We start from the raw sequence: 142,481 nt of genomic DNA on the forward strand, positions 1-142,481 counted from the left end.
CAGAGCACTTAAATACTGCAGAGAAGAGACAGTTTAGAAGGTTTCTAGAGTGTGCGGAGGACAGCTTCTTATCCCAGCTGTTACCTGGGCCTACCAGGGGGCAGCCCTGCTTGACCTGCTGCTCACAAACAGAGAGGGGCTGGTGGGGGATGTGGTGGTCGGAGGCTGCCTGGGGTCCAGCGACCACAAAATTACAGAGTTTTCAATACATGGAGAAACCAGGAGGGGCATCAACAGAACCTCCTTTGGCACTGGACTGCCAAAGGGCAGACTGCAGCCTATTTAAGGAACTAACTCAGAAAGTACCCTGGGGAACATCCCTTAAAAACAAAGGGGTCCAGGAAGGTTGGACCTGCTTCAAGAGAGAACTCCTGAAGGCACAGGAGCAGCTGTGCCATTGTGTTGGCAGATGAGCTGAGGAGGGAGGCAGCCAGGCTGGATGGGCAGGGAGCTGCTGAAGGGATTAAAGATAAAAAAGAGTGTATCACCTTTGGAAAAGAGGGGAGGTGTCCCAGGAAGAGTTCAAGGATCTTGCTGGGTCTTGTAGGAAAAAAATGAGAGAGGCAAAAGCCCATTTAGAGCTTAGGGTGGCCACGGCTGTTAAGGAGAATAAAACATGTTTCTATAAATATCTGAATGGCAGAGAAGGGGCAAGGACAAGCTCCAGTCCTTGTTAGATGGAGAGGGGAATATAGTGACAAAGGATGAGGAAAAGGCAGAGGTGCTTAACACCTTCTTTGCCTCAATCTTCAGTAGTGGGACAGGTTGTTTCCAGGACAGCAGACTCCTGAAGTGGTGGATGGAGTCAGGATCCAGTATAGTCCCCCTGTAATCCATGAGGAAGCAGTAAGGGACCTGCTGAGCCACTTGGATCCTCACAAGTCCATGGGACCGGATGGGATCCACCCTAGGGTGCTGAGAGAGCTGGCAGCTGAGCTGGCCAAGCCACTCTCCATCATTTATCAGCAGTCCTGGCTCACTGCAGAGGTCCCCGAAGACTGGAAGCTGCCAATGGGATCCCATCCACAAGAAGGGTCGAAAGGAGGAGCCAGAAAACTACAGAGCTGTCAGCCTGACCCCAGTGCCAGGCAAGGTGATGGAACAGGTCATCTTGAGTGCCATCACACAGCACCTACAGGATGGCCAAGGGATCCGGCCCAGCCAGCATGGGTTTAGGAAGGGCAAGTCCTGTCTCACCAACCTGATCTCCTTTTATGACCAGGTTCCTGCCTGGGGAGTGTGGGGCAGGCTGTGGATGTAGTCTACCTGGACTGCAGCAAAGCCTTTGACATTGTCTGCCACAATAAGCCAAGCTGGCAGCTCATGGCCTTGACAGATTCACTCTGTGCTGGATCAAGAACTGGCTGGATGTCAGAGCCCAGAGAGTAGTGGTGAATGGTGTCACATCCAGTTGGCAGCTGTCACTGGTGGTGTGCCCCAGGGATCAGTGCTGGGCCCAGTCCTGTTCAATATCCTTATTGATGATCTGGACGAGGGGATTGAGCCCAGCATCAGTAAGTTTGCAGATGACACCAACCTAGGAGCAGCTGTGGATCTGCTGGAGGGTAGGAGAGCCCTGCAGAGGGACCTGGCCAGGCTGGATGGCAGGGCAGAGGCCAATGGGATGAGATATAACAAGGCCAAGTGCAGGGTTCTGCACTTTGGCCACAACAACCCCAAGCAGCACTGCAGCCTGGGGACAGAGTGGCTGAGAGCAGCCAGGAAGAAAGGGACCTGGGGGTGCTGGTAGAGAGTAGCTGAAGATGAGCCAGCAGTGTGCCCAGGTGGCCAAGAGAGCCAATGGCATCCTGGGCTGGCTCAGGAGCAGTGTGGCCAGTAGGACAAGGGAGGTTATTCTTCCCCTGTACTCAACACTGGTCAGGCCACACCTTGAGTGCGGTGTCCAGTTCTGGGCTCCTCAATTCAAGAGGGATGTTGAGGCTCTGGAATGTGTCCAGAGAAGGGTGACAAAGCTGGTGAGGGGCCTGGAACACAAACCCTATGAGGAGAGGCAGAGGGAGCTGGGGTTGTTTAGCCTGGAGAAGAGGAGGCTCAGGGGTGACCTCGTTGCTGTCTACAAGTACCTGAAGGGAGGTTGTAGCCAGGTGGGGTTGGTCTTTTCTCCCAGGCACCCAGCAACAGAACATGGGGACACAGTCTCAAGTTGTGCCAGGGCAGGTCTAGGCTGGATGTTAGGAGGAAGTTGTTGGTAGAGAGAGTGACTGGCATTGGAATGGGCTGCCCAGGGAGGTGGTGGAGTCACTGTGCCTGAAGGTGTTGAAGCAAAGCCTGGATGAGGCACTTAGTGCCATGGTCTGGTTGACTGGCTAGGGCTGGGTGCTAGGTTGGACTGGATGATCTTGGAGCTCTCTTCCAACCTGGTTGATTCTATGATTCTATGATGCTTGAGTTGCCTTCCCTTCTCTCTCTGAATTCAGTAAATATCCTTTTTTTCTTGGCCCCTGCCAGAGCCATCTGTTCAGCCGGGCCCGTTGTCATCACCATCAGGCCTAGAGACTCTGTTTCTGTTTCTCCTTTTTTTCGTTATAGAAGGGTTGGCAATGAAATAAGATGACAATCGGATTGTACCGGCTGGTATCAAGTACTGCCGGCGGTTCTCCTGGCTATCAGGCGTCCAAGGTGGAGGGGAGAGCAGCGGCGGGCACGGCTGCCGCCAGGGTCTTTCGTCCCCGCAAGTCAGACGCGGGCGATGGAGGGGGAGGGTGTCGGGCAGCGCGAGTGCAGTGAGAGCGTTGCTGGGAGACGTGCGTCTGTGGCGCCCTCCCGCCGCCGCGGGTCACGGCAGCGCCCGGCGGGTCACGGCAGCGCCCGGCGGGTCACGGCAGCGCCCGGCGGGTCACGGCAGCGCCCGGCGGTAACGGCAGCGCCCGGCGGGTCACGGCAGCGCCCGGCGGGTCACGGCAGCGCCCGGCGGGAACGGCAGCGCCCGGCGGGAACGGCAGCGCCCGGCGGGTCACGGCAGCGCCCGGCGGTAACGGCAGCGCCCGGCGGGTCACGGCAGCGCCCGGCGGGTCACGGCAGCGCCCGGCGGTAACGGCAGCGCCCGGCGGGTCACGGCAGCGCCCGGCGGGAACGGCAGCGCCCGGCGGGTCACGGCAGCGCCCGGCGGTAACGGCAGCGCCCGGCGGGTCACGGCAGCGCCCGGCGGGTCACGGCAGCGCCCGGCGGTAACGGCAGCGCCCGGCGGGTCACGGCAGCGCCCGGCGGGTCACGGCAGCGCCCGGCGGGAACGGCAGCGCCCGGCGGGTCACGGCAGCGCCCGGCGGTAACGGCAGCGCCCGGCGGGTCACGGCAGCGCCCGGCGGGTCACGGCAGCGCCCGGCGGGAACGGCAGCCTGGGCCGCCGGACACGGAGAACAGCGGTGGGAGAGCGGGGCGGGGGAACTGCTTTGTGGCCGCTCCGTCTGCGCGTCTCCGGGCGGACGACTCGGCAGCTCGTTGTCTCTCGGTTGTTAGGGAAGCCCTCGGAAGGTCTCAGCGGACAACAGCTCGATTCGCAGAGCTGCCCCGCCGCTGTCGGGGTGAGGCCCCGTCCACAGCCGAGTGGCATGGACCTGGCCGTCAGGGAACGGCTTTTGGCGGCAGAGAGCCGCCGAGGTAAGGTGGGGGTGGAGGGAGAGGGTGGAGGAGGGGTGGAGGGGACCAACTTGATCTCTTTATGGCCAGGTGACCTGCCTGGTGGACGTGGGGAAGGCTGCGGATGTAGTCTACGCAGACTTCAGCAAGGCCTTTGGCACTGTCTGCCGTCGCAAACTCCTGGCCAAGCTGGCAGCCCTTGGTTTGGACAGGGGCACTGTGCTGGGTTAAGAACTGGCTGGAGGGCCGGGCCCAGAGCGTGGTGGTGAACGGTGCCACATCCAGCTGGCAGCCATCACTAGTAGTGTGCCCCAAGGATCAGTGCTGGGACCTGGATGGGCTGGATGGGCTGGTGGGCACAGTTCAGTCCCATGAGTTGTTACAAGTCCAGATGCCAGATTGTGCACTTTGGCTACAACAACCCTACGCAAGGCTACAGACTGGGGACGGAGTGGCTGAGAGGGACCTGAGGGTACTGGTAGATAGTAGCTGAAGATGAGGCAGCAGTATGCCCAGGTGGGCAGGAGAGCCAATGGCATCCTGGCCTGCGTCAGGAATAGTGTAGCCAGCAGGACTAGGGAAGTCATTCTGCCCCTGTACCCAGCGCTTGTTGGACCACGCCTTGAGTACTGTGTCCAGTTCTGGGCCCCTCAATTTAAGAAGGATGTTGAGGTGCTGGAACGTGTCCAGAGAAGGGCAGAGTACTGCTGAGATCAGGGAGCTGTGAACCAGGCCTTCAAAGCAGTTCACTTGTGTGCTAACAGTAATCATTTTTAAATTGCAGGAGATTTGTTAATGTTTTGCTTTACAACTGGCTTTCAGTAGCATTTGACTTTTTTTTTACTTAAATATTCATAATCTGTTTCTGTGAAGGAGAAACAACGCCATACAGTTCATTTGAAGTGCTGCAGTCATGCCTGCGAGTCCACCTTGAAGCATACATCATCTGATACTGTCTTTATTCCTTTTTTATTTCAGATGCAGAGGCTTTAGAGAATGCGTATGAGTTGATCAAATCAGCCAGCCAAGGAAAATCCGTGCTCGACTCATCAGATAACTTCAGCACTGACTTATATGTTTTATGTGCTGAACAAGCAATTCAGGTTTGTAGTTTAGGCACAAAACCATCCATACGACATTGTGCTTACAGTTGTTAAAGTTACTATTAAACATTTTCCCAGAAGTACCAGTGAAAAATACAGTCCTCTGTTTTTGGAGGACTTGTTTTTGTTTAAAACATGCATTTTCAGTTAAAACCCATTCTTGAAATTGTCACTTCTTTACAGTCATTCAGCAAACGGTGGTTTGTGAGGTTTGTAGTTAAACCAAGATACAGAAGGTAATATAAATGCACAGTCCAAAATATGTACAGAGCAGAAACTGCAGCTACCACTGCAGCCTTCATCAAACAATGTATGCAAGATTCCTGCTGGATGCATTATGAACATTTTCAACAGCAAGGAGTTCTAGCCCAGTCCCAGCCACGGATTTGAAGTAATGTATGAGCTCAGCAATGTGCACCATTCTAGGAGTCTGCCATGCCTGTTCTCTTTTGTTACAGACAGGTATAACAGCTTTGTTGTAACTGAAGAAAATGTGTTTGTGAACAGTCCATACTGGGCAAAAGAAGGAGAGATGACATTCTAATTATGAGAGATTGTTGATGTGACTTCTATAAAATGTGGTAGAGGTTATCAGTTCTGCAATAATTTAAAATGTTCATGGGTACAAATGATGGAATTTCAGGCAGACAGTTTTTTTTGATACATCTATTTTTTTTCAAGCTGCAAGCCACTCGTTCTATCTGTTGCCTGAAAACTGAGATGCAGCACTGACATCTGTGTAAAATCCTGCAGACTAGTATCATGTAAAAAAAAAAGCTTTAAAAGTGCTCAGGTAATGATTTGCCTTTAAGTTAATCATTCTGTTAATGACAAAATAGATACTTGTGCACTGTAAAAGGTTCTGTGAGTGACTCAGAAGCTTTGCTATGTAAAGAAGCGGTTTTTCTGTACATTTAGATTGACAAAAGTCTAGCTTTAGAGTTTAATAAATCTTAATGGGCCTGTACCAGTTCTCATGTGCAGCTCTATGGAATCTAATTTGCATACTGGTAATGCAGTTAGATGTTACTCTTTGAGTGGACATGCATTTTAAAAACTAACAATTCTTAATTATTTGTTGCATTTTTAATTTTTTTTTGGTCATAGCTGGGATATTTGGAAATGAGCAGTGACTGCCTGCAGATGTATTTTAAAGGAAAATTTACCATGAACCAGTTCCTTGGCAGAGCTTATTTGTGCCAAGGCCAGTTGCACACTCCACTCTCTACAGATAATTTGGTGAGAAATTATGAAGGTTACATTATGTTAAGCCTGTTTTTTTAAGAGTATTTCTTCATTCAAATTGCTTTAACAAGTGTTACTCTGTTCTAGGAAGAGTTTGAGAAGTTTGTGATGTTTTTTATGAAGGCAATAGATTTTGCCATTTCTGATCAAAGGTAGGTCCTACTGATAGGGTTAACTCTTTACATCTCAGCAAATGGTACTGAATTAGATTCTCACAGTTGTCTCAGATTTCACTAGATAGTCTGGAGTTGTGTTGTTTGGCTTTCTTTTTATGCTGTTGTGCATTTTTCTTCCATTTTGTTACTGCCTTTCTGTAACTGCTGTGCCTGTTGCAGCAAGATGGAAATACCAGTCTGCAATAGATGGAATGAGTCAACCGTTTTAAGACTGGTACATAATCTTTGACTGTTTCTTCCCCGTTTATATTTATGCTCTGTAGAAAGAGAGCACTATGTTAGCTTGTTTTAAGGGGTTAGTTAACTGGGCAGAGTGGAGCAGCAAGAGTTCTCTTTTGCTCTAACTTCTTAGAAGTCAGGGTGGTTCTTACCTAAATGCAAAGGAAGCGTTCATGTTTTTGCTCTGTAGAAGTGTCCTAAAGTGGTCTTAATTTTAAGTTTACGTAAGTCTATGAAATATTACATTCTTGATTCTTGTTTTTCAGATACTATTTTTTGATATATAATGCCTCAGTTCTTTACTGGCAGCTTGTGAGGCCATATCTTAAGCCTGGGTTCCGCTATTGTCTTATTCCCAGTCTTTCTCAGATTGTTAAGGCATTAAACCAAACTGAAGAACAAGACAGTGAATGGAGAGCAGAACTCATGATGTAAGTTCAGTTGTATTTTTTCATATGGGTACTCTGCAGTCTTCTGGTACACTTGCTTCCACCTGAGGTAGTGGTCAGTAACGTGGATTTCACTAGTAACATTATAGATGCATTTGTAGTGGAAAGCTTAATTTGTAACTTTTAAAGGATTTTTAAGATGATTCATTTTAATACTTTAAGGTTAAAATTTTAGTGGCAGAAGCAACTAGGCCCTCAGTCTGAACTGAAGTATCGCAGCCGTGTTGGATGCAGTGTTTGAATCACTGCATATGCACAGCCCCTTACAGTGAGGAGAAAGACAAACTCCTGTTTTCTTTTAGAACTGTTTTCTTCAGGTAAAGAAACATAACCTTTAAAGAGATAAACAAAGATCCTTCTGTCCTCTGATGCTTGAACAAAAAGCCTGGTTAGGTTACACAAGTGTAGTCAGGATACCTTCTAATTTCTTCCTTCACTATGGAAGAAAGGAATTATTATTACACCTTGAGTACTGTGTCCAGTTCTGGGCTCCTCAATTCAAGAGAGATGTTGAGATACTGGAATGTGTCCAGGGAAGGGCAATGAAGCTGATGAGAGGTCTAGAACACAGCCCTGTGAGGAGAGGCTGAGGGAGCTGGGGGTGTGCAGCCTAGAGAAGAGGAGGCTCAGGGGGGACCTCATTGCTGTCTACAACTACCTGAAGGGAGGCTGTAGCCAGGTGGGGGTTGGGTTCTGCTGCCAGGCACCCAGCAACAGAACAAGGGGACACAGTCTCAAGTTGTGCCAGGGCAGGTCTAGGCTGGATGCTAGGAGGAAGTTGTTGGCAGAGAGAGTGATTGGCACTGGAATGGGCTGCCCAGGGAGGTGGTGCAGTTGCCGTCCCTGGAGGAGTTCAAGAGAAGACTGGATGAGGCACTTGGTGCCATGGTCTGGTTGATTGGACAGGGCTGGGTGACAGCTTGGACTGGATGGGCTTGGAGGTCTCTTCCAACGTGGCTGATTCAACAAAGACTTTATATATATTGACCTACATTATCTTTCTTGTTAACCTGTAACTGTATGTTGAAATAAAACTGTATGAAAAATCAATGAGCAAAATAAGTATTTGTGTTGCAAATACTGGAATGAGAATAGAGAGATAAGTTGTCCTCAGTAGTGATGTAATTTTTATGTGTCGGGCATTAATGTACAATTTGGTACTACATGGTCATCAATACAATTTGTTTAGATCAGGCTTTTTCCTTTAGCATTATATCCAGTTTCCTTCAATACGAAATTGAAGGCTGTCCCTGCTAATCTGGATATACTGCTTGGCCTAATGTTTTACATTAAATGAAATAGGCCTTCTTTTAACCCCTCATGCAAAACATGAGCTCCAAAGTTATGAAAAGGAAAAAAATACAAAGTCAACCCAGTGCACTGCCATTACTGTTATGCACTTATGTGTTCTTGTATTGTTTTATACATTCTTATGTTATTTTATAATACTTCTATAATAATGGCTAATAAATGGGGCATCACTCTCAATACCTTTTAAGCTGTCTCCACTGAGAGAAACCATTTTACGTTGTCTTGGTTTTAAGTCAGCTGGCAGTTGAGTTCTGGCAGTCCAGTTAGAGAAGAGTTTTCTCCTTTCCCCTGCATCCCCTGGGTGGGCAAGGAGGAAAAAGAGCTGGGAAAAGCCAAAATGTCAGCTGAGATAAGAACAATTTACTGCTTTGTTGCAGGAATATCAGGTTACACAAAGGGAAAAAAAAACCAAACAACAGAAAAACCAACCTGGAGAAAAGGTACCAGTGTGCACAACACTGCGAGAAACCTCTGCCACCACGTGCAGACTGAAACCAGGACAGAAAGGAATGAACCTCAGCCCAGAAACACAAAAATCCCAGGACAGAAATGTGACCCCGGGCGATCCCTTTCCTGTCATACACTGAGCAGAATCTGAGCATGGTGTACAATATATGATGCAGCCTGCTCTGTTGCCCAGTGCCACTCTGCGGGAATGGCAGCCCCATTGCAGCATCCCCTGTCCCTTGTCCCTCCTAGTGGGGCCAGTCAGCTTAAACCAACACACACGTGAAAAGTAAAGAGCATCCATGTAATTTTTCAGGGTCAGAAAACCTTTTCCCAGAGGTGTTTTGAGCTATTTCTTCGGTGGGTGACTGATGGTTTTATTGCTATGCAGAGTTTTCTTTAGGAGCTGAAACTGGAGGAAAATTAAAAGTAATGGACTATTCCATACGGCATGCTAAAGGTTATCCATGATATGCTGCACAGGTTTTTTGTACCAAGCATACTTCTGAGCTATTGATGAGAACAAGCAAGCACACACCGTGCGTTTCTGTTACAAAAGTAATTGCAGCATGTTTTTGCTTGCATAGAATCCTAGAATGGTTTAGGTTGGAAGGGACCTCCAAGGGCCATCTGTATTTAAGTAATAGTAATAAATAATAATGTCAACAATAATAACAACAGCAGTAACAGTACTAATAGTTACTACTAGTGTTTTGTAGCACTAATGGCTTGTACTGCATTTATGAGTGGTACTTTGAATATAAAGAGTCTCTTGAAAAAATATAGATAACATTTATTTCAGAAAGCATTAACTAATATTTCTTTGATCTGTAGAAATTTACTGGAATGTTTCCTTGATGCTTCAAAACTGAAAGATGCAGAAGAGTTTTTGCTTACTGCAGCAACCTTTATTAAAGAAAATGTTCCAGATAAATATTCTCGATTATTTTCTCTAATGGTAAGCCATTTTAAACTCCCTGTAAGACAGAAGCCTTCTGTGTGCTTCATTAGATCACAGTTACAACTGTTAGGTGTTGTTTCCTTCATTTAAGTGCTGTGGGCTGTGAAACAATGCAGTAGATAGGCAGAGATTTGTCCAGTTTCTTTATGTTTTTACAGTTTCTATATCTAACATGTTGTTAAAATGCATTCATTAGAATTGCAACCCAGATGTTAGTTCCATGCTTAGATTTCTGCTAATATTTCTGGTCCTCGCTAGGTGAAGATTAATAATATCTCTACTAGGTGATCTTTATGGTATCTATGCTGACCAACACAGATTGTTGTAGTAGCCTCAGTGTCCTCAAAGCCCATGAAAAAGCCTACAGTCAACTTACCTGCTTTATTGTAGCCCTGTATATTGTTTGTCCTTTGTTTTCTTATTTCATCAATTAATATTTTTTTTATTTTGTAGGTGTATCACAAACTAATAGACATTTCCCAGGTAGAGAAAGAGATAGAGCATTCCATCCATTTTTCAGTTATTTATAAGATGCAGACGTTAAAATCGTAAGTATTAAAACATCCCTTTGAGCCTCTACTTTGTTACTTGATATTACAGAGGCAGGGTCAGGCTCTGGTATCCTCTATACCAGCAGGAGAATCTCCTGCAAAGACTGGTTTCTCAAAAAGAAAACTGTAGTGGCAGTTTAGGTAATAACTGCCAGACCTGCCTAGAGACCAGGCTCAGCCACAAAGTGAGACAGTTCTCAGGGAGCATTGTACAGATATTACTGGTGGGAAGAAGTGAAGAGATTGAAGGTCGTTTTCGTGTCCAGCGGGTTGCAGTTTGGTACACAAGCCATGTATGAGAGAGTCAAGATAAAGTGGAGAAATCACAAGGATAGAAAGCATATTACTTTCTAAAAAAATTGAAGCCATAGAATAATTTTGAAAATCAGACTTTATTAAAAAAATATTTTTTGAATGTCTCAACACTTCCCCATTTTAGAAGTGTAAATTATTATCTTAGTAATAGTGAGTTAGTTTATGCTGACATAGGAAAGGAGTTCTACACACCATTTTTCATAGAATCAGTCAGGGTTGAAAGGAACCACAAGGAGCAGCAGTTCCAACCCCCCTGCCATGCCCAGGGACACCCTACCCTAGAGCAGGCTGCCCACAGCCTCAGCCAGCCTGGCCTGAAACACCTCCAGGGATGGGGCCTCAACCACCTCCCTGGGCAACCCATTCCAGCCTCTCACCACTCTCATGCTGAACAACTTCCTCCTCAATTCCAGGCTGAACCTACCCACCTCCAGCTTTGTTATTTCAGCATTTTTCTATGCTTCTGGAATAAAATTCACTATCTGAAATACTAATTTTTTATGTGGAGTGTTCTTTTCTTAATATCTGTCTGTCTCTGAGTAACTTGGCATACTGAAGTAGGTCTTATTGCCTTGATTTGGAATTTATTTGTCGTCTTTGCCATTTCCAAATCCAGGTGTCCTGCTGATACATTTGACTTAGAGACACACATTCTAAAGTTAGGAGAGTTGTTTCACTTTTTCAGTATTTATTGTGACAAATTCTGATCAATTTCTGATCTGTTGCAGGCAGTGGGACACAAATGAGTTTCCAAGTGATGCCGCTGAAAATCTGAATTCTTTGTATGTACTTTTGAAACAATATGAGGTACCTCCAGCATCTGTTCTCACTTTGAAGTGAGTTTTACTTGTCAGAGGCCTATGAAAGGTGCTGCTGAAACTGATGCTGCTTCCACTGATATCTGTGAAAATTCCCGTTGACCTTGAAGAAAGTGAACTTGTATTTATTTGTGATAGTTTGGTTGAGGTAGTGCTTAAGTCACATTATTAAAAAAAAAACAGAAAGGTCTTATTGAAGAAGCTTTCATAAAGAAACCAAGGTTAAATGTCTTCTTCTATCTAGCTGTTTATATAGCATGGCTAGCTCTTTCTACAACCCTTTCTTGGTGATGTGATTTTTTAAAAGGTACTAGAATTGACAAGTACTTTTCAGACTTTAGCCACTTTTTACTTTTTCTTGCAGCTCTCCTCAGTTCTTCAGCATAATTTTGAGTTCTAGTCCAGTGGCTATGTCACAGCTGTTACACATAGAAGTAGAATTGCATTTTCCCTTGTTAACATCAATCTTCTGGTTTTCATGATATTGAAGTGTCTCAGACTTCTGTTCCAGGCAGTACCTTAGGCTCATTCTCTCAGTGGCATAGTTCTAAACATTTACAACAGTCTTCAACTGTGTGTGTTCTGATCTTTGTTCCTAAGTAACTCATCAATAGATTTGCTCGTTTTGTGTGCCAGCTGACTGCATGGTGTTTACACGATTACCCACAATCTTTCTTTGTTATTTCACCCTCTTTGTGATGCCTGTCCTTCATTCTATGCTCTTAAGTTCTTCAGGAGAGGTTGGTGCATGACTGCAGTAGAACTAGAGCAGTTATTCCCCATAAACAGAGGAACTCCTGTATTTTTTCATGTAGCCAAGTGTTTCTGTAAGCATTACCAGCATAATTTATTTTAACATTCAAAAAAAAGTTAATTTTTTGGATACATTGCATAAAATTACTTATATGGTATTTTCCTAATTTCAAGAAAGACCAATATCATATTCTCTGAAGTGATGTTTTTACATTTTTAAAGGATTCCTTTGATTCTGGAGTTAGCTCGATTTTGTATGAAAGTAAATTACAAGAAGCTTGCCTATGATTGTATTCTTGATTTGAAGAGAGCTGAGATTACTGTAAGTATTCATATTCATTATGATTGATCTCCTTTTTCAATATATCCCCTTCCCCATTGTGATTATACTTCCAAAATAGTACTGATGGTTCTGGGATCTTCATTCCATGTCTGTAATGTTTATATAATCATTGATAGAAACAACCACTTGAATAAGTGATCTATACCTGAACTAGAAAGAAGGTGCAAGGTTAGCAGGTAGGCTATGGCTGGAACAGGGTAATTAGCAATGCAGTTAGTTTTGACAGTAAATTTGTGCTGGTGTTTTTTCTCGTGTTATCTGTGGAGTAATTTGATTGGAAGTAAATGCTTGCAAGTTTGTATTTGGTTTGTAATTTACTAGCATTTAATAGTTTTTACTCCTCTGTAGTATTTTACTTACAGTGTTACTGTAGGGATAGTCATAGATAAAAAACAAATTGTGTGGTCTCCCTAATAACTGGGCCTTTCAGTCATTTAATTTTGTTTTAAATTGAAATTTTGTGTATCCCCACTGAAGTGTCTTTATTCCTGGTGCCTGCTTCAGGGCCATATTTTTCTGAGAACTTCCTGCAAGTCTAAAATTAATTCCATAGCGTTGTGCTGGAAGGTGTGTTTAAATCCCTTAGGTCAAAGACTTACAAGGATTTAATTTGAGATTGGTACAGACATGAATGGCAAGTGCCCCTTCTGTGGCAGCAGTAGAGAAGCCTTGCTGTCTCAGCTTTCTCTTCTCCCTTGGAGTCAGTGACCACCTTCAGATTGCTTAGCATGGTTTTGGTGTTGACCTCTTCCTGGCAGAGTGAGAGACATCTCTATCAAGTTGCATTTCCTTGGCTTTTGCCAAATACTGACAGATATCTCAGCCACAGCATGAGTTCTATATCTCTGCGCATTTCTCCTTCCATGCCAGTGGCAGTTCTGCATTCATCTGAGTTTTTCGTGATCTCACCTCTTTTTCCAGTCTTGGGGATCTGCTAATAGTGCACAGTGTATGAGGAATGGAGGTGCTGGACAGCTTTCCCTACTGCAGCACACGAAACCAAATACAAAGTATTTTAGATCATCTCTACATTTAATTTCTGTGCTTTAACAGCCAAATCTTTCCTGAGGTAATCTAACATCTCCCTTCACTTAAAACTTGCACTACTCATCAAGATGAATCCTTTAATAAAAACATTGTACAAAAATCCACCAGAATTGAAATTAAATTACAGCATGGGGAAAACCAAATGCACTCTGGTTTCATTACTGCAAAGTCTGGCAGTGAACAACTTTAAAAATCCAAGTAGTTTTGCGGCTTCAGTTTAGTACAAAGTGACTGGTGTTCCAATGACAAATTTTACCCCCTTTCTATTGCTTCCTTAAATTAACTAGCACAGTGGGGCTCTCAGGGAGAAGGTACAGTGCTGCACTGCTGAAATTGCATGGGTTTAATTTTAATATTGTTTTAATTATTTACATTGGAATGTTGTATATTAATATGTCACAGGAGAAAGGGAAACTTATTGAAATACAATGCCTGGAAAGTGAATATGAAATACAAAAAATGGACACCACAATTAGGACTTACACCAGAGGAGTTGTTGAGGTAAGTTCTTTAACTTTGAGAGAACAAGTTTCAATTTGTTAAACATGGAAAATTGCATTGGACTTCTGTTTTTTCACTGCAGTACACTGATCAGGAACTCTTTCAAACTTCTATATTCTTTCTACTTTGGCTGCCAAGAAGAAAATGGAGAAAAGTAAGGAGGACTTGGCATGTTCCTCTCTTAGATCTCCTGTTTGACTACAAAGGTTCATTATGTGCTACTCCCCAAGAGTAAAGATGGTATCACTGAGGCACACAAAGGTGGTGTGTTCTTGTTTTCCTCTTTTCATAGAATAGAATCAGCCAGGTTGGAACAGATCTCCAAGATCATCCAGTCCAACCTAGCACCCAGCCCTAGCCAGTCAACCAGACCATGACACTAAGTGCCTCATCCAGGCTTTTCTTGAACACCTTCAGGGTTGGTGACTCCACCACCTCCCTGGGCAGCCCATTCCAATGCCAGTCACTCTCTCTGCCAACAACTTCCTCCTGACATCCAGCCTAGACCTGCCCTGGCACAACTTGAGACTGTGTCCCCATGTTCTGTTGCTGGTTGCCTGGGAGAAAAGACCAACCCCACCTGGCTACAACCTCCCTTCAGGTACTTGTAGACAGCAACGAGGTCACCCCTGAGCCTCCTCTTCTCCAGGCTAAACAACCCCAGCTCCCTCAGCCTCTCCTCACAGGGTTTGTGTTCCAGGCCTCTCACCAGCTGGACACCTTCTCTGGACACTTTCCAGCACCTCAACATCTCTCCTGAATTGAGGAGCCCAGAACTGGACACAGCACTCAAGGGGTGGCCTGACCAGTGTTGAGTACAGGAGAAGAATAACCTCCTTTGTCCTACTAGCCACAGTATTCCTGAGCCAGCCCAGGATGCCATTGGCTGTCTTGGCCACCTGGGCACACTGCTGGCTCAAGTTCAGCCTACTGTCTACCAGCACCCCCAGGGCCCTTTCTTCCTGGCTGCTCTCAGCCACTCTGTCCCCAGGCTGCAGTGCTGCTTGGGGTTGTTGTGGCCAAAGTGCAGAACCCTGCACTTGGCCTTGTTAAATCTCATCCCATTGGCTTCTGCCCACCTATCCAGCCTGTCTAGGTCCCTCTGCAGGGCTCTCCTACCCTCCAGCAGATCCACAGCTGCTCCTAGGTTGGTGTCATCTGCAAACTTACTGCTGCTGGACTCAATCCCCTCGTCCAGATCATTAATGAAAATAATGAACGGAACAGGGCCCAGCACTGATCCCTGGGGAATCAGGGCTGCCAAGTCACTAGTTTTACCTTGATGGAAAGTGGTTTCATAGAGTATCTCAAACTGAAAGGGACCCCTAAGGTCACTGTGTCCAACTCAAGTGTTACTGCATGGGTGAATTGATACAAGTCCAGGGAAGTGCATACTATTCCTGTTAAATTGTCACTCGGGGCAGGATTTTCGGATCTTTGTAGTCAGTTGAGGCAGTTATAATTCAGACCATCTGTCGCAGTTTGAGGCCACAGGCTACTCATCACTGGAGGACAGAAATGACTATTGCCCCTCTGCAAGCAGAAGCCTAGGTCAATATTATCAGTAGGATTAGGTAGATGCTTACAGTGAGCAACTCAGCATAGCTAGTAGAGGCACCTAAAATTGCTACACTTGTGTGAATGTGATTCATGGAAATGGATAGTACTAGTGCATGGACTTACTCCCATCTCTGACTGTTCTCATTCTGGAGTTCAGAAATTCCAGTCACCTTCAGAAAAAAAAATCATAAATGACTCATCATATGAAATTACTAATAGAAAATAATGAAAGAACAGGATATTTAGATATTTAGGTATTTATCAATATTCCAACCACGGTGCATGCAGTTGGGAAAGTTTTTTGTTTGATTTTTTCTTTTATTTGTTTTATTGCATAACTTAATCATTAGTGTGTGGCTGTTACTGCAGGGAAATATTTTCTTTTAGATTAAATAGGAACCAAATTCAATTGACAGTATGGCATATCCCAAAATCTCATTCATAATACTGTTTTTTTTTCTTCTGTACTTGATTTGCAGCTTAGTGTACAAAACAGACGAACAAAAAAACCCCTTTCTCACTTGCCTGAAATACATAGTAGCAGTTTGGAGTGGCTAAAATAAATATTCCCTAGCTATCAATGCCTATTTAAAAAAAAAACAAACAGCATTTTTTATTAAGAAATACTTTTTAAAAATAAATAAATTTGCTGAGTCTGCTGGCTGAGGGACTGCATCCTGTTGGAAACAGGCTTAAGATTAAAAACCGGAGGAACACGTAAGAATTTTTAACTCTGTGTGCTGATTAATCTTTCATTTGTGTAGGCTCAGCTGGAAGTGATAAAAAATCTTGAGTTGACCTTAAAACGTGCAGTTCAGTTGGGAGATCCTGGTGTGATTCAGGTGGTTTGTACAACCCAGTGGAATCTGTGCTTACCATTGCTGCAGCATAATTTGCGTCAGCATGTGCGGACACCATTGATTGCGGTTGCTGATGTGCTTGAAGGGATTGACAGGTAATTTTTCCCTTGTTCCTTGGAGAGGTCTGATGGCTGAGCATCAAGCTCATTTAAAAGCTCAAGCTTTATGATGGTGTGCCTTGGAAAATTTGCCACTAGCTTTTAATGAATTGATGTCTGCATATTGCATACGTTTATAGACCAGTTAGCCTCACCTCCATCCCCGGAAAGGTAACGGAGCAGCTTATCCTCAGCACTGGTTTGGACAAGAGGGTCATTAGAGGTAGTCAACATGTTTTTATTACCAAGGGCAAGTCATGTTTGACCAACTGACAGCCTTTTATGAGGATGTAACCAGGTGCTAGATGATGGTATAGCAGTGAATGCGGTTTATCTTGATTTCAGTGAGGCATCTGACACTCTCCCACAGCATCCTCATAGCCACTGAGGCAATGTGGGCTGGGTGATCTGTTAGTGAGGTGAACGTGAACTGGTTGACAGAAATAAGACAGAGAGCTGTGGTCAATGGGACAGAATCTAGTTGGAGGCCTGTAACCAGTGGAGTTTCTCAGGGGTCAGTACTGGGACCAGTTCTATTCAATATATTCATGAGTAACCTGAATGAGGGCACAGAGTGCGCTGTCAGCAAGTTTGCTGATGACACAAAACTGGTCATAGTGGCTGACACACTGGAGGGTTATGCTGCCATTCAACCAGATTTGGACAGGCTGGAAAGTTGGGCAGGGAGAAGTGGAATAAAGTTCATAGAATCATAGAATCAGTCAGGATTGGAAGGGACCACAAGGATCATCTAGTTCCAACCCCCCTGCCGTGAGTAGGGACACCCTACTCTAGATCAAGCTGGCCAGAGCCCCATCCAGCCTGGCCTTAAACACCTCCAGCCATGGGGCCTCAACCACCTCCCTGGGCAACCCATTCCAGAGTCTCACCACTCCCATGCTCAACAACTTCTTCCTCACATCCAGACTGAACGTAGCCATCTCCAGCTTTGCTTCATTCCCCTTAGTCCTGTCACTCCTGATATCCCGAAAAGTTCCTCCCCAGCATTTTTAGAATCATAGAATCATGGAATCAACCTGGTTGGAAGAGACCTCCAAGATCATCCAGTCCAACCTAGCACCCAGCCCCATCCAATCATCTAGACCATGGCACTAGGTGCCTCATCCAGTCTTTTCTTGAACACCTTCAGGGTTGGTGACTCCACCACCTCCCTGGGCAGCCCATTCCAATGCCAATCACTCTCTCTACCAACAACTTCCTCCTAACATCCAGCCTATACTTCCCCAGGCACAGCTTGAGACTGTGTCCCCTTGTTCTGTTGCTGGTTGCTTGGGAGAAGAGGCCACCCTCCACCTGGCTACAACCTCCCTTCAGGTACTTGTAGACAGCAATGAGGTCCCCCCTGAGCCTCCTTTTCTCCAGGCTAAACAACCCCAGCTCCCTCAGCCTCTCCTCATCAGCTTTGTTGCCCTTCTCTGGACACTTTCCAGCACCTCAACATCTCTCCTGAATTGAGGAGCCCAGAACTGGACAGAGTACTCAAGGTGTGGCCTGGCCAGTGTTCAGTACAGGGGAAGAATAACCTCCCTTGTCCTGCTGGCACACAGAGTAAGACACTGTTACTGTCTCTTCGGTGATGCTTTTAAACTGAAAAGTTAATGTGTTCAGAAATTGTGTAGGTTTTTTAGATGTGCTCTTCTGTTTGCTCTTAGGCTGCATGTAAGCACCTAAGTAGCTTTGCATTTTTTGTTAGAATGGAACAAGTAAACCTAACTATATGCTACTTAGTTAAATTTGGACCATCAGGTAGGCTGACTGCTAAGCACGGAGATGGTAACTGTGGTAGCAAAGCTGGCTGTAATGGACATGGTCTGTGGTTTGAGCACAACAGTGACTGGTTTCTGCTGAAGGTGTTACAGAGGCAGGTGAGGAATATATTTTCTGCATTTTGTAAAGTGCCCTTTTTCTATCTGCACAAAGAGGAAAGAGAAGCCTGGAGAAGGAGGCATGCACATGTACAGAAACTGCTGCATTGCTGTACTGTTATTAAAGCAGTTCTTACACTCTCCCTGCAGAGTGTGTGCTATCAGCATGTGTGGCTGTGATGTTTAAGCCAAAGGTCAGTCATGGCACTTTTTCTCTGAGTTAGTCTGCAAGGTGTGCTGCTTCCTCATGGCTGTGTCTTCTCCTGCAGGGTCAATGAAATTAAGTCAAGTTAAACTTTTGAAGCCATTTAATTCAAAAGGCATGGTAGTGAAAATGAGAGACAAGTAAGTTAAAAAGGGAATGTCGCTTTTCATACTGGAATCACTTCTGATTGCTGAGTTTCAGCTTTGGATAGTTTTTAGGTCTAAGAATTGTAGTTTGCTTAATTCGAACATTTTACATCTAAGTTCATATTCCTTAGCATGATGATTTTGTTCCGATGCCAAGTTCATATGGAAATAGCTCGTATTGAAGAAGATGGAGACAGAATGGAGGCTGCTATGGAACATGTGCAAAAGGCTATGCATTTAGACAAAAAGGGGCAGCACCAGGAGTATCTGAGACTGACTTTTAACCGCCTTCGTCTGTGCACTGCGCTGCGTAATACACCTGAGCGTCCAGAGGATCAGGCAGCAGTGATGATTGAGCAGGTAATCCCCGAGAATAAGGTCAGTAGCTGAAACAGATTTGCTTACCAAACTCTGGCAGGGGAAAGCAAGTGGTTGCATAGAACTGTGTATTAGCAAAACCATCATAAGCTTGTGTGATGGTTTGGGGGTTACCCCGCCCCTCCCACACTTTGTATTTGCCCCAGCTAACTCAGACGGACCCTGGGAATATAGATGAAGCAATTTATTTACAGCTAGCAGAATTTACAAGCAGCTATTTACAATATATACAGTTATATACAGTTATATACAGAAATATACAAAGGATAAACAATATAAAAGCACAACTCCCCTCCCAGAAACCTGAGTCCCCAGGAGGGGCTTTCAAACCACCCCAACACCTCCCCCTGGCCCTCTCAACCTTACCCCAGTTCTCAGGAAGAAAAGAGGTGCAGCCAAGAGGTTAGGGAGCAAGGTTAGTAGGAGCAGGGTTAATGAGATGTGACCAGGTCTAAGGCAAAAGCAAGAGTGAGAAACAAAAATGGAGAAAAAGTCTTTCTTCTTCCCAGAGTTCTCAGCGAGACTGTGAGAGAAGTTGACATCAATTGTTTTCATTTCACTGCCCATTATCTAGTTCTTTTACCAAAACATTCCAGCTTGCTTCAAACTAGCACAGCTTGCTTGCAACAAACTGGCATTGTTTGGTTGCCTTGAAAAATTCTGTGATTTGTTTCTGTGGTGACTGTGCTCTGAAGATGGTGATAGAGGATGTTTTTCTATCCTGTTCGAAGCTTATTTCCTGGGGGGGAGAGGAAGTGATTCAGTAGCAGAAACATCAACAAAAAGAAACTTTAATTATCAACAGTTAAGATTTCATTGCATGGAACAGTGTTTTAACTGATAGGGGAGCAGTGGCCAAATAGCTAGAGAAACAGGCCAGTGTGAGGTTAAAGAAGGGTACTGCATGTGGGTCAGGTCAAGCCCTGGTATCAGAACAGCCTGGAAGATGAAGAGATTTAGAGCAGCACTGTGGAGAAGGACCTGGAGGCGCTGGTGGATGCAAAGCACATGAGCCAGCACCATGCACTCCCAGCCCAGAACCAGCTGTGACCACGGCTAATCCCCATCAGTGTGGGCAGCAGATGGAGGGAGAGAATCCTGCCTCTCTGCTCCAGTCTGAGACCTCACCTGCAGTGCTGGGTCTGATCTGCATTCTGTTATGTTTAGGAAATAAGATGTATACATGGGAATACTTACAAAATGAACCCTAGACCAATTAGTTCTTTGTTTAAGTAGGCTAAAAAGGGAGAGCAGAAGGGTAACATGCGAAAATGGAGGTCCCTTCTGGTGAATGCTGGTCGTGCATTAGCTCCTGATTCGTTTCATATAGTCCTGGACAGTGAGAATGAAGCTAAAGGTAGGGTATGTGTGTGTAAGTAAAAGTTATTACACTCGACTTTAACTGCTTTGCAGTCTTATGGGTTGGAGAAAGTGTCTTATGGCATCATGTAAAGAGTGTTGCAATACAGGTGCTGAATTCCATGACAAAGCTCCTGTTGACTTCATTAGGCATCTATGATTTATGCTGTGGCACCGGAAGAGGAAATGCTAGTGTTTTTCCCTCTGAATTTGTATGAATCTTAATTGTTGTGTTGTAGTGTGCTATATGCTGGTGTGGTGGGGGGTTATCATGATGGGTTTAGTTTTGCAAAGCTTGAAATACTGACAAAAGCTGGATTTCAAGTGTCTTAGGAAGTAGTTATGAGTTTCATTGCTCAACTTTTCATGTGAATTTTTACATCTCTAATGCTTTTCTTTGCTAAGTTTCCTCAGATAAAAGTATGAGTCAGATAAGCTACCTCTGTGCAAAAGCACAACATCATGTTAAAAGTATGGAGAAAGCTGATGAGCATTTGAAACATTTTGGAGGTGAAAATTACAGAGAGAGGTAATTACTGCAGACGAGAAGCTTCTCTTTCCTCTTGTGTGTAAGTCTCTAATGGGAAAGTTTCAAATTGCAGCTGTGAAGTTAGTTGATGACACCCTGTAAGAAGCTGAACACTTCAGTTAGATGTGGCACAGCAGTTCAGCACGATTGTAGCTTTGAAAAGTTCCACTGGTTCACATGCTGTGCTTAATGAACGGTATCTTCTGTTTCTAATCCTCTCTCTCACACACACGTCCTTACCAGTTCTGTTGGTAAGAGCTGAACACACACAAGAACTAGCATGTAAAGATTAGAAGAGTAACTCAGTGTGCAGCTGAGACTTTGCCAAGGCATCATTTTAGGTTCTTGTATTGCATCACATCCTACAAATGTTTTTGATAAAGAATGAAAGTCACAGCTCTGGTTTTGACTGTTTGTGTATCATTTTACTGTTCTTTATTTAAAAGGAGATGTTTCTCTTTTTTTGCTGCACTAAAAATTCCTGTACTGAAACGTAAACTGTTTTCTAAAAGATTCTACATCCAAACTTGTTTTCAAGCCTTACTTTGAAACTCCCCACATCAATTTGGAAATGCTTATTTAGTTTATTTTGTAAGAAGGATTGGCTCACACATTCTGAAATGTCAATATACTTACTGTCCAAAACAAGACTTTGGTCCCACTGCTGCCATGCTGAATGGATTTCTTTCTTTATTTGTAAAGAATGAAGTACTAGTGTCACCTCTGCTCCTGATTAAGAAGTCTCGCATTTTCTGTGTGCTTTCTCTTTGGCAGAGTTAAACTTTGGGCAGATCTGGCAAAAGCTGCACGTAAAGGAGAAGTGTGGGATGTCTGCCGTGCAGCGTGCAGATTTTGTCTCTTGTATGAGGAGTCTTTGTTTAGGAAGGTATCAAAACCCCCAGAAAGTAAGAGAAATAATTGTTTTGGATGTTGTAAAAGGAACTTTTATTATATTTTATTATAGTTACTCAAAGGAGCTTCCTGCTTTCTTCCCTCCTGTTCCCAAGTTCTCTGAGACTCTGATTTGTCACTGCACAACATCTAGGAATCAGTCAGAAAGGTTTTGTCTTGAAGCCATGTTCTACCTTCAGGATGTGCTAAACAAAAGTGCTTGTGTGAAATGTATCTATTTTTTTTTGTGTAAAATTTCCTAACACCTTTTATACATGAAATTCTAGTATGCACCTCTTTTTCTCTAGGTAGTGTTAATTAAATCCAGGTATTGGAATAGGTAAGTATGGTTTAAAACATTAGACCAAGATTAATAAAGTTAGATCAAAGAGTAGTGAATCTGATAGGTTGAACATAACTTCTGGTTCAGGTGTCTGCTTGGGTGAAGATTCTGAAAGCTGTGAAGATAGACCAGGATAAAATGTAGGTTTATGCCACCTACTTTTTGTGCCTTTCCTCAAGTACTCACTATTGGCCAGCAATGTAGAGGTAACCCATTGGGACAGGTTTCATGATCTTGCTTTTGTGTTGATAGTAGAATAATCTTGGTCCTGTCTCTTTGTTATTAAACCAGAGACAAGTAATGCTATTTTTCTCTTTACAGGTGTGTGTGTGTGGCTAGAAAGTCAACCCCATCCATGATTTAAACATACTGAGAATCTAGCCACTACATAGTGTTCAGCACTCCACTTTCATTGACGCAGCAGGCAGCAGCAGGCATGATTACAGTGGCAGAGCACAGCAGCGCACACTCTGTTTAGCTGCCTATCTCTTTTATCAATGTGGGCCAAGATTAATTGCCCTTTGGACACAGAACAGCCAATCAGAATGGCACTTAGCCAAACCTTACCACATTACACAAAGCCACAGGCTTGCTTTACCGAAATTTGGGAGTAGCAGAGGCCTCGCACAAGGCAGGCACAAGCTAAGTGTGTGTACCTTGTTTACCACAGGACTCTGGGCAGGCCAGAGTCCTTAGAACTAGTGGCTCCAGGTTCTTTTGTCTTCTTTCCCATGGTTGCTTCTCCTGTGGAGCAGAAAAACATGCCTGGGCAAGCCAGGATACATATAAGCCTATTTGGGCCCATCAGGCCTACCACGACAGCTTGAGCAGAGGTTTTTGACTGCAATAAATTGCACTGATGACCAAAAACAATGGGTCAAAATAATTTCAAAAGGGAAGTGATTTTTTTTGCCTTCTGATTTGCATGGTAATAATAATGGATTTATTTGTTTCTTTATTTTTAGCACAGAACAAGAAACCTATTACAGCTATGATGGATGATGATCAAGGTGACAGCTTACCAGGAGAATCAGTACTGTCTGCTAAATCCTTCTCTTTTGAAAGCAGTTTACTCAGAATATTAGCAGAAATAAGGTTCCTTAATGCAGAGGTAAATTACACAGCTGTCATTCATATCTTTTTCATTTAGCTTTGTTTTATGGATAGTGCTATATATAAGCCATAAAGCACTGGAAATTTTAGTTTAGTTATCATCTATCTCCACGGGAACTAAGGGAAGAAGGAGTTTCATCAGGCATCATTATCAAATTCCTACTTGATAGTAACTGTGTCAACAGTAATTATAGTGATGTTGTCACTGCACGCTTTTACAAGGGTTTATTGTATTTGACATGTGCCATTTTATTTCAGGATCCTTCAAGTTCCAACATAATTGAAGAATAATAAATACATGCATTTTAAAAATACCTTTTTCTTTTCTCAATTAGCTGTTGACAGTTGGAAGAATATGAAGTATTTGACATTGTCTTTCGTGGAGTTTTATGTGCCTATAAACCACCTGAAAAAGCATTTTGTGTTCTTTACTTTCTAAAGAGGCATTGCTGATACTATGTCACAGTCTACTTTCAGTGACAACCTGGTTAGGAAATGTATTTCTCTGTGTCTTTCCAGGCAACTGTTCATTTATTAAGATTGCAGGGAGTTGAACTAAATGATTATGCTGTACCTCCACAAGGTGCAAGTTCGTATCTTCCTGAAAATGATCCAGAATGGAAAACATACAGGTGCAAAAGTTACTTCTTCTTAGCAAAATTTATTGTCACCAGATGCTTCATGTTTGTAGGTAGTCATGGTAATGGGAAAAGGAAAAGAATCTAATCAACAGCTTGGAATAATTTCCCTTTAGTTGGCTTTAATTCTGGAGTGTGCACTTTAGTTTTCATTAACATTTATTTCTCTTAAATTAGAAGCTACTATCTCAACCTTACAAACTGTTAAATCTGTGTTACATTGACATTTAGACCATGAAATTCTGGTAAAAAATCTTTCCCCAAATCGAAAGCTCTTTGTCTTGCTTTATTGCTCCTATAACTGTAATGATGTCTGAGTACCTGAATGCATACAAGGAATCACTTCAGTCTGCAGAACTTGTCTGCTCCATCTAGTCAGCTGAAATGAATAATGGGGAGTAGAGCATAGCAAGTAGCAGTCTTTCTTCTGCTCCTACACAATTATATCATATGAAAGAGTGGTTGAGAATTCTGAAACTGAAGACTCAATAAATGTTGTTGTTACTGACAGAGATGTATGACTGCTTATTTAGCCTTGTGATGTAATTCCCTTCAGCGCTGAAGTTTTGGACTAAGAGCTTCTTTATGCTCATTTTACAGTTCATGGATAGACTGCTTATCTCAGTATGCCATGGAAAACTTTCAACGTGCAGCTGAAATTGGAGAAGAGCTGAACGAAGCCTGGATTGTCCACAGTGCTGTGGTATATGTCTTAAACTACAATAGACATCTTATCTCTTCAGGAAGGCAGAGGCAAATAATTGAGTACCTGCAGACCCTTCTTGGAGCCGTCCGGACTGTTGGGCATGATGGGTAGGCTTAGATGTCAGGTTATAAATGTGCTCTGTTATCCTAAGAAAGAGAAAATATTCTTACTGACATTATACATCACTCTGTGCTGTGAAAGAGATTGCTGCTTTCCATGACTAGTAGGAAGAGAGTACTTCAGAAAGGAAATTTAATTATCTGGTGTAAATATGACTTTTTAGTCCTTTCTATTTGTTCTTGGTTACTAATCACTACGAGACATACTAAATTTAGACTTAACAAATATTCATTCTGGAATAGCAGGGTATGTAGGTAGCCAGAAAGAATCAGGAACATTTTCTTAACCTGAATTTGCAGGACAGTTCTACATGTGTTTCCTTGCTGTCAGTTGCTCTGAAGTTGAATTCTGAGGTAAATATATGTCATTGTAAATATTTGTAATCAAAGTAAGGTGGTTCTGAAATGTAATGGAAAAAAAAACAAACAAAAAAAAGGATTGTGCACATTAACAGACCATGAAAAGAGGAATGTAGATCCCAAAGTGATTTAGGGAAATCCTGTTATGTAGTAATTGCAATGGAAGAAATACTGTGACAGAGGCAATACCGAAGGCAAAGTCTGACTGTAGGACAGAACCCTAGAAATTGCAGCACATTATTGGCAGTGGCCTCTAGGACAGCTGTAACTGGGTGACGAAGCCCAGAGTGTAGTTTGTGCATGGAAGAAAACTGGTAATACCTACCTGATTCTGATACTTTGATTAGCTTGTATCAACAATAACCTCTTTTCCAGAATTCAGTTTGTGGTCTCTCTCAAAAAACACAAAATTGGTTGTGGTTTTCCGTATGTTTAACTGCTCTAACAATGATTTTCTTTTTTTACATTTGGAGATTTGCTTTCTATGAAAAATCTGCATTTTCAACTGATGTTTGTTACTTGAAAGCAATAAAATTTATTACTTCCTCTTAATTTGATGTGATGTCAGCATGCACTCCTGACTTCTGTTTTCTTTCACAGAAGTGCTACGATTCTGTTGATGTTATGTGATGCTTTAGCTCGGGGTTTAATGCTTCGTTGGATTCCAAAGCCAACATTTTCTGACAAGGAAAATAAAGATGCAGCAACAGGCAGAAGCGAAAAAGCTGCAGCAAAGAAACATGACAAAGCCAATGTCAGCCTGTCTTTTTCAGTAGATCCCAGTGGGGTTCCTGATACCAAGACTGCCTTAGAGGTAGAAAGCCCTCATTTTTGTAGTCTGTTTTGATGTGCTACCCTATATTATAATGCATATAAAATCAGTTGCAGATATTTTTGCAAAAAAAAAATAAATCACCTACCACCTTTTACAGTTGTTGAAGCCACAGGTCCTCCTGAAGTTCCTTACCATCCGGGGCATGGGGCTGTGACTCCCGTGTGCTGTACGGGTCTAAGCACTGGGCTTAGAGAACCACATGCAACAGCTTTCAAATAACTAATGGCATGATTCATTCCAAGAGCTTTGCAAATTTATCTTGTGTTACAGTGTCTCTTTTTTTAATTCTTCTTGGTGTTTAGATTTGTGAATTTGCCCTAAGTGTGGCAGCTGGAGCCATGCCCAGTGAAGCAATACCTGTAGCCACACAGCAACAGATCATCGCTACATGGGTAAAAGCCAAGCAGTTAAATCAGCAGCAGATCAGACACAAGCTTTGGACAGAGGAGGAGGTATTTCTGAGATCCTGGATAATGTTGAAACATTTATTTGGAAAAAAAAAGTTTACTTGAATGTGAATTTTCAATTTTTGCTTAGAGTAACGAAGAAGCACAAAACCTTACGGAAAGAATTCTTGTGGGACTAGAAATGCATTCGTGTAATGGGCTGGGCTTCATGGATTTTGCTGTTCCTAGCTTATCTCAGGTATTCTGTCTTGTTTAGTTTTGTTTTATTAGCTGTCAGACCTTAAGAAATTACATGGCATAGATGTCATGTCACTTTTGGATGGAGGCAAAACTAATTCTGACTTTCCAAGAGAGTAAATAGTTACGACACGTAGAAAATCTTGTTTGACTCTTTTCATTTTTAAAAAGCAGATGGCATTAGAATACCAATACTAGAATTGTCCCATGTTGCTCTAACAGATCTGCTTCTGTAACCATCAGATGAACATAATGGGTTCATGTGAATTTGGTACAGAGCAATACTTCTGACCTTTCATTTTGTGTGAAGAAAACTTTATAGAATCATAGAATCATTTTGACTGGAAAAGACTTAAGATTATCAAGCTTAGCTTTTAACCTAGCACTGCTAGGTCACCACTAAGCCATGTCCCTCACCACCACACCTGCATGGTTTGAAACTGCTGGTCAGAAGGCATGTGCACTTACAGCTGGATGTACACACACTGTTAGAATATTGCAGGGTGAACGTTGCTTCTCTGTTGTGCATTTTGATTGTTCTTTTAATTCTTTGTTTTTCTAGATTATTTTGTTGGATACTTGTTCCACGTCCAGGTGTCTTGTATGAAGGGTACAGCTGTGAGCATGTAAATGCTGTAGAAAAGAGCTTGAGTAAGACTTGAGATTTAAACCCTCTTTGTTTTTGGTTTTTGTTTTTTTTTTGTTTCCCAGTTAGTGAAACTGGCTTTGGAATGCAGTTGGTCAGATTCCTTAGTGGAATTGCAGGTACTGACACGACTGATGTATTTTGCGTACGAATCCCATGACTACGAGATAGTGATGGCTTGTTCCAAAAGGATCTTGCAAATAGATGAGAACTTTTTACACAGTAGAGATGCTGAGAAACATGAAATGTAAGTACATGGAATTTTGCATGATACTGTGGTCTATTTCAGCTAGCGTTTGAAGAGAGAGTATATAGGGTGAATGCATCTGATCATATAATCAAAAGTGAAGGAATCTATTTTTACAAAAAACCTGTACAGTTAGAGATGAAAGTGAAGTTTTCCTACTTGTGCTAACTCTGTTATTACCAGTTACTTAAGTGCTGCAGGTGATGGTATAACTCTGCCACATAGCCTGAGAAAAAGGCAGTGTCAGATCCAGATTGTGATTCTGGACTCCATCCAGGAAGATATTTGAGTTCTGTTACCCAAGTGAGGCAATAGGTTGCATGTGCACTTGATTGGAGTGTTTTCTGGGGGGCACTGCTTCTTTCAAGTGGTCTGGGGCACTTGTGGTCCTTTTGCAGGTTTATCATTTCCAAGCAGAAGATATCTTATTCCAGCTCTTCTGCTGATGCAAATTGCTTCCAGTGCTGACCTGGCTCTAAAGCATGAAGAGTCTACACAGCTCACAGAGTGAGATGGAGCTATGAGTGATAGGTGAAACCTGCTGTAGCGAACGATAAAATCTCTGATTCTCTGGCACAGAAATGGAGCCCTGTATCATCAGTGCTGTTTCCAGAGAAATGGAATATAAATTTAGCTCCACATGGCGAAGCACAGCTCGGGAATCAGAAAGGGCTCAACAGTTCTTTCTAACTCTTGGCGCTTGTTACTTGTGCTGCAGAGCACTGCTGTCCTCCGGTGGACACAAATCGTAACTGCAGCAGAGTGCTCCCGAAGTAGGAACTAGGCCAGCTAGAACGTCTGCGGTGCTGTTTGTAGCTGCAAGGTGTAACTAAGATATTAAACGAAGACCTTGCAAATTGTATTGCTTCTTTTCTTAAAATAATCGCTGTTAATAAAAGGTATAAAATTAATTTACTTACTTATTTTTAACTGACTAACTGCTGGGACTGAAATATACAATCTTTTCTGTTAAAGATAATAGAATATGAACCAAATTAATTTCTCCACAGCCCCATGCATACTTTACCAGTCATGAACAAGACCAACTCCAAAAGAAAGTATCAAAAAACTACAAATGTGTTTTCTCTGCTTGCTAAATGTAGATACATCTTTTTAAAATCTGATTCATTGTTATTTTCGTTAGAGCTGTGAAGAAGGTACTGATTTCTAATATCTTTTCCAGATATTTTATGATTTAAAAAGTCAGGAAAACCATTTTTACCTTCTGAAGTTATTAACAACATAAAAGTATTACTGGAAACTGGCATGATATTAGACTGTGAGACTAGCATTTCTTGTGTTACTTGCCTTTGCTCAGGCTTCAAAGCACAGAGAGACAAGAGCTGTTAAGCATTGCTGCCTGTATACAAGGAAAGAGCATAATGGAAAATTCCTCTGGGAGAAAACATGTGCGTGTGGCAGCATCAGAAGCCTTCGTCCAGAGTGCCAGGTATGTTTTATTTTGGGAGAAGACTAATGCAAAACAGACTCAAAATTTGCTTTACAGATTGGGAGGATCAATGTATTTTCTCCCAGGACTGATATTAACTAAGGATTTGACAGATTTTTACACCTGAGTAAATTTATCAAATATTTTCCACATAGCTGATCTTGTAATGTTGTAGGATCATAGGAAAATCTGGTTGGAAGGGACCTCAAAAGGACTCTAGTCCAAACTCCTTCTCAGTCTAGGGCCAGGGTTTATCCAGTCTGGTCTTGAAAAGCTCCGGGAATGGAGACTGCAGAACTCTGTGAGTACCTGCTCCACTGCTTGACTGTACTCATGGGGAAATGTTTCTACTTACACCCACTCTGAACCTTTCTTATTTCAACATACACCTGTTCTTACATGTCCTCCTGTTCAGTGTGAAAACCCTGGCTGCTGCTTCTGCATAACTTTGTTAGATTATTAAGAAACTTCTCTTAAGGTCTCCCAAGGCCGACTCTTCTCCACACTGAACTCCGTTCTCCTAGCCTGACTTCTCAAGGCAAGCACTCCAGTCACTGGATCATCCTGGTGACCCTCTGCTCTGACCCTCCACTGAGCTCACTGCAGTTTGTCCATGTCCAGCATGCGTTGGGTGGCCTGAAACTTGATACTGTAGTCTCAGCATGGTCTGGAGTGCTGACTAGAGGGTGATCAAGTCCCTCAATCTGTTTATACAGCTCAGGATGTGTTTGGCCATTATTGCCAGACCATGCTGCTTGCTTGCTATCCGCCAAGATCTCCAGGTCCTTTTCTTCAGACCTGCTTATCAGCCACTCTGTCCTCAGTCTCTGCTGTTGTAGAGCATTGTATTATTATTGTGAACTATGTGTCAGGAACCCAAAATGGAAAGATAGCTTTAAAAAGTAAATAGGCAGGAGAAGGTGATGGATGCATGAATTCAGTAGGAACACTTTGCTGCTTGGAAGGGATAAATTAATGAGCAGAAGCAGGCAATTAGAGCTCTTGGCAGGTGGCTCATATGAGGCTGTTAACATTGTAATACTTCCTTCCTTCCTTGATCATTCAAGGATAGTGGTGAAAGGGGTTGGGCTAGCTGTGTGGCAGAACTCTAAGGAGATGTCATGTTGGGGATGAAGCCATATGTGTTTTATGACAAGCACTTTTTCAGGGAGGGCTGAGCATGTGTTAAGATATTCCAAAAAGGAGAAAGTGGTGAGCAAAAAGCTAGGCCGTACGAAGTCCAGTTAAGGCATAAGGTATCTGAGCATATAGACTCTAAAAATCATGGAAGTGGGAGAAAATGACAAAGATCACCACTCAAAGCCTGCTTTTTTGAAAATAGTGAAACTGTTCATTGGGTGATTGTTTAATGCCAGTCCAGAATTCTGAGCTGAATTCTAAAGCTTCTGCGCACTTATACGAAGGCTGAGTTGTATCATGAGCCAGAGCATTATCAGATGTTACTGATTTGAAGTAGTATTTGCATGGAACATGCTTAAACCAATCTGAGTGCAGTCAGAGGCATGCAGGGTACATTCCTGTGTTAAAGCAGTACTGTGCTGTGCAAAATCCATAGCATTTCAGTCATTGTGTTCTCTTCGTGGTTTTAGAATGAGATACTAGCACAACAGGAAGCCAAAATGTTGATTATTCCAGTGAGTACATCTCAGGTAGATTTGTACTGGTTTTTTTCATGAAGGCTCTTGAGCCAAATCTCCACAGCAATAGTGTAAAAGTGCCAATGTTTCTTGTTGCTGCTTCTGCTGAATGTGTGAAGGTGTTTTGCACATGAAGATGTACAGTAACTTTTGTGTGATGCTGATTGCATGAGATTGTGTATGGAGGTGCCTAGATCAGGTGAATGTCTGTAGAAGTAAAATCCCTGATTTTGGCTAAAATGTGATAGTTTTCCTTCATTAAGCTGTATTTCACTCTCTTCAGGTTCGCAGGGAAAGCTGGAAGTTATCCCCTTGTAATGTTTGCAGCCAAACACTTCTGGAATACATGTTTGCCCTTGTTAGTTTCTCCTCAAGACAGACAGCAGTTTAAAAAACCTGCTGAAATAATTCTTAAGAACATAATCAAAGTAGAATCTGAAAATAAACAGGTAAGAATATCTAGTAGGTGTTGTTAATTGTGCTTGGTTGAGTGATTTGTACTCTTGATAAATTAAAAAGTTTGTTCTGAAGCTCTGGGTGCCAGCTTCAAGGTGTCTTTCTTAAGAGGGGAAGGTGATTTCTCTGTCACAAGCACATACAGAGTTTCTTGCCTGCTTTCTCCTGTGGTGGTTCTTCTAGTCTGAGACAATTGCCCAAGTTGCAGCAGTTCTCTTCAAAATACCTTGCTGTCTGCAAGGCTGTAATGTTTCACTCTGGGAAGCTTACAAAAGGGACTGTGTAGAAAATACTCAGCAGAAAAAAAGTCTGTCACTTAGGAAAGCATGATAGTAGATCTTAAAACATAACCTCAGAAAGGAAAAGATGTTAAGATTCCCCACATCTGCAGATTCAAAGATTAATGGCTTTTAAAAGGTTTTCTTTGTTCATTTGTCTTTAGGACAGGAAAGAGTTGTTGCCTTTGCATCAGTGGATTACAAAGGATTTTCAAAGTATTGGACTGTCAGCTGGATGTTTTCTCCCAGGTATGTTCCTTATTCTTTTGATCTGACAAGTCTCATAATTAACACTCGTCTCCCCTCCCCCCATTATTTTGTAATACCATGGCTCTAAATTTGTAGTATACTAATAAATCGTTTGGATATTCTTCAAAGGCGCTGAAGAAGATCTGACATTAAGAACCTCTTTGTATGGGTTACTATTCCACATACATGCTGATGAAGCTGAGTGGGAGACAGCACTGAAAGTTCTGGATGAAGCTGTTTGGATTTTGCCTCAGACAAGACACAGGCTGTAGGTTGCTTGGCTTACTGTTGTTACAAATATCATTCTGATTCTTGACCAGTACAGAACTCTTGAGTTCTTGACGTCAGCCTGTCAGTTCTTACAGCAGCAATCACGATGGTCTTTTTGATGAGAAGGATAAAAGTTGGCAGTGCTTCTTACCATCAGTCTGTTCAGTTCTAGAAAATCTTGTGTGTAAATGGGATCTTACTTTCCCAAGGAAATAGGTGCATGAAGTATGGTTGTATAGTAGAAGCTTTAACTTTCTGTACTTTTTTCTTGTAACTTTATTATACTGATACAAACTTGTTTATCTATTCTACTCAAAAAGTTATTTTTACGGGTACAGTTACATGTACTTTGCAATTTGTATGGTCTTTTCTAGATTGATTTTTAAACACAGAGCTACAGCAAAGGCAAGATTGGGATGCAATTTTATGGTGGACATGGAGAAACTGAGAGAGGAAAGTGAAGATCGTTTGTCACAAATGTGGCGTCACCTGGTAACAGTCTCCAGCAGTACTGTGGGACAGTTAAACTGTTTCCAGAACGCCATCACTACTTTACAGGTTTGTCAGTTTTCACCACACCGATGGAACTGAAACTTCTCTGGTGACTCACAGAGTTACAAACTCTGCAGAGTTCAGAGCTGATCTGGCAGGAAGGCACTGTACACTGGACCTTATTTTTTCAGAACTTCAGAATTGCTCTTCAGATGGAAAACTGGGTGTGGTTGAATTCAGTATCCAATAGAAGTTCAGCTGAGTCCTGCCAAAGAAAAGTGTTTAAGAGTAGCCAGTTGCAGGAAGTTTTGATAAAGCAAAGAATTAACTGGTAGAGTCTTCTCTTCAGTGTAACCAACTGTGTGATGCCTGTAAAACTGCTTACTGTCAAATTATTGTTTATTTCTGTGAAGACTATATTGGACCTTTGAAAATCGTTTTGATGGTTTACCCCACAAAATATAAATTCACTCTTCCTTTACTATGTTTATAGAAACAAGAAAATGACTGGCAGAAAGTTGACTACCTGCTGGAATTCGCTCAGTGGTTATACTACAGTCAGTTTCCCCTCAGTGATGTCATTAAACCTCTGGACTGGGTGGTAGATCTCTTGCTACATGTGAAACTTCCTACACTGTTCTCACAAGAAGGTATGTAAAAGGTGTATACCCCTCAGAGGAATTTCTCAGCAGCAGCTGCCAGGGACATTCTTAATTTACAGCTTAGTTAGCACAAGGAATGGCTCCAGCTTGGTTGTGTTATCTCCAGTGGTCGCTGTCATTTGCTCTATGTGAGGTTGAGTACATCTATGAATGCTCTGTTCTGCTGTGAGGACCAGCCCTGAGTCTTTTGTTACAGTAAGGTACAGCTCCTGTCCTCCGTAGGGATTCCTGAGTTGTGAGAGGCTGACAAGAGGCAATGCTAGACAGTTTGATTCATAGAATCATGGAATCAGTCAGGGCTGGAAGGGACCACAAGGAGCAGCCAGTACCAAACCTCCTGCCATGGGCAGGGACACCCTACCCTAGATCAGGCTGCCCACAGCCTCAGCCAGCCTGGCCTTAAACACCTCCAGGGATGGGGCCTCAACCACCTCCCTGGGCATCCCAGTCCAGAATCTCTCCACCTCCAGCTTTGCTCCATTCTCCCTCATCCTGGCACTCCCTGATATCCTAAAAAGTCTCTCCCCAGCTGTTTTATAGGCCCTCTTCAGATACTGGAAGGCCACAAGAAGGTCACCTGGGAGCCTCCTCTGCTCCAGCCTGCACAGCCCCAACTCTTTCAGTCTGTGCTCACAGCAGAGCTGCTCCAGCCCTCTAGTCATCTCAGTGGCCCTTCTCTGGACATGCTGCAGCATATCCACATCCCTCTTGTAATAGGGACTCCAGAATTGGATGCAGAACAGGATGCAGAACTGAATTCAGATGTTTCTTCATGGAGAGCCATGTAAATGTAGGAAATAATTTCTGTGCCAAGCTTAGGGTATCCATGTCCATCACTTTTTCCTGGCTTTATCTAGTATTTCAGGGCTGACTTCAAAAAGTGCTTCCAAAATGATGTACACTTTTAAATACGTAATGTAAGTGTGTAGAAATTCCTTGGTCATTTTACTTTGTGTCCACTTGCAGTGCTATGAGGAGAGGCTGAGGGAGCTGGGGTTGTTTAGCCTGGAGAAGAAGAGGCTCAGGGGTGACCTCATTGCTGTCTACAACTACCTGAAGGGAGGCTGTAGCCAGGTGGGGGGTGGCCTCTTCTGCCAGGCAACCAGCAATAGAACAAAGGGACACAGCCTCCAGTTGTGCTGGGGTAGGTATAGGTTGGATGTTAGGAGGAAGTTGTTGGCAGAGAGAGTGATTGGCATTGGAATGGGCTGCCCAGGGAGGTGGTGGAGGCACTGTCCCTGGAGGTGTTCAAGAAAAGACTGGATGAGGCACTCGGTGCCATGGTCTGGTTGACTGGATAGGGCTGGGTGCTAGGTTGGACTGGATGCTCTCGGAGGTCTCTTCCAACCTGGTTGACTCTATGATTCTATGGACTCGATGAACTATTTGGCTAGGATACCCCATTATTTAACTGAGAAACCCCCCAAATTTGGAAACAGTACTGTATCACACTAACTGGCTCCTGCTCTGCTCTTAATTCTCCGTGGACCAGACAATTACTTTGGGTGTTGACACTGAAAAGGATACATGTTTGTTGTCTCTAGAAGCACATGCTTGATACAGTAGCAATATTCTTTTTGTACTTCTTCATTAGTGGTTTTGTTGTTGTTTTACAGCCCTAGGGCAATTTCAAGTTTCTACTTGTTCTTTAATGATCTTCCTGCAGTTCCCCAGTTTCCCACAGCTCCTTATGGTTACCTGACTTGCTACCCTGCCTATGTTTCAGGAAAGTTTTTGCAGAACTTCCAATGGAAACTGAAATAATACAGAAAGGAAAATTAGATTCAATTATAAACCATCCAAGGTTGGAAGGGATCTCAAGAGATCATCTAGCTCCAGCATTTTGTCGAAAAGAGAGCCTAGATGATGTTACCTGGCATCCTGTCCAGTTGTGTCTTGAAAACCTCCAGTCGTGGACACTCACATCCCTGGGGAGGTTGTTCCACTGATACATTGTTTTCACTATGAACTCTCTTATATCAAGATGAAATCTCTCTCAGTGCAACTTGTACCCATTGCCCCTTGTCCCATCTGTGTGGCTTCTTGTGAGGAGAGAGCCTCTGTCCTCTTTGTAGATGGCTTTTAAGCACTGGAAAACTGTGATGAGATTTGCTCTGAGCCTTCTCCATGATGAAAAGACCTTAACTCCTTAAGACTATTCATAGGGCAGGTTCTCCAGCTCTTTGTTCATCTTTATGGCCCTCCTTTGAACTCGCTGGTCTGTCTGTGTCTTTTTTGAAAGGTGAGGCCAGAAGTGGTCACAGTACTCAAGTTATGGCCTTGCAAGCAGCAAATGGTCATCTCACTATCTCTGCTAGTGATGCCCTGCTAGTGCAATGAGGACGTGTCTTCATTGCTGCAGCAGCACAATTCATGTTGAGCTTATGTCCACTAGGGCCCAGGTCCTTTTCAGCAAGGCTGCCCACCAGCAACACAGCTCCTATCCTAGGAGAGGAGCCCAGTAACTCTTTGGCTATGTTGTTCCAAGTGCGGAAGCTTGCACTTGTCTTTGTGGAATTTTGTACAGTTCTTTCTAGTCCCCTTTTCCAGCCTGGCTTGGTCTTTCTGTAGGAGGAGTCTCCCATCTGGCATGTCTGCCTCACTACCCAGTTTGGTATCAGCAGATGTGATGAGAATGCTCTCTGTTCCACAGGCCATTTATGAAGATGGTGAACAGCATGGGTTCCAATCCCTGGGGGACTCCACCTGTGATAAGCTGGCAGCCTGAGCAAAAGCCATTGACCACCAGCCTCTCAGTGCAGCCTGTTAGACAGTTTCCCACCCATCTTGCAGACCAGCTCTCCTGCCTGCATCTTGCTGTCTCTCTTTTATTATGAAAAAATAAAATGCATCTGCTAAACTGTCCCATTCCCTAACTTTGATGTTGGAAGAGAAAAATGTCTTTATAGTACTTCACTTTAAGGTGAAAATCTGCTGAAGTGGTTTTGAGCTGACTTTCAAGCAGAGTTAGAATTTCTATAACACATAAATATATACAGCATAAAAGAGGATTGAGTAGCCAGAGTTTCTTCTGCAGTTGCCATCAAGAGCTGTTAACATATCTCAGTACAGACACAGGGATGAGCTTGATCAGTGTGCTCAACTTTGCTGCCATCAACCCACCTGTAATTGGATTATTTACAGAATCCCAGTGTAGTGTGGATTGAATAGGACATCTCGAGATCATTTAGTCCAGCTCTCCTGCTACAGCAGTGTCACCCACAGCAGTTTGCCTGGGATCCCAAAGTCCTGGTGGGTTTGCAGAGGAGACTCCACAACCTCTCTGGGCAGTCTGCTTCAGGGCTGCAGCACCCTCACACCAAAGACGTTTCTCCTCCTGTTCAGATGGAACCTCCTGGGTTCCAGTTTGTGCCTGTTGCCCCTTGTCATGAGTAGCACTGAAAAGAGTCTGGCTCTATTGTCATGATCCTCACCCTTCAGACACTGGTAAGCACTGCTAAGATCCCATTTACCACACTGGTAAGTGCCCGTTCCCAAAGTGAGTGCTGACTGAATGCATCTCTCGCTGGCTGGGTGACAGTTTTCAGTCTCTGTAGAAACCACTGCATTAGGATCAAGAGGATTTTTTGCAACACCACTTAAGGGACTGAGGTTAGACTCTCTTTCCCACAGATTTATTTCTGTAGGATATAGTTCAAGTGTGCATAAATGTTTTCCTTTTCACATAATAGAGTTAAAATTTTGAATGTTCTCACTGCAAGCACCTTACTGTGATTTTGTTTTAACAGAAAGGCGTACTGTACCACAATTTTTGCCTACAGAACACTTGAAGGTAGACACTGGATCAGATGATGCCATGGCCCAAATGACTTTGGAAGATCTGAGCAATATTAAACAACTGGAAGCTTTGTTTAGGGTACAGACATTGGTGGCTTTCATTTCTGGCCATAGTTCTCCTCATCAGCAGCACTGCATGATGGCCTATGCTTGCATCCTCCGGATCTGGCAGGTGAGCTGGCGTGAGACAGGTGATGTTGTGTTGTTGGATTACCTTGTGATACATTAGGGCAGTGCATTTCTCAGTGTCTTGAAGTTAGGGTTATCAGGTTTCTAGTGTAGCTGATGTATAAGGATTAAAGAAGATAACTTTCTCTCAAGAAAAGCGTGAAGAGATGTTATGGGTAGAAGCAGTGGCACCTTGTTTCTCTGGAGCACATTCATACACAAAAGGTTCTAAAGTGTTTGTGTTTTTAACTTGTTAAAGAATATTAGAAGTAGAAGAATTCGTACTGAAAACTTTGCTGCCAGTTCTGAGGATGGATCTGCACTTAGTTTCAGTTAGAGGGGCAGTTGTTAGCCTGAAAGGACTTGTGTGACAGTCAGTTTGTGAATCATAGAATCATAGAATCAACCAGGTTGGAAGAGACCTCCAAGCTCATCCAGTCCAACCTAGCACCCAGCCCCATCCAGTCAACTAGACCATGGCACTAAGTGATGGCACTAAGTTGATTAACAGGATAGACAGTCAGTGCTCACTGATTATTATTCCCCAACCTTTTTTTTGTTGTTGTTATTACAGCATTCTGAATCAAACAAATCTTTGATTTCTGGACAGTAATGCCTAACCTCAAGTAAGAGTTATGCAGCTGTCAGTGCCAGCTGAAGGACAATGATGGACATTCTAAGAACTCATATTTACAGCTGAACAAGAATATCCATGTGGCATTAAAGGAGTGAAAATACTACAGGGCAGCTTAACCTTTTTCTAGAGTACAAAGTAAAGCAGACCTAAGTGCAGATGTCAGTTCTTAGATACCAAAATATCCTCTGAACACCTGAATAATCCAAGCCAAAACAGATGCCTCTGACTTTTTAATTTGAAGTTCTCATGAGTTGTGCAGCATCCAGGATTATATTTATTCATGTTTTTTATTCTACTCTTGATTCCCCTGAGAAAATTAATCTTGTTTCTTTTATATAACATTCACGTTAGAAGCATTATAGAAGGCTAATCCAGAAGGAGAACAATGGCTCTTGCAGTCTTGTAGATCACTCTGCTATAATAACCATCCCTTATAGAAGACTGAGTGCTCTAGAGTAGTGATTGCAAAAAGTAATTGAACTTGCAACCATACAGGTTAAAAAAGTAGCAGCAGTGTTTACCAGAGGGATGATGTCACCATTTGACAGTTCAGGTGATTAATTGCAGTGTCATGAGCATCCTAATGCTTGCACAGATGACATGAGCAGTGCTGGTGTTCCGAAGGCTCTCGCCAGCACGCTGACTTGTTACGTAACACTTGTTAATGGCTGCGGCTGGTGACTTGCTATCATTAACCTTACTACTGAGCACTGGCAGTAATTGATTAATTATTTGATTGTCTAGGTGTCACTGTCAGCAGCAGGATCTGTTGCGAAGGTGCTATCTCAGTCTTCACAAGTTACAGCTCCTCAGAAGGCTCAGTCCATAAATGCTCCCAAGAAAGAGGACAAAAGGAAAGAGCAGCAAGTAAGAGCTCTTTCCTGTGGTGCTCAGTGTCCTCTTTGTCGGAGGTGGTTCCTTGGGATCCTTCGTGGAATAGTTCAGAGGCTTTCCTGTAAAGATGGCCTGTGTCAGTTTGAGGCTAAGTGCTTTAAGAAAACCATAAAGTTACAGACCCCCCAGGAGCTAGAGAGGGTCAGGGGTGTGCTGGGAAGCATAGTCTTTGTTTTTATTCCCATAATCCTGCCTCCCTATAAATTTGGCTCAGAAGTCACATTCTCCCCTGTTCCCTTGTCTCTTCCTGGGATGGGTGCCCAGGATCTTATCTCCTGCAGCAATGCTGCTGGTTAGGCCTGGACAGCCTTGTTGGTCCTGGAGCTGCCAAGCTGGATTTTGTGCTGCATCACAAAGGGTTTTCAGTATGGAAGTAGAGAGGCAGAGTAGGGAGGGGACATTTGGGCCTGGGATTTTGGGTTTTGTGAGACGCTTTGGCTTAGTGGGATTGATGTAAGCCCAGCTTGCAGGACTGGGCCAAGGCTGAATATGCATTTGTGTATTTCACATGTTTTGCTATGCTCATCACTGTGTAGAACTGTAACACTGTAGCTTGTGAATTGCTTCTCCGTTTACACTTTCCAATTCTCCAATCCACTGTGTGTGAGTGTTACTCTTTTGCCCCTTTTGGAGCAATAGAGCAACCTGTCCTATCATTAGACCATGACACTGCCATGACTTGGGAAGAGTTTCTCTGAGTCTGTCATTCTTGATGGCATAGGCCTGACAGGTCATCAATTTACAGATACTTTTTCTGTGTCAAAATGTTGCTGTTTTGTGAAATACACAGCCTGCAGCTCAGCAAAACAAACGACCCCACAGACACGCAGCCTGCAGCTCAGGAAAGCAAACGACCCCACAGACACAGCCTGCAGCTCAACAAAGCAGCCCCACACAACCTCAGAGGGTGCTAAGTAGGTGCTTGTAACAAAAAGTGCTCTCTGAAAAATAGCTGTTCTCCTAGGCTGAAGAGTCAGTTGTGACAGAGAAGCCGAAAGGCACAGGATCAGCTGATACCTTGCCAGCAAGCGTGGAAGAATGGGCTCATTATGACTGTCCCAGAGAAATCAGAGATGCTTTCAGACGGGAAACAAACAGCTATGGAATTAACCGGGATAATTTCCCCAACCCTGTAAGTACAACCACCAGCATTCTGGAGCATTTATTATTTAGGAGAATAATCAGTAGCAGAGAACTCTGATGCATTTTTGGCTTTCTGACTGTGCAATACAAGGCATGTTCACACAGCTGTCAGAAGTGGTTCCTTGTCATAGTCTTCATGAATGCCTCAGGAAGTGTTGGTTTGTCCTCTGCACTCTGAAGTGAGCTCACTTTACAGAATTGATTTACTGGCTTTCTCTGTAGCTAGCTGCTTTCTCACTGTGAATGTTTGTCTGGTTGGTTGGTTGTGTTGTAAACAAACTTGTAAAAAGTAAAGTTTGCTCTGCACAAAATGACCTTTGTGCTGATTGAACAGCGGCAAAAAATGTCTTTTCAGATTCGCACTTTGTATTTTATGGACCTTTTCTCTAAAGAGCTACAGAAGATTTTTTGCCCCCACTTGATTCTTCCCGTCTTTCAGCTAGCTGAAGTGATTGCTAATGAAGTTGTGGGAAGTAGAAGTTTGTCTGACCTCTATCACCTTCGGTTTGTATCCTTTATTTTAAATAAAAGAGAAGCTGGAGTTGATTATCTCTTAATAGTTCAACAAAAAGTAACAAGACTTTCTGTGTCTTGCTGATTTATATTAGCAGTGATTGTTTTTTTCTTTCCTATTTTATGCATTTTAATAGAATTCTCATTAGTTGGTTTGCTGTGAAATTAAAGCCAACAAGTTTATCTGTTACTAAACATGATCCCACAAGGCAAGGTGTACAAGACTATGAACTCAAGCCTTGTTCATGTGACTAATTTTTGGAATGCCTTTTGTCACTTAACTGAAAAAGAAAAGTAAAAAAGGTGTTACATCTCTTAAGTGTTCAAAGGCAGACTCCTGTCTTTCTTCAGAAAGAGATTGTCTTTAGCTTAGGAACCCAGTTAGGTATCCCAAAGAAGCACATTCTGTTCTGTAGAGCTGTGACAGTCTGCCATGCGTTTTGGAATGTATTGCACAATGCTCTCATAATAATGAGCAGTTATGAATAATAATTGTTTGCTGAATTTGCAGTGGTTCACGAAATGCCACACCATGTATCTTTGTAATATCTGAAGCTGTTCCCATGCTACAGAACAGAAAAATACTGATGTATGCTCATCTGGATTGGCACTTGATAACTGTGTTGTGTATTGCAAGATAGATTTTGTTGTTGTTGACTCTGCAAGATTTGGGTTTATTTCATGGTGTTTTACTTGTATCTGTGACCTGATTTTTCTGTGTGATCAGTGTTTGTGAATATGTTACCCTTTATTCAGTACCAAAGAGTAACTTAGCACATACACAATGGGTGGTACTTTTTGCACACCTCGGTGAGACCACATCCTAAGTAATTTGGTACATTCACCACATCATTTTTGCCACTAAATTGGAGAGATACTGCTTTGATGGAGGGACTTCAAGGTTGGTTGGATAGGGCTTCAAGCAACCTGCTTTAGTGAAAGATGCCTGTGCCTATGGCACGTGGGTTGGACTAAATGATCTTCAAAACAAACCATCCAACTCAAATCATGTTGCTACCTCATGACCTTTATCAATAGGTAATTTCAACTGTCACATTTTCCCTATTTCATTTGAAATTTTCCTTGTTGAGAGTGTTAATCATGATGCAGGAAGGGAGGATTGACCAATGTGGAATGCAGGCTCTTCGTGTGTGATGTGTTTATTGGAAGCAGCATATGAATGATTCTGATTGTTTTAAAACATTGCTTCTTTTTATTCTTAGAATTGCCCTGATATGTGCAGACCTAAATCTGAGTCAGGCATCTTTGTATCATGAGAAAGCTGCTGGAGAAGCACACATTAGTGAATTGGAACAAGCAATGTAGGTATTTTCACTGCAGAGGCTGTATTTAGTTGAGAGTTATTCCCTACAGTTGACAAGTGCTTTGGGGCAATCCCCCCATGAGCCCACCCCGCAAAACAACAACAGAAAAGCAACCAGCCAACAAAAAAACACAGGCAAAAAAATCCCCAGAGACACAAAACCCATGATCTCTTAACACAGATTTGGTGTATCAGTTGTTACATAAAATTCTGTACATGATTGTTTTATAGATCCTTCCACAGAGGGAGAAAGTGCGTTACACACTACTACCCTTCATGATGAAAGACTTACCAACGTCCTTTCTTTCTTGTGGTTTAGGTGTAGGCATGAGATTGCACTGACAAAAGAGAAGGTGGCACATACTGAAAAAGAAGATGGAAAAACAGTTTCTGACAATGCTCAGGTGAATGGGAGTAAGGACGAGAATATCCTTACTTCAAGTGAAAAGATTTTTCACTTGAAACTGCTACAGTTTCTTTAGTAACTTACTCAATGTCCTTATTTCAAGTGAAAAGATTTTTGTTTCTGCTACAGTTTCATAAATAACTTAGTCATCACTTTTTATATACTTGTTTGGATTAAAATATTTTTATACTAAAAAAATGCACGGACACAAAAGTCACTACAAATGCATCCTACTTAAATTCTGCTGACAGGCATCAGCTGACTGTGAGCTGAGTTTGCCTAGCATATAATTTTTATTGTGGGACAGTGCTAGTTTGAAGCTACCTAGAGTGTTTTGGTGAGAAGGATTACAGGCTGTGAAAGGGAAACAGTGGTGATGTCTACTTCACTCATAGGCTTGCTGAGAGGTATAAGAACAAGAGTATAAACATAGATAGGGCAGTTGCTCTCTGTCCGGGCTCTGGGCTGCATCTCTCTAGCCTCACCTTCCGTCTCTCTGATTAATCCACCTGCTTCCTAAGCCCCCTGGCCGACCCTCCGATATTCCTTGGGCACAGGGCAATGTCTGGGGTAAGGTAGAGAGGGGTGGGAGAAGGTGGAAGGGTGGTTTGGATCCCCTCCTGGGGACTCAGGTTTCTGGGAGGGGAGTTGTGTTTCTGCATTACCTCTTATCTTGTCTATCTCTGTCTGTAACTGTATCTACTGTAAATGTCTGCTTGTGCATTGTGCTAAGCTGTAAATACAAAGCTTCATTCACTTTCCAGAGCCAGCTGAGTCTAGTCTGGGTGAGTTCTAAAGTTGGGGCGGAGGGTAGCACCCAAATGATTACAGACAGCAAGAATAGAATCTGCATTCATGCACAATAAAACTACTTTTCTGCAAGTGGAATTTGTGTCTATTGCAAAACAACAGAAAAGCCTGAGAAGCAGGAAAAAAATGGCCACTGTGTTTGTTCTCGCCCTTGGTTTTCTCTTCTCTCTCCATTACGTTACTGCATGCTGTTTTGCTCCCTCTTATACAGTATTTTAAAGACATGCACATACTCATGTGCTTGTTCTATCTCTTCTTTAGGATGGTAATTGCTTGACTGATATTCTTGAAGCTTACCTCCACTTTCCTCTTATTGTGGCAGTTGTGTTTACATTTCTGTCATATCATTCTGCTCTCTTTGTGTATTTTTCCATTCTTGTGCACATGAAAGATCTGTTTTCCTAATTACTAACCGCTGTGAGTCACTTCTTCTAGCTTTTGTGAGTAGTTTCTTTACTTGAATTTTTAAATTTATTACCAAGAATCAACTTCTTGTCAACAGTAGCAGATCTTAGAGTATATGCTTAGTAATTTAATGCATTTTAAAGATTATGAGATCCAGATCTCACAGTACATGTGTATTTCCTGTGATATAATGCTGAATTTCAAAGTTAAGAAAATAATGCTCCTCTGTGAAATATATCAGGAATAGAGTGCTATAGTTCATATACTTTTATATTCCTCTAGTTGTTAAATCAATGAAGGTGTAATATTTTGTTGTTTTCTAGGTGTTTGATTTCAATACAGTAGCAGGAAAAGGACCAAGTGCACTTTCTTTCCTTTACTTGTGGATAGAAAAGGCTGAAGTACTAATTCAGCTAGGCTTGTATCAACAAGCAAGACATCTTCTTTCAGAGGCCCACAGTGCAGCTCAGGTACGGTACATCAGAAACTAAATAGCGAAAGAAACATTAATGAAGCCTGTCACAACATGTTCATTTTGATGCAGCCATTCATAATCATCATCATCATCATCAAATTGCAAAACCAAGCTTCCCACCCAGGTTTTCCACCCCAAACCTGTGTCGTTTTGAGTTTCAACACATGTAAGGCATATGTTTAAATGGGCCACTTAAGTCCAACTATGGGAATTGTCTAAAGGTTATTTCACCTGTGAAGTAGTTTCAGGATCTCTGTCTGCTTTGCAGTGACCTTGGAAGATGTGTGAATGTAAATTTTATTACAGTTCTACTGTTGTGTTTTGATAAACAGCCTTTGACACTGGGATTATGATTAGCAGATCTGAAATGTGTCTGTGTGTTCCACCAAACAAATCCACATCACCTCATCATTACAAAGAGTTTACTTTGTTCTTCCTGTGTCTGCTGTTCTTCATTATAGCTCTTACCGTGGTTGTATGGACTACTGAAGCAGAACTATGGCCATAAATCCTTTTAAACAGTGTAATTATGCTGTTCTTCGACATCATTTTTTTAATATAGTAAAAACTACCTATGTGTGTTTATCATCAGTGATGAATAGCTTGAATAATAGGACATGAATCATGTTCATTAATAAATATCTTTAAAGACAGTAGTCTATGTCATGTGTAGTACTGTATGTTGAAAAATGTTCAAAGGACATTGGGGAGGACAATGATTTTAATTGCTTACTAATAGCCTGTGTGTATGCCAGCACACTGCACATGTGTCTCTTGTATGCTTCCAAGGTGTGGTTTTTAATTAGCATCAAGTAGCACCTGTAGATTTGCTGGAATTTCAGTGTGTCTAGGTTTGAGATCACAAAAAAATGTTATCACCAGATTTCTTAATCAGACACAAATGACAGCAGATACTGACTGAATAAATAATGTCAGAAATTTACTTATTTGACAAGGTGTGGGAGCATTGGAGATTTCAATTTTCTTGATGGGAAGTAGTCTGGAAGAAACCACAGTAGTGAAAGGAGTAATTAAGAAATTGTACAGATAATTGGGGAAATATCATTCCCTTATTTCTGTGCCCGTTCAGAAGTTCAATCTGAAACATGAGTAAAATTAAATAGAAGTAGCAGTAGTAAATCTTCTGTATGTAGGTCACCTCTTTCTTCCTAGGAACTGGGAGCCCTGCGTGATGTGTCGAGGTGCTTGTACTTACTTGCTGTACTGGCCAGCCTGGAAAGAAACCACAAGCAAGCTAAAGCACTCCTTGAGAAAGCACAGCTTCTAGGAGGGAACGAAGAGTTTTGGTACAACAGTACTCTCGGCCTAATAGAAGCAGTTCTAGAGGGAGAGGGGGAAGGAAGACAGAGCATGGTAAGGAAGTTTGTTGGGTTTGGTGCCTCTTTTTTTGCAGCAGTGGTACTTCTCTCTGTTCATGTTAATGTGTTCATTTTCCACATTTAATAAAGCTTAGAACTGCCAGTATGATTTCCTCCTATACATTTCTCTTATAAGTATTTTACAGAGACTGTTTCTAGGTACTGAAAGATAGTAGATTAAGTATATATTTGTTAAAACCCTCTTCTGCTGTCACCTGCAGGCTTGTGAGATACTCGAGCACACTGTAGATGTGCTCAGATCTGCTTTAGTGAAGAGACCCAACAGGCAGTCAGAGTTGGGTTTTATAATTGCATCCCTTGAAGCCAGGTAAGTGCCCAGCAGCTGCAATGCAAATGTGTGGTGGTTTTTACCATCCATCTTCATTTTGGTAGGCTGCATTCTGTGGATTCTTAAATGTTTTTCTTCTCAGTAGTTTATGGTTTCCTGGTTGTTGTTTTTGGGTTGTTTTGGTTTGTTTTAAATCTAAGATTTCCTTTCCATTTCTTCTCATGTGCAGCCCTACTAAACATTTGCTTAGTAAGCCAGTTCAGATACCACTCTTGTGCATAGCTTGCGGTGCAGTTTGCCCCAGAGAGCAAGATACCTTCACCTACACAGGGGTGCCTGTCTGAATAGGCACTCCCACAACATCATTGTAGTCTGCAGCACCATAACCAGAGAAGTCTTTTAATGGCAAAACTAAACAACACAATCCAAGCACAAAGAGTTTAAAATGCGTTGGTAAAAGGACAAAAGCATGTAACGCCTAACTTCCTTCGCAAAGACATGTGAACTTTGGGGCGAGAAAGAAGGGGGGCTCATAGTCTTTTCAGTTCAGCTGTATTCAGAAGAGTTATTAGGTCTAGGCAGTTTGAATAATTAGATGGATGGAACAAGTGACACCTCTATTCTAATTTGAAAATATACTGTTTTGATGTTTTTTCAGAACCTACTATAAGTTTAGACCACAGATTCAAAGAGACTTTTCCTAGATTTGTTAACCATTTCAAGGACAGAGAGAAATATATCTGTTCTCCAACACAGCTTGTGCTTTCTGACTGCTGTCTTGTACTTAATTTTTATTCCCAGGAAAACAATTATTCAGATACATTCTATGATAGTTAATGCTGAGCCCTGTCAGTTGCCACATATGTTACAGGAGTCTTGCAATAAATTAGTTCAGAGTCAGAAGGACTTCTTTCATCATGGGCATAAAAACTGCAGTGCTGAGATCCTGCTTGAATGTGCAAATGTCCACAGGTAAGATTATACCTCCTATGGCTGAGGTTTAACAGTGCTGGTTACATTTTTACAGTCTGGTTAAAGACGGAGAAGAGCAGGTAACATTGCCAGGTTTCAGATCTCGATGTTACGTGTCTGTTTGCATTTTTGATGTGTTCTCTGTTCAGAGAAGTAGTCTAGCATCAAAAAGTCTTTTCACTGAAAGAAAAGTGAATTTCACGTGGTCCTAGTGATATGTCTGGCACAATAAAATAGCAAGGCCTCTACGTCAGTTTTCTGTCTTCCCATTTGTAAAGGCCTTTTGGCAGCCACACTGATCATTCTCACGTATTTACAGCTTCTTACTGTTAAAGGGTTGCTGAGAAATTGCTACAAGAGCAGAAGGTCAAACCATGATATGCCTTGTGTGATGGTTTGGGTGCTACCCACCCCCCACCCCCCTAGCTTTTGAAATCACTCAGACTAGACTCAGCTGGCTCTGGAAATTGAATGAAGCTTTGTATTTACAGCTTAGCACAATGCACAAGCAGACATTTACAGTAGATACAGTTACAAACAGAGACAGACAAGGTAAGAGTTAATACAGAAACACAACTCCCCTCCCAGAAACCTGAGTCCCCAGGAGGGGCTCCCAACCACCCTTCCACCTTCTCCCACCCCTCTCGACCTTACCCCAGACGTTGCCCTGTGCCCAAGGAATATCGGAGGGTCAGCCAGGGGGCTTAGGAAGCAGGTGGATTAATCAGAGAGACGGAAGGTGAGGCTAGAGAGATGCAGCCCAGAGCCCGGACAGAGAGCAACTGCCCTATCTATGTTTATACTCTTGTTCTTATACCTCTCAGCAAGCCTATGAGTGAAGTAGACATCACCATTGTTTCCCTCTCACGGCCTGTAATCTAGTTCTTCTCACCAAAACACTCTAGGTAGCTTCAAACTAGCACACTTTGAGCTGTTTCCAAGGTGTGCCCCTGAGACAGCAGAGAGAAGCTTTGTACCTGGCTGCTCTGCCAGTTTGTTCCTGGTGAATACATACTCCAGAATGAGCTGACTCTCCTCTCTGTGTCTTGGCATCTGCTTGCTTTGCAGCATCAGTACAGTTCCAGAGAATGGGACCTTGAAAAAAGAATGATGTCTGCAGGTTCACTTTTCCTACTTGAACATTTACAAAATCAATCTGGTTTGTCTATTAATTAGCCAGTAATCTATTACTCTAATAATTTGATTACATATGCGTAATAGAATTGAGACCACAAACCTTCCCCTGCTGCATACATACTTTCTTACTCTAATTTCTTTGCTATTATGATTATTTTCTTCAGGATGATTGCCAAGCAGGAAAGAAATAAAGAGGAAAAACGTAATCACTATCTGGACGCTTTTAACTTGGCTCAGAGGGCAGTATCTGAAACAGAGGAAGTGTTTCATGATGTTTGGAGTTTGTTTGCAGTACAGGTACAGGTATTTTATATTCCTGAAGGCTCCACATGATACTATCTGCCTGTAAATACAAACATTGCCTGAATATAGAAGGAAAGATTGCATGCCAAAACACTTTACAGTGTTAAACAGGATGGGGAGAAGCAGAAATGAGAGGATTTGTTTAGAATCATAGAATCAACCAGGTTGGAAGAGACCTCAAGATCTTTGTCAGTTTTATTTAATTCTAAATTTTATCTAATAGCTGCAAAAGAAGTCTGAAAGTGGAAATGTTTTTGATTCTCTAAACACCTCACAGTTTAAAAATTCTCCACCATAAAGTGCTTATTTCTCAAGAGAAAGAAAAGATAACAATATGCAAATAATGAAAGCTTGTCTTCCAATTAGTGCATTTTGGACCATGGAGGCCTGCAGTCTGCTTTGCTAGTGTACACCACTGTTACAGGCTAGCTTCCAGAGTTATTTCTGCTTTGCCTTTTTTCAAAAGCAAGCATTTTGGTGCAGATACCAAACTATTATGTGCACATTTGTAACTCCTTTGGAATCAGGTATTTGTACCAGGTACATAACATGCGGAAAGCAAAAACCTGCCTGCTCCTTTTCTGTACAGCTGCTTTGATTGCTTTGCCATTCATTTGACATTGCCGTTTAAGTCATTCAAACACCTCCATCACAACATCTCTGATCTGTTGAGGTGATATGTTGTTAAAGGATTTGCTTCTTCAGTTGAAAGAAATACGACTTTCTAACTTCTTATGAAAGTATCTGAAAGGAGAATTTGACTTTCTTTTGAATTTCAGACTGCAAATGTTAGTACCCCATTAATGAGGCAACTAGCTAACAGGAAAATAAATCTTGTAGAAATTGCTTTGGATATTTTTCATCTTGTTATTACTGAGAAAAAGCTTAAGCAAAAGGGAAAGGCATCATCTCATGAACTCATGGAGGCATTCATCAGGGGAACTGCTGAGGATGATGCAACAGAACAGGTAATGCAAAATATTTAGTCCTGTAATTTGCCTGTAAAAGGTGTAACAAAGCTTCCCTTAATGTTTTCCATAGCAGAGCTTCCACTGCTGAAGAAACTGGTCCCTAGTCACTCATGTGCTTTGCAGCAAAGACAGTTGAAGTGTGTAGGTTTTGTCTTGCAGATGGTTTATTGGGGTTTTTTTTGCCTTCTTCTCCGAAAGGTTGTTTCTCAGATGCAGAGAAACCCAGTTAAGAGTAGGAAAGGGTTTTGGGTTGTTGACTTGTTCTTGGAGCAGTTTAAGTAGAAGTGCCTAACTGAACTGATCATGGAATCATAGAATCAGGGTTGGAAGGGACCACAAGGATCATCTAGTTCCAACCCCCCTGCCATGGGCAGGCACACCCTACCCTAGATCAGGCTGTCCACAGCCTCATCCAGCCTGGCCTTAAACACCTCCAGCCATGGGGCCTCAAATGATGAATAAGAACAGAAGATTTGCCTCACTGCAGCAAGGCAATGATTCCTGCCCATTGTTCTGTCTCGGACAATGACAACGGGAAATGCAGTTGCAGGAAAGCAAAGCATCCCAGCTGCTCTCAGACATACCCTCCTGTTTTCCCTTGTTTTCCTCCATACTGTCTGTTGGTTGCCTATGGGTGTTCCAGTGTACTTCCGTCATAGTCACTTGTTAATGAATTTCTGTATCTATTAATGACACCTCAGTTGTAGTCAAAAGCATAATCACATCTAACAGACATATCTGTGTGTAAATACATACATTACTTTTTAAAAGTATCTTGCTCTACATGAGCAAATGAGCTTAGTTCTGCATTTTTCCTAGGACTGGGAACGTATGGAATATACTGTGGGTCATACTGCACTGGCTCAGTTAGCAAACCTACAGCATCTTTGTAGAGGCTGCCCTCACATCAAATCCAAATGCCTGTACCTCACTGGAAAAACTCTCCGTTTGCTTGCCATTAACGTGGATCCTGTACATTCAGAGCTCTACTGGGAGCCAGATGTCATGGTTTGTACTGTTTTCTGCATTTAAGCTAATTCTTCTGTGTAAAGCTGATGCACCAGGATTGTTTCTTCTGTAGGCAGCTGTGTAACACTAATCTTTATTTAGCGGATTTTACATACCATGTGCAATGGGAAATAAAATGTACTGAGCTAAGCCACTTCAGACCAACACTTCCACCTCCAGGCCACCCTCAGGCAGATAATTTTTGTATTCATTCCTAAGATATGTGAGTTACAATATTTTCAAAAGGGAAAGAGAATAGGTTAGATCCTTGAATCTCTTAAGAAGTAGATTGGTCCTTGAATCCATAAAAGCAAGCAGTAATGATCTGTAGCTTAAAAGCCCTGATCCCTAAGTTACTTTTGTCTTGTAGGAAGAACTCCATGTAAGAAAAGGAGAGCTGATAGACACAAATTCAGTGATGAATTAAATATCATTAAAAATTAACTGCAACAAATACCAGGAAAAAAATCTTAGGGTCGTGTTGTCTCCATACCACATTAAGAAATGTCAGTGTGATAATACTGTCAAATCTCTCACCATCCATACATGGAGATGATTTCTTTTAAGATGAGTTCCATGGTCACCTAGGCTTTCACGAAGGAAATTAAGCCAGCCATACTTAATGGAATGATTAATTATTCTCTTCTCATACTCTGGTGACTAGGAAGAAGCTAATTCAAACACTTCCAAATCTTCCCTGGCTCCAGCAGAATGCAGTGAACAGGAAGTGACAGACAGCAACTTGCCAACTGACAAGAACCAGTATGATAAGTGTATGAGGAAAGTCCTGGAGTTAAAGGTATACTGGCATGTGTGCTTGCATTAGAATGCAAATGCATCCTTTTTAGGGAGTAACCTTTGCCTTACCTCATGAGCTCTGTTTGAACTGACACCAGAAATGTTGCTGACATAGATTTGGTCTTACAAAAGAAAATTTCCAAAACACCCACAATCCCCAGCTGTCCATCACCATGCTGTGTGTCTCCATCCTGCCCCAGGACATGCTGTGGGAGCTCCTGAGTGAGCTTTCCCACTTGCTTTCTCCTTTAGTGGCTTCCCACTAATCCAGCATGTAGCAGCCAGGAGGAGATGAACAGGCAGCTTTCTCTCTGGTTCACAGGTGCACCTTTGTGAAGGAGCACAGCATTTTGCAGATTGGGAACAAAGAGATAACTTCTATCAGATTTGTACAATGCTTACTGAATTTAAGTTGTATTGTATGGTGAGCTGACACTTTGTTAACTACGGCAGTTAAAAGCACACTAGGAACAGAGTATAACCAGTCAAAGCTTGAGATAAGAGATCTCTGGGTTAGTTTGTGTTAAATAAACTGCCAGTGGAAACAACTGTACTGAGGGTTGGCAGGAAATTCCTTCATTCTGAATGGCTCATGTTGCCTGCAATTTAAATAATGTTCTGCTAAGTGCATCTTTTATGTTAAAGAAAGTGTCTTATTAAAACTTCTAATTTATTGCTGTGTCATAGATGGTGGTGTCTGCTAAATAATTCATCTGCATTTGCATACTTAAGTCATCCATTAAATATATAATTATCCTTAAAAAGGAGAAAAAGAATTAAAATTAGTAATGTAAAAAGAATACCTACCTTTCCTAATGCACTAGTAATCTGTATATGTAGATGACTATTTAATGTTAATACATATTTTACTATAAACCTCTTAATTTTTATCATCTAGAAGGAACATGGACTGTCTCAGAAATACCTTTCTCAGTCCAGTGAAGCTTTGCTGCAGTCTATAGGTATTGCATTCAGTCATAATGTTACTGATGTCCTGGCTCCCGCTAGCCTGGAAATGGTTGAATGCTTTCAACAATTTGATCCAGTCTCAAGTAGCCAGTTTTTGGCCCTTCATCAGGTAATGCAGCTAACGAATTCTTCTTCTTTCCAGTATAAGGAGGGTGGTTTAAGTCACTTAAGCAAAAATGTCTGTTCATGTAGCCTGGATCCTGGTCATGCAGAACACAGGGCATGGTTACATGTAAGAGCTAGGCAGTGGTGAAGCTGGTGGAACCTATGGCAGTTCAGAATGCTTGGTCAGTCTTTTACTGCTGCAGTCCTGCACACACCAAGTTGTTAGTAAACAAGCTGAGCAGGGAACCAACCGTAAGCAGTCATGACTTTTACTGGGCAAAAAGTTAGACCATTTCAGTTGCTATCCTGCCCAGAAAGGTTTATATTTAAAAAAACAAACCCAAAAGTTCTAATAGGTCACTCCATGTCAATGTTCACCCTCCCTTTAGCATTTTTGAGTAGGTCAACATGAATTGCATTTTTTTAGTGTCACAGCTGCACTGAAAGCAAAACCCAGCAAACTTTAGCTCTTAGCATGCATGAGATCGAAGCACAGGATTGGTATGCCTGCTGAGAGGAAACCCTTTGTGTTGCTCTTGGTAGGAAGTCCATTAACATGTGTGACATGATGACTGTGAAGGCACAGAAATAGAGACACTGCTTCCTTGAATGGCTAAATGCAGAACACAGGAGCTACCTCCCCATGCAGACCTTAAGTGGCTGAATGCCAGAGCACAGATGATAAATGCAAACACAAACCTCAGTTCTAGCTATCTGTTGTTGCCAGGCTGCTACATTAGATTGGAAGCACACATGGGAACCAGGCTTGTGTTAATCTCTCTCACCTGAGAGCAAGAGATTTTTTTCTTCACCATTTATATGTTGTAATAAATACACAGTATGCCTGCATTCATCTTATTTTGGAGAAGGGAAATAAATTGATGCAAAACTTTTACAGAGCTGTTCAGCATCTCTGACAATGAAGAGTATCCTTCTGACAGCTACATCAAACACCAGCAGCTCTCAGCTGGCAGCACTACTGCACCTTCAGAATCATTTACAACAACACAGAAACACAAGTGATCTTCTAAAAAAGGTGGAACAGCAACTGGCTGCTACTTCAATGGTATCCTCTTGAGATATGCTACTTGTTAGGGATTCTGATGCCTGTTACATACGCATTAGACATACACAGAGTTGTGTGCATGCATACAGGCATGTACACAAATACAGATTCCATCTATTGTCTTTAAAAGCTGGCCAACGTTTTGGTTTTGGAATGTGAGTCACAGGCTGCCTGGGTCATGAATCAAAGTGAGTTGTTACTGGTATGGCATGTGCTGTCTGCCCTGCGCTGCCTATGTGGCAAGAGCTACCTAATTTGAGTCAGAAGCGAGACTTTAAGGATGCAATTCCAGTTTGCCTTACAGTTCCAGTTCAGTGTGGTCAGAGCTGTGCTGTCTGTGTGCTTACATCACAAATTCCATGCAGGCCTCACCCAGTCCAGCTGACAGTGCCACTGCAAGGGACCCTTGTAACAGTCACTAGGCAGCACCTGGTCATCCTGTTTGAGGTGCTGTGGTCCCCATGTAGGTGTTACCCTGTGAAAAGAGCCTGATTATTTTCTTTTTTCTTGAGCAAGCACTCTGTCTGGGAGCCTAGGCATAAACCAAAGTGTGATATTGCAAAGAGGAAATTTAAATAAACCAACTGGTAAAATGTTATTCATGTAAGCTGTAGTTCTGGAGGGCACCATGGGCAGACTTTTCTGGGAGAAAAATAAAGCAAATACCATTTTGTATAGGCCCTTTTGGTGTGTGTGGGGATTCTATTCTTAAAATTGTGAGGAACATGTTCAAATGAATTTTTCTTTTCCCTTCTTTTGCTAATATTTTGCTAGGATTTGATAGCATTTTAACTTCACAGATAGTGTATTGGCTAAAAATATCATGAGGACAGTGGAACATGTTACAGTTCTTACAGAATGGGTGAGGTTAGAAATGAGCTCTGAAGGGTGACCTGTCCAACACTTCTGCTCAAGCAGGACCACCCAGACCAAGTTTAGACAGAACCTCCTGTCCCCAGCACATCTGCTGAGTCTTTGATTTGGCTTATTTTATATATTGGTACCTTAGCACCTTCTTTCCTACAATTATTACCAGTTTTCTGATGAAACAACTTAGATTTGTGTTTGTAAAATCTATTAAAATAATGCTGCTTTTGAATTACTGCACAGGCATGGAAAAATCTCTGTGTTCCTGTTGAACATTTTAACATTGTGGATGAATTGCCCCCTAATTTCTGTGTAATTATTCTCCAGCATTCAGAAGACAGGTATAAAATACAATCATTTTGCTTTAACATTGTTTGTTACCAATGTCATCTTTCTTTACCTGTCAATAATCACTATTTTGGCTGTTGGTGTTTATTGCCTTTTGCTGCATGTGAATTTTAGGATGGTGCTCAATTGTGTATAAATTTATATTTATTTGTATGTTTTTATGTAAATGAAAAAGCCTGCAGCTCAAAGCTGTGTGTTTGTCAGTCTTTGTGATTTCTTTAATTATCTCTTAAATCTCCAGAGGTCACTGGAAAGGTTTCAAGTATCCTAAGAGCTTATGCTCTTGAAAATGTTGAAGGGGAGTGTGTCATACTTAGCTTTCTAAAGCCACGAATAATGCTATTACTGCAGCCTAACTGGCAACTACTCATAAATTGAGCTATAGCAACTGACTGAGTACCTGACTTCCCTTTAGCTCTCATTTTCTCCAGATGGGTTTTGCACCCTAAGGTGGGGGTAAATATTGCATCTTGAGAGTATTTCTGAGAACATCAGAAGGTCTAGTTACTCATCTACTAACTTTGCTTTATATAAGCAGGGCTGAACAGTCCAATAATCTACTCAGCAGATTTCTGCTTTCCCTAGATCAAATGTGTACAGATCATTGATTGAGAGGTCAAAAGTAAATACTGCAGAGCAAAAAGGAAGACCCACGCAGCCGACAGGTAAGTCTTCTGTTTAAGTGAGAAAAGTCATTGTGCTGTGGCTGTGAGAAGGCTCTTGACATTCACTGTGGGAGCCAGAGACATCTCAAAAGCATTTCAAAAACAATTGTCACTCTTACTAATAACAGAGGAGAGTACATGCCTAAATGCACGTGTTTTGTGATGGGATACAGTGTCTGGAGTCACAGTTCACATGACTGCTGTGCACCTTTGGAGGCTGAAGTTGTTACAGGTCACTGAAGAGGTGTGCTCATTGTATATTTCTGTGCCTGTTTTCTGCTGTGTTCATAAACAGTTCTGTTCAAAGAACACCATTGCTTCAGATACTGATGGTCTCTCTATGGTCTTGTTCAGTATCTTTATTAAATTGAGTGTACCCTCATCAAGTTCACAGGTGATTGAAAACTGAGGGGGGGTGGCTGCCATCCAATGAGATTTAGACAGGCTGAGAGCTGGAGGAAGGCAAACCTCATGAAGTTTAGTAAGGATGAATGCAGGGTTCTGCTCCTGGGTAGGAATAACAGCAGGCACCAGTAAATGTCAGGGGTTGTTCTGTTGGAGAGCAACTCCATAGAAAAAGTCCTTGGAGTCCTGGTGGACATCAAGTTCAGCATAAAACAGCAATGTGCCTTTGTGGCTGAGAAAGTTAATGATAACATGGGGTGTATCAGTAAAAGTGTGTCCAGAAGGTCTAAGGAAATTCTTCTCCCCCTCTGCTCTGCCCTGGTGAGACCACATCGAGAGTACAGTTTCCAATTTTGGGCTCCCCAGTTCATGAGAGACAGGGACCTGCTGAGGTGAGTCCAGTGGAGAGTCACAAGGATGACTGGCGGTCTTGAGCATCTTCCCTATGAAGAGAAACTGACAGCCCTGAGGCTGTTTGATCTGGAGAAGAGAAGGCTGAGAGGGAATCTGATCAATGTCTATAAATATCTGAGGGGTGGATGTCAGGTGGATGGGGCCAATCTCTTTTGGGTGCTGCGCAGTAATAAGACAAGGAACAATGGATACAAACTTGAACATAGAAGGATTCACCTCAGCATGAGGCGTGACGGAGCCCTGGAGCATGCTGCCCAGAGAGGTTGTGGAGTCTCCTCTGGAGACTTTGAAAACCTGCCTGGATGCATTGCTGTGTGGACTACCCTGGGTGACCCTGTTTTTGGCAGGACTCGATGATTTCTGGGGTCCCTTCAAACCTCTAACATTCTGTGATTCATTCAAGCACGAATAGGGTGCCTCAGAAAGATGCTGTTTTCCTCCCTTTCACAGTGCAAGCAAAAGTTTCCCGGTGTCCTGTAAATCCTGGTACATATTCTATTTTGATGGAAAAACTGCATCTTTACAAGCAGCAGCAGCAGCAGCAGAGTGATAACTTCAAACAGACTGTCATTCAAAACTTGAAAGACTGTGTCTCCAAAAAAGATGAGGTAATTTCTTAGATACCTTGTGTTTAAAATAGAGTGAAAGGCATGGTACAAAACTACCATAAACACTCTTGATGTAGAATTTTCACTTTAGTCCAAGTGCAACTCCCCTGACCTTCACAGCTGCTAAATGCTTTGTGCTCTGCTTCAAAATGTAATCTTCCAGTGCTGTCCTGTTACCTGTATGATCGTGTTTTCATGTTGCTCAGTAGCTTTACAATGTTCAGTAGTTCATCAGAACTGAAAATGAATGCAGTGAAGATAACTGACTTGAAAATGTATGCCGTCCCTCCGAGGCCTGCGTTCGCGAACATGCATGGCTTTCACATCACATGAAAGACCCAGCCGACCCAAGGAAGACAGTGGGATCATAGAGCTCAACACTTCCATCAATACAGAACTTTCTTAGTTAGAGATTTCTAATGAAGAAAAGTTTTTTCTTGGGCACACAAAACCTTTAGCTGTTTATTCAGACTCAGGTGATGCAAGGTTGGTCACAAAAATTTTGCGTCAAGGACAGATCTGTTTGCAAATCCAAGCCTGTGGCTATGAAAACTCTGAAATTCTAGATGGTGAAGGTTTTCTGTTACTGCAAGAAGGCTCAGTTCTGTAAGGAAGTTGGTTTTAACAGTCAACTGGAGTTGTGTAGCACAAAGGTACACTGGAAAAGCCTGCAACTTTCACATCAGCTTTTAAGCTGCAAGATGACAGGATGTTTTCTGCACATGAAATGTGCAATTCTGTCCTAGCATCCTGGTTTACTCTTAGTTTTGCTTCCATTAGAGAAAAAATTAGACTTTTCAGTATAAATCAAATACAGTATATCAACAAAATGGGTATTGACCTATTTCCATCATTAAAGGTAAAAAATAACAGATCATACTAAATTTTCTGTCCTAGTTTTCATTGGTTTAGTGACACACCTTTGCCACATCTGGTTCTGGGATGATAGTTCTGGTTTATTCATTGGTAGTTTCTTTCAGTTAAAATGCTCATTGTTGTAGGCTGCTGAAGTGTTGTTCACTTCTGGTGTTCCAGATAATTTGGCTTAGCCTCTGATATAACTTAATACACGACTCACCCTTGTTAAATGGCATTGTGTAAGTGTTCTTGGTTTTGTTGCAATCTGTGTGACAGATTCCCCCAGTGAAAGCAGATGGCAACGGGCATGATGTGACATCAGATTTCTCTGAAATACTAGAGATGATGGAAGAGTATCTGGAACCAGTGCTCTCCCAGTGCGATCTGTCTGGTGTCGGGTAAGCCATTTAGATTTGGGGTTTTGTCCTGTCTGAAAACAGTGCAGTGACTCAAGTGCTACAAATACAGGAGTGGTTTTAGCAAGAATAGACCCTTCTGAACAGACAGTGTAGGGAGGATACGCAAGAGTAAGGGGAGTGAACCATACAAGACGCTAAGGACCATTTCCAACAAGCAGTGTTCTCCTCCTTAAGTTGTAGAGATGGAATTAAGGGTGAAACATTAGAATGTTCACCCTTAGGATGGGATTCCTGAAGGGTGGGGACTCCAAAGGGAATGCCTCCTTCGAGTAGAAGTTCATTGAGATTGAAGCTGCTTTGTTTCCTGTGAAAACCTTTGCTCACATAGCAAGTATTAGTGCTGGTGATATTTTCCCTGTCATTCCTCTTCCCAGAGAAGCGAGCGCATCAGGTTCAGCAGCTGAATCAGGAACAATAAAAGTGAAAGATAAGGACACCAAACACACCAGAAAGCAGGGTATGTGCTTCCCTCAGAACGTTCTCTGTGTGCATTGACCTATACCAAAATCTTGTCACTTTAGCTTCCTTTTTCTGTCCAAAGCCAAGGAGAAGATACAGGCTTTAGCAATGGTTTTATCTATTTATTTTCTGTATCAAAGCAAGTGTTTCAGTGTACTTCTAAAGAGAAGTGTAAAACTACACAGGCTACAGCCAGCTAAAAAGGAGGCTTTATACAAGCCAGGAGAAGTGCCCAAATAAGGAACTTTTTAAAGTATGTTGGCCTCTCTTTGTTTTGTCTCCTCCTGCTTTTTTGCTTTAAGGACTCTCACAGGTTGGTTGCTTTTAATGCAAGCCCAGTTCTGGAATATACACACATTCCAAGAGAGAGGGCAGTCAGGTCCCTGGCTTGCTTTGGCAATGAGTTTTTCTTGGGTTGTGATGGTGAACAGTGACGTCTCTTAACAAAAAAGTTGTAAAAATAGATACACTTTTGCTGTCTCCTTCAAGAGTTCCTCCCTGCAGTATGGCAGCTGGCTACTTCCGTCGCTCGGCAAGGAGTGACTGACTTGTTCTCCGTGTCTTTGTTGTTTCTCTGTAGAAGAGGAGAAGACCATCAGGGGAACATTCAGGCCTTCCTTTCTAGAGCTCTGAAACGCAAAGTTTCCTACACAAGGACAGAGTTGGTGTTGGACAAGAGCTCCTTTACAGCTCTAGACGCTAGCCAGGTGCTGCTACGGCAGTTCTGCATTTCCAAATAGCACTGCACTGATCCGAGATGGGTGGTTGCTAACGTGGGGATGTTTCTCCTTCTGAAGAACCAGTGCATGTGCATACAAATTTGACAACATCTCAGGAGTAACAGTACCAAAGGAAACATTTTTGCTTTATGTACTTAATCCACAGTAAATGGAGTTCAGCTATCATACAGTAGAGGAAACAGGTTTTTACAGCTAACTGCAATTGTTTCTATACATGCATGTCCTGTCACATTTCTTCAGGCACGCCTCCAGACATGGGACTCTGTGTGGTGTTACTAGGAGATCGATTATTTATGGAACTGCCTTTGGAAGCCCTGAGTATTTTTAAAGGGAAAGGAATAAGTTCTGTATGCAGAGACTTTTCTCTCCTGATTCTCTACAATCGAATACACCTGGCTGAGTCAGGTACTGGCAAACATCACCTGCGTGTGCACAGTGCTGTAGCCAACAAGATGCTTTGTATTTAAATAATATCAGTGGTGTATCACATGTTAATGGGCAGCTGCCACACACAAGAGATTTGCAGTATGGAATTAACAGTACAGTAGACTTGGTTCAGTAAAGTGCAGTATAGCTGCAGTGCTGGCTAATTTGAAATGACATCCACATATTAAGGAATTATGGAAACTCTTTGCAGTCTAAAGTGGCTTACAAAGTCTCAGTTTTACAAATACTCATACTCTTTAAAGCTGCCTCCAACTGCAGTGAAAAACCTGAAATAAAAATAACAAAAGTCTAAACTCTTTTTAATGTAAGACTTTAATCCAAATATAAAAAACTTTAACTCACTGAGGTATGTTCTCTCTGTATAGCTAAGATAGTGTTTAAGGCTCAGGTCAGTCCAGCAAGTCTTGTGCTATGCATGAGCAAAATCACATCCCACAGGCTTTATGCTCTTACTTCATTACTGCAGACACTTGCACTTCAGTGAAGTGAGATTTTTAGGTGTGGCAGTGGCAGGCTTGGCAAACTAGAATATTAGAACTTCCACCAACCTGCAGTACACCGACTGGCTGAGATATCTACTTTGGGTGATAGCCACATCAAGAGAAATGGAAGACAGTGTCATGTGCTCTCTAAAAATCCATTCGATTAATAAAAGCTCCATTGAAATGTGACACTTTGCTTTGATCTCTGCGTGGCACACCGGAGCTTTAGCAATCACTTTGTATCCTAAATCTGCAACACAGCATTTGCATGCCTTAAGGGACCACATCTCTTGCTTGTGTTCCACTTTCAAGACATTGCTTTTAGCAAGAGGGTTTAGGGAATGTTGTTGCCTTGCAGCGATGTGCAATTGGTTTTTATTTTTCTAGTATAATTCCTTGCTATTATGGCATCTTAACAACTACGAGAAGCCCTTCCAGGAACTTGTATCTTTTTAGACTTCCTGTACCTTAAAACAAACAAAAAACCCTCTTCTTTTAATTCCACAGAGATTGAAGTTAAAGCAGGTGCTGAAATATCGAAAAAAACAAGCCCAAAAGCTCATCAGAAAAAGAATGCCAAAAAGGTGAACCTTCCACTTCTTAAAAATCAACTCAGCAGCATTAGTCTTTTTGTGTAAAAACTGTTGAAGAACTCGAGGTGGGCTGCACAGCAGCTCAATGTGCATGCTAGGACTGGGGAGCAAAATCAACACCACGGAAGCACATAAGCATTTTGCCATGACAGAATTGTTGTTTCTTGGAAATTCATAGTGTCTGTGTAAATGAGCTGTACTTAGCAGCCCATTAAGGGCATGCTTCACTCCCAAAGTGCAGTTCTATTTCCTGCATGGGGTGCACAGGTTCGTAAATACTCATGTATGTGTGCATGCATTTGTGCATACATGTGTATGCTTCTGCGTTCCAGGTAATGCTTTCCATTTCCTGTGGTGATTACCAGGCTCCTTTCATCCCTTCAGAACACCTTTTTGTTAGCTGTTTTACACAGGATGCACTACTGTTACTATTTGATTGAGAATGTATTCTTTGTTATTCCAGGCATCAGTTAATCGTGATTTGCCTTCTAATTGCTTGTCTGTTGATGCTCGTAATTTTAAATGTATCCTTTCACAAACTGTTAGCTCATTGGTTCAGTTTAATTTTGGTTTTGTTGCTGTTTATACTTAACTGTTTATCAGATATTGTGGACCCCTATAATGAAGGACGAAATGCAGGTAAGTATTTTCTCTACAAACTACCCATGGAATTCAGACATTTTTGGAACAGAAAATGAAATGTTGACAAAAGGCTCTTCATCAGCACAGTGCCACTTGGCACCTATCAACTGGTGCATTAGTGATCCAGTATAGCCCAGCTCAGGAAGGGAATTTGATTATCCTGGGATTTCTTTTGTATCACTAAATACAGACCTCATATCCCCAAGAAAATGCTCTAAATCCAGTTGAAAACCATTTACTGTATTAGGAGAGCAGAGTGTAGCACAGAGCATTTTCAGCTGGAAGGGACCTACAGCCATCATCTAGCCCAGCTGCTGACCACTTCGGGGCTGACCAAAGGCTAAAGCATGTTGTTGACAGTAGAAATGTGACAGGTATAGGGCATCCACCACCTCTCCAGAAAGCATGCTACAGGATCTGACGATCCTCTCAGTAAAGACATGCTTCCAAATGTCCACTTGGAGCCTCCCCTGATGCAGCTTGCAGGCATTCCCAGGCATCCTGTCCCTGGATTCCAGGGAGCAGAGCTCTGTACCTCTCTTTCCACGGTCCCTCCTCCGGAAGCTACAGAGAGCCATAAGGTCACCCCTCACCCTCCTCCTCTCTGAACAAGACAAACCTATAGACCTCACCTGTGCCTCAGAGGCCTTCCAGTTCTGTCAGCAGCTTTGTTGCCCTCCTCTGGACATGCAAATTCAGTTTGATGCAAACAGAAATTGTTACAACTGCTACAGTTTGTTTAAAAGGTAGACTTAGGTTTCAAAAAAATGAATATATAGCAATTGACTTACAAGCCCCTAAATATTACATTGCCACTTGAAAATTTTTGGAAAAAAGGTTGCCCAGCATCATCTGTAGCATGTCAAGATCATAATGATTACATTCTGTCATTGCAGAAGCTTTAAGCCCTTCCCAGAAAATGAAGGAAATCCTAGAAAAACATCGTTCCCCATTTACACTGCAGTGGGAAGGAGTTACTGGCAGTGACTGTGTTCCAAGGTTTGTGATACTGTCTGCTTCCATGTTTTAGCCACAGCTCTTTTTCAAAACCAGAGGCTCAGAGGCTTCTGGCGTAAACCAGTCATGTTTTTGTGAGCTGGGAAGCACACAGCTAACCACTGAGTTTCAAAAGAAATGCATTTTTAGATCAGGTATTTATCTGAAAATACTCTGTTCTCTTGTTTACTATCAGATGCTACTAAACATCTATATGTGCACATATACACCTCTCTACCAAAATAAAGGCTGTCCCTAGGAGCTATTATACTTCCTGTAGAACTCTACAGTCTTCTTTCTCTCTTTGCTTTGCATGCCAACTTTTCTTGTGAATATCTGAGGAGCAGGTAACAGTGCAGTGTTTGCTGTGGATAACTGCTGAGAAATACCACTGTAAATGTTAACACAAATGTAACTTCCCACCTTTCCTCTTCCTTTCAGCCAAGCTGAATGGGAGCAGCTGCTGACGAACTGCAGTGCATTTCTCTTCTTTGGCATGGAGAGATTCCTGTCTCACGTTTTACTCGACAGTCTGGTTGCTATGAATATCCCAAGTGAGATAAGCAAACTGAGAAATACTTTTTTCTAATTACACTCCCTCTTGTGCCCAGTTGGATGTATTTCGTGCTGTAACATGATCACAGTACTGATACTGGCAGTTAAAGGGATATGACTTTGTTGCACACCTCTTTTTGGTGTTCCTCGCAAAAAAGTCTAATCCCTCTCTGCTTCCAAATGCTGGACTTGCTTAAGTCCCAACACTGCAGTTGCCATCTGATATCCTTCCTGGTAACTCCTCTCAGTTACTGTAGAATTTAGTATTTGGTAACTAAGCTCTGCCATATCTCTACGTTACAGGAGTTTGTCACTGCAGAATTGAGCCACAGAGGTCGTTAACCTGTAATGAAATGGTGTCTGCCTGTGACTGTTAATTACACTGAGTCGGCAGAGGAAACACTTCCCCTCCAGGACGCTGTGGGGAAGTGTAGCAGAGATACATCAAATAATGTTTGATGTCTTCTTTAGTGTCTTGTACTTGACAGTTTTGGCTGAAAAACAAAAAAAATCCTGCTCACTATTGAGATTGTGTTCAAGAAAGCCTTTAACCTAGGAGGAGCCTGAGGTGCTGGTACCTGTTCTGTTGGGCATTATTATTGGAGCACATACCACTGCTGTAGCAAACTCTTTTCCAGAGTGCCGTCTGATGATACTTCTGGATCTGGTGCGCTCCAAGGAAAGTTACCAGAGAACTGCAAACTCTGGGATCCACAAAAAGTAAGAGAAAGTTTGTTTCAGTAAAACCCACGATAAGCAATATTTTTATTTCAAAGCAAAGTTAACATTTTGAGTTATAAATATTCTCATTTACTCTGCAAGTCGAAGGGTTCCTATCTAAACCTGTTAGCCTCTTTTATAAGGCACACACAGCTGAACGCACGTAAATCCGCAGTTCTGAGTGCTTACAATCTTTCATTTTTAATACCATTTTTCACTTACCCCAAGCAGCCATTTCCTAAACCAAAACAAACCACAATGCCTTAAACTAGTTTCTCACACTCTGACCATTTTAAATCTCACTTCAGTAGACTTGTGAATTCATCCGCAAGAATGACACAGTTAAGCTAAGAGCTTTCAGAAACTTTGGAGTAACGTTCAGTTAGAATAAGTCACATAACCCCATAGACAATCAGACAACACCTCACCAAAAGATTACAGAGAACTTTAATTATCATCTTCTGATAAGGTTGCCATCAAATCAGAGACTAATAAAACCAAAATTCAGCCTTCATTTTACTGCAGATCCAGCCCTACAGTGTGTCACTCACTCTCCTCCCATCACCAACACAATAGCATTGATACTTGTTTAAGTATTCAGCAGCACGAAGTCTAACCCCACTTTACAAGTGATTTGCTTTTAAGCCTCCCCAGGAATGCCTAACAAGGACCAGCCTTTCAGTTCCTGCAACATTTGCTCTTTATCAGCTTAAGCAGAAGGAAACAATTCTTTTCACTTAATTTCCAACATTTTGAGTCTTACAAAAGGTACGCTGCAGTGTTTAGTACAAATTTGTGTGTTTACTCCTCCTTTTGCCTTGCCCAAGATGCCCAGAGCAGTAATGTGTCAGGGAGCAATCCACGTGGTAAACACGTGCCATGAAAAGACATGATGTAATAGATGTAATACCAAGGTGTGGTATGCTTAGCACACAAGAACATGCAGCCTGGATTCGCTTTCTTTTTCTGTTACAAAGCATTGTGTATTTGGTTATATTTGGTGAAATATTAGGTACATTTTTAGTACTGGTCTTACACTGGATTTTCTTTAGCTATCTGCATGTTGCTGTGGAGGAACCAACAGAGACAGCAATGCTCCTAAGCCTTACCGGTGTTGGGTCCATCATAGCCAACCAGTGGTTCACGACCTTGCAGGAGAACGCAGAGAGGCTGGACATTCTGTCAGAGAGTGAGTATTTGCCATGGTCTTCCTTGGTGTGCTTTTCAGACCTTTCTATCTGTGCACAGTGTCCATCTGCTTGTCTTCTGTCTCTCTTCTTTCTTTGCTTCTCACCAGTTTTTGTCCAGTGTTTCCATACCAGGTAAATTGCAGGAGCCACTGTGTTGTTGACAGTTTGATCTTTCAGACAGACCAGGTACCTACTTGAATTGGTTTTGGTGGAAGGGTTCTGGTCATATGGCAAGAACCATGGTGAGGAGCAGTGCCCTAGGGCTAGACAATCTGCAGGTACACAAACACTGGAGAAAAGAACGTCTGGAGATAACTCACAGCTTCAGAGATACAGAGAACTGTAAAGGTGTCCTTTTCAGTAACTTTGAAACATGAAGACACCAAGCTGCAAGGTTGGTATTTCCTTATTTCAAGAAGGCTTTCATTAAAACCTCACAGAAGCTAACCCTTCTTTGCAGGTTTGCTGAGCATGGGTAGAACAACTGGTCAGACAGTCCGTGTTCTTCAGGAGACTATGACTGCCAAGGGAAGGGATTCCATTACAAGTAAGAATTTGAAAGTTTAGTACAAAAGGCTCATGTTGCATGTTAGCTGGGACTTGGTACATGCAGGGGTGGTTCACAGATGTAAATGAAACCTTCCACAGTTGTCTGACTTTCTTACAAGGACTGAGAGTGGGAAGACTGCTGATAGAATATTGTAATTGGAGGGGCTGTATTTTGCATACATGAAACTTCAGGGTAAATGTCCAAAAGCTACAATTAATGCTTCAGTGAAGTGTTATAAAATGAAATAGTGTGACCTCAGGAGCATGACAAGAGCCGTACAAACAGTGTGGACTAGAGACTGCAGAAAGCTAAGTTCAGCCTGCAGTGATGCAGTGCTTAATGCATGCCATATATGTGGAATTCCACCTGGCACCTTGTTGGAGAGAGGAGGGAATTTGAGTAAAACAATTAAATAGGTTTTTTTTGTTGTATGAAACTTCTCTCTTGAGGGTTTTGTTCTAACTTACACTGTCCTAGAATTGAGGAGACAGAGTTCAGACCAAAACCTTGTCTAGTATGGGGGCTGGGTTTTTTCTTTTCAGAAAATGATTCTTGGATATAGAGGCAGTTATTAATGGTACAAAAAGAATGTAACCTCTCCCCCCAAATAGAAGATGTGATCTATTACTTAAGTCATTCAGAAATATTAATGCTCTAAAAATACTTCTACAGTGCAAGTGGGTTCTCACAGCTCTCCTGGATGCAAAGCTGAAGATGAGACCATCCACCATTGCTCAGATCTCCCTGAGACTCCCCCATCATCTCTGAATTGTGTGCTGTATGGATTACCCAACTCAGTGCTGATGTAATTTGTTATTCACACTAGTAATGGCACTGCACTGTGCACAGGGCATGTGCTGTGGCAGAGCTGTCTTCCTGTGTGGCCTGAGGAGTCAGGAGCTGCAGAAGGTGCATGTTCTGGTGACAGGCTGAGCTCTGCTCCAGACACCGGGAGTTTGATAGCAGAGTAGGTGTTAGGAAATGGTCAAAGAACATTTCCTGAAGAGATTTCAGTTAGCACCCTAAGGTTTTCTGAACTCAGTGAATCCCTTAGAAGAATTTGGTGACCACCATAGCTAGTACTCATGATGGCATGAGTACGGACCAAAAAACCTTTCTTTTACACATCTTATTTGTACATGGAATAGTTGTCAGGAGTGCAGCTGAAAAAATTACCAATTTACTTTATTCACAGTGAATTAATTTTTAACTTTTTACATAGAGGTAGTTGTGGTTTAGTTAGAAAAAAAATAAGGTAGTACTAAATAAAATGTTTGGTAAATGTTGCTTGCTTTATTTCCCATTAAATTATTCCAGAATCCCAAATGCAATTATTACACAGATTTTGCAATATGCTCTAATAATCAGCAATGCCTTTTTAAAATGGATAATTTAAAACTTTGTTTGTGGTGGTAACAGTAGAAATAAATGTATAGTAATTTAGCACTGACAAAGCTGTGTCACTGCTTATTTTTTGCCTTAAAATTTGAGGTATTTCACAAAAAAATCAGACCTTTAACTAGAAATAAAAGGGTTTCAGTAGCTCCTAGAAAACTTGGCATAGTACAGCCACATACTCATTCAACAGATACGACTGTGAAATGTGTTTCACAGCTTAGCACCCAAGGCACAACTTTCTGGTGCTTTATGCAGTCAGCTTTGGCAGCAGCTGCAGGGCACAATTCCTTGGCACAATTAGGCTAGGAAGAGACATACTACATCAGCAAACTGAGCCTAACTGCACGTGTATTTATAAAGAGCACAGTGTCATCTGTTCTACTTCAGTGTCAAAGCTGCCTGCACACTGGCAGAGTTTACTGTGAGGCGGTGTTCTCCCAGCACGTAAGCAACGCTGCCCACTGACATTCAAGGGCTGAGCAGTTTGGTTAGATCCGACTAGATTCAGGATGGTTTCTGAATGTAGCGTGGGGAAGATGTACAAATTGGCTGCACTGCCAACCTTAGGACACCACATTTTCTTTGAGAAGAAAACCAACAAACTCTTTTCCATCACTGAATAAAGCTGTCAGGACAATTTACGAACAAAGAGCAAGAGGCATCCAGAAGTCATCACTGCTAAGACTGAGGTTTTGGCTGCCCTCCTTGGTGAGGTGGGTAAGACAGCAAAGTGAAATATTCTTCGTGTTTTTTTCTTTTGCATTAAATCCACTGTGTATTATCAAATACCTCACAGCTCCCTCTCAAAGTCCAGATTTTCTGGTTACAAAATGCTCACCAGGTGTAATTTAGTCTGGGAAAAGGTCAGGGTTGTGCTGGCTAGTTACAGCATGTCTTTGCTTACCTACTGGCTTCCAGCTGAAAGCTCTAAGAGCATGTTGGCCACCAGCCAGCAGTGGATCTCATGGTCTGCAGACCAGCCTCCCTCCAAAGGCAGCAGGGAGTGAAGACCGGGAAAAGGACTGGCTTCTGCTTGTCCTTACAGCAGCACTTATAACGTTCTGGAGACTAAGAACCTACAGGTGCAGGCAGGCCACGGAACAGCGAGCAGCAGCCCGGAGTTACCACTGCCATAGAATGGTTTGGGTTGGAAGAGAACTTAAAAGATCGTCCAGCTCCATGCCCTTGCATGGGTCAGAGACACCTCCCACTAGCCCAGATTGTTCAAGGCCTCATCCAGCCTGGCCTTGAACCTCTCCAGAGAGGAAGCATTCACGACTTCCCCGAGCACCCTGTTTCCGTGTGTCACCAGCCCCACAGTGAGAACAGTCCTCCTTATGTCTAATCTAGATCTACTCTCTTTTCAGAATGCCTTAGCTCAGCACTCCCTGATATAGTTCCTCTCTTGCAGGTCCCCCAGTAACTACTAGAAAGCTGCTGTAACCTCTCCTACAACAATCCAAAATCCTTCTATTTACGATTAGTTCCTTCCCAGCCGCTCTCAAAATTTATTCACGTTCGCCTTTTTCAATAGCAGCTTCTTAGACTGGGCTAAGTGTGCCGAGGATCCGAGCAGCACTCCGGTGAAGCTGGCTGGACAGTAACAGCCGGCCGGACAGCGACGCCCGGCGGGAGGACTCGTTCGGCTCGCAGACTTAGCGGGGCCTCGGGCTTAAGCCCACCAAGGGAAGCGGGAGCAATTTCTGCGACTATACCTACTGCCCCAGCTCGGCAGAGAGGAGCGAAGCCCTCCCGGCCCAGGGTCTCTGCTCTAAGCGATGCGGCAGGACGCGGAGCGCGGCTCCGACGGCAGCGCGCCTGGGCGTGCCCTCGGCGCGGGGGTGTGCCAGCTTCCCATCCTGATTGGCTAATCGGGAACCGTCCGGCCAATGAGACGTGTCGGTGAGTGGGCGGGCCGGTGGTGCCGCTCTGAGAATGGATGGGGCATGGGGGCGGAGCTGCCAATCATCAACTCCAGCCAATCGGAGGCGGCAGCGGCGGGATGCCGGGCGGGCAGGGGCGGAGGCGTGCGTGGGGCGAGGAGCGGTGACAGTTGCCGCGGGCTGCCTCTTTCTCTTCGCCGCGGGCTCCTGGCCGGGAAGCAGCAGCGGCGGCGGCGGTGGGTGGCAGGTACGACGCGGCTGGCACAGCCCAGCCTGGCCGAAAGGAGCGATCTCTGCCTCATTCGGTGCTGTATTGCCCCGGTCTTTGGCCGGCCGCGGCAGCGGGACAACGGTTGTGCGGGAAAGGCCTCAGCAGGCCACATCGTCAAGGGAAGCGGGAGGGATCGGGTTGCCCCAGGGCGGCGGGACCGACTGCGGAGCCGGGGCTGGACAGCTACCTGCCCTCGCTTCTGCTTCAGGCGCTCTCGCTATGCAGGAAGTGGGGATGTGGGGATGTGACAGCGGCGACGTCCTGGAGTGGTGGGCACGGTCACCCATCTCCTCTGCGCCTGCTGTCAGACCTGCTCCCGCCCAGGAGGCTGGCTGTGCCTTTGCGGAGGCCATGGCCCTGGGGCGGGGAGAGGGTTCACGTATTTCAGTGCTGGGTTTCTGGCTCTTTATAGGTCCTGACCTGTGTCTGCAGGTGTGCTAGTCTGAAAGGCACTTTGACATGCCACACAGTCCATCTATTTTTGATCTCCTTAAAATGCTACTAACGCCAGATGTTTGATGTGTAGATGACATTTTAATATCAAGAGTCCAGCTTATATTAAAACAGCAGCAGCCTCAGTTGGGGGTTGATCTAGATTCCTTTAAAGGCTCCTTCCAACCCCAACATTCTATGATTAAAAAAATCACAAATGTTGCTTCTTAAAGCAGACTTCAATAAAAACTAACCCATCAGCTGTCACCAGCTAAACATCATTTGGGTCAGATGCTTCTTCCCACTGTTGTGTTACTTATGTATAGGTATTATTGACACTTGGGCAGCAGAGTCCTGAGGCCTTGAGCAGCCAGGTCTAGTTGAGAGGCATCCCTGCCCATGGCAGGGAGGTTGGAATAGGTGATCTCCCAGGTCCCTTCCAACCTGGGCCATTTTGTGGTTAGAATATACTATTATAATAGAATATACATAAATATTCTTATATCATTTATATAAACACAGATATTTTACTTTCTGATTCTGTGGCACAATTTGTCCTACAGCAGTCTGCCAGATGAAAGGCATTTCAATAGCACAGGAAGTTTGATAAACTTAACTTTCTCATTGCAGTTTAGATTACTAAATCTAGTCCCAATTTAAGGCACAATGAAAAAGCAACACTGCTGGGAAAACTCTTGGGACTAGTTCCTACACTTGGTGAGTGTCTTGATTTAGTTTTCTTTCTGTTACTGTGTGTGAACATTAAAATGGAAAAAAAAACCCAAACATTAGTTAGTACCATGTGCATTTGTACTTCATACAGGCTTTCTTGATTGAGTTGTAAAACAAGTTGAGAAACCTGCAGTCCTGGCAGCAGATCCACATTTCTTCTGAAGGATTCTCGGTGCTAATTATTGACTAACTTTTTCCTCCCCAGACCAGTAAGAGCATACCTGAGGTCAATGATGTTTTCCAAGCTGACCTGCTCTCGGAGCACTGCTGCTCTCTGGCGAGGTGTTCATGCTTCCTTGAGTTCTGCTGCCTCAGCTGCTCCTAAAAAAAACATCCAGGGATCTCCCACCTCTGATTTCATATATGAACGTGAGGCTAAATATGGTGCCCACAATTACCACCCACTGCCTGTTGCTCTGGAAAAAGGAAAAGGTATTTTCCTAGCTGGGTGGGCTAGATGGTGTGTATGTATGTGTGCAAGTGAGATCATGGCATAATGATGTTGACCTAACCAATTTCTGAACCTTTGGAATTTTTAGGGGTGATGGAGTGGGTGGGACTGAGAGAACTGATTAAATAAAGACAGCTAACTGCTTGTTAGAGAGCTGGATCATTAAGCATATTTCTTTTGAACTGGGGAGCCAATATTCCAGATGTGAGCTCACTAGGGCAGGACAGAGAGGAGCAGAGCAGGAGGAGAAGCTCCCTCAACCTTCTGGGCACACTCTTCTTAACGCCCCCAGACTATGTCCTATGGAACAGCATGAGCACCATTCTGTACAACAAAAGGCTGTGTTGTAGCTTGCAGCCTGTGCTGTTTAGTGTTGTCTCATGCCTCTTATTTTGTGAGTTGACCTTCCCACTGTTTTCCCAGGTGTTTATGTCTGGGATGTTGAAGGCAGAAAGTATTTTGACTTCCTGAGTGCTTACAGTGCTGTTAATCAAGGCCACTGCCACCCAAAGATTGTGAATGCTCTGAAGCTTCAGTCTGAAAAACTGACCCTGACGTCCAGAGCATTCTACAATGATGTTCTTGGAGAGTATGAGGAATATATCACCAAAATGTTCAATTACAACAAAGTTCTTCCAATGAACACAGGTAAAAAGTCATTTTGTTTCCAGTGTGTTTCCTGTCTCTCTGATTCCGGGGGCTTGTAACGTTTGGTGCTGCATCAGTGGCCTGTCTCATGTACTGCGTGGTAAGGATACTGCTCTGTGTTGTAGGAGTGGAGGCTGGAGAAACTGCCTGTAAATTGGCTCGGAAGTGGGCTTACACAGTGAAAGGAATTCCAAAATACAAAGCAAAGATCATTTTTGCAGGTATGTAAAGTGTATGTTATGAGCTGAGGCACTGAGGAGGATGAGAGCTCTGGATGCTGGCTGTAGCTCTCTCTTCTCTCCTGTAGCTGGAGCCATGGCTTTGAAATATTCTTAACATTTTAGGGCTTTTTTCGCTGCATCAGGTCTGTGAAAGGTCTCTGTAACCTTGCACATTTTAATCATGTGAGCTAAGATCTTGGCCTGTTGACAGATTCTGTTGTACTCAACTGCAGGTCATGGCACTGTTAAAGAACTACTGCTGTGGCTACAGCAGCCTGCAGGGCCTTAAAGTTCACCAAGTGCCTCCTTCCATATCATAAACTTCAGTCCTAAATACGTTCTGTTGACAAAACATTCTGTGGATGCTCCTGGCAGTTTGACCTTAGAGTTAGAATTAGTTACAAATTTCTGGAAAAGGGAATGCCTGTGATCTTAACAGGGGAGAGGAGAGGCTCAGGGGGGACCTCACTGCTGTCTACAGCTACCTGAAGAGAGGCTGGGGCCAGGTGGGGTCAGTCTCTTGTTCCAGGCAACCAACGACAGAACAAGGGGACACAGTTTCAAGTTGTGCTGGGGTGGATATAAGCTGGATGTGAGAAGGAAGTTCTTCCCAGAGAGAGTGATTGGCACTGGAATGGGCTGCCCAGGGAGGTGGTGGAGTCGCCGTGCCTGGAGGTGCTCAAGAAAAGACTGGATGAGGCATTTAGTGCAAGTATGGTCTAGTTGGTTGGATAGGCTGGACTGGATGAGCTTGGAGGTCTCTTCCAACCTGGTTGATTCTGTGATTCTATGAGAGGTGATTGCAAAAACAAGAGATCTGAACAGAATTCCTATGACAAGTCCATTGCAGATCCTCTCCCTTGTGGAGGTGTGTGCATTAGGAGGCGATGAAGAGAGTTGTCAGCAGCTGCTGGTATTGTCTGTGTTTGCAAGGGAAATGCAACAATGAGCTTAAATCCAGAAAGGAAACCATAGGTAATAGAGTGATTTATAAAGCTTTGCAAAGAGCAGTTGAATATATAAAGTGAACCAACCTTATTTGTGCTGCTTAATGGTTTTAGCTGTCAAAAATTGGTGAGAATCATAGAATGGTTTGGGTTGGAAAAGGCCTCTAAAGGTAGTCTAGTCCAATCCCCTTGCAGTGAGCAGGGACATCTTCAATTAGATCAGGTTGCTCAGAGCCACACCCAGTCTGTCCTGGAATGTTTCCAGGGATGGAGGTTCCACTACCTCTCTGGGCAACTTGTGCTAGTGTTTGTGTGGCTGCCTGAAGCCCCATGAGATGTGTAGTCAGTCCTCTGTGCTCTGTTTAAGCACTTGGTGGGTGTGTTCAAGTGCAGCACGTTTTTGTTCCTAATTGGCTATTTTTTACATACATTCACCTTTGTTCCTCAGACAGCTGTCACCACAGATGTCACTCTGGGATTGAGCCTTCTTCCTGCTGAGGCCTTCCCTACCAGTGGTTTTCTTCTGTGGTCACTGTGTCTTCCAGAAGTTGGCATTAACCCAGGAAAGCCATGTGGTAGTCTTGGTCATAGGAGAGTTGTAAAAGTGACACTGCTGAAGTAAATCTGGGGCCCTTGAAAGCCCTGGTTATACAGGTCACAGACTTCCTCCTTTACCTGCCTGCTCTGCTTGGCTCTGTAGCAGAGAGGTTACAGCCACTGTTACACTTGGCTAAAGATTATTTTATAGCTGATTTAGGTAGCTTAGATTTGATATTCTTTGCTATTAGATGTAGTATTTTTGTCACTTCTCATATTCAGTAGTTCTTTACCTTACAAAACCTTCCAGAATAAAGATTATGACTTAATTATTGACTTTCTTTTTTAAATGTTTAACTCTTGGTGCACAGAGTGGCTGAACCATAAACTGTCCCTAGGAAGCATTTATGAATTGCATTATGGTTTCTGGGACCAGATGGATTAGTTTGCACCTTTTTTATTTCTTCTGGAAGTTCTTTGAACAAATACATTTCTTCCTGCACTTTATCTGTTTTGTCTTGCTCTTCAGCCAATTAACTTCTAATAATTACTTTATTGCCTTATTGAACTCTGTTTTTATGATCCCATCTCCTTAACCACAGTATATAATCATGTGCTAAGCAGTTGGGAAAAAAAAGAAGAGTGATCCTTCTTTTGTCAGACTCATAGAATGGCAGGAGTTGGAAAGGAACTGTAGAGATCATCCAGTCCAGCCCCTGCTAGAGCAGGATCACCCAGGGCAGCCCACACAGGAACACATCCAGGTGGGTTCGGAATCTTTCCAGAGGAGAATCCATAACCTCTCTGAGCAGCCTGTTCCAGTGCTCCAGCACCCTCACAGTAAAGAAGTTTGTCCTCATGTTGAGGTGGAAATTCCAGAAGCCAGCTTTTAGGCAGAACAAAGAGCTCTTGTGTAGCTGGGTCAGAATAAAAAGTGCTTTTAAACATCCAACCTGAGGGATGTGACTAAGGGAGCTAGGGATGGTTAGAGTGAGGAAGAGGAGGCTGAGGGGAGACCTCATTTCTGTCTACAACTACCTGAAAGGACACTGTGGAGGGGCTGTTGCTGGCTTCTTCTCACAAGTAATTGGAGACAAAACAAGGGGGAATGGCCTCAAGTTGAGACTGGGGAGGTTTAGATTGGACATTAGGAAGAAGTTTTTCATGCACAGAGTGGGCAGGGACTGGAATGAGCTGTCTAGGCAGGTGGTGGAGTCACCAACACTGGATGTGTTTAAGGGTTGTTTGGATGTGGTGCTTAGAGAGGTGGTTTAAGGTGTACCTTGTAGAGTAGGGTTATAGGTTGGACTTGGTGATCCTGGGGAGCTTTGCCTACCTGGATGCTTTTGTGATTATCAAACGTAAAGTGTAATATCCTATGCACTGTACTGGCTCTTAGTCAGCATTGCAACAACCTCCTTCTTTATTCTATTTATTTTAAGCTGGCAACTTCTGGGGCAGAACTTTGTCTGCTATCTCTAGCTCTACCGACCCATCCAGCTATGATGGCTTTGGACCCTTTATGCCAGGTTTTGAAGTGATCCCATACAATGACCTACCAGCTCTTGAGGTATTTGATGACCTTTGTTCTCTTGCAAGAAATAATTCTGTTGTGATTCTTTGCTAACTAGCAAGTGGGAAAATCACAAGTGTTTGCTTTGAGGCATGCTTTGATGTCAATATTTGCGCATCTGGGCATGTAAGAAATATCTATGTTACAATTCTGTGTAGGGAATGCATGTAAATTTTGCTTTGGTTTTGATTTTCAGTTTGCTTTAGGCTGTGAAAGGAAAACCACAGGTTCTGTTTCTCCCATCACTGAGATGTTCAGGGAAGAAACGAAGAAGAGCAGACACACACTAAGGGAATTCAGATCAGTTGCATGCATTCCCAGTCAGGATTCTGAAGCCAGTGTCTTTACCTGCTGCTCTCAGAAATGCTGTGCATTCCTCAGTGACCACATGAATGAGGTTAAGAGCAGCCACAAACAAGCCTTCCCAGTTTCACAGCAGCTTAAGATCATACTGGCCTGCTGCTTCACTTTAGCTACTGAAACTTGCATGATTCTGCATGGCCCTGGGTTTCTGAGATGCATCTGGCAAGATGCTGGGGAGAGTTCACTTTGATGGGTCTTCAAAATTTCCCACCTTCATAATGTGGTCTCAGGGATTAAAGAGTATATGGTGCTTGGTGGCAGCCATAGGGTGCTGGACTTGGGACCTGGGAGGGAAGAGGGTTCCAGTCTGACACAGATGGCCATGAAGCACTGAGAATGTTGGCAGTCCATCATCTGGGTACGTCATCTTCATGAGTGCCAGGCTGGTTACTCTTCAGTGCCTCTTGGGTTTGTTAAGTACACAAGTTGGCTATGGAAGCTGGAGGATATATAGGATAAAGATGTTTGCCTCCTAGGAGTTTGGTTAAGGGCAACAGAAGTCTCAGCATATTAAACATGCAGCATGGAAAAGCTTACTCAGATTTGAACCTACATAAGACTGCCTATTGTGAAAGCCTTCTAAGTATTTAGTGGCTCTCGGCCAATGTTACTGAGGCTTTGAATGTGTTCTGGAGACAGGAAATTCAGACCCTTGTCCATCAGACTGATAACTGAATCTGTTCTGTTTATGGGGCAGTACTGAGAGAACTGGCAATCATTACATCTCTTGTGGACTTATAAACCTTTTAGGACTTGATGGTGTTAAGAATGTAGCTGTGGACTTTGATTTAAGGTGACAAAATGTTCTGAAGAGGCTCCATTCCTTTCTGTCTGAGGTGCACAGAGGAAGTGTTGAGCAAGTGTTTGTCTTGCATGGGGTAATGCAAAACTGAGTCTGTTTCTGAGGTAATGCAGGAACTGATCTGATAATCTGTCTGAGTTTGCACTTTTGAAGTTTGCAATTTCCCAAGCAAGCACAGCAGCTGATTTTTAAAGGCAAATAGTGACTATGTTGGAACTGAAAGGGCACTCAGGGAGAGCCATCTGACATGAACACTGTTACCATCATTTGAGGTGGAGCACCAGGGCTAGAACTAGATTCTACTACATGCTATTCTCTGTATTTTGAGACCCCCACCTAAAATACTGTGTCCATTTCTGGAGCCTGCAACAGAAGAAGGACATGGAACCATTAGAACAGATCCAGAGCAGACCACGAAGATGATCAGAGGCTGGAGCACCTCTGCTGTGAAGACAGATTGAGAGAGTCAAGGCTGGTCAATTTGGAGGAGGCTCTAAGGAGACCTTAGAGCAGCCTTCCAGTACCTGAAGGGAGGCCACAGGAGAGCTGGGGAGGGACTTTTGACAAATCTTTGTAGTGACAGCATGAGGGGCCAATGGCTTCAAACTAAAAGCAGCTCAATTTAGATTAGACATTAGAAAGAAATTCTTTACAGTGAGGGTGTTGAGGCACTGGAAAAGGTTGCCTGGAGAAGTTGGGGAGGCTGCAGCCCTGGAGGTGTTCAAAGCCAAGCTGAATGAGGCTTTGAGCAGCCTGGTCTAGTGGGAGGTGTCCCTGTCTGTGGCTGAAGGATTTGATTTGGATGAGCTTTGAGGTCTCTTCCAAGCCAAACCATTCTGTGAATCGGTGAGTTTCTAAATTTGACCTTTTTTGTCTTTCCTGTTCCTGTTTCCACAGCGGGCCCTTCAAGATCCCAATGTAGCAGCTTTCATGGTTGAACCAATTCAAGGTGAAGCAGGTGTGATTGTTCCTGACAAAGGCTATCTCAGAGGTGTGCGGGAGCTCTGCACAAAGCACAACGTAAGGAACTGGCTGTGACAGGGTGGTTTAAACACTGCCCGCTGTGCTGACTGGCATGTCTGGCGAGGTCATCCTGGTGTGCAGGGTACAGGGCTTCATGCTCTGCTTAATCATTGCCTTTTCTTTCAGTGAATAGGGTGGGGGTACATTTGTCAGTTTCTTGCTGCTGTTAACCATTTCCAGTTTCTGATGCATGTTCTTGGAACCTCATTTACTTTAAGTTAATTTAGCTTAGTTTGTTTTTCACATGCTAAGTTTCTTGGGCCAGAAGCCAGTTACTGCAGTGATTCTACCTATCAAGGGACTTTATTGCTGGCGTGTATAAAGGCTACTGGGAGTTAGAAACAGTAGTGAGTCTCAGGAAATGTTCATATGTGTATGAATGCTCTTTGAAGACCTCTGAAATGCAAAGGTTTTTTGTTCAGCATTTTCTCATATACTGTTTAATTCTACACCTCTGAGTCCTGTGCTCAATAGTATGTCCTGCCTGAGTTCTGCTAAAAAGTGTTTAGCTTTGCAAATGGAACGTTAGGTCCATGATGTCTCTTCAGTGCCAGTGAAGACATACTGAGTTGTAGTGGCATCCCCCATCTGTGGAAGCGTGAGAAGATAGATTTACATATCTTATTCCACTCCATTCTGTAAGTGTGATGAAAAACAACAAAAAGAAGTCTGCCAGTTTGCATTTTCTTATCCCCTTGGTGGTGTTTGCCTGATTTAGAAATCAGTGGTCTCTGCTCCAACAGAATTCTTTATTCACAAAGCCTGCCTGTAGTTTCTTCTATACCTTCAGAGGAAGCTATTGACATCTGACTAATAAAGTTGCTTTCATTATTGCTGTGAAAATAGGAGTTACCTTAGGAATAGTAGTATTTGGTTATAGTGCAGCTGAGGAGAGCAAGCTCAAAGACTGAGATTTAGGTTCTCAAAGTTATTTAGACTCTTAGACATCAGACTACCAAACCTGCAGCCTTGCTGAAGTGGCATTCCTCAGAAGCTCCCAAAGGTCAGAGTACCAACAATGCCCTGGGTGTAATGGTAGACAAACCCTAACATTCTGGAATTCTCACTCGTTGCTGCACTGCAGACAGATTGTGGCTGGACAGCCCTGTGTGCAGTCTGTCTTACACAGAAGAGAGTGTGCTAAAGGTACTGTGGGGAGAGGACAGCATGGTCATGTGTCAGTGCTTTGACACTGCACAGGATGCATGTCTCCAGGAGGTTTAGAGGAGGTAAAGGAAATACGTTGGTGTCCTCAGCGTAATGCAGCTGGAAGGCCTTTGGCTTCCATGTGCAGTTCTGTTGTGCTGTTTGAATGGAGCTGGCCACGAGAACAAAGTGCTGTTAAATATGTGGCGTTTTCTTCTATTTCACCTCCATAAAGGTCCTGTTTATCGCCGATGAAGTGCAGACTGGTTTAGCCAGAACAGGGAAGATGCTAGCTGTTGACCATGAAAATGTGAGACCTGATCTAGTTCTTCTTGGAAAGGCCCTTTCTGGTGGCTTATATCCTGTGAGTAACAACAAAACATTTATGTTGAATCATAATTGTTAATTAATTAACACTGAAACTCTACCAAGTGAAGGACCAAGAAACTGAATGTTTGTTATGCTTCAAAACTGGTGTTTACAAGATTAACTGGGATTTATGACCCAGATAGTCCAACCTGTGGGAGATACATAAGAAAATAATGGAAAATATAATATTGCCTTTAGAGCTGAAATGGCTTTGTTAGTGTCCTGAACTTTCAAGGTTGATACTTGAGTTGTTAGGGAGGCAAGTTGCTAGATGTCATCCTCTTAATTTTTAGGTGTTTTAGCCCTTGTCAATTGAATGAAGTTTGAGATCCTATCAGGAAAAGAAGTAATCAGCCTTTCATTCTGTATTTACTGGTTAGTCTTTTGTCCACTCTCTGAAGAGCAGTTTATTACAGTCTTACTGTGATTAATTTCTAGAGGAATTGTGTGAAGGGCAAGAGAACTCCTAATGTGTATTAAAATAAAGCAATTTCTGAAGGACTGTCATTGTTTCACTCGTTTGGCTTGCCCACATGACTGACTTGATCCTCTTGGAGTAACCTAAATTCCTACCAATTAATCTGGGAATTACAATATGCCTTGAATGATTTTGACTGATTAAAGGTGTTTCTTAGTTGTTAAAAAGAGTAGTGAAGCTTAAAATCAGTTTGGAGAAGCACCCCTCAGCTGTGTTCTGGCAGAACAGCTTAGTACGTTTAAGGGATTAGGCTGCTCCGACTGCCATCTCCTCTGGGCAGCGCTGGCAGTGTGAATGTCTGCAGGCTGAAAACAATCCTTTCCTCAGCCCTGGGGAAAACCTTGATGCAGAGGTATTTGAGTTTACTGTTCTAAATATATGTGTAAACAAACTGGCCTTGCTGTTTTAGATCTCAGCAGTCCTATGTGATGATGAAGTGATGCTGACCATCAAGCCTGGTGAACACGGCTCTACTTATGGAGGAAATCCGTTGGCTTGCCGCGTGGCCATAGCAGCGCTGGAGGTTTGTGTCTTGTAGTGGGGATTGGATCCCAGAAGAAAAAGGGTGTCACCCTGGCACGGCCTCTGCTTAAAGACATTATGTTTGCTGTGCTACGAGTAGAGAATGGAAAATTGCAGATGGTTAACTGCTTGCATGGATCACAAAACCAGTTCTGTAATCTTTACTGGAAATGTGTCCTAATTTCTGTGTGCTTACCATCTTAGTGTCTTAAATGACCAAACAAAAGTCATCCAGGGGAGGCTTGAAGGCACTGATGTAAATTCAATAGAATAGTTTCACTGATTTCATAAAGACAGTGGTAAATGCCTTATTTTACTACCCCATACTGCAAAGGCTGTTGCTGTGTAAGCCTCGTATATAGCTCAAACAGAAGTCTCTAAAATTCTTGTCTGGAGTCTCTAATTATTCTATGACTGCACAACTGACAGTGTGTCATGCAACTCACTCAAAGCCTCATCATTACCCAGTGTGTGCACCTGCACAGATTAAGAGTCTTCAGAGGTTTACCATTTACATGTAAACAATGACAAATGAAAAGCAGGGTAATAAAAATTCAGAGAGATGAATGTTTGCTCTAAACATGAATGAGTGAATGCTTAGTACTAATCTGCCTGCGTGTGCAGCCACCACATTGATGTTTCGGATGCAACAGCAGCTGTAGTGTCATTGGACATCCCTTCCAGCATGGGGCATAGAACAATGCCATTTCCTTCAACTGACTGGAGATCTGACTTCCCTTTAGGTAATTGAAGAGGAAGAGCTGGCTAAAAATGCAGAAATCATGGGTACCATACTAAGAAACGAGCTGATGAAGACACCATCGGATATTGTAACGTCTGTGAGAGGAAGAGGACTGCTAAATGCGATTGTCATTCGGGAAACCAAAGGTGAGGAGATACAGACACAGCACTTAAAGTGTCTGAATGGAGTAAGGAGCTGGCTTACAGGCATCACATTTGGGCTCAGATCTTGGCTGTTGCACTGTGGTACCTACGGAAAACTTATGCGAGTTGACAAAATAGGGTTTGGCTTTCTTAACAGTCTGAACAGTTTTGCTTTGAATTATTTGACTTTATGATTTTATAATGTTCAAAACTGATGGTGAATTGAACTCCTACCACAGAGCCTTTTGTCCCCTCACCTGGGGAAAACTGGCTGCAAAGCCAGATGCTGTCAGATTGTGGAAAGATTGGCTGAAAATAGTTGCAGAATAGCTGAGAACGGTCAATAAAGGCAGCACAAGGAAGGAAGAAGCTAATGACTCGAACACGTTTCTAGGCATTAACACCTTGAATTAAATCAGAAAATGGCTTAGAAGCCAGAGCAGCCAATGTCGTGAGTCTGCAAAGTGACAAAGTGCTGCAGGGAGCTGGTGTGGTTTCTTAAGACATGACATGGCAAGTCTGAGTCTAGTCACAACTGTCACCTTGTCTAAACTTCCCTGACCTCTTTGCATGGGCCTGGTTTTAAATTTGTTGATGTATCTATACAAGCACTCAGCTGTAAAGGAGCCAAATTTGGTGTGCTAGGGGCATATTCTTGAGCCCCTTCAGACTGCAGCTTTGGGGCAATTTTGCATGTTCACTGTGAATTCTGGGGAGTTGCTCAGAAATGACCCCTTGATTTCTGAACAACCTTTTCACTGCCAGGTGACAAATCATACAACCATAGAACTGCTTAAGTTGGAAAAGACCTTTGAGATCTTCCAAGTCCAACCTTTAGGATCTAGTTCAAACAGTTCACAGTCTGGGCCCATGTACCATGTGCTGCAACTGTGACACTTTTTCTGCTGTAAAGTGTCATCTGAATTCTGCTCGTCCTGGGTCAAAGGGCTGAGCTGCATAGTCTTAGGGCATTTACAACAAACATCAACTTTGTGTCAGCTGCTGCTGTGGGTATGAGCAGAGGCAGAGGTTTGAAAATCAAAATCAGCATCTGCTGCTGATGGGTAAAGTCTCAGCAACTGGTCAGAACTTCATAAAGGTGCTGGTGAAGAGTGGACAATTCACAAATCGCTCTGTGGTTTTGTGCTGGCTGAAGTGCTGGGCTGCCCAGGGAGGTGGTGGAGGTACTGTCCCTTGAGGTCTTCAAGAAAAGACAGGATGAGGCACTCGGTGCCATGGTCTAGTTGACTGGATAGGGCTGGGTGCTAGGTTGGACTGGATGATCTTGGAGGTCTCTTCCAACCTGCTTGATTCTATGATTCTGTGATTCTGTCTTTGCCAAATGGTGGCAGACAGGAGAGGTGCCTGAGGGCTGGAGCAGAGCCAGTGTCACTCCAGTCTTCAAAAAGGGCATGAAAGAGATTCAGGAAACTACAGACCAGGCAGCCTCACCTCCATCCCTGGAAAAATGATGGAATGGCTCCTGCTGGAGGGCATCTCAAAGCACCTGGAAGAGAAGAAGGTTATCAGGAGTAGCCAGCATGGATTTACCAAGGGGAAGTTGTGCTTAACTAACCTGACAGCATTCTATGATGCCATAACTGAATGGGTAGATTCAGGGAGAGCAGTGGATGTAGTCTACCTTGACCTTAGCAAGGCCTTTGACACTGTCTGCCATGACAGTTTAGTGAGCAAGCTGAGGCAATGTGGAAGAGCAGGCAGTGAGGTGAGTTAGGAACTGGTTGCAAGACAGAGTTCAGAGAGTGGTGATCAATGGTGCCAGGTCCAGCTGGAGGGCTATGACCAGTGGTGTCCCCCTGGGATCAGTGCCAGTCCTGTTCAACATCTCCATCAGTGACATTGATGAGGGCACAGACAGACAGAGTCTGCTCAGCAAGTTTGCTGCTGACACCAAACTGGGAGGCTTGGCTGAGACAGCTGCAGACTGCGCAGCCATCCAGAGAGCCCTGGGCAGACAGAGCTGGGCACAGAGGAACCAGATGAAGTTCAACAAGGACAAGTGCAGAGTCCTGCACCTGGGGAGGAATAACAAACTGCACCAGTACAGGCTGGGAGGTGATCTGCTGGAGAGCAGCCCTGTGGAGAGGGAGCTGGGGGTGCTTGTGGCTAACAAATTCCCCATGGCACAGCAATGTGCCCTTGTGGCCAAGAGGGCCAAGGGGATCCTGGGCTGTAGTAGGAGAAATGTGTCCAGCAGGCCAAGGGAGGTTCTCCTCCCCCTCTACTCTGCCCTGGTGAGACCTCATCTTGAATACTGTGTTCAGTTTTGGCCTTCCCAGTTGAACAGGGACAGGGATCTGCTGGAGAGAGTCCAGTGAAGGGCTAGCAAGGATGATGAGGGGACTGGAGGGCATGGCTTATGAGGAGAGGCTGATGGACCTGGGGCTTTTTAGTCTGGAAAAGAGAAGACTTAGAGGGGATTTGATTAATGTTTATAAGTATCTGAGGGCTTCCAGGATTGGAGGGACAAGCTCTGCTCACTGCACCCTGTGATGGGACAAGGAGCAATGGGTGTAAATTGCAGCAAAAGAGGTTCCAGCTCAACATGAGGGGGAACTTCTTTCCTGTAAGGGTCCCAGAGCCCTGGCACAGGCTGCCCAGAGAGGTTGTGGAGTCTCCTTCTCTGGAGAGTTTCCAGGCCTGTCTGGATGCATTCCTCTGCAACCTGAGCTAGATTGTATGGTCCTGCTCTGGCAGAGGGGTTGGACTTGATCATCTCTTTGGGTCTCTTCCAACCTCTAGCATCCTGTGATCCTGTGATCTTTGACCAGTAGTAGCAAATGAAGATGCCCTAGATCCAGACCTAGGCAAGTTTCCCAAAAAAGGGAAATGTTCAGCTTTGTGACCTATGTTTACCAGAAACAAAGCAGGGTGCAAAACAAGACCAAACGTGGTGTTTCTGTGGCAGACTGAGAGGTGCCAAGGCTGTTGTCTGCTCTTCCCACTTCCTCCAGCCCAGGAAAGAGAGAGAGGGTGGGGCAAGGTGGGTATGTAGGTACCTGTTCAGAACATGCAGAGACATGTCTTTCAGGTATAATTTGGACTTTTCACTGCAGGCTTGGAACCCAATGACCATTAAGATCCTTTCCAACCCATTCCATGATTCTGTGCTCTTTTCCTCTTCCCTTCAATTGCAGACTATGATGCCTGGAAGGTGTGCTTGCGGCTGCGTGACAACGGACTGCTGGCCAAACCCACACATGGTGACACCATTCGACTGGCACCACCCCTTGTGATCAAGGAGGATGAAATCAGAGAGTGCATTGAAATAATTCATAAGACCATTCTGTCATTCTGAACATGTGGCTTTAAAAATATCTCTGCTGACTGGCCCAAGGGGGTGTGTTGAAATGCGTGTGATGGAGGCCTGCTCTTGGAGCAAGTGTCTCTTATTCCTTGTGTCTAATAAGATTTGACTCTTAAAACGTAGCTATGTCTTTAAATTAAAGTAATAAAGAACTCCCAATCTTGCAGTACTTGGAAATGAAGCAATGAGAGTCTGTTCATCAACTTGTGTACTTACAGAGCAGTTAAGTCAGCATGTCTGAGGAGAGATACATGCAGAAATCTTCAATTATTGTAACTCTTGCCCAAAATGTAAAGTGTAATTCATGTCTATTTTAATAAGGGTGGTCTTGCACTCTTACATCACTCCAAAACATTGCATTTTCGCTCCTTGATAAGATGCCTGCAGGGTGGAAGGGCTTGTCATTATGGCTGACTTTCATTTCCCATTTTCAGCTAGACAAAACTCATGCTTAGGTTGATGAGGTGGGCGCTGTGCTGGTCAACTTCAGCATGAGCTGCATTCCATCTGTGCAGTGCTTTTGCTGTATGACAGGGGATGCCTTTTCTGAGAGTTCTGAGACTGATCTCAGTGCTTGGCTTTGCAGCCCTGTAAAACAGATCTGCCTGTATAGATCTGGTTTTACTGCTGTAAAACCTGTAATCCCAATGCTTGTATTAAAGTCTGCCTTGCATTAACACATAAAAGCTTAGGTGGAACTGAAATGTAGAGAGTGTTGCCGGAGAGCAACCACACAGAAACCTGCTGCAGTTCTGCAGAGAGCTGACTGCCAGTGCTGCCTTTGTGTATTCCTAACAATCTTTGTGTGGAAGCTTCTGCTGTGCTTTTGTACAGGGCAAGTTCTGCACTGTCATGCCTCAGGACGCTGTCAGCGGAGGGTTCTGTGCACAGTTTGAAGTTGGCTGCTACTCCTGCACTAGGTTGTTTTCTCATATTTCTTGACTGAACTGATTTTAGCTGAACCTGAGCTCAGATTAGTCACCTGGTGCAGAGTGTTCCCTTTGCCAGGCATAGGGGTGAAATGCAGCCACGTTTGCAATTGGAAGTGGCAAATAATCCCCTGGTACTTCAGAAGCAGCCTGGTTTTTGGAAAGGAACCAATATGGGGTCACAGAACCTTTTATGCTGTGTTGTTTTAGGAGAGACAAAACGAGTAGTGATAGAATCATAGAATCAACCAGGTTGGAAGAGACCTCCAAGATCATCCCATCATCATCTGCTGTGGATGAGGTAAGACTGATTCCAGATGGGTGCAGAAGGTGATGTCTTACTGTGACTGCAAGGCTTAGGAAGAAGAGCAAAGGTGGAAAGATGTTGCCTAGGAAGTTTGGCACAGTCTGATGGGAAAGGAGTGAAATAACTGAGAGAAACTGTAGTGTAAACAGCCGTTTGTGGAGTCCCTTAAGGGACTGACAGGTAAACCCTCAACAATCCTCAGCAACCAAAAACTTCACTTCTGTAGTGTCATAGGGCTGACAAGGAGGACATGTTCAGGGGTGCTACCCTGATGCAGTTACAGCTATGTCATTGCCTCATTGCCTGGGAGGGCTGCAGGGCAGAAGGCTCCATTTCAGTGCTTCCCTATCATTGCTGCTGGGAAGTCTCCTGCCATGTTCTCCATCCATCTCTTGCTGCCTGTTTGTGGTGTCCATCAGGCCACAGAAGGCAGGAATCGCTGCTGTGCAACAGCCTTTGACATGCCTTAAGTTTATTGTGACTCTTTCAGTCTTTGGTCTTCCTCTAGCTGAAATTCTGATTCTTTCCTTGCTGTTCTGTGACTCATAGCTCTACCTGTGCCCTCGCTAAAGCTGAGCAGAATAGACAAATTCATGTGGCTTGCATGCTGCTGCTCTGTGCTGTGGGTTGGGTTTTCCTGCACTAGCATACTTCTATCTCTCAGCCTCTGCTCCCAGGCTCCCTTTGGTGCGAGCAGTTTTGAAGAGCAGCTTTGAAGCTGCTTTCCCCATTTCCTCTCCCTGTAATAAGCATGAGTTGCATGCATGTCAAGTCTTGTGGTCTGCTCTGCTGACTTCCATTCTCTGCTGCTGAGAATATTTCCCTGACTTCTGGTCATCAATCTGAGCTCTAATCTTGTCCAACCCACTGTCAGATTGTGGGCTTTTGAGGCCAGACTGCTCAGAACTTGAGAACTTGCCCTACAGCAGACCATTGCTGACTGCTTTCTGGACTTCTTATTCATCTTATGGTAGCTTCATGGATCCAATTGCTTAGCAAGCTCATGAAAATAAAGATATCTGCAGCCTTTCTGCAGACAAGTCAAAAGTTGCCATCCTATATTAACTGTTGACTGTTTAAAGTCAGGGTAATTGATTATCTTTCTGTTGCAACTTGAAAGCTTTGCGAGTTGCTGTCAGCTCTGCCTTGTTCTCACAGTCACAGCAGTCTGGGGTGGATGTTCAAACCTGCTTGAGCAGCTCAGGAATTTGGAAACAGGACTGAGGATGCTGAAGTCCCCAGAACTCGTTGGTGTGTTCAGAGCCTAAGTACATGCTCCATGCTCCAGTTGGCCAGGGCCCTTGCCAAGGTACAGTTGCAGGTGGCTCTCTTCTACTGCACTGATGTGATAGTAGACAGGTTGTGTGTCCAGGAGATGGCTCTGAGTGATTCCTGTGTCCTACACAAGCATTCAGATGGCTGAATATAAGCCAGTATGTGCCAAGGTAGCCAAGAAGGCCAACAGCATTCTGGCTTGTGTCAGAAATAGCATGTGGACAGCAGGAGCAGGATGAGTACAGGAGATATTCCTTCCTGCACTTGTCACTGGTGAAGCTCCACCTCAAATACTGGGTTCAGCTTTGGGCCCCTCACTACAAAGACCTTGAGATGCTGGAATGTGTCTGAAGAAGGGAATACAGGATCACAGGATGTAAAGGGGTTGGAAGAGACCCAAGGAGATGATCAAGTCCAACCCCCCTGCCAGAGCAGGACCATACAATCTAGCTCAGGTTGCAGAGGAATGCATCCAGACAGGCCTGGAAACTCTCCAGAGAAGGAGACTCCACAGCCTCTCTGGGCAGCCTGTGCCAGGCTCTGGGACCCTTACAGGAAAGAAGTTCCCCCTTGTGCTGAGCTGGAACCCCCTGTGCTGCAGCTTCCATCCATTGCTGCTTGTCCTATCCCAGGGAGCAGTGAGCAGAGCCTGTCCCCCCCTCCTGACCCCCAGCCCTCAGATGTTTATGTACATTTATTAAGTCTCCTCTCAGTCTTCTCTGCACTAAGCAGCCCCAGGTCCCTCAGCCTCTCCTCAGCAGGCAGTGCTCCAGTTCCCTCATCGTCCTTGTAGCCCTCCACTGGACCCTCTCCAGCAGATCCCTGTCCCTCTGCAACTGGGGAGCCCAAAACTGAATGCAGTACTGAAGATGGGGTCTCAGCAGGGCAGAGTAGAGGGGGAGGAGAACCTCACTCAATCTGCTGGACACACTCTTCATACAGTGATCTACATTGTAAGCTATGTCACCGCAGTCTGATCCTTCAGAGACTGTAGTCCTCTGTCTCTTTCACCATGTCAGAAGCTTCAAGGCACAGGTAGTGTTGGTGCTCTCACATGTGGAGGCCCTGCACAGCAAGCCAAGCCTACTAAATGCCCTTAACTCCTTGTCAGCGTGCAGCTGGCTGGGACAGGGCCACACGCACCAGAGAAGCATGGGCTGTGTGGCTCTGGGTGGCAGCTTCATGCCACCTTGCCCTGGAATGCTGCAGAAGGACCAGAGCCACAGTGAAAGCTTCTTCATCCTTGGGTTCTCAAAGAGCAAAGCGCAGGGCTGAGTACTTTTATGCCCTGGTTTGAGGCAGCTGAAGCTGAAGCTGGTCCTGCATTTTTAAAGGTAACAAAGACTTCTCATACTTCTGAAACAAACAACTCAGCTGATGCTTCTTGTAGCTAAGCCTGGCCTTTTCTGTGAGACAGAACAATCACTTTTAATGTGTACAGTCTGCATCCTTGGTCTTGAAAGATCAGTGTAATTGTATTTCACTTTATTTTCTTGGGAGGAAAAGCAACATTTCAACTGTAACCCTTTCCTTACTGTTAAACGAAGGTCTGCATGCACAGCACACAGCAGGCCCTGAGTGGGGCTTCCTGGGATGTTTGCACTGTGGTCTACTCCTTCAAATGCTTAGGGAAATTAATGCCAAGTCATCAGACTTTGTTCTGCTGTGATGGTTTGGGTGTTCCCTGCCTCCCCCACTTTGGAAATCACCCAGACCAGACTCAGCTGGCTCTGGAAATTGAATGAAGCTTTGTATTTACAGCTTAGCACAATGCACAAGCAGACATTTACAGTAGATAGTTACAGACAGAGACAGACAAGGTAAGAGGTAATACAGAAACACAACTTCCCTCCCAGAAACCTGAGTCCCCAGGAGGGGCTCCCAACCACCCTTCCACCTTCTCCCACCCCTCTCGACCTTACCCCAGTCCCAAGGAAGAATGGAGGTTCAGCCAGGGGGTTAGGAAGCAAAGTGAATTAGTCAGAGGGACAGCAGAGAGGCTAGGGAGAAATGCAGCTCGGAGCTCCCAGGCAGAAGGAAACTCCCAAGCAGAATGACTCCCTCATCTATGTTTGGATTCTTGCTCTTATACCTCTCAGCAAGCCCATGAGTGAAGTAGACATCATTCTATTTTCCTTTCACAGCCTGTGATCTAGTTCTTCTCACCAGAATATGCCAGCTAGCTTCAAACTAGCACACCTGCTTTTTCATTTGCCATTTTAGAGCCTTTCAAAATGACATGCAATCATAAAATGCTAGAGGTTAAAAGGGATCTCCAGGGATCATCTGGGTAGCTACCCTGTAACAGCACTGCCATGAGAAAAATGCCAACAGATAGAAACAACAACCTCTCATAACATGCAGCTCTCAGGTGAATTAGCAGTGGCTGAGCAGAAATCTGGTGATGAGTTTCTGCAGTGTTTTAGACCTGTGTGTGCTGCAAGAATGAAGCTGGTGAAGGGCCTGGAGAACAGATCTGGTGAGGATCAGCTGAGGGACCTGGCGTTGTTCATCCTGGAGAAAAGGAGGTTGGGGGAGACCTCCTTGCTGACCACAGCTCCCTGAAAGGAGGCTGGAGTCAGCTGGGGGTCAGTCTCTTCTCCCACATGACAAGCAGTAGGGCAAAAGGAAACAGCCTCAAGTTGCACCAGGGGAAGTTTAGAATGGATATTGGGAAAACTTTCTCAGCTGAAGGGATTTTCAAGCCCTGGAACAGGGCTACCCAGGAAAGTGGTGGAGTCACCATTAGTGAAGGGATTTAGAAGCTGTGCAGATGTAGTGCTGAGTGACATGGTTTAATGGTGACCTGGCAGACACAGAATTTACTGTGTCATGAAAGTGGTTTTTAGCTGCCTTCTAGCAAGCACAAACTGAGATTTGGCCAGTTTTCAGTGGCACTGCTTCAACCTCTCAAACTCAAACATAGCTGCTTGCGTAACTAATGTGCTTGTAGAGTCAGTCTCAGGTTTTGTTGTCTGGGGTCTTAGCCTTAGAAATGTTCCTCAGGGCTTTTATTACCAAAAAGCTCACAGACAACTGAAGTGGTGATGCCTGCTCAGTGCCAGAAGTTCAGTGCCTTCAGCTTGGTGCTCGTTCTGTGTGCTGCTCCTACGTGTGCAGCTCAGCCAAACGGGCCTGAGAGAAGCTGGGCTTGGAGACCATGCTGAGTGTAATTCACAAGTTAGTGCAATGTGTACACTGAAACGTGGAAAGAAACTGTGAGACCAAAGAGGGTAGGTCTAGACTAGATACCAGGGAGACTCCTCTTTAAGCTGAGGGTGGTGAAACACTGGCCCAGATTGCCCAGAGAGGTGGCAGATTCCCCATGCTTGGAACCATTCCAGGTGAGGTTGGATGGGTCTCTGAGTACCCTGCTCTAGTTGAAGATGTCCCTGCTCACAGCAGGGTTGGACTCGATGACCTTTAAAGGTCCCTTCCCAGCCAAGCCATTTAACGATTCTATGATTCCATGAAATGAGTTGGGTTTATGCACCATGACTTCGTGGGAGGCTCAGAGAGTGCCCTGCCTGTGCCTTCCCAGTGCTTCCCTAGCACTTCCTTTGCTTTGTCGTAGCTCAAGCCGAGCGTGTGAAAATGGATCTCTTTGGTGATGCTTTTGCTGGTGTCATCACCATTTATTTGTAAAGTGTTGCTTGAAAAAGATGAGTGCTGCCTGTCCAGAGGGTTTGGGTTCCTTTAGCAGGAGCTTTTCAGCAATAGATGTTTCTGAAGGCATAGGTATGTAGCTACAAGTTGTAGCTTTAGCATTTGGCTGTGAAGGCTTCATCAGTCTCCAGCCTATCCCCTGCATGTGTTTTAGTGCATTGGCTTCTGATGTTTCTCTGCTCCAAGTTTGTGAAATGCTTTTCTAAATGAAGAGTCACTCTGCCATTGGTGCTGTGCAAACACCAGGAGGTTAATCTAAGCCCTCAAGAGCCAAACCAGCATCCCACAGGCAGCCAGGGCAGCTCTTGGTTTCACTGGAGGCTTTGTGTGCAGAAGCAATGCCTGGTTGTGCTGGGCACCTCTGCACTTTGGCAAGAGAAGCGTGCGTGGGTTTTGGCATGAACTCGTGGAATGTACATGCTGGCATGAAAGGATTACATACACTGCTCTGATTATGAGTAAGTGTGGGCCAAGATTGAGAGGCACCATGTGAGAGAAACACTGGAGGAGCAGCACAGCGGGCAGCAGGGTGATAGGAAAATACACAGTGCAGGTGTTCCTTTCCTTCCCTTCTTGCTGGTGATCTTGGGAACCATGCTTGTGGCATTGGCCTCTGTCTGGGCTTCTTTTCAGCTGCTAACACAACAATTCCTATGATCAAACAGAATTTTCTCCAGCTAAAAATTACCAAAATAGATTACTTAGTAGGATCCCAGCGACTGCTGGTTGTGGTCTGGTAAGGAGTTGCACATCTTGAACCTGTTAGAAGTTTCCATGATGAAGCAATCTCTGCTTTGTTGTTTCGTTTGTCTTGTAGCAGCAGTGTCAGTGGCTCCTAAGTAGAAACCAGACCTTGGTCGTGGCTTTCATTTTTTAATGTTTGCTCTTTAGCTCCTTCTTTCCTGCTCATCCTTTCCATCTCCCCGGCAGCAGATGGAGCCAGAAGCTCACCTTTCAGCTAAGAGCTTATTGCTGGGTGCAGACTTTTTTTTGAGTTTGTGACTCCTGAGGACTTGGTTTTGGTCTTTACTAACACAAAAATGTGGCACGAGCTTCGGGCTCCTCTCTGGGAGCTGTCTAGCTTGTGGTGTACACTCATAGAACCACAGAATCAGTCAGGGTTGGAAGGGACCACAAGGAGCAGCCAGCTCCAGCCCCCCTGCCATGCCCAGGGACACCCTACCCTAGAGCAGGCTGCACACAGCCTCAGCCAGCCTGGCCTCAAACACCTCCAGCCATGGGGCCTCAACCACCTCCCTGGGCAACCCAGTCCAGCCTCTCACCACTCTCCTGCTCAACAACTTCCTCCTCATGTCCAGCCTGAACCTACCCAACTCCAGCTGTGCTCCATTCTCACTCCTGTGAGAAGGGGACTGTGAGCAGGGTTCCTGTATCTCTTGTGTGGCAAACACCCAGTGATTCATATCTGCCATTGTATGAGTGATAAGGATGTAGGGACAGCTGAGAAGAGGGGAAAAAACCCAAACCCAACTTTTCCTTCTCTTAGAAGCAAATCAGAACTTGAACTACTTCTTTAATCTGGGAAACTGCTTTCCCTGTGCTTCCATGTGGTGCTTCAATCCAAAGTGAGAGGATTAACCAGTTGAAATTGTGTTTGTACAGTAAGAAGAGGTGCTTTGCTAGATGCTCACTTGGCCTTCAGCATGGAAAAGCAGACAAAAAAATGGTATGGACCCAAACTGGAATGCCAGAGGTTGCACCTGGAGATGAGGAAAAACTTTGCTGTGAGAGTGGTGGAACACTGGAGCAGGCTGCCTGGAGAGGTTGTGGAGGCTCCTTCTCCACAGGCTTTCAAAACCCACCTGGATGTGGTCCTGAGTGCTCTGCCCTGGGTGATGCTGCTCTAGCAGGGGGATTGGGTGAGATGATCTTCAGAGGCCTCTTCCAGCCCCTACTGTTCTCTGAATCTCTTAAGCAGTGAAAAATACCTGGTAGTGCTCTGGTAGGGGTCTGACAAAACTGCTGTGCTGAGCAGCTGTTCCCAACAGTGCCTGAAAAGGATCTTGGCACCTGCACTTAAGGCTTGGCAGTGGTAACCTGCGCTGCTTCTGTGAGACAAGGGGCAGCAGCATGGAGTAATCCAAGCCCCACATAGTCAGATAGTGCAGGAGGTCAAGGAAGAACTGCTGACTTGGGCCACTGGGTGAAACTCTCCCTTGCTTTTCCTTTCCAGTGCAGGTGATGATGCCTTTGCTTTCATTCCTGAGGGAGCCTGCTCGCAGCCCAGCATGATGAGTGTTAATGCAGCACAGACAAAAGGTTACCATAAGGAATCCTGCTCAGTTGTTTTCCCTTGATGATCTCTGTCCATGTGCTTGGGCTTGTTTGGAGAAATCTGAGCAGCAACAGTGCTGTCTGGAAAATCCCTGGGCTGGTATTGGAACTAATCCAAACAAATAAGGGTAGAAAGCAACTCCTACTCGTTCCTGTACAAAATGCTATTAGTCTGCTGTGACTTAGGCTGCTAGAAAGTCCCTCAAGAGTACTGACCCTTTGCACAATGAGTAAGCCAACAAAGGCCTGGACCTTGGATGAACTCCCAGCCTTTCCTCGGGGTCTGACACATGTGAGACCTAATCCTGAAGCTAACACAGTCATTAGGAGTAGCTGTGAGATGAGAAAGGGGTGAAGCTGGCTCGGTTTTGCATCTCGGCTCAGAAGAGCAGAGGGAACCGTACATAGGAGAGGGTAACTTCAGAGGGCTGGAGCACCTCCACTGTGGGGACAGGCTGTGAGAGTTGGGGCTGTTCAGCCTGCAGGGAGACCTTACAAAAGCTTTACAGTACCTGAAGGGGGCTGCAAGAAAGCTGGGGCTGGGAGTGACAGGATGGGAGGGAATGGGATGAAGCTGGGTAAGAGGAGATTTAGACTGGAGATTAGGCTTTGAGCTGGAAAAGGGTAGATTTAAACTGGAGACTAGGAAGGAGTTCTTTACATTAAGGATGGTGAGACACTGGCACAGGTTGCCCACGGAGGCTGTGGATGCCCCCTCCCAGGAGATGTTCAAGGCCAGGCTGGATGAGGCATTGAGCAGCCTGGGCTGGTGGGAAGTGTCTCTGCCCATGGCAGAGGTGTTGAAATTGGATGACCTTTAAGGTGCCTTCCAACCCAAACCACTCTGTGATTCTAAGAACTTGCCCTCTAACACTCAGTTCCCTGTCTGCCACAGTTATTTCCAGCAAGCACTGTGGCTGCCCTGCATTAGGTGAGTTGTGCCAGAGCCTGGTTTGCAGTGAGGAGTAAAGCTGTGGCTCAGAGGGACTGTTCAAGCAGGACGGGCAACAGAATGTCATTCTCTGAGGCTCTCCTTGTTGCTGGAATGTAGCCAGTGCCTGGTGAGTAGGTGTTAAGGTATCTCATAGAATGGGTTGGCTTGGAAGAGGCCTCTAAAGCTTATCCACTCCAGCTGCCCTGCAGTCAGCAAGGACATCCCCAACTAAAGCAGGTTGCTCAGAGCCCCAGCCAACCTGAGCTGGAACGGTTGAAGGGCTGGGGCATCTCCCTCTTCTCTGGGCAACCTGGGCCAGCTTTTCACCACCCTCAGAGCAAAAAATTTCTTCCTTCTATCCAGTCTAAATCTCCCCTTGGCCTCCACAACAATCCCTGTTTAAATGTGAGTCCACAGCTTTCTGATCTGATCTTTAATACTGTCAGGCTGCACTAAGCCCCGCGCAGAGCCTTCTCCTCTGCAGGCGGAACAGCCCCAGCTCTCGCAGCCTGTCCCCACAGCAGAGCTGCTCCAGCCCTTGGGAGTTACCCTCTCCCACGCTCTTTTGAGCTGAGCCAGCTTTCCCCCTGTCTCATCTGACAGTGAGACCGAACAGTGGTTTGATCTATCATTGCCTGGTCTCCTCCACCTGCTTCAACAGGTCCATGTCTTTCTTGCATGGGGGAATCCAGAGCAGGATGTAGTACTGCAGATGAGGTCTCACCAGAGTAGAGAGGAAGAATTTGGCACCTAGAGCTGCTCTAAAGGAGCTGTCAGCACCACAGGGAGGCTGTAGGAGTTTCTTCAACACTCAGAAACCATCTTGAGGCCACTGAGTGAGAAGGTGCAGAGGAATGCTGCCCTTACCACTGCTACCACCTGCAGCCAGAGGTAGCAGAGCGCCTGTTCTCCAGGATTCCTCTAGAGGTTTTCATCTTTTAGCCTGCACAGCAATCAGCCACTGTTAGATGTGAAGTACTTGGTGTTTTGGGAGCGTTTTGCAATAGCCTATGAGTAGCTCAGCTTCCCCAAAACGGGCCTCCTTTCACTCCCAGCCTGGAGATCATGCAGCACCACCTTCTAACAGCAGCTATGCGACAGCTCCTGTCTGATGAAAACTTCTCACCTTTCTGAGTAATAAGGACAGAGTCCCTCGGGCACTGGCCAGCCCTGGCACCACAGGCAGGAGCAGGAGCAGGAGCAGGAGCCACTGTGTGGATGCAGAGACCCCTCACTGTTTCACCCTGCATTTTAGTGGCTCAGCACACAGCAGCCTTGGCCACGGCCAAGCACCTAGCAGGAAACGAGCAGTTATGCTGCATTACAGATGCACAGCCGCGGGCAGACTGCCTTGGGGGGAGCGAACCTCCGCGCAACAGGTGGTTGTGAGAAGCAGCCTTTACCTGGGGCTGTTGTTCACACGGACAGGAAGCCACTGGAGGAGGATCCAGCTCTGTTCCCATTCTTTCTTCCAAAAACCGCTGAAGTTGGGCTCCTCACTTTGGTCTAAGGAGGGGGCAGTGTTAACTATTCAGTGGCCAGTTCCTCCTGAGGAGTCCATACCAATTAATCCTTCAGCAGGTACCCGGGTGAGGAGGTGGTGGACAGCCCCGGCTCACTGGGAGCTGGTGCTTGATGAGTGGCAGTGACCTGCAGAGGGTCACCCAGCTTCATGCAGGTTGGGTGCCACAGCCCTGCTGCTGAGCATAGCACCTTCTGCCTCTACAGCACAAGGAATGTTTGGGCTTTCCTTCTGCCACCACATTTGCCTAGAGGCTCTGGAGACATCAGCAAGTATCTCTAATGGGGCCCTGTGCCTGGCATCACAGGATGGGGATTTCTCCTCTGGCATAGAATCACAGAATCAGTCAGGGTTGGAAGGGACCACAAGGAGCAGCCAGCTCCAGCCCCTCTGACACAGGCAGGGACACCCTACCCTAGATCAGGCTGCACACAGCCTCAGCCAGCCTGGCCTCAAACACCTCCAGCCATGGGGCCTCAACCACCTCCCTGGGCAACCCAGTCCAGTCTCTCACCACTCTCCTGCTCAACAACTTCCTCCTCATGTCCAGCCTGAACATATCCACCTCCAGCTTTGCTCCATTCCCCCCAGTCCTGTCACTCCCTCATATCCTGAAAAGTCCCTCCCCAGCTTTTTTGTAGCCCCCTTCAGATGCTGGAAGGCCACAAGAAGGTCACCTGGGAGCCTCCTCTGCTCCAGACTCAACAGCCCTAACTCTTTCAGTCTGTCCTCATTGGAGAGCTGCTCCAGCTCTCTGAGCATCCCAGTGGTCTTCTCTGGACATGCTCCAGCATCTCCACACCCTTCTTGTAATGAGGGCTCCAGAACTGGATGCAGTACTCCAGGTGGGGTCTCAGCAGAGTGGAGTAGAGGGGGAGAATCACCTCCCTCCACCTGCTGGCCACACTGCTGCTGATGCAGCCCATCTAAGCAACCATGTGAGTAATCCCCGTGTAAATGATGCTGACAGACATGCAGGGTTGCAAACCTGCCTCACACAAAGCAGAATACGATAAAGGGAACAAGGGAAAGGGACACTGCAAATGGTACTGTGGTAAGAAAGGCATCCCACTGCTTTGTGTCCCTGCACCAGGCTGACTGCACCAGAGGCAGGCTGTGTGTGTGCATGGACCACAGCCATGTCATCAGGACATTTTGTATTGTCTAGACTGAAGCTGGAGTGCAAACACAGAGCTGTGGCCTTGCTGATATGCTCCTTGATCTCTCCCTCTCTCATCTGCAGGAGCAGCCCCTTCACATCAAGGTTACAGGCAGCGTGAGAAGGGGACTGGTATTTGCATGCAGTACAGATGCTGAGCACAGGAACTTGGGTTTGAGTTCCCAGATCTGAAGTTACCCTTCAGGAGTACAGGAATGAAAATAAGATTAAAGCCAAATTGGGCAGGAGTCCTGTGCAGCCACCATGTTTGGAGCAGGAGGTCTCTGCATCATTCAAGATATCAGATGGGTACAGAGTGACTTCTCCAAAGGCACTCATGGGTGCATATAGAATCAGAATTCTTAGGGTTGGAAAAGACTTTGAGGTAACTGAGTCCAGACATTAACCCATCACTGCCAGGTCACCACTAGACAATGTCCCTCAGCTACACATCTTCTAAATCCCTCCAGGGATGGTGACTCCACCACTGCCCTGGTCTTGACAACCCTTTAATGAACACAGTTTCCCTGAAGTCCAACCTAAACCTGCCCTGACACGACCTGAGGCTGTTTCCTCTTGTGCTATCACTTGTTATCTGGGAGAAGAGGTTTCTCTTTCTCCAGGACAAACAACCCCAGCTCCCTCAGCTGCTCCTCACAAGACACATGCTCAGACCTTCGCCACCTTTGTTGTCTCAGTTTTGTTGGGTGGTTGGTGTTGGGTGAGGCATTCAGTTACCAGATTTTCCGGGAGAGTCAGAAGGTGCTCCTGATGGTCTTTCAAACAGATGCTCACTGCAGTCCAGACCTCTCAGAGCGAAAGCCACCGTGGTGTGGGGTCAGGGAGCTCAGAGTGCTCAGAGATGGATAGGGACGGCTCTTGCCAAGCTGAAAGTCAGCAGTTTGTAATTCACATGACAGGAGTTTGAGCAGGAACATTTTGGTTTAATCTGGTCCTCCACCCACAGTATTCCTCTGTAGGCTAGTGGGTGGCCACATGCTAAACTAATAACAAGGAAATTAAAACCAAACTGAAGGGCTGACAACCACCATGGTGCCTGGGTCCTCCTTCCCCACGCAGCACAGCTTTCCTTGTCTCCCTGTGGCTGAGCCAGCCGCGCTCATGCAACCACAGTGCTGCTGCTTTCTGACTAGAGCATCTGAGACCTCAACCTAGGAATGGAGGTAGAACTACTGACCACGTGGGGAACCAGGTCTGGAGTGAGAAGTGGCACTTCCAGAGAGCTACTGGTGCCTGCCTTGCCTTGAGAGAGGCTCATGAGGGTCCCCCTTCTCTTGGCAGAGCTAAAATCTTGTCTCTTTGGAAAATGTGCTTTTGCAATCTAGGAGAAGCCTGGAAAGAGATCAATATTTATCTAAAGAACAAAGAAGCAATGGATGTGGAATAGTGGAGTGTCTCAGTGGAAGGAAGCACAGCTAGCTGAGGCTGCACAAGAGTGGTGAAGAGCCACAGAACTGTGGAATGGGTTAGGTTGGAAGGCAGCTCAAAGCTCATCCAGTTCCAATCCCCTGCTATAGGCAGGGACATCTCCCACTGGAACAGGTCACTCAAGGCCTCATCCAACCTGGACTTGAACACCTCCAGGGAGGTTGTGGAGCACAGAATCACAGTGATTCTGTGACCCTCAACCTCCCTGGGCAACCTGTGCCCGTGTCTCACCACCCTCACTGCAAACAACTTCTCCCTAACATCCACTTTCAATCTCCCCTCTGCCAGTTCAAACCCATTCCTCCTCATCCTGTCATTACAAGACCTTGTCAGTAGTCCCTCCCCAGCCCTCCTGTAGGTCTCCTTCAGATACTGAAGGCCACTCCAAGGTCTCCTCCAAGCCTTCTCTTCTCCAGACTGCAGAGCCCCAACTCTCTCAGCCTGTCCTCAGAGCAGAGCTGCTGCAGCCCTCTCAGCATCTTGGTGGCCTCCTCTGCACTGGCTCCAACACTTCCATGTCTGGGCCCCCCAGTTTAGGAAGGACATTGAGATGCTTGAGCGTGTCCAGAGAAGGGCGACGAGGCTGGGGAGAGGCCTTGAGCACAGCCCTACAAGGAGAGGCTGAGGGAGCTGGGATTGGTTAGCCTGGAGAAGAGGAGGCTCAGGGGTGACCTTATTGCTGTCTACAACTACCTGAGGGGAGGTTGTGGCCAGGGGGAGGTTGCTCTCTTCTCTCAGGTGGCCAGCACCAGAACAAGAGGACACAGCCTCAGGCTGCGCCAGGGGAAATTTCAGCTCGAGGTGAGGAGAAAGTTCTTCCCTGAGAGAGTCATTGGGCACTGGAATGGGCTGCCCGGGGAGGTGGTGGAGTCGCCGTCCCTGGGGCACTTCAAGGCAGGATTGGACGTGGCACTTGGAGCCATGGTCTGGCCTTGAGCTCTGTGCTAAAGGGTTGGACTTGATGATCTGTGAGGTCTCTTCCAACCCTGGTGATACTGGGATACCGTGATACTGTGATGTCCTGCTTGTGGTGGGAGCTCCAGCACTGCACCCAGGACTGCAGGTGGGGTGTGAGGAGAGCAGAGGCAAGGGACAGAATCCCCTCCCTTGCCCTGTGCCCACACTGCTCTAGCTGCAGCCCAGCACAGGGTTGTGTCTTTGCAAGAGCAGAAGTGAAGTGCAGCAGTGTCAGGGCATGCAGCTCCTTTCAGATGCTTCCCAGGCTACTGCTCTGTCACCAAACCTGGAAGGCTCAGGACATTCTTCTGCTTTGCTCAGGACGGGGCTGGGGCATCACCTCCTGCCTGGATTCCTTGCTTTTATCACCCAAGGCCTTGAAGAACGTTTTATTCTCCCCTTAGATTAGCACATGTCCCCTCACTCTTCACTTGAGGCTAAACAATCCAAAGGTTGAACTGCTTCTGCCAATGTTGTGTCTTCAGGCCTGCTCCACCTCTGGTGCTCTGCTGCTCCTCTCCCCTTGCTATGCTCCCAACAGTGGCTGCAGACTTTTGGTGAAGAGTTTCTGGGGCTTCCACACAGCAGCAGCACACATTCAAGAAGACTTCTCCCCTGATTTAGAATGGTGCTGGCAGCCTGCGTTCACAGAATCACAGGCTCATGGCATAGGTTCAAAAAGATCTTTAAGATCACTGAGTCCAGCCACATAGGTGCTAACTGCCCATGGGTGGTTTTCCACTGCCTGGCAAGGCAGGCACTAACTCCTGGCCACTTGGCACCTGACCCTGCTGTTGCCTCCGTCTGGTTGTTGCGGATGAGGTTTCTCAGTGCCTATGCCGATTGGGCGGAGGGGAGAAACTAATTAATGCCAGAGGATATTTATAAATATATATATCTATATTTATTGAACATCAGAAGGAACTTCTTCACTTAGAGGGTGACAGAGCACTGGAACAGGGTGCCCAGAGAGACGTTGCAGCCCCATCTCTGGAGGCTTTCAAGACTCACCTGGATATGCTCCTGGATAGTCTACTTTAGGTGATCCTGCTCCGGCAAGAGGCTGGACTCAAGGATCTTCAGAGATCCCTTCCAGCTCCTGCCATTCTGCAGTTCTGTGAAATCTGGAGTGGACATTCTGCTGTTCACTTCTATTTTTTCTCTCTTCAGGACAACTGGACTTTCCCAGGATGCTTTTTTCCCTTCCCATGACTCTTCCTGTGCCTTGTTCCTTGTTTTTTAAGCCTCGTTTAAATGAAAATTTCATTCATTATAACTTTGTCATCTTTGATTTCTAAAAGGTCTGCCTAATTACACCCATAATTACCTGAGGAGAGGAGCCATAATCAAACATCCTTCAGTTCTCCACATACATCAGTAAGCCACTCTCCAAACCCATGACTCATCTCAATCGACATGCCAAAACACATGCCCTGCATTTTTAATACCTGAAGTATTCTCTTATAAAATCTTGGCCTGCAAAACCTTCATCAGATCATGTTCGTGTTTAACAATTGAGTTTAGGTCCCATGAATCAGCACATGAATTGCCTTGGTTTGGAAACAAGCCTTCCAGCTTCCCTTTTCTGTCTCGCTCATCATTTCCAGCCCTGCAGCAGACCTGAAAGCCACCCCCCCCCGCTGGCCCACTCCATCACGCATGCTTACTGATCTCTGTGTTTACTGCTCACTTGCAGGACATCTCAGACAGTCTTGAGGATATCTGGGAAGTTTTAGGTGTGCTTCCCATGCCTGGATGCCTTCCAGGGAATTAGCAATAGGATAAGGAGAAAACTGCATCAAGTTTTGCCAGGAAAGGTTTATGTGGGACCTCAGGAAAAAGTTCTTCCCTGAAAGGGTTGTCAAGGCCTGGAACAGGTTGCCCAGGGCAGTGGGGGGTGGGGGTCACCATCCCTGGAGGGATTAAAAAGCTGTGTGGATGTGGGGCCGAGGGACGTGGGCCAGTGGTGTACTTGGCAGTCTGGGGTTAACAGTTGGACTTCATACTCTCAAAGATCTCTTCCAACCAAAACAGTCCTAGGATTCTATGCTTTTAGAGATGAGTTGATGACTTTACTCTGGAGGCAGCAGGGACAGTGCAGTTCTGCCTGGCAAAAGCCAAAATGCTAAGTGAAGGTGCCTGATGCATTTCCTACTTTCAGACCCAGCAATGTTGGGTTTTCTTGGCAGGCAAGGGGAGCACATTTCTGTTCTTTCCAATCCACTTGGCATTTGTGTGGAATGCACCAAATGGAGGAATATTCCAGGCTGCTTCATTAGCTTAGGAACTGAACCTCTTTGATGCTGCCTGATGACATTTCATTAAGCAATAAGCTTCTGGATTCTGTTTGGCTGAGCCACGCAGAGGGAATAAGCAGCAGTGCATCAGACTAGCTCTTCCCTTGCTGCTGTGCACTCTCCCTGACTCAGGGTTCTGCTCTTTTCAATCTCCACAGTTCCATGGCAGAAGGGGTGGAACTAGATGCTCTTTGAGGTTCCTTTCCAACCCAACCCATTCTGTGATTCTATGATTCAAATGCCTTTAAATTTATTTGCTTTACACAAAGTTTAACCCAGAACAAGGTTGAAGTGGTGAAGCAAGCCTTTTTCTTAAGCACAGGGAAAAACGTGGCCTTGAGTGGGACTGATAAAACCCATCAGACCCTTCAGTGCTGAGCTGGGGGGGTGTGTATATGAGTGATGGGGCAGGATGACAAGGAGGACTTCATGGCTTCTTGGGGCTGTACAGAAAAGTCTGCTTTTTGCTCAGATTCTTCTGTCCCCAGCTGCCTTGCATCACTTCCAGTGATTTGCAAGGTTTATTTAGTTCTACTTGTAAACCATTTCCCCTATGCACATCCTCCCTCAAAATGACCTTTCCCCGGGTGTACAGAGATTACTCATAGAGCATCCTCGCAGGCCGAGGATGGGCTGTGACTGCACCCTCTGCTGTGGTTTCCCAATGTGCCCCAGCTTGCCTGTGTGTTGGTCTTCACTGAGGGAGCCCTTCTGATACCAATTAATTATCTGGTGTTACAAAGATGTGTTAAAAGATGTCCAAATGAAGAGCAAACTTGACACTGAATTCCTGCACTTTTTACACACATTGCACTTCCCTCCAGTGCTTGGCACTTTCCTGTTCCCCACTGAAAGCATTTTGTTGCCTGTCTGCTTTCATCATCCCCAGGCTGCAGGGGATCACTGAGGTGAGGTTTGACCAGCATGGTTCATGCAGCCATGGGATCCCCACTCCTCTAAACCTTCAACCACTGTTACACTGTACACCTGACAGGGAGACTGGAGCAAGCATTTGTAAGCTGTGATGTTGTCAGGAATAGCAAAACTGGCTCCAGAAATGCATCTGACCTCATGGGTGCTGAGTCTTAGTGCTGGGAACTCTAAACTTTACTGCCTCAACTAGGCAGCACAACTGCCCTGAGTAAGAGTGCAACCAGTCCTAAGGGCTGAGGGTGTAGTGCTTGCTGCAGATAAAAACCCGTGAGTATCACAGAGCCACTGAGGTTGGAGAGGACCTATAAGACCATGAAGTCCAGCTGTCAGCCCAACACCACCACGCTCACTGAACCATAGCCTGAAATCCCTTATCTGCACATTTTCTGAACACCTCCAGGGATGGTGACTCTACCATACACTGGGCAGCTGGTTCCAATGCCTGACCACTCTTGCAGGAAAGAAAATTTTCCCAATATCTAATCTAAACCTTATATAATTACAGGATTTACAGGTCACTGAGCACTGGAATGTGTCCAAAGAACAACTAAGCTGGTGAAGGACCTTGAAGAGAAGTCTTTCGAGGAGTGTCTCAGGGAGATGGGATTGTTTAGTCTTCAGAAGAGGAAGCTGAGTGGAGACCTCATGGCTCTCTACAGCTAGCTCAAAGGGGGTTGAAATGAGGTAGGCATTGGTCTCTTCTCCCAAGCAACAAGCCACTGGACAAGAGGAAATGGCCTCAAGTTGCACCAGAGAAAGTTTATGTTGGGTATCAGGAAAAAAGTCATTCCTGAAGGAGTGGTCAGGCATTGGAACAGGCTGCTTAGGGAGGTGGTGGAGCCAGCAGCCCTGGAGGAGTTTTAAAGATGTGTGAATGTGGTGTCGATGGAGGTGGCGAGCTTGTGAGCTCTAGGAGAGTGGTTGGACTTGATCTCAAAGGTCTCTTCCTCAATGCCTTCATCCTCAGCCTATCCCTAAGAGTGAGTGCTACTACCATTTTACAAGCAGGTAATGCAAGCACAGTGGAGCTGAACCACCTCACTTCACAGGTCTGCCCCAGGGTAAGGAGCAGTAAGTGAGGCTTTGATTTGCAACCCCCCAGCACTCTGTGCTAACCAATATTCCCTTGTTCTTCTCTCCATTGAAAGGGTCACCGAGGGTTTGGATAACAGCCCTCTCTAAGAAATGGGAGAAAAAGAGGAGAAAAGAATGACCATTTTGGCCTCTCAAGAGTTCTTTTGCTGAAGCTGAGTGCTTGACTCACAGATAGGCTCTGCTATGTGTTTGAGTGCTGCCTGACACCGTGGGCAACAGGTCCCAGCTGGCATGCTTTGGGTGTGCAAATTATACAAACTGAATTTGCTACAAATGGTGAAAGCAGTTAAATGGCCAAACCCCTCCTGCCTTCCAAAATGTTTTTTCATTTAAGCCTGAACATTTTTGGTTAAAATTCAAACGTCCAGGCAAGGTAGCAGGCTTCCCTAGTTGCCTTCTCTAGAGAGGTAATAAAAGCCATTTTACCAACTACTTCCATTTTAGTTTTTCTAGATAAAAGAGAGCTTGCTGCAAGCCTTGAGCTATCAATTGTTGCTTGAGCTCTTCAAAAACCACTCTGATTGTGCTCACAGCTGGTGCAGAATGGGGCTGTGAACAGAAAGGCTTCCCATGGGTGGCAAGGCCAGTCAAAAATGAACAGTCAAGAAAAAAAGGGGCTTCAAATTCTCAGTTTGGTCCCTAGCGACCTTAGAGATGAGTGGAACAATTTCAGGCCAGTGACACACATGTGGAAATAGTTGGTTTAGAAGAGTGTTGACTGGTCAGATGCCAGAAGACAAGAGATGGGGATCTTCAGTCTGAGCCTGACCTCCTTAGGGCTGCCCCTGCTTGCTGCAGGGGACTGGACTAGGTAGTCTTCAATGTGGTTCCATGTACCATGGGAGTCACCAAAGCTCTCTTGGCTCAGCAGCTCAGCGTCACGTAGCTTCCCAACACCTTTTATTCTTCTATTTCTTTAATGTTTGGCCTCAGACTAGTGGCAATAGCAGCTCTTGCTTGTGTGGTGATTACAATTCTCAAGGTCTTGAAAGGAAAATCAATTGTCTGAGATTTGGCCTTGTCAGAAGTATTTTCGCTGCTGTATGACACATTTTCCAGAGCAAAATGGGGAGGAGAACTGCAATTTGCAATTACAGTTGTTAACTCTCCTCAGATGGTCAGGGGTGCATATGGATGAGGCCCCAAGCCTGTGGGAGCAGACACGTCTGTGCTGCAGTCAGGTCGCGTGGTGGCCTTGACAGCCCCTGACCCTGTGGTGAGGGCTGAGCACGTGTCATGTCTGAAGGGGAGAGCCTCTCTCACCAACATACCACCCATCAGCAGACGGATCCCAGTGCAGCTCTCTGCCTGTCAGCTCCCGGCATAGGGCACCAAGTTCACAGAGAAGAGGTAACACAACCTTCGCTGCGGATGCATGATGATTCATAACACCCTCTGTCCATGAACCTTCCCCAGCTCAGCACTCAGAGTCACAGGCTCACAGGATGTTAGGGGTTGCAAGGGACCCAAGGAGATCATCGAGTGCAGCTCCTTTGAGCCTCTTCTAGATAGAGAAACCTGAAACCATGAGGTTCTTCCACCAAAAGCTTTATTTGGAGCCATGAGGATCTTTGCTATTGGCAGCCTCAGCTTCTACTTGCTTTGAACTACAAGTGACATACAGTAAATTTAAATACCATGGAAATCAGATGCCCAATCCTGGTCTCTCCCATGAAGAGAGGAAGCTATTGTTGCCACATAAACAGAAGGAAAGGTTATATTAAAGTCACCTTTGAAGCCAGCTCTGCTTTCTGCACACACAGTGCGATGATGTTGTTTTGAATTTAAAAGCCTGGTGATACCCTTAGGGAAAAAGTGATAAGGAAACAGCAGAAGTACAATCTTTTAAGGAAGTGGCTGCTCCCTGATAGCCTCCCCTGAAATTGATGCATGCTGGTGAAGGAAGGGATGCCTTTGAGCTATCAGAAAGCACTGTACTGAAATAAAGACAAAACTGGTCCATAGTGCACGCTCCACAAGTCTCTGCAAGTGTAATCACACAGCAGCTTGCAGGAGCCCGTAAAGGTCTGGCTGCTGCATGTTGTTGATTGGTGAAATCTGCAGAAGTTACATGATATTTGTGCCCAGTGGCTCAATAAAATCACTGTCACATCTGCTTTGACAGAACATTTGCTTTATTTACAAAGAAACTGTTCTGCTGAAACAGCTGTGGAATTGCTTTTCATGCTGCCTGTCTTTGCATCTATTTGTGGATGGGATGCTAGTACAAATCCTATCATCGACGTTTTCCTGTGCGCTGAATAAGCTACAGAGGGCAGCACTTAGGAGGGCATTCACAGGACTCACTGCTTGAAATTCTGGAGTTCCCTTCTTCTCTAAGGGAAAAGGAAAAACTTGTGAAGGTGTGTTAGGGTAGACTATATTCCCCATTATATGAAGAGAAACAGCTTATCTCATGCTTAAGGAAGTGCAAACCTGTACATAAGGAACGTGTTTCAAGCAGGATTTAGCTACCTCTGTGTTAAGCTGGAGAAACTGTGCTCAAAGCTGTTGCCTTCCACTGGTACCAAACTGGAAACAGAACTGGGCTGGTGGATGCTGGTTGGCAGGAGTAGTTCCACAAGTTTCTGCTTGCTGCATCTTGCTGATATTTTCCTTATTTTAACCAGAAACTTTCATCTATTCCAGAAGTGATTTCCAATATATTTATGAGACATCTGTCTTTTTCCTGGTGGTCTTTTGATCTCGTTTTGACATCTCAAGGGAAGAGTCATCCTGTCTTGGGAGGTGGTTTGTCCTCTGGGTGCTTCTGATTTTCATCATCAACTCTTAGAGTGGGCAAGCAGCACTAAATTGCCCAAAGCCAGAGGAAATGAACCCATGCTAAGTGGGATATGGCGTAGCCATGTACGCATGCTTGCACTCATGGTTTGTTCTAATGTTTGGGTTACCACCACTCACTTTGTATGTCTGGCTACCAGGAACACAAGCAATCAAATCTACAGGCTGATTGAACCGATATAAAGCACTAAGCATGAGGCTACAAAAGCCATGAGAACTGTTTGGGAGCGTTAAGTCTTGGAGAAGACCACATATTGCTACTCAGTTCTCTGTCACTGATAGTCAACACTCCACTCCCAGTCCCATGCATTGTCCAAACCCAGACAGGGAAGTCACACATGCTCCAGCTGCTGATGCTGTCATAGCTGTAAAAGCCTCTACAGCCACAGGATATAATTCAAAGTGAGATCTCTCTCTTAGTCTCAGTAAACCCAACCCTTGTACTGCCGCGTCAGTGATGCTGGTTATATAGCCCTGCTTTGCTGCTCCTTTTCCAGCACCCTGCTCACCCCAGTGCTGCTCTCACACTCCCACTTTGCATGAATGCCCACCTGCCCTTGCTGGGGTCTTGACACAGAGGTTTTGAGTGAGGCTGAGGTGGATGAGAAGCTTTGGGGCTGACATGGTTGCAAGAGTGCAGAGGGCTAAGCTGTAGCATCAACCAGTGTTACTTCTACTGTAAAGCCATGAAAAATCACTGGGCAAGGAATGCAGAAGTAGTCAAGAGAGGCACCCATGATTGAGAGTCTAAAACTGTAACAAAATGGTACTCTGAGTTTCCCTTCCTGCCTGAAGGCACTGTACAACCCAGGGCTAGGTCGCCTCCTGGGACAGCCTGGCACACTGCCTCTGGTTTATTTCTGCAGTCTTTGGTTGCATGATGGCATCCTGGGTCTTCCACAGTGTGCCCATTTGCAGGCGGAACGATTCTTGCCCGTGAGCTGAGCTGCTCTCTGCCTTGCTCACCATAACCTGGTGAGCTCTGTGTTTAATGGGGCAGTGCTCCAGAATCCCCGGCCCTCCTCGCACGCATGGGATGGGAGAAGGACAGAAACCCTCCAACTGGCTAATGACTGCATTCAGTGAGTGTGCCAAGACACTCATCACTCTGGAGTGGTGTTAACTTTGATTCCTTTGGACTCAAGATTATGGATTTAATTTACCACCTTTCATTATTTTTAATAGTTACATGCCCAGAGTTTCCTCATAAGAGTTAAGCAGAGCCAGCACGTTTCCCCTTCTGAGAACGACTCGCTGGGTGTTGTGTGTTCTGCAGCAGTTTGCATGCAGAAGGCTGGGGGATGCCGAGCTTCCAATGCTTGGCACAGCATGCAGGCTTCAGCGTTGTGTCTCCTTCCGAGACAAGATCTGGGAAGGAGAGCACAGGAGAAACAAAGCTTCAGTGCTGGCCTGGCGTTTTTAAGGAACATGCTCCAAAATGATTTTAGAGAGTCATACAACGGCTGGGATTGGAAGGATCCTCAGAGATCATCTAGTCCAACCCTGCTGCCATGAACAGGGACACACTGCACTGGAACAGGCTCATCACCCTGGCCTTAAACACTTCCAGACAGAGGTCACACACAACTTCTGCCTGTTTCAGTGTCTCGTTCCCCCCACAGCAGGTGACTCCACTGATGTTCAGACTGCAAGGGAGCCATTTAAAGAAGAGTGGGTGCAAAAATCCATAAAACATCGTGATCTGCAGAGCTTTTGCAGTGCTGTGCTTGCATGTTTCTCAGAGGGCAGCTTTGCTCAGTTGGCCACGACCAACAAACCTTCTGAAAAGGAGCAGAGGGCATGTAACAGCCTTTGTGGTGCCGCAGGAGCAGGATTTCTGCCAGGGACAAATCACTTTCTGTTTCCTGCTTGTAACACTTAGCAGTGCTCAGCCTGGGCTGGAGGTGTTGGTGAAAGCTTTGTTCCTGCAATTTTCGGCTGCTGCTGGCAGGGATGATTTATACAAACGCTGTTTTAAGGGAAATTGTTATGCAGTGTTTCAGAACAATAAAGCAGAACACTCTGCAGGCAATTCCAGCAATATGCCTGTGCTGTGCACCCCAGCTAAGGGTTTCCAGTGCCTCGAGAAGTGATTTGAGCTGATGCATTATTCATCTGCATTCATAACTGTCCTTTAGAATGTAACTGTTAGAGGTAACAACAGCCAGTGCTTATTCACCATTCCATCATCAACTCTTAACAGGGACTAACCTCTAGTTTCAGTGCACAAGAATATGCTTGAAATCTCTCCTCAGCCTCTTCCCACAACACAGTGAAGTGTGACAAAATGAGGGTGTTTTTGCTTATCCTTGCCTTGGAACGTTCTCAGCATCATAGAGTCACTGAATCCCAGCACAATGGCGATTGGAAAGGACCTCTGAAGATCACCCAGCCCAACCCCCCTGCTAAAGCAGGGTCATCTAGAGCAGGTTGCTCAGGATCACAGTGTCCAGGTGAGTTTGCAATGTCTCCAGAGAAGACTACACAGCCTCCCCAGACAGTCTGCTCCAGTGCTCTGCCACCCTCAAAGTGAAGGATTTTGCCTTATGTTCAGGCAGAACCTCCTGTGTTCCAGTCTGTGTCCCTTGTCCTCTCACTGGGCACCACTGAAAAGAGTCTGGATAGTTCCAGTCCTGAAATCTGCTGAAAACCTCACTGCTGCCAGGGGACTGCAAGTCAAAATGATCTCAGTATAAACTCCTCCACTTATGATGTAGTATCAATATTTGTCTGCTTTTCTTTCAGCTAGGTACCACCTGCACCTTGGCTCTTGAGGGTAAATGCAAGTGTGCATGGGAATGCTTGGGAATTATTCAGGCCATGTGCTGTTTCTGTTGCCTAGTTTAATGTGTTTTAGGTATGTTTCATTGCATTTCCTTTTTGAATTGTATTTTACCAGCTTAGTCCCATTGTTTCTGGCACAGAGTGTTACATCAAAAATGCCATGTGAGATCAGGGGGCACCACAGCCAGGAGCTTCTAGACACCCATTTACCAAATATCACACTGGTGAGGAGTAATTTTGTTTCCCTTCCTTACTGGAAGAAAGAAAAGCTCATGCAGCACTGACTGGAGGGGTGATAAGCCTGGATGAGGCAAATTGAGCTGGCTGGAGTCAATAGATGGTGTTGCTCATTCGTTCGACTTTGAATTGGCTGGGACAGTTTGGTTTGCAGGCCTAGTTTCTTTATGTGAGAATAAATGAGATGCAACTCAGATATCTTCCCCTTATGCTCTCACATCCTTTCAAAAGATTTAGACACAAGCATTGTCCCTCGGTTTTATCGGGAAGTGTCCCTCAGTCCACCAAGCACAGGGATTTATTCCCATGTCATTGTCACCATCATGGTGGATTGCAAGAGAAATGAATAGAAGAAAAGGCTGACAGCAGGGGAGACGATGAGCCCAGGCAGGAAGCCAGATTATCTCCAGAACAGCCAGGTAAGTGTGGTTACAGCCGAACCCAGTACCTCAGCTGAGTACAAGTGCCACTTGCAAAGGCACTTCGCTCCCCTAAACGCTGTACACCTCTAGCTAGAGGGGTGCTGCATCTCAGCACTTGGGGCCACTGCCCTTTGCATCTCTAGCACCTTCAGAGTCACCACAGTATGGCTGGTGGATGATGATCATTAGGGCATTTATCTGCATTCTTTTGTCCATAACATTGGCACAATTAGAGCGATTTTCAGAACAGGAGTTTCTGTTCCTCCATACAGAGGTATGATAAAATCTTCCCCAAGGCCATACAAAAAGGAATCATAGGATCAACCAGGTTGGAAGAGACCTCTAAACTCATCCAGTCCAACCTAGCACCCAGCCCTGCCCAACCAACCAGACCATGGCACTAAGTGCCCCAGCCAGGCTTGGCTGCAACACCTCCAGCCACGGCCACTCCACCACCTCCCTGGGCAGCCCATTCCAGTGCCAATCACTCTCTCTGCCAGGAACTTCCTCCTAACATCCAGCCTAGACCTCCCCTGGCACAGCTTGAGACTGTGTCCCCTTCTTCTCTTGCTGGGTGCCTGGCAGCAGAGCCCAACCCCACCTGGCTACAGCCTCCCTGCAGGCAGCTGCAGACAGCAATGATCTCTGCCCTGAGCCTCCTCTGCTGCAGGCTGCACCCCCCCAGCTCCCTCAGCCTCTCCTCATAGTGTTTCTGTTCCAGGCCTCTCTCCAGCTTTGTTGCACTTCTCTGGACATCTTCCAGCACCTCAAAAACTCTCTTGAATGGAGGAGCCCAGAACTGGACACACACTCCAGCACCCCAGGTGTGGCCTGACCAGTGTTGAGTACAGGGGCAGAATAACCTCTGTTGTCCTACTGGCCACACTCTTCCTGAGCCAATGATGCCATTGGCTCTCTTGGCCACCTGGGCACACTGCTGGCACATGTTCAGCTCCTATCTACCAGTACCCCCAGCTCCCTCTCTGCCTGGCTGCTCTCCAGCCACTCTGTTCCCAGCCTGTAGTGCTGCTTGGAGTTGTTGTGGCCAAAGTGTAGGATCCTGCATTGGCCTTGTTAAATCTCATCCCATTGGCCTCTGCCCACCCATCCAGCCTGTCTAGGTCCCTCTGCAGGGCTCTGCTACCTTCAGAACATCCGAGTCCTGCTGGGATGACACTTAGCCATAGTTCATCATCTCAGTGAGACAAATAACACATTTGCTGCTCTGAGGAGCACATTTAGAGGGGCATAAAAGGCTAAGCAGAACAAAGCTTTCCAAGAGCCTAAGAATTACTATCAAAACTACAATTCTGAAATGACAAAAGCTTAATTTGCTATTAGTAAAGAACAGGGAATGCATGCTGTGCACACACCCTGCATCACAGCCATGGCTCTCCAGGGTCGTCTGCTCTGAACATGGCAAATGGTGCTGGCAGGGCTCCTTTGGTCTACTGTCTGTGAAAAGCTGGTGGCAGTCTGGGGGCCTTTGGGGTGGAGGCTCACTGAGTAGGGAGCAGGCAGTAGCTGTGTGCATGCAGTGGCAGACATTAGAAAGCTCAGTCTTGTTTATGTCCTTAGTGGGAAAAAGAACTATTTGTGAAGGGGCTGTTTAATCTTCTGCCCAGGTTTTCATGTGAGTAAACATGGCACAAGGCAGATTCAAGCAGGTGCACTCTTTACTCACCTGCTTTGAAGAGGTCAGGCTGTGCAGGATCACTTTCACTACGGAGGCAATACAGACTGTGATGTGGTTCTGCAAGCTGACAAAGGGAAATGCTTTCAGTTTTAGTAAAGATCCCAGAAGTCAGTACCACGAGGGGGAAAGAAAATGATGATTTCACTCACACATTGGTGAGAAGCTCATTCCTTGCATCACCAAGGGACATATTTCCTATGCTTTTGATTCAGGGTGTTGGAGTTCTCTTGGGGTGCCAAGTGATGTGATGCTACAGGGTCAGCTCATTTCCTAAATCATAGAATCAACCAGGTTGGAAGAGACCTCCAAGATCATCCAGTCCAACCTATCACCCAGCCCGATCCAGTCAACCAGATCATGGCACTGAGTGCCTCATCCAGTCTTTTCTTGAACACCCCCAGGGACGGTGCCTCCACCACCTCCCTGGGCAGCCCATTCCAATGGGAAATCACTCTCTCTGTGAAGAACTTCTTCCTAACATCCAGCCTATACCTACCCTGGCACAACTTGAGACTGTGTCCCCTTGTTCTATTGTCTGTGTCCCCAGAATAAATGTCTGGAGTTTAATAAATCAAGGAAAAGAATAATGTAGCAGTAAATGGGTAGAGGCAGACAAATGTCCTAGCAAGGTGCTGTTCTCTGATCTTGACTCTCTCATCAATACTTTTCAATCTAGTGTGCTGAGAGGGGTAGCACTGTTAATGCCCTGAGGTGACTGAAACCACACATCACATCCATAATCCCTCAGCTGGCAGAGCAGCAAACAATTTCTGTGTTGGTCTTTGCAACTGTAATTGCCACTGAACAGAATCTTTGTGCATTTCTCCCTCTCCCTCATGTGCCCAGTGGCATGGATGGTCTCTGTACAAACACAGAACTAGTAGTTTTGATGGTGTGAACAGTGGCTTTTGTCTTTCGAAAACAATTTCTTGCATGATGACTTCTGAGACTGTACAATCTTCTACTCGGTGGTTAAGGTAGTATTGACACTGTAGCACAAACATTTGCAGTCAAGGTATTGTAACCTGTAGCCACCCAAGGTGAAAAATAGAACTTAAGAATCAGTTTTCCTCTTGTAGTAGTCAGAAAAAAATGTGATGCTGAACAGCCATGCAGATTTGGAAACCACTGACTGGTGGAGTATACATGGCTCAGGGTGTAGTTAACAAGACCTTGAGGGTTTTAGCAATTTAGGTCCCCAGTTCACACACACTCTGGCTTAGTCCTGGCTGTTGGAGAGCTGTGGTGGCTGGTAGCTTCTCTGTAATTCCTGTCAGGTCACGAAGACTCAGAGGGAGCAAGCAGGCACTTCCCATCACCAAGTGGCCACCATAAAGAGGCTCGGCAGTCACCTCTACATGGGCAAGGGCCTTCCAAATCCGTGTGGCACTTTGGGCTGATATCACTGGGGAGGAATATGAGCATCTAAGTCCTGTTCTCTGCCTCTTCTGGGGATGATCTGACTCTCCTGGTCCAGCTTTGTATGCTTCGCTGGATATATTCTGCATGAGCTCCTGTATGAATCAGTGTTTTAGCTGCCATCATTACAAACATCAATTACACATCTGTAAAGCTTCAAACTGGAGGTGGGAGTGATGCCATCTAGCCAGAAAACTCAAGAGTGGTGCATTGGGCACTGGAATGGGCTGCCTGGGGAGGCAGTTCAAGGCAAGGTTGGATGTGGCACTTGGTGGCATGGTCTAGCCTTGGGCACTGTGGTAAAGGGTTGGACTTGATGATCTGTGAGGTCTCTTCCAACCTTGGTGATACTGTGATACTGTGATATTGTTTGAATGAGTCTCCTCCTCCTGGGGCTGTCTGAGCACTGGCATCGCCTCACTCTCCCCTTCCTGCTTGGGAAGATATGATTTAATGCTCTCCTCCTAACAAGATTTAGGTCAAGCCATGATGATCAAAGTCTGAGATGGATCAGGCCGCCTTAGTGAGGTGCATTACCTGTTCTCCTCCATCTGTGCACCCTCCCAGTACCAGCAGTGGTTCCTCAGCCACATCACTCTGTCTTCACACCACCTGTGAAATGGGTGTGTTGGTGTTCAAGGAGACACCCAACAGAAAACTTTCCCCCATTGACGGTGTAGGCTGGACTCCTGCACTGCTGCTGCCACAAGTACAGCCACGACTTAGCTGCTTTTGCAGAGGAATATAGATATCCACTTAAATCAAGAGCTAGAGGGAAACAGCTTTTCCTGGGTGCACTCTGCAGTGCTGAGCTTGGCAGCAGCAGGACAGCTTTCAGTTATGTGTGGAAATGCCAGCCCATGGGCAGCTGGTCAGAGCATGGAGCTCTGACAGCATCCAAAGGTTTTTTTCTTGTTTTTTTTTCCTCTTTTCCAGCATTCCCTGCAAGTATTTCCTAGACGAGTCCTGCTTTTCTGTTTGCCTGCAGACAGACAGGGCTTGCTTTCACAGGAGGAGGCTAAGGATAGCAGGAAGGAAAGCTCTGCCCTTAAATACTAAACAGAGTTTAAACAGCACATTGGGCTCCACCTGCATAAACTGAGGCTTGATCTCCGTCTGCTGAGAGATTCACGCCTGTACTCTGGCTGCCACAAGGACATCAAGCCCCAGTCCCCTGTTTTATGAGACAAAACTGTAAACAAGGGTGTATTCCCAAAGAAACTGAGGCTTGGAAGAGCCTGTTTTCTGAAATGGCAGCAGAGCCTTTCTTAGCCAGTCACATAGAATGGGTTGGAAGGAACCTCAATCACCTGCCATGAACAAGGACACTTTCCACTAGACCAGGCTGCCCAAAGTCCCATCCAACCTGGCCTTGAACATATGCAAAAGCTGGGGCTTGGCACTGATTCTGTTACCTCTGCAGGTAGAGCCTGGAAGGTTGCTGGTTGACAGCTCAGGCCTGTGGGAACACACACAGGGTCAATCTTCATGTAAGCAGCACTTGAGCTCTGTGTGTGTGGATGGAGCTCTACAGGTAGTCACTTCAATCACCACTCACAGCTGTTAGGTCCAGAAGGACCACAAGAAAACTCATTGAAGTATTTTGTTTGGGAGACATCTTTAAGATCAAGGCACACTGTTAACCCAGCACTTCCAGGTCACCACTGAACCATATCCCTAAGCACCACATCTACCTGTCTTTTAAATCTGTCCAAGGATGGTGACTCCACCACTGCCCTGGGCAGCCTGTTCCAGGGCTTGACAACCCTTTTAGGGAAGAAATTGCTTTTTATAACTAACCTAAGCCTCCCCTGGCCCAAACTGAGGCCATTTCCTCTTATCCTGTCATTCATCTTAAAAAAACCCCAACCCTGATAGCTGTTTGCCTCTGGATGAGAAGACTGCCCTGACTCCATCACAGCTTTGCAGCGGCATCCTGCTGCTGCGGCTCGCTGCAGGGGACTGCTATGTAAATTACAAAGCCTTGGCACTGTTCTTGCTGTTCTCGTAGTCACACTGGGGTCACATGCCTTTAATTAGCGGCCTGCTTAAATCTGTTATTTCAGTTCCCAAAGGGACAAGAAGCCTGGCAAAGAGATATTATGCTGGGAAGTCCCTTGTTCCTGCTGGGAGAACTGAGCAGGACAGTATGTGCAGAGCACCTGCTGTGATTTGGGATCTAATCCAGTGTGGGTTGGCTGCCCTGTCCCACTGCAGGGCTGGCTTCCGAAGACTACAAAAAGATCATAAACTTCTCTCCCATGAAGAAAGAGGAACCAAAGGCAGGAAAGAGAAGATGCGGCCAATGCAACCAAACATCTTATGAATCCTCCCAGCCTGTGCTCCTGTCCCCGGATGACTCTCATCCAGGCTTTGGTGATCAAAGCACACTGTTTTTATGTGGCTGCAGGAAAATGGGATCTTTGGAATTTCCCCTTCCAGCTGGAGAGAGAAAGAGGATGGGAAATGCTCCAGGACCATGGTGGCTGTTGCAGCAGAGGTTCTCTGAGCCTAGGGAAGGTTGTTTCACTACTGGGGCTTCTGGATTTATTCAGCTGTGGAATCTGACAGCACTGGCTGGAAACATGGCATGATGAAGGTGCCCACACTTAGGAAAAAGGAAAGAAAGGAGGCCATGGGTCCCTTATTGATATTTTTCCACAGCTGGTCTGTGTGCACAGAAATAGCCAGAAAGCAGCTGGGGATGCACATTAGAGATGTTTAGCCTGGTGTTTGCTCCGGCTAGTTCCTGCCTGTGGCTGTGCTTTCCCACCCCATATGCCAGCTTTCATATGCCACCCCCAACTTAGGCAAGAGGCTTCGCCCAGGCTACAGCCAAGGGAACCTCTCGTCTAGTGGTTTTCGTTAAGCACCTGACATTTGCTGTGGTTAACTCCTTTGAAATCTGAAGTCATGGCCTCTGAGCCTTATGGGGTGCTGCTGTGGAGGCAGGGAATGAATGCAGCCCAGTCAGGAATATATGCACAACAGAACTGGTTTATTTTCCCCAAACCATGCACAGAAGTTCGTTCTAATTGGCAGAGACGGTTTGGTTGAGAAGGTCTTGCAGGGATAGGATAGATAAATCTGACTATTTTAGAAGCCAGGAGATGGAAAAGTTAAGCTACTAAACACAGCATTCCCCACTGTGAGCCCAGCCGAGGCAAAAGCTCACTCGCCGGTGAGCCAGGCTGGCTGAAAGGGCGCTCCAGAGGCTCGGCCCCTCGCTGGCTTCCAGCAGCCCTCCGAGGCTCCTGCTGGCCTACCAAGCCGCACAAAGGCAGTGCTTGTGGTGGGAGTCGTCCAAAGCGGGGAGGCTGCTGTCCCTCAGGAGCTTGTCCTTCGGAGCGCCAGGGGACGCCTTCTGCAGGAGCTACCCAGGCGGGGCGAACTCTGAGGCGAGCACCACCCCAATATTTACACTCTTCCTAGACAAAGAGCAGAGTTACCACTGCCTAGGAGCGAAGAGCACGGCCAACCCCAGCCCGATCCCCCCGCGGGCACGGCAGGGCCCCCCTCTGCCGGCAGGGCCCCTTGCTCCCCCCGCGGGCACGGCAGGGCCCCTTGCTCCCCCCGCGGGCACGGCAGGGCCCCTTGCTCCCCCCGCGGGCACGGCAGGGCCCCCCTCTGCCGGCAGGGCCCCTTGCTGCCCCGCGGGCACGGCAGGGCCCCTTGCTGCCCCCGCGGGCACGGCAGGGCCCCCCTCTGCCGGCAGGGCCCCTTGCTCCCCCCGCGGGCACGGCAGGGCCCCCCTCTGCCGGCAGGGCCCCTTGCTGCCCCGCGGGCACGGCAGGGCCCCCCTCTGCCGGCAGGGCCCCCCTCTGCCGGCAGGGCCCCTTGCTGCCCCGCGGGCACGGCAGGGCCCCCCTCTGCCGGCAGGGCCCCTTGCTGCCCCCGCGGGCACGGCAGGGCCCCTTGCTCCCCCCGCGGGCACGGCAGGGCCCCCCTCTGCCGGCAGGGCCCCTTGCTGCCCCGCGGGCACGGCAGGGCACCCCTCTGCCGGCAGGGCCCCTTGCTGCCCCCTTGCTGCCTGCAGGGCATGGGAACAGGTTTTTCACGCCTTTTCCGCTCCCATTCAAAGCAGAGAAGAGGGATTTCGGGGTAGGAGGACTCGAGGACAGGTGCAGAAGAGTGTTGAGATGCAGGCTCAGGGGATGACCCGTGCAGGAGCTTTAGACCTTTATCCACCCGGGAACAAATCAAGAGATTTTCCTACCCACCCACAGAGCATCCGAAGAGTTGCAGCTTGCAGTCAATGCTGTGAAATGAGGTTGCCCAGCCCCTGTGAAAACGAATACAGGCTGAAGCAGAAACACACTTGGCTTGAGGCAACAAAGCTCTGGCTGTCAGGCAGCTTAGACAAGCAAAATCCTGAACCTCATCTTAGTCATCTGGTGCCCTGACCTGGCTGAACGCAGTCAGGATTTCACCTCCTACTGACTAAAGTTAGTTTTGACTTAGTTACAAAACAAGACAGAGATTTAACCACTCTGACATAAAAGAGCATTGGTGATATTTGAATTTTACCTTATTTTCCTCGATAGGGATTCTCAGACATTTCCTCCAGGCTCATTCAGTGCCTCTCAAAAGGTTTTACAGATTCAATCCTAGCATTTTTACAGTTTCACAAGTGAGCAGAAGGCAGCAGCTAAACAGAGAGGAGCTCAAGCTCAGTCTAGGTAAGCCCAGCCAGCACCCGTGAGTGATGGTAGCATCATCATCTAGTCCCTAGCCTAGCAAGCCGGGGGGCCAAGCAGGCCCCCCGGCCTTTGGATCCCCTCCACCAGTCACCCAGTGGGCACCACAGGCACTCACCAGTGATGATCCGAGGAGGATCTTCTGCCCAAATGGGCAAGCGTGGGGCTTGCCTTGCCTGGGGCCATTAAATAGGGGAGTGGGCAGGGAGGGCAAAGTGGTCGCAGCTGGGGTGGGAGGAGACTCCAACAGGACCCAGGTGCTGTGGGTTTGGGGGGAAAGGGGAGAATGCAGCGTGGGGTGGGAAAGGGGCAGGTGTGGTGGGGAAGGGGAGGTGGTGCTGAAAGGAGGGGGATGGAGAGGAAAAGGGGAGGACCTGGGAAAAGGAGGGAGATGGAGAGGAAAGGAGGAAGATGGGGGGTAAAGAGGAAGATGGGGATGGAAAGAAAATGAGGAAGGGGGGGAAAATAGATGGAGGGGAAAGGAGGGAGATGGGGGAGAAGAGAGATTAAAACAAGAAAGGAAATGCAGTGTTTGCATTGAAATCAGCCTGTCCATGACCAGCCTCTTGCCATTCCTGCTTGGAGTAGTAACCAGGCATCTTCACCAGCTCACTGTGTTGGCTGGAGAAGAGCAACTCACACCTGTCTGAGAGTTAAAACTGAGGAAATGAGGAGAAAAACTAAGAAAAATGAAAAAGAAAAACAAATGCAAATTATGAATATACAAAGTGTGAGGTCTTTCAGCAAGTGCGTCATGGGCAGCAATGTGCCCTTGTGGCCAAGAGAACCAGTGGCATTCCGGGGCGCGTCAGGAAAAGTGTCTAGCAGGGCTAGGGAGGTTCTTCTCCCCCTCTGCTCTGCCCTGGTGAGACCACATCTGTCATACTGTGTCCAGTTCTGGGCTCCCCAGTTCAAGAGAGACAGGCACCTGCTGGAGAGAGCCCAGCAGAGAGCTACGAGGGTGACTGGGGGACTTGAGTACTTCCCCTGCGGAGAGAGACTGAGAGCCCTGGGGCTGTTTAGTCTGGAGAAGAGGAGTCTGAGAGTGGATCTGATCAGTGTGTGCAAATATCTGAGGGGTGGGGGTCAAGTGGAGGGGGCCAATCTCTTTTGGGCAGTTGTGCTAGTTTGAAGCTAGCTAGAATGTTTTGGTGAGAAAGATTAGATCACAGGCTGTGAAAGAGAAACAGTGGTGATGTCTACTTCACTTGTAGGCTTGCTAAGAGGTTTAAGAACAAGAGTATAAACATAGATAAGGCAGTTTGAGCACTGCCTGGGCTTTGAGCTGCATTTCTCTCTAACCTCACCCTCCATCTGTCTGAGTAATCCACCTGCTTCCTAACCCCCCTGGCCAAGCCTCCATTCTCCCTTAGGCACAGGGCAATGTCTGGGGTAAGGTAGAGGGGTGGAAGAAGGTGGAAGGGTGGTTTGGAGCCCCTCCTGGGGACTCAGGTTTCTGGGAGGGGAGTTGTGTTTCTGTATTACCTCTTACCTTGTCTATCTCTGTCTGTAACTGTATCTGCTGTAAATGTCTGGTTGTGCATTGTGCTAAGCTGTAAATACAAAGCTTCATTCAATTTCCAGAGCCAGCTGAGTCTAGTCTGGGTGACTTCTATAGCGTGGGGGGGCAGGGAACACCAAAACCACCACAGCAGTGCACAGTAATAAGCAAAAGAAAAATGGATACAAAATGGAACAGGGAAGACTTCACCTCAACATGAGGCTGTGGAGTCTCCTCTGCAGACTTTCCAAACCTATCCTTGTGCAGACTACCTTAGGGGATCCTGCTTTTGGCAGAGGGATTGGACTCGATGATCTCTGGAGGTCCCTTCCAACTGCTAACATTTTGTGATTCACCCAATTTAGTGTTAGGTTGTTGCCAGAAAGGGAGGCTCCAAGGAGGAGCACTGAGGTGGTTGTCAGGTCTGTGAGCCTAGGGCTCTGTGGCTCTTCCCATGGGTCCATAGAATCATTAACGTTGGAAAAGACCTCTAAGATTGTCAGTTTACAGCATTAAACCATCCATCCTGGGTCTCCATCTGGGAGGTGCCTCCAGCAAACAGCAGCTCACAGGCTCTGGACCTCATTTCATCTGTGCTGCAATTCCTTGCCAGGAAGAGAGCTACAAACCTGCTATCAAGCAAGAAGAACAGCAGTCCCAGCACATCTCTGAAGCATTTCTCCCCCACCTTCTAGCAACAGACATATCTCAATCTGAGATTCAGAGCACTATCTGATCTTACTTGTAGCTTCTTCCTTTTTTCCCCCTAGGAATGTAATGTTCTGTAAATTGTTAGTCACTAGAGACTGCTATGATAATTTCAAAGTTCTTAAGCCTTCACTGCTTGACAGAGTTCCTGAAGTGTCTTGCTTGTGACTAACTTAGTGACAAGGCAAGCTGAAAGACCTATCTAGCACAATTAAAACTCAACATTTACATTGACAGGCCCATTAAAAACTCTGTCCTCTCCTCACAATTTCAAACCAGCAGCAGCTTGACCTCTGAGCAGGTTTTCAGAGGAGAGAAAGTTGACCTCTCTACATGTCAATGCAAGCAGGACATGAGTCTCCAGCGATGCCCTCCTGGAAAGCCATTAGTCCAGCTACAGCAAAATGCCTGCTGTGAGTATGTAGCTGTTTTGCTGGGTGTAGTAGGGCATGAAGCTGGATGTGAAGGCTCAGGAAAACCTCAGGTTGGTTGCTGGATTTTTTTCCAAAGTGGAACTGCATCAGGAGAATTGCAGAGGCTTGGAGGAGTGAACTAAAAGATGGTTCTGCCCTCTGTAGAGTTACACAGAGATTTACTGGGCTGTGGACTGGAAAAAACAACTAATGCCTCTGTAAGGAAGAATATGAAAGACAAAGCACACTGGACAAAGCACAGGGCAAGTGGACCTGAAGGTTGGCATCACCAGCACCTTTACAGGTTCCTGTGCAGCTGCTTCCTCCCTCGCACACAAGCTGTGGCCCAGCAGACACAGGAGCGACAATGCAGCTGTAAAGTCCATCTGGGGCTGCATTTCCTCCTCCTGCAGCAGACTAGGAAGCACTGAGCCTGGTCCCTAATGCAGTGCCTGTCAATGACTTCACTTGCTACATCAAGGAAGAGAAATGGTGTCTGGTCCCTCAGGAGAGGAAAGACAGGTTTTAAATAATTCTTCTTTCTTTAACTCCTCTGATTTCTCCAGAGCAGATGAGAGATACAATGCATCAAGTGCTAATAAGGTAAAGACTGTGAATGGCACTTGCACTCCATGTGCTCCTGAAATTGTGTGACATTTTCCTCCCAATCATAGGTGCCTGAGGCTTCCAGAACTTCGGTAGCCTATACAGAACACATGAGAATTAATCTCACTGAAACCTGAACATTTTTCTAATTAGGATGTCAGGAAGCATGTAAATAGCAGAGTGCACTTCCTGTGCATATCCCTCAGCAGTTCAAGGGTATGCCCCAGTGAAGGTGGGCAGAAAGAAGCTCATCACAGTGCGAAAACATAGAAGGAGGAAGGAATGAGAGGTGAAAGTCTTGTCACAAGGGAAAGATGAGGATTGCTGAGGAGGGCAGTAGCTGCTGGACATGAGCTTGGGACATTCATGTCCCAGTTGTGCTGCTGTGTGAGTGCTGGGAGAAAACAACCACAGATCACAGGAGAGCATCTTAGAATCATAGAATCATAGAATCAACCAGGTTGGAAGAGACCTCCAAGCTCAGCCAGTCCAACCTAGCACCCAGCCCTGGCCAGTCAACCAGACCATGGCACTAAGTGCCCCAGCCAGGCTTTGCTTCAACACCTCCAGGGACAGTGACTCCATCACCTCCCTGGGCAGCCCATTCCAAAGCCAATCACTCTCTTCTTTGTGAAGATCCTCCTCCTAACATCCAGCCTAGACCTCCCCTGGCACAGCTTGAGACTCTGTCCTCTTGTTCTGTTGCTGGGTGCCCAGCAGCAGAGCCCAACCCCACCTGGCTACAGCCTCCCTTCAGGGAGCTGTAGACAGCAATGCTGCACGCTGCTCATGTGCTGGTCTGCAAATGCATCAGCCCCATCCCCTGGGAAATGTTTGCCCAGCTTCTTATTCGGGAAGGAAACCTTTGAGTCCATGACTACAAGATCCTGGTAAGAGTAGATGTATGCAGTGTGTAATGAGTTCATGCTTTTAGCACTGCTTTTAAGATTTATGGTGTGCACTGAATCCATTTCATCACTGCAGAGATTATGTTAATGTGGTTTACTACTACATTTAGCTCAGAAGCTGTGGTTGAGGCTGATGGAGCATGCAGACTGTTAACCAGGAAGGATATTGTAAGAAAACACAGCCAGCTAGAAAAGATTTTGCCTTAAAAGGGTCAGAGCACTGTTATGTTTGGGGGAATCCAGAAATTTCCTGAAACATGATCACTCTTCGCAAGGAATTTGGAAACTCTCCTGAAAAAGGAAAGAGTGGAGAGAAAGCAGAGGAAATAAAAGAAGGAAAAAGCAGCATGTGCCCCTGTGCTGTGCAGGAAGCTCATCTCCTCTACTCCTAAATGGCCTCACATAAATCACCTGAATTTCCTGCACAGACTCTGGCCAGCTGTTGAAGGGACATAAATAAGCTGTTCTCCATCAGTGTCCTCTGGAACACATTAGTCACTTCCATGTGAAAGAACAAGAATAAAATGAGAAAACAAATGACAATGAGGCTGTAGGGCCAGAGCTGGTTGCCTGTGGTACCACCTGGTCTCTTGTAAGCCATGCAGAAAGGACATGCATGGCCTAATCCCTGCAGCTCCACATGGAGACTCCCCTTTATGGGTCCACATTACATCCCAGTGCTGCCTGCAAGGAGATGCCTCATGTTTGGTGAGGATCTTGGGGACATGGTCTAGAAGTTGTGTGCAGGTTAAGGTCTTTTCCAAGCAGGTAGTTCTCTGGTTATGAAATGAGTTATGGAGAACATTGCTGCTACAGGGAGTTTATACAGATAGTGGAGGGGAAACCATTGCAGGAGGATTGTATAAATAATGTTTGGCTTAGGAAGCAAACAACATCACAATTAGAGACTCTAATTAATGAGGATCATTACATAATTAAGTTAATGTCCCAATTGTGATGAAATGTCACATTACCATGTCATTAACAGTCATATTTACTAATAAAACAAGTGTTAATTGGTGATGCATTGCATTCCCAAGATGCTTTTGGGAATAAAAGGTGCCCTGCATAGGGATTTGCTTTCTCAGCATCACCTACTGCTCTCCCTGGGTAGGGCATGTGGGGACACGCTTGGAACACCCATGTCCTTATCCTAGGAGTAATTCTGATCTTCGACACTAGGCAGGCCTCTAAGATCTCTGAGTAGAGATGGGTTATTCCAACATTTTCTGACCCCCAGCTATCTCTTGTGAGAAGCAGTTGGAGGAAAGGACAGCTCCTAGAGTGTGCGGAGGACAGCTTCTTATCCCAGCTGTTACCTGGGCCTACCGGGGGGCAGCCCTGCTTGACCTGCTGCTCACAAACAGAGAGGGGCTGGTGGGGGATGTGGTGGTCGGAGGCTGCCTGGGGTCCAGCGACCACAAAATTACAGAGTTTTCAATACATGGAGAAACCAGGAGGGGCATCAACAGAACCTCCTTTGGCACTGGACTGCCAAAGGGCAGACTGCAGCCTATTTAAGGAACTAACTCAGAAAGTACCCTGGGGAACATCCCTTAAAAACAAAGGGGTCCAGGAAGGTTGGACCTGCTTCAAGAAAGAACTCCTGAAGGCACAGGAGCAGCTGTGCCATTGTGCTGGCAGATGAGCTGAGGAGGGAGGCAGCCAGGCTGGATGGGCAGGGAGCTGCTGAAGGAATTAAAGATAAAAAAGAGTGTATCACCTTTGGAAAAGAGGGGAGGTGTCCCAGGAAGAGTTCAAGGACCTTGCTGGGTCTTGTAGGAAAAAAATGAGAGAGGCAAAAGCCCATTTAGAGCTTAGGGTGGCCACGGCTGTTAAGGAGAATAAAACATGTTTCTATAAATATCTGAATGGCAGAGAAGGGGCAAGGACAAGCTCCAGTCCTTGTTAGATGGAGAGGGGAATATAGTGACAAAGGATGAGGAAAAGGCAGAGGTGCTTAACACCTTCTTTGCCTCAGTCTTCAGTAGTGGGACAGGTTGTCTCCAGGACAGCAGACTCCTGAAGTGGTGGATGAAGTCAGGCTCCAGTATAGTCCCCCTGTAATCCATGAGGAAGCAGTAAGGGACCTCCTGAGCACAGCCCTGAGAGGAGAGGCTGAGGGAGCTGGGGGTGTGGCTCAGGGGGGACCTCATTGCTGTCTAAAACTACCTGAAGGGAGGCTGTAGCCAGATGGGGTTGTTCTCTTCTCTCAGGCACCCAGCAACAGAACAAGGGGACACAGCCTCAAGTTGTGCCAGAGCAGGTATAGGCTGGATGTTAGGAGGCAGTTCTTGCCAGAGAGAGAGTGATTGGCATTGGAATGGGCTGCCCAGGGAGGTGGTGGAGTGGCTGTGCCTGGAGGTGTTCAAGAAAAGATTGGATGAGGCATTTAGTACCATGGTCTGGTCGATTGGATAGGGCTGGGTGCTAGGTTGGACTGGATGATCTTGGAGGTCTCTTCCAACCTGCTTGGTTCTATGGTTCTATGTTTATATGATACACGAGATGAATGGGAGCAGTATTTTACTGATGTGAAGTTGCTTAAATGCACTCCTACCTCCTTGGCTTTGAGTTGTTGTTGATCAGGCAGGAAAGTGCCTGACAGTGCTGGTTGATGCCAGCTGAACATGAACTAACAATGTGACCAGGTGGCCAAGAGGGCCACCAGTATCCTGGCCTGGATCAGGAACAGCCTGGCCAGCAGCACCAGGGAAGTGATCATGCTCCTTTACTGGGCACCAGTGAGGATGCACTCAAATACTGCGTTCAGTTTTGGGGTCCTCACTTCCAGGCCCCTCCCCAGCCTCCCCAGCCTTGCTGCCCTTATCTGGACACCTTCCAGTACCTCAACATCTCTCTTGAATTGAGGAGCCCGGAACTGGATATTTATCTCTAGCTGTGGCCTGAGCAGTGCTGGGCACATGGGCAGAAGAACCTCCGTTGTCCTGCTGGCCACACTGCTCCTGAGCCAGCCCAGGATGCCACTGGCTCTCTTGGCCACCTGGGCACACTGCTGCCTCAGCTTCAGTTCCTATCTACCAACACCCTCAGGTCCCTCTCAGCCTGGCTGCTCTCAGCCACTTTGTGCCCATTGTCTTTTGGGCATCACTGAAAAGGGCTCAGCCCCATTCTCATAACCTCAGCCCTGTAGATATTTATATGCATTGATAAGATTCCCTATCAGTCCTCACCAGGAAACAACTGAAGAGCTCACTGTCAGGAAATTCCTCTTCATATTGATCCTGAACATTTCTCTCTGAAACGTCATGTCATCGTTTTAATTTATAACTTTTAGAAACACCTTGAATAATTCTTTTCCATCCTTTCTGTTCTGGGATGCAGGCAGACATCCACACTCCTCTCAGCATTCACCCAGCCAAGCTATTCAGAAGCTTCCTTTAAACTTCCTTCAAAAGCCTCTGCTGCTGCAAGTCTCCTCTCATTCAGTCTTGAGCAGGGTTTCAGGAGAGGAGGAGAGTGTGGAGGAGAAGCTGTGCAGTAGAAAGAGAGCACAGGCAGTGTGCCTGTTTGGGGAAAGGGGCAGGAGAAGAGCAAGGCAGCCAGCAAGAACTGCTCTGTGCCGTTTCCCTAAGAAAAGCCTCTGGGGCTGGAGTTTCTTGGGTCTTTAGTGCTATTGTGACACCCTAGCACGAGCATATTTTGCCCTTGGTGAAGGAGTTTCATGCCCTCAGGTTCTCCTTGGTGCTGGGGACATTTTTTGATCCCACTAACTCACAGCATCTGCAGCCACTTCCCAGCAAGTGATTTATCCAGTGTGAGATGGCACTTCCTGGCTGGCAGCTGGTTTTATCTGCTTCTTACAAATGGACTCAGCTCATTTCAGAAGATGCAGCTGAAAATGGAAGGTTTCAGCCAAATGGTGTTGGACTTTGTGGTTGAACAATGGAGTCAGACAGGTTTCTGTTGGAATGTCCTTGTCTGAGTTCACAACTTGTAAACCCATTTCCCTTTCCTGCAGGGGATCACACTCAAAGCTTTTGTTGGGGCTGCTGTGGGAGTGGAAAGGCTTAGAGACCACAGAGCTGTATAAGTGCCTAATTGCCACCAATTTCAACAGAAGCTGCCCTAAAGATACCTTGGAGGATCCATATCAAAGCCAGATACTTTTAAAGGGGATTGCCCTCTATCTGAGTTGATAATCTCCTTAGTTTCTGTCAGCCATTTGGCGAAAGATTTAATTCTTCCGTTTTGCCTGCTGGCTCTGCAGCTGAGACGTGGACTGGAAGAGGGCTGCAAGGCTGGCAGAAGCCAGTTCTGAATCCCAGAGATTATAGTCTGTGCAAAGAGCATTTGCTGCAGCAGTTATCCACCGATTTAGAATGGCCCTGCATACCTACCACATGCTCAGCTTTCCCTTGGCTGTTGCTCTCAGCTCGTATTGTTTGAGCCCTCACAACACACCGGCTAGATTTCCAAAGTGCCTTGAGCTGGCTTCTGCCGCAGTGGTATGAAAACAGGGACAAGTCCCAGCGATCCGCTCGCAGCCTTTCGCCAGCAGCGTCTCCGCAGCCTGGTTCTTCAGTTTCCCACATGGGATGCCAGGCAGCTTTGAGCCCACATGTTCTCAGGTAGAAGCTCATGTAAGGCAGAGGGAGAAGCAGAACAAATATAGTGTGGGTTAACACACACACATGTAAGTAGAACATGTAAGTGTAGCCCAGCTGCTCCAGCAGCTCTGCAGCTCCTACAAGGCACCATGGTACAGCTCCCTTCCATACTGAATGGGACATGTCATTAAAAGAACCCATTCTGAAATGGGAATCAGTTATGCCAATGACCTGATGTTCAGGGCATATGTTTCTGCTTACTCCAGAGTGAGGACCTGCTTGGCTAACATGAAGTCGTGGTGTCTCCTTCTCTGGAGGAGTTCAAATCCCACCTGGACGTGATCCTGTGCAACCTGATCTGGGTGACCCTGCTTTAGCAGAAGGGTTGGACTAGATGATCCCCAGAGGCTCTGTCCAACCCCCACCATACTGGGGTCCTATAATATAAAGTAACTTCCACCAATCATGACACTGCTGTACATCAGATGGCCCAGAAGGCATCGCCATGCTGAGAAACTGGAGTTGGCTGGTTGGTTGTTCTGAGCTATTCCTATTCAAACTCAAAGCCAAACCATCACTTTGGAAGCAAATGGGAGAGTGGGGGCATTTTAGAACATCTGGCTGACACCCACCTTCCGGTAAGAGCACCAAATAATTGGCAATGCAGATACCTAATCTCATTTGGACTAGTGCATAATTAACCAGCCTAATAAAGCCAGACAGTCTACAGAAGAAACCACATCTACACCAAAGCAATTTGACATCCCACTTGCCCTTACTGGGCCTTGAGGAATAGGAGTTGGCTGACTTTTGAAAACAACCTGCCAGTTTGTGTTTTGGTAACTCTTGGCAGAGACAACAATCTTCCACTTAAATCAGCTTCCTTCTTCTCTCCCTTTCACTGAACACTCCCATTTACCAGAGTGTCTCCTCATTCCTCATTCCTTGTTTGTGGGTTCCAGGGGGAAGAGTGTGGCCTCAGAGGTAGGTCTGAGGTCGTTTTCTGCTTATGAATTTATTTTTGCAGGTCACATAGAAGAGGCTGGACCCCTCCCCCCATTTCCTCCCTAGAATCACTTCCTCTGGAAAAGACCTCTAGGATCATCCATGTTTCTGTCCTTAACAATCCTGCTCTGAATTGTCCTCATTCCATAAGAGGAGTGCCTGCCCACTGGTCCTCAGTAATGGCCTGGTGAGATTGGCCACAGGGCTTTGCAGATATCCTGCTTCAGAAAAGATGGGTTTCTGCACTTGCCTTGTATTCACTCACCACTCACACTAAACTGTTTTAATTTAGGTGGTCAAGAGACTTTTATGACTTTGCACCTTTTATTACAGCTGTCACTGCAATAGAAAAGCTAAAATACAATGGAGGACATATTTGGAAGGCTCTTTGCCTGCTCAGCTGCCTCCTGCAGCTTGGTCTGCTCTCCGTGCCTAATAGCTGGCAAAAACTATGGCTGGCACAAGGAGATGTAGCAGGACACAAAGCTCCCAAAGGACATGGGTAGGCAAAGGGGAGCAAAGAAGGGTATTTTTTTGGAGCCACTTTTTTTTCCGTGGAGTCCCTCCCAGTGACCAGTATTTAAACCCTGCAGAGTTGTTTCTTCACTCCTTGCTGGCTCCTGGCTCCCTGTGAACCAGCTGCCAGGACCTGGTGGGTGTGAGGGAGTTGTTGCATCCTGAATGACTGAACCTGATGCCAGGCCATTTATAATGGCACAAATCATGAGCACTCACTGGTGGGAGCTGGCTGAAGGAGAGGGGACACGAGTCCCTAGACGCTTGTACAATCAAGCCCTTGACGTGAGGTCTGAGTACTAAAGCACAGTTAAACCGCAGCAGTGTATGTGAAGAAGCTCAAAGGAATTTGTCCTTGAGCCTTCTGGTAAGCAGCTTCTGGGGGTCTGTGTGCAGAATAGGAGGGAATTAGCTTCAGATGAAGGCGCAAGTAGAAGGAGCAGGCGAATTCCGATCTTTAGACGTGCCAGTCGCTGACTAACAGTGCTGCACTGCGTGCTGGGTTGGCACTAGCTGGGGTCACACTAACCTGAAAGGTGATGCTCTGTAACTCGAAGCCTGATGCTCTCAATAAACTTTGGCTTGTCAAGCAAGCCAACTCATACTGAGTCGTCGCTGACTTTCCCACCCCACAACTCACCCTGTCGGTGTGCCTAGGTACCTGATCCTTCAGGAGCTGAAACACAAGGCCAGCCTGGTTTATGTGGCTGGGAGGAGGGCATGTCCCCTTGTGGAGAAGGGCATGGGAATAGGAACGCCCAAGTGTGGGGTAGGCTGCATACAATGAAACAGATCTAAACATTTTCAATCAAGGGAAGAAAAGTGTCTGTTTTTCCAGTAGTTACACACAATTCTGGCCAAGGAAGGGTGTCAGAGTCAGGTCAGGTAAAGATGCTCACCATGCCCACTGCTACAGTTGGGAGCTTAAATAAATGTATTTGTTAAACTGGCCTGGCATCTTCCCTGCAGCTTCCTGAGGAAGGGGCTATTTCACCTGGGCTCTAATTCAGTCAGGACTTTTCTGGATTGGATCAAAACTGTTTTTCCAAGTTGGTCTTTACTAAGCTAGTCCAAATAAAAAGGAATGAAAAAGGTGCGCCATTTACCAAATCCAAAATATTTTTCCCAGCTTTAGCTCCTATCATTTTTTTTTGGGATGGGTCATGCCTAGAACTAAAAAGGTTCCTTTTCGCGCACATGAATTTGAAACTATTTCCCTCCACACCCTTTACTATTTTTTTAACTGTTTTTCATAGAATCACAGAACCATCAAGGTTGGAAAATATCTCTAAGATCAGCTCCAGCCATCAAGCCAACACCAGTATGCCCACTAAATCATACTCTGAAGTGCCATATTGATGTGTTCTTTGGACACCTCCAGGGATGGTGATTGCACCACCTTCCCAAGCAGCTGCTTTGCTGTCATTGTCATAATGTGTTTGAATGTATTGAGTATTTCCAGGAGAGGAACAAAAATAAGTGGGCTAGGCTTGGCTGCCTAAGCACAGCTGGTTCCAGGGAGTTGCTTTTGGGGTAACTTGGACTTTTATGACTGGGAGTGGGATTACTCAAATGGGAAAAAATATCATTAGTGCCTTGCTAAAATACCTGCCAAAGGATTCTTGTCTTAAGGTAGTCAGTTTAGGGAAGCAACAGCTCAAAGGGTGATATATTATGGCTGATGACAGTTTGGCCCAGCCCTGTCTATGGGAGCCAACCTGCAAATACCTTTCATGAGTAGGCAGTTTTGCAGAGACTATATCCCAGAGGGGCTGCTTCTGCTAATGACTTTCCAAGATGACTAAAGCCTCATCTCCTACCTCTGCAAAATATAAATGGAAAAATCATCCCTCCCAGTGGCTGGGGAACAACTAGAGAGACTAAACTGCAAACTTTGTAAGACATGGAAAACCCATTGGATAAATGTTCCTCTTTCAGTTAAAAAAGGCAAAGCTTTGTAAGAGGCAAGGGACATGACAACCCTTTTTCCCATGTGGAGAAACCCCTCTCATTTCAGAGCTTTCTAATGGTCTTTTCAAACTGGTCCAGCTTCTCTGGGAGACAGGAATTCCTGGCAGGGACAAGACCTTTGATTCTTCACCTCTCTGGAAACTGAGCTGATGTGGCTCTTATTTTCCATGGTGCAGCCTGTTCCTGCTTTGTTGACTTGGATATTCCTCCTTGTTTAGAGATGTTTTTTTCCTAGGCTGGAAAAAAATACAATACAGGACTTCAGTCATCTTTCATGTGGCTAAACGAGAAGGCCTTTGGGCTTCCAGGGAATTACAGGCATTTCTGATATGTTAATACTATTACAAATGCCAAGTCTGGCAAGCAGAGTCAAGAGAGTTCACTGGATGTTTATTGCTGTTGGTCTCAGGAAAACTTTCTCCTCCCCTGTACGTTTTTCTTCTGTGGTGGGGAAATGATAGCTCCTTTTTCTTTCTCTATCCCAATATTTTGACTTTGAAACTCCTTGCCAGCTTTAAAGGGAGCAGTGCAGCATGTGGCAGCCTTCATCGACAGCACTGGTACAGCAAAGGGCTTATCGCCGCTGTTCTGGAAGATAATGCAGTGATGGAAATAGCAGGAGGAGGTTTGCTTTGTGGTATCCTCCTTGTCCTAAGGGTGTCTAAAGTTTCATTTGTACCTCTACCATGAAGGCATCAGAAGGCAGTTAAACCTCCTCAGCTTGAAGGGCTTTCATAGCAGAAGTAGAGCCAGGGGAAGAGGAGAAACAAACAGCAGGATAGGATAAAAAAGCCCAGCAAGGTGGGACAAAATAGACTCCAAGTATTTCACTTGCTTGTTTTCCCTCTCCATTCCTGGTGCAGGCACAGCACTGCACACAACAGACACAACATTCCTCACCCTGCCATTGCAAGGCTGGTTGCACCAGCCAGGCCCCTACCTTGCCTTGGTGTCAGAAATTAAGGTTCTTTACCCCTTCAGTTAGTTTCAGCTCCTGCCACTACCCTCCCTCACCTGCAGCACTGTGCAGTGCTGGTGGTCCCTCCTGCTGACAATGTGTGCTCCGCGCAAGGTGACCAACCAGCTTCCCAGCTCGGTGCCTTTCTGACATGGAACTTCGTGGGAGCCACTGAACTCAGCACTGCAGCATGTGGAAGTGGGAATGAAGGACTTAGACAACTGGCCAAGAAGTGTTAGAATCATAGACGTATGCCATGGTCAGAAGAAGCCCCAGCAGACCCACCAAAAATGTCACAATGTCAGAAGTGGATCTAGTGAGGAGTGCAAAAGGCATTTGGGATGGAAAGGTAGAGTGGGTTAAAGTAGCAAGAATGAAGCAGGCTTTTCACAAGCTCCTGACTGTCAGAGAGAACCTGCAGGCATGGATTTGGAGGAAGCTTGAAGGCAGAAGTGGGGACATGTGTAAAGCCTCCTTTCCTGGCTGCAAGTGGGCTCAGGAGCACCCTTGATGCACTTCAAGGTACCACTGACCTGGAAGTCAATCCAGCCTGTGAAGTGAGGCTTGGGCACACGTTTGCAGGTACACATGTGGAGGACAGAAAATTAATGTTGTAAATTGGGGAAGATGGAAAAACGAGAAGGGAAGTGTCAGCTCCTGTGACAAATGAGCAAGAGTGGTGATGCTATTAAAAGGCGAAGTGCTGCAGGAGAAGAGGCATTAACTCCGTGCATGGCAATGCAGACATTAGTCTTTGGTTGCACTGCAAATGTTTCAGAGGTAGACTTATCCTCCTGGTTCAACTGAGGGAAGTCTGCACTGTGCCCTTGCTTCTCTGGCCTTGGATTCAGATGGCAAAGATGGCAATGCCTGGCAGTTGCCTTCTGCTGTGCCTTGCCCCACCAGAAGGGTGGTTGGTGCTGCCAACAAAGCTAACCCTTGCTAGAACGTGCCAGTGGTAGTACCACATTAGGATTCATCAGTCACATCCTACTGGTACACATTCAGCATTGAGAGCAGCCCTGCAGAAAAGGACCAGGGGGTGCTGGTGGATGAGAAGCTGGGCATGAGCCAGCAGTCAGCATTTACAGCCCAGAAGGCCGATGGCAGCCTGGACTGCATCAAAAGAAGTATGGCTAGCAGGTCAGAAGAGGTGATTCTGCCACTCTGGTCTGCTCTGGTGAGACCTCCAGCTCTGGAGTTCTCCACAGAAGGACATGGACATGCTGGAATGGGTCCAGAGGAGGGCCACAAAGATGATCAGAGGGCTGGAGCACCTTCTCTGTAGGGACAACTTCAGAGAGTTCGAGCTGTTCAGCCCAGAGGAGAGAAGGGTCTGGGAAGACCTTACAGGAACAGTTCAATATCTGAAGGGAACTTGCAAGAAACCTGGGGAGGGACTGTTTAGAAGTCTCTCCTGTAGCAATAGGATGAGGGGCAATGGTTTGACACTGGAGGAGTGTAGATTTAGACTGGACATTTGGAGGAAGTTCTGTGCAATGAGGGTACTGAAATAGCAAACCAGGTTGCCCAGGGAGCTGCTGGAGGCCCCATCCCTGGAGACATTCAAGATCAGACTCGATGGGGCCCTGAGCAGCCTGATCTAGTTAGAGGTGTCCTTGCTGGAGTGGGGCACTTGGACAAGATGACCTTTGAGGATTCCTTTCCAACGTGACACATTCTATGACTCTGTAAGTAGGTGACATATAAAGGGCTCACTTCACAGCATCCCTAAATTCCCACCAGGCCAGAACAACGGTCTTGACACTGCCTCCCTTAGCATTTTCACTCAGAACTGCCTGCCTAGATGTTTGTTTCAATTCTGACGAAGTGCAGAGCATTGCAATTGAACTCCCCCAAAGTATGGTAATAAAAATGAGTCAGTCAGGTTTGTGGCATTACCAGAAGGAGGCTGTTTCAATACAGGAGATCCATCACACAGCACTTGGCAGATAAGCCACCTTGTGCTTGTAGCAACCTGGTTATGTGGCATGCCTTAAGCGCAATTAAGCTCTTATTAAAGGCTCCAAAATACCCAGCTCTTTAGCAGCCAATTTCTGCTCATCTTTTTCAATGCACAGCAACCTCCTGATGGGGCACAAATGGATTTAACTTCTGCTGTGGTTTGGTTCAGAGCTAGCAAGCTCACCATTAATTATTGATCTGGCTTGTCGAGCTATAGCATCAATCCTTGCAGGGCTGGCATGTGGGGCTTTGGAATTAAAAGCATCCAGAACCTTTGTGTGGAAAGGGGCTTACTCTCTGGCCTCAAGAAGAGCATTTTCCTTCCACCACGCGTTCAAAACTGCTATTGATGTGGTCTGCACTCACATGTGGCTGTGGCCCAGCACAGGTAGACCTTTGAGCTGATGAAATAACAGCAGGAAGTGGTACCCAGACAGACCCCCTGATAGGCATAAGACTGTCATTCCTGGAGTTGATGTCCTGCTCCCTGGGGAGAGTGGGAATCACTGCGCCCCTCTTGTTCCCTCCCCAGTCCGGAATGTCTGCCAGGTTCAGCTTTGGCTTTCCCCCGCCCAGCAGTGGCATCGCTTTGACAGAGGAAAGGGAAGTTACAGCTGTCAGGAGCAGAAGTCCCTGCTGGCATTTACACCTTTCCAGTTCACTCCTGGAGGGTGGGAAGATGACTCTGAGAGGGAGCTCTAAAATCCTGGGCCAGGGAAGTATGTTTTTGCAGTTGCCCTTGTTGATGAGGAAAGGATAAGCAAGGGACAGAGCAGTACTTATTTTCTGACTGATCCAAGGAATGTGAGCTTGCCAGTTTCAGAAGTCTGAGAAATATCACCTTGTAGCTATTAGGGCTGGGAGTTAACAATGAATTACTGAGTCTCTAGAGCAGTGTGTCTGAGGGTTTTCATACACAGTTCTTATCACTGAAGATGCTTCATGTGGGGTTTGTGGCTTTGAAGATGAAATCAACACTTGCCCTTTGCACCATGGGTGAACAGAAGAAGTAAGTCTTCACTCTAACCTCAGGGGATGCTGCAGCCCCCAGATTAACATTCACATTTTACCTGTTTGTGGGCTGCTGCTCCAAAATGTGTGTTTCAGAAGGATCTTCTTCTGCAGAAGTGTTGATGAGTCATAGGCTTGGGCAGGCATCTGCCAGGCTGTTATGTCCCCATTTCCATCTTGTGTTTCATGGTTGGATTTGGAACTTCTCTGCCTTCCATGGCGTTTGCGTCATCTGTTTCATGACAACCACCACCCTGTGGTGCCACCATATACTGTGGTGAAAGCCAAGGACACCTATAGTGGCCTTCCAGTCTCTGAAGGGGGCCTACAAGAAAGCTGGGGAGGGACTTTTCACATGGACTTATAATAATAGGACAAGGGAGAACGATTTCAGGGTGTGTATGAGTAGATTTAGGCCAGATATTAGGAAGAATTTTTTTCCAGTGAGAGTGCTGAAACACTGGCACAGGTTGCCCAGGGAGGTTGTGGATGCTCCCTCCCTGGAGCTGTTCAAGGCCAGATTGAATGGGGTCTTGAGCGACCTGGGCTGGTGTGAAGTGTCCCTGCCCATGGCAGGGGGACTGGAACTAGATGATCTTTAAGATCCCTTCCAGCCCAACCCGTTCCATCATTTTAAAGTTTTGTGTTTATGAAGTATTAAGAAAAAATTACAAGGTATGAGACTGGAGAGGAGCTACTGAATGTAACCAACACCACTTTTCCCCCCTCCAGTATCTCTCAGCTGAAGTAAGTCAGCAAAGTCCTGCTGTTCCGAGACTCACATGGTGCTGCTATCCCTTGACAGTAAAGGAGCAGCCCGAGGACGTTGTGCTTGTCAAACTCCTTGCATCAAATGCACCCAAGTGGTTGAGGCTAAAAAATCTCCTTTGTGCCAAAGGGAGAAACCATGGACATTTGCAGAGAAGGTTTTGAGGAGCACCTTTCCCTGCCATTTCCCTGCTGCATTAGGAGGGAAATACTGGTCTCTGTGCCTTTCCAAGCACCTACCTTCAGTCTGCCCCTGCAACTGAGGATACTGGAGCAGGGAGCTCATCACGCTGCTTCCTTTCAGACCTGGCCTAGAAGCTAGGGTAGTACAAAATGTCCTGCCTTAGCTGGCTGCTCCGGTGTCAGAGCAGCTGAGAAGGCATGCTGACGGTGTCTCCTTGAGACCGGGATGCCTCTGGGGAGGACAGAGCCTCATCTCACCTGTGCCCTGGCTTCGCTCTGTGGCTTCAGCTCAGTATCATGCAAGGAGAAGTGCTCAGCTAAGTGGTGAGGTCACAGGATCTGGGCCAGCTGCAGTGCAGTGTGATGGAAATTCACATCCAATGACTTCGCCATGACCTGTAAGTAAGCATCTGGCCCTCCTGAGTCAATGGTTAGCAGGCCAGCCCCTGATGTAGCACAAAAGCCTAGCTGCTGAAGTAGAGACCTCCCAGAAGCTGACAGGCTGTGCTTAGCATATTGGACTTGGAAAATCAGAAGCAGCCTTCAGCTGCTGATTCAATCCTCTGCCAAAGCTACACCTAGAGACCATTAGGGCTGGAGGTGCATGGTGCTAAGGTAGTGTATGGGGAAAGCTTAGTGTGCTTGTGTGGTACCTTCCTCCTCTTGCTTCTTCACTGTGCTAGTTAGAAGCAAGCTAGAATGTTTTGGTAAAAGAACTCGATAACAGGCAGTGAAATGAAAACAATTGATGTCAACTTCTCTCACAGTCACCCTGAGAGCTCTGGGAAGAAGAAGAAAACGTTCTCCATTTTGTCTCTCTCTCTTGCTTTTGCCTTAGACTGAGACACATCTTTCTAACATCACTGCTTTCTAACCCTGCTCCCTAACCTCTTGGCTGCACCTCTCTTCTTCCTGAGAACTGGGGTAAGGTTGAGAGGGCCGGGGGAGGTGTTGGGGTGGTTTGAGAGCCCCTCCTGGGGACTCAGGTTTCTGGGAGGGGAGTTGTACTTTTGTATTGTTTATCCTTTGTATATTTCTGTATATAATTGTATATAACTGTATATATTGTAAATAGCTGCTTGTAAATTCTGCTAGCTGTAAATAAATTGCTTCATCTATATTCCCAGGGTCCATCTGAGTTAGCTGGGGCAAATTCAAAAGTGTGGGGGGGCGGGTAAGAGCCCAAACCATCACATTCACAAAAGCCATCACTCCCTTGGCCAGGCAAGTTTCTGTCAGAAAAACTACACCCACATGGTTCTGCCTTAGCTCTAGAGAGCAGGAAGAAGCTGAAGAGGTCAGTGGGCCACAACTGCCCTTCTTAAGGGAAACAGAGAGGTTGCTGATGCTGATATCTGGTTTAGGATTCAGAGGAAACAAACTGAGTATCAGCCATTGCCTCTTTCTGGACACTTACAACATCCACACACTTACCTGGCCTAAACTTAAATAAGGTAGCTGCTGGATTTGACACTTGTCCTGGTAGTGGAATAGAAGGGGCTGAAGGTTTCAAAGTTGTGCCATTTCCCTCTAAAACAGATAGACTCACTTCATGAAGACTGGATAAGATGGAAGAGTTTGGAGAGCTTAGAGACAGGCAACACAGGAGATCTCACCCATTTTTTCTTGCACTCTCTGGCCCTACAGGTGCTTGGGTATGGAGTCTGAGGACATGCAGGAGAACAGAATGCAAGCAAATATTTCCATGATGGACTTTGTCAATCCCTTTGCCTTGGCTATATCTAACCAGAACTGTAAACCCATTGTGAGTATTTGGGTCACTGGCTTGAGTGGGGTGTCAGTCACCCATGAACCTATCACCAAGCCCTGCCCCAGTCAGAAGGCCTGTGCTTGGAAAAGCAGGCATGCCAAAAATGGATTAGTGAGAACATTTATACGCTTTAACAAGCTGGATTAAAAATAGTAAGTCTCATCAGGAGGCTCAGTTTAAATGTTAGGATTACACCAGTGATGGAGACATAAGGGGAGGAAAGCAGGAGACGTGTCCAGGAGAAACCCATTCCCTTGAATTCCCTCATAAACGAGAGGAGAGAGCTGGCTGATGATTCAGTTTTGCCTTTGATTCGACGTAATGAGTAAGTCCTGCAAAGATGATTGGTGTGCTGGCCGTTGGTGCTGGCAGCTGTGCGCCAGTGCTTTTTAAAGCCATTATCTGTTAGGACATGTGCAACTACACAGCGCAGCTGGCAATGCCTCACTGAAGCACTGGAGAAGGCAGTCATAAATTTTATTGCCTGAGCAGTACATGTGGAAGCCATAATGGCACAGATCTGCTTTGACTGTATGAAGCCCCTTATCGCTCCGGCAAAGGCTCATGTTTTCCTGGGCTGGCTCTTGAGAGGGGCATAAAAATGAGAAACGCCATCAGCATTCCAGCAGGGAAGTCTGACTGCCTCTGTTTTGTTGTTGCTTAAGGGAAATGCTTGCTCTAACCGTGCAGAGAAGGCATTTCAAAATGTAACCATAACAAAGCAGCAGACAAATACTGCTCCTGCAGCAATCACAGGCTCCCCTGGGACACTTCCCTTCCCAGCCGCCACTTCTCCTGGTGCACAGCAAGGTTTGCCTCAAGAGTCTTTGTCCAAATGGACTGAGGTCAATGGAAAGATTATTACAGAGTTGTAGAATTGGTTGGGTTGGAAGGGACCTTAAAGATTACCATTGTTTCCTTCAGTTTTGCACCTAACCCTTGATCAGAACATCTCAGTTTCTACTAGGGGAGCATAAATTTGCAGGTGGTTTAGAAAAGCCATGTTGCCATTGGCTTAGAAAAACAGATTCTTATTCAGCGTGGTTCAAACTCAGAAATTAAGGTGATATTCTGTCTTTTAGGGATTGGCCTCCAGCCTGTCCTCAACTTGCTGTTGGATGTTTGGAAATTGGTAAGGCTAGAAGAAAGAGTTTATCCCTGGGAACTTCCCACAAACCTAACAAAGTCTTATTCCACATGATCCTGGAACTGGCCTCTAGACAAATGGATGTAGATAGTTACTGAAGTCCTGTTACACATCCAGCAAAGGGCAGTGATGCTGGTCTACCAAACAGGTCTTGTGAGGGGCAGCTGAGGGGACTGGGGCTGCTCAGCCTGGAGAAAAGGAGGCTGAGGAGAGGCTTCAATCTCTACAAGTACCTGAAAGGAAGTTGGAGCAGTAGATGTTGGTCTCTTCTCCTCAGTAACAAGAAACAGGACAAGAGGGAATGGCCTCAAGCTGCACCAGGGGAGGTTCAGAAGAAAATCCATCATTGAAAGGGTTCTCAGCCATTGGAACAGGTTCTCCAAGGGGGTGGTTTAATCTGCATCCCTGGAGGTGTTTAAGGGACATGGAGATGTGGTGCTGAGAGATCTAGTTTAGCACCAGCCTTGGCTGGAGAGTGGTTGAGCCTGATGATCCTAAAGGTCCTTTGCAAACAAAATGATGTTATGATGAATCTAATGAAATCCCTGTGGTCTGGGATTTCTCACCGAGTTTCTCACTGTTCCCTCTGCTGTTCCTCTCTGCAGGTCATTGGATGTGGCAAGAGACATTCCAGTGTGTGTATTCTCCTTGCTGTGCATGCAGGTCACCTGTTTGTGTGGCTGTGCATTTGCCTGTGTGTCCAGAGGAAAGTGAATTGCCTTTGTATATCTTTTCAGAGGGAGTTAATCTCTTCAGGACTGAGCCATCTATTCTGTCAGCCCCGAGAGGGCTGCACTAGGTGAGATGGATGCTGCAACACCCGTGCTGAGGTGTCATAGCCACACTGTCATGGTGAAGAGGATATAGTGCAGGGACAATGAGATGACACTGCCAGCTAACAACTCTTTTAAAAAGAGAGAAATAAAACAAATGCACAAAGAGTTTGCCACTTGAAAGACGAGACAAAAAAAGCCTACATGAAGAAAACCGAAAGAGGAATTGTAGGAAACTCTTACCAATATAGGAGAGGTTCCTGACTTGTTTTGATTGCTGAAGTTATCCAGAGGTATTGCCAGATTTTTTTCCAGCATGCTGTCAAAGCTCTACCCAGATCAGGTCTGCTTTGTCAGGTGATTGGAGAATTGGTTTGGCCTTGCCGGAGCTGAGGGTGGAGCTGAGAAGGCAGCCTGGTTCTTGGTTGAACCTTAGCTTTGATCTCAACGATAGAGTGCCCAGCACTTCTCACCATAATTTAGGCTCTACCATAAATATTTAAGCTTCAGACTTTTTTTTTTTTCCTCCCTTACATTTTCCACATTTTAGGTTTTGCCTCTTGGACTCTCATAATTTCAGGAGCTTGACCTCTCAGCAATGTTGGCAGGAGTGTATGTCAGTGTTGACATCCCAGCCATGTACAGCTGCACAGACTGCAAATCTCCCTAGGCAGAAGGACAAATCACCTCAGACAAAGCCCTAAAATGAAGAACTAATCATTGGCCTGTCCACAGCACCTGCAGTTTGAAACTCTTCATACATTTAAGAGCATAAGTGGCACCTTTCTAAGAGCTGCCCATCTCTTTGCTAGACCCACACATGGCACTGCTGCACCTCACCCCAGTTCTTGCCATGTCTAGGATGTTACACAGCTGTGTACATGGTGAGGGAACAGCCCAGCCCTCTGCAGATTCCAGAGGTACAGTCAAGTGTGTTCTCACCAAAGCACCAAGCCCTTGAGGGCAGTAAATCCAGCATCCACAGGAAATCGTTGTAGGATCAAAACCAGAAAAGGGCTTTCTCCCTTGTTCCAGTTTAGACTTGGAAAGGAATCTGTCTTCCCTAGCTGCACAGTTAAGGGATGCTGTTGTAGCGACACTGATGCTTAGTGAAGGGTGAGCAGCACCAGTGCAGCACCTTCACTGCTTTGAAGCTATTCCACCCAAAACACAGGGTTACAGGGCACTGCAGAACCCTACAGCACGTTACTGAAGTAACTGGGGGTTTCACCAGCAGCCTGCATTGATGTTACTTTTTCCACTACATTCCTACTACAGTAGCACTTATCACTGCCCCCTTTTCTAATCTGCTGATGGTTTTCAACTCCAGGTCTCCCCAGAGACTTCCATAAAGCTTCCTGTGCATTAGTTTCCAGTCTCAGCTGGAATATAAGACGCTGCACAAGTAAAACCATGTGAGCAATGATGTACTTGACACAGATGATGTACACATGCTGTGATGGGTAGATGTATGAAGTTGGGATCTGTGGTACTGCTGTGAGCTGACATCCTCTGAACTTTATAGTGGTGGGAGCTGGGCAGCTCCAAATGTTTTGTAAATTGACCCTGCAGCCTAGAAAGGCCAAAGGCAAATTTAATTTAAGGTTAAGTGGAGAGACTGGAACGTTCTGGTTGTAATATGAAGGACTGGAAAAAAAACTTGGGCTTTTCAAGGTTCAGACTTGGGCTGATGTGATGTAAGACAGGCCCCAGCTCCTTGGAGATGTACCAAGGAAGGCTCTTGTTTATGTTGGTGGAAATGAAGACAAGAGGTTCATCCACTCAAGCTCTTTGACAATATCAGGCATGGTGCTTATCACTTTTCACTACCATGTAAAATGAAGCCAAGAAGGCAGAGCACAGTTTGTTCCACTTCCACTCTAATTAGAAGCACTTTGTTATTTTCTGGATCATTCACCCCTGGTTCAGTTTAAGTTTACTTTAAGGCAGACTAATCAACCTTTTGCCTAGAGAATCCTTGGCCTCTCACTGCTCACTTGCAGCAGTGCCTACTCCAGTAGAAGGAGCATCTCTGGTCTGGCTAAAGGCAAGGCTGATGTTGACCTTAAGAACTGGCCTGCCTGTAAGTCCCTGTTGTGGGCTGCCATGATGCATTCAGTGGCACAAACTCATCATGCCATGATAAATGCTACATTATCTGTCCAAGAAAGAGGAAAAGGACCTGAAGATACACAACTATGAGTGAACTAGACCCACATCCTCCTTACATTTTCCACACTGAATTTTTCTCATGTAAGCACCAAAGGAAACTCTTGCTGGGATCAAATCCAGGCTGAAAATGCATCTTCTGATGAGCAGTTCTATGTTGCCTTGATTTTCAAGCAGAGCAGAACACAAGGCAGTACACGTTGAAGAGAGAAGGCTAACTATACAGAAGCACAGAATCCCAGCATGGTAGGAGTTGGAAGGGACCTCTGGAGATTATCTAGTCCAACCCCCCTGATAAAACAGGGTCATACAGAGCAGGTTGCCCACAATCACTATGTCCAGGTGGGTTTGGCATCTCTCCAGAGGAGACTCCACAGCCTCTCTGGGCAGCCTGCTGCAGTGTTCTGGTGCCCTCAGAGCAAAGAAGCTTTTCCTTATGTTTAGGTGGAAAATGCTATGTTCTAGCCTGTGCCTACTGCCTCTTGTCCCATCACAGGGTACCACTGAAAAGTACTGGAATGAGAGCTGGCTCCACGTAGAGATGTTAGTTCCCATGCACACAGCACTATGAGGAAACTATGAGGGACTCAGGTTTCTGGGAGGGGAGTTGTGCTTCTGTATTACTTTTTACCTTGTCTATTTCTGTCTATAACTGTTTGTCTATTTCTGTCTATAACTGTATGTACTGTAAATATCTGCTTGTATATTTTGCCAGCTGTAAATATAACCTTCATTCATATTTCCAGAGCTGGCTCAGTCTCATCTGGGTGTTTTCCCAAGTGTGTGGGGGCAGGGAACACCCAAACCATCACAGCAGGAGATCTGGCATGGGTTAAACTATCAGCAGGATTCTTCATAATTACTCTCTAACAGATTTTACTCTTGGAAAGCAGCCATTCCTGATCTAGAGGTGTCCCTGTATGTGGCAGGGTGGGGGGGGGGGTATTGGACTAGATGTCCATTAACATTTCCTTCTAACCTAGAACTTTCTATGATTCTGTGTTTGTGCAAAACCCTTCACCTGGCTGACAGGTAACAAGGCTTCCCAGAGACAGAACCTGCCCCCTTGCACGGTGTATGTGCCTTGGACGTGATGCCTGCTCAGTTGCCTGATAGCAAAAGCTTGAAGTCCCCCCCCCATTATTTATTCATGAATGTTAAGAGCAAGAACTGGCCACCCTGTGGTTCCTGGGCTAGGAAACAGTGCTGTGGTAAGGACAAGATTTATTCAGTAATTATTATCATTTATTAATTTTGATACCCAGGAATCTCACCACCATACTTAATTTTAACAGTAGGTTCTTGCATGGTCATGGAAAACACTACACAGAGGAGAAAGCAAAGGCAATCTAGAAGACTTAAGAAATAACCAGCAAAATACAAACATTAACCTGACTTGAACTGGGAGAGGCTCTCGCAGCCGATTAGAGCAGCTGGCCACTAGAGGGGCGCCAGAGGCCCCGTCCTGCTCCAGGCGGAAGGCGCTTGGCGTTCGCTACAGGACTCCTTACAGAGAGACCTTCGGGTGGCTGCCCACGGAAATAGCCCCTTGTCCTCCTCTCCTGCCTCGCTTTCCCCACCAGCAGAAGGGATGGGGAATGGGGGGAAGATGTCTGTGCAAGGCCTGTTTCGGCCTTCCACGACAATAAGCACCACATCCCCATGGGATGCAGCAGCAACACTCTTGCTTCTGAGCGGTTCCTGTCTTTGCCAGCTCCACGTATGACGTTGCTTTCTGGCTGGATTTTCATAAGCAGCAATGTGAAGCTTTCTGGTAAAAGCAGTGAGAATAATTAAACTGGTGCATGTGAAGGATAAAATAGAACATACTGTTGGCTTAGCATCATGCTGCTTCCTGGGGACACTGTTCTGGTGGCTGAGAGACTGGAAGACATCATCTTTAACAGCAGAAAAGGAGCTGATGAGTCATTCCAGCTATGAAAGGGATTAAAATATTTTTAAACAGAAGAGCAGTTATTAATAAAGTGCAGGAAATGATAAGGAGTTATTGCACTTTGAGCAAAAAGACCAACATGTCTTCCTCCCACACAGTACTTGCTTTGATGATACTCTCTCTCCCTCTGAAATCTTATTTTTACTCTCTCTCAGTGTTCTCTCGAAGCTTGCTGACAGAAGTGGCCATGATGTTACCCTTTCTCTGGGCAGGTGCTCCTTCGCAATCAATGGTTTCTGCTTTTCAGTGCTTGAAACCGGCCAAGGCTTGGTGTGACAGCTTGGGAGTTACCTGCCCCCCCGCTATGGAATCACCCAGACTAGACTCAGCTGGCTGGCAGTTAGGGAATGGAGCTTTATATTCACAGCTCAGCACAATATACAAGCAGGTAGTTACAAGATTTACAGCTCCAGGCAGCAATAGACAAGCTAGAAGTGATACAGAAACACAACAGCCCTCCCAGAAACCAGAGTCCCCGGGAGGGGCTCCCAAACACCTTTCCACCTCCTTCCCACCCCTCTGCCTTATCCCAGAGTCTGCTTTACATGCAAGGTGAGTTTGGAAGGATCGGCAAGGGGGTTAGAAAGCAGATTGATTAGTTGGGTTACACAGAAGCAGCCCAGGGATCTGTCAGACAGAGACACTCACTGTCGTGTCTATGTTTGTGTCCTTGCTTTTGCACACCTCAGCGAACCTGTGAGTGCAGCAGCCATCACCAGTGCTTTCTTTTCACAGCCTATCACCTAGTTTCTCTCATTAAAATATTCCAAGCCAGCACAGTTGGTAAAACGTCTCTGCTATTTTCTCCTGGAAATCCCCACTTCTTGGGAACATGGCCCAAAACATCAGCAGACAGTGCAAGTGTCCCAGCCCTGCTAAATCCTCCTGAGGCTTCTTTTTTCTCTCTCCATATATCTTATTAATACAGAGAGTTTAACCTGCACCATGTGGCTGTGCAAAGCAGCCTGCCAGTAAGCTGGGTGGTAGCAGACAAGACGAGCGCATGGCCGTGGAGCAGGGGTCCCAGACCTGGGGAAAGAGCAGCCAGACAGCGTCACAGAGCCGTTTGCTTGTTTGTTTGTTGTCTAGCCCAACGCCCTCCACAGGCTGCAGGGATGTCTTCAACCAGATCAAGTTGCTCAGGGCCACAAACCACCTGACCTGCAGGATGGGGCATCGATGGCCTGTTTGGGCAACCTCTGCCAGCGTCTCACCACCATCATTACAAACAATTCCTTCCTTCTATCCAATCTAAATCTCCTCTTTTTTTAGCTCAAAACCACCACCCCTTGTCCTGTCACCCACGGGCCCTGCTAAATAGTCCTTCCAAACCCTGCTCTCACACCACTGCCTTCAGAGAGGTTACCTGGAAGCCAGGCATGATCATAGGATCAAAGGATGTCAGAGGATGGAAGGAACCCAAAGAGATCATGGAGTCCAACTCCTCCTGCCAGAGCAGGGCCATCCAGTCTAGCTCAGGTCACACAGGAACACATCGAGACAGGCCTGGAAAGGCTCCAGAGAAGGAGACTCCACAGCCTCTCTGGGCAGCCTGTGCCAGTGCTCTGGGACCCTTCCAGTCAAGAAGTTCCCCCTTGTGTTGATGTTCTCTCCAGATGCAGTTCTCACCTTTGCTGTCTCTTTGGAAGATAAATTCAATGCATGAAATAGTTTCAGGAAGGCATTTTTCACACTGCCATATTCATTTTTTTTCTACAAACAGTTATTTTTCTCTTGCTGAGTGCATGAATTCACTCATACACTTCAAGTGTATGAGTTCATCTGCCTCCTAAAGAAATTCAAACCAATGCAGATGAGTTAAGCAGAGTGCTGCTGGGGCACAGAGTCCTGACTGAGTGGGTATTGACAGGGAAACATTTTCCCCGGGAGCTTTGCCTCAGTACTCTTTGTAGCTCACTGCTGCTCCAAATCGAGGTGTTCAAACTGTCCCCACCCAATCCAGGTGGTTTTGCACAGCTCTGGCTGTCTAGCTGCATGGCTGGCTTCGTTCTGTTCTGCTCAGCAGCCTTCCTTTCATTGCCAGTAACAGGATCCTGCCACTGTAAACAAGCCCAGGGATGGTCATTTTACCAGCCAGAACTCCCCTCAGCTGCCACCTTGCATACAAATGGTTGTAAACCCCACGGAGCATGGGGATGCAAGGGGAACATGTCCCTCTTCATCTTGCAAGTGTAGTTCTGAACGGCTGGATTGGGCCAAAATGGAAAAAAGAAGTGATTTTATGACGTGTTTGATG

General features: G+C 45.6%; 2 protein-coding genes and 1 long non-coding RNA gene across 3 annotated transcripts; 2 read left to right on the forward strand and 1 right to left on the reverse strand.

Moving 5' to 3' along the window:
- Nucleotides 1-3,336: 3,336 nt before the first annotated feature.
- Nucleotides 3,337-65,896, forward strand: CFAP46 (cilia and flagella associated protein 46). Its single transcript, XM_064139940.1, has 59 exons — nucleotides 3,337-3,618; nucleotides 4,576-4,700; nucleotides 5,808-5,939; nucleotides 6,033-6,097; nucleotides 6,607-6,771; nucleotides 9,382-9,505; nucleotides 9,962-10,056; nucleotides 11,103-11,210; nucleotides 12,168-12,267; nucleotides 13,738-13,836; nucleotides 16,161-16,351; nucleotides 18,723-18,951; nucleotides 20,206-20,326; nucleotides 20,734-20,857; nucleotides 21,632-21,762; nucleotides 23,057-23,202; nucleotides 23,724-23,836; nucleotides 24,443-24,655; nucleotides 25,628-25,841; nucleotides 26,165-26,314; nucleotides 26,400-26,507; nucleotides 27,218-27,399; nucleotides 28,718-28,849; nucleotides 30,791-30,956; nucleotides 31,406-31,490; nucleotides 31,620-31,758; nucleotides 32,135-32,318; nucleotides 32,746-32,902; nucleotides 36,664-36,884; nucleotides 38,262-38,384; nucleotides 39,376-39,543; nucleotides 39,910-40,058; nucleotides 41,291-41,389; nucleotides 41,711-41,795; nucleotides 43,336-43,482; nucleotides 44,661-44,861; nucleotides 45,088-45,194; nucleotides 45,957-46,127; nucleotides 47,429-47,561; nucleotides 48,347-48,535; nucleotides 49,358-49,546; nucleotides 50,211-50,345; nucleotides 51,243-51,422; nucleotides 52,317-52,484; nucleotides 53,595-53,692; nucleotides 54,285-54,364; nucleotides 55,634-55,791; nucleotides 56,926-57,047; nucleotides 57,443-57,525; nucleotides 58,508-58,672; nucleotides 59,704-59,780; nucleotides 60,253-60,313; nucleotides 60,393-60,428; nucleotides 61,328-61,430; nucleotides 61,869-61,981; nucleotides 62,621-62,702; nucleotides 63,755-63,891; nucleotides 64,353-64,439; nucleotides 65,115-65,896. Exons 1-59 carry the CDS (start codon nucleotides 3,570-3,572, stop codon nucleotides 65,249-65,251), a joined length of 7,851 nt encoding a protein of 2,616 aa, XP_063996010.1. The 5' UTR covers nucleotides 3,337-3,569; the 3' UTR covers nucleotides 65,252-65,896.
- Nucleotides 65,897-67,864: 1,968 nt separating this feature from the next.
- Nucleotides 67,865-82,628, forward strand: OAT (ornithine aminotransferase). The gene is made up of 10 exons (XM_064168189.1): nucleotides 67,865-67,970; nucleotides 69,364-69,590; nucleotides 70,033-70,257; nucleotides 70,383-70,478; nucleotides 73,405-73,532; nucleotides 75,598-75,720; nucleotides 77,105-77,233; nucleotides 78,126-78,239; nucleotides 78,982-79,126; nucleotides 82,282-82,628. The coding sequence occupies exons 2-10, from the start codon at nucleotides 69,389-69,391 to the stop codon at nucleotides 82,440-82,442; spliced, it is 1,323 nt and encodes a 440-aa protein (XP_064024259.1). The 5' UTR covers nucleotides 67,865-67,970; nucleotides 69,364-69,388; the 3' UTR covers nucleotides 82,443-82,628.
- Nucleotides 82,629-112,790: 30,162 nt separating this feature from the next.
- On the reverse strand, nucleotides 112,791-115,479 carry LOC135173321 (uncharacterized). The gene is made up of 3 exons (XR_010301286.1): nucleotides 115,445-115,479; nucleotides 114,850-114,911; nucleotides 112,791-113,237 (listed from the first exon to the last, which is right to left on the reverse strand). It is a non-coding gene; the product is annotated as an uncharacterized LOC135173321 (long non-coding RNA).
- Nucleotides 115,480-142,481: the final 27,002 nt, after the last annotated feature.

This window comes from Pogoniulus pusillus, chromosome 3 (assembly GCF_015220805.1).
Source record: "Pogoniulus pusillus isolate bPogPus1 chromosome 3, bPogPus1.pri, whole genome shotgun sequence".
Lineage (NCBI taxonomy): Eukaryota > Metazoa > Chordata > Aves > Piciformes > Lybiidae > Pogoniulus > Pogoniulus pusillus.

Excerpts from the sequence above, each read along its gene's own strand:
- CFAP46 (XM_064139940.1), top strand. The coding sequence starts at position 3,570 with ATGGACCTGGCCGTCAGGGAACGGCTTTTGGCGGCAGAGAGCCGCCGA. Across the intron at positions 4,701-5,807 it reads GTGCTGAACAAGCAATTCAG|CTGGGATATTTGGAAATGAG; the intron begins GTTTGTAGTTTA and ends TTTTGGTCATAG. Across the intron at positions 53,693-54,284 it reads CTCCAGCATTCAGAAGACAG|ATCAAATGTGTACAGATCAT; the intron begins GTATAAAATACA and ends TGCTTTCCCTAG.
- OAT (XM_064168189.1), top strand. The coding sequence starts at position 69,389 with ATGATGTTTTCCAAGCTGACCTGCTCTCGGAGCACTGCTGCTCTCTGG. Across the intron at positions 70,258-70,382 it reads AGTTCTTCCAATGAACACAG|GAGTGGAGGCTGGAGAAACT; the intron begins GTAAAAAGTCAT and ends TCTGTGTTGTAG. Across the intron at positions 79,127-82,281 it reads TGTCATTCGGGAAACCAAAG|ACTATGATGCCTGGAAGGTG; the intron begins GTGAGGAGATAC and ends CTTCAATTGCAG.